Source organism: Peromyscus maniculatus, chromosome 1, assembly GCF_049852395.1.
Source record: "Peromyscus maniculatus bairdii isolate BWxNUB_F1_BW_parent chromosome 1, HU_Pman_BW_mat_3.1, whole genome shotgun sequence".
Lineage (NCBI taxonomy): Eukaryota > Metazoa > Chordata > Mammalia > Rodentia > Cricetidae > Peromyscus > Peromyscus maniculatus.
Genome location: NC_134852.1, coordinates 200340965 through 200452736, shown reverse-complemented (window position 1 = coordinate 200452736; position 111772 = coordinate 200340965). Strand labels below are relative to the sequence as shown.

The following is a 111772-nucleotide window of genomic DNA, read 5'->3' as shown; positions in this document are numbered from 1 at the left end:
CTAACCCACAAGTGATGCAAACCCATCCCTTGGATCAGATGGAAGATGGAGTGCCCATCACTGGGTTAGGAAGCATTAGACCACCATGTGCCTACATCACAGGATCTGCAGGCAAGGACCCCCCAGCTCCATCCATGGGGTTTCAGCTCAGCATCAATCCCCTTTCTGACCTGGCTCACTCAAACTGCCATTTGTTGGAGCCCAGTGAGCCTTGCTTGGAGCTCTGCTCATCAAAGCCTCATGTCAGAACACTTAGGTGCTGCGTTCCCTGTAGGTGCCCTCTTTATTTTTCTGTGGTGTCTCTCTTTGCATCTACACAAATTCCACTCTTGCCCTCACTAAGGTCCCTTTGAGCTCTTCAGCCTCTTTAACTCTTTCTTAGTCATTCCATAACGTACACATTCTATAATATGTATTCTGTGTGCATATGTGTAATATAATGTGTAATTTAAGAGCTCATGATAGTAATCAGAATGGAACTGTGATTAGTGAAACCAGGAGTAGCTGATTAACTAAAGCCAGGGGAATTAGTGTAACTTGTGAGCTTATTGTTGTAAAATAAATTCTAACATATGGAAAGACACAAATGTGATCATTTATGTCTCTGAAGTAACTCGTTCACTGACATTGTCTGTGAAGACTGGGAGAGAAGTGTGGCTCCGCACCTCCACTCTGTCACTGAAATTAACCTAAGAAATTCACCTAATTAGGAGTGGAGGAGTGTTCTAACTCAGGTAAAGACCAGAATTCATAGCTTACACACACACATACACAGACAGGCACACACACGGACATGTATGCACACTCAGGAATTTCAGGACAAGCCAGTAGGGAGCAGATTTGGAGCTGGTTAAGAATAAAAAAAAAAGTCTAATGTGGTGGCAGATGCCTTTAATTCCAGTGCTCAGAAGGCAGAAGCAGGCAGATCTCTGTAAATTTGAGTCAAACCAGGACTACATAGTGAGACCTTGTCTCCAAAAGAGAAAGAATGAAAGAACTCACAGGATGAACAAAGCACCCCAAGAGCATGGGTGTGGGCTTCTCAGAGAAGAGGCTCTTAAAACACACTTAGCGTAGATCTCTAAGATCTCTTAAGAGAAAGAAAGATTCCCAGGGAAAGAATAAAACAGCCTAGTGTGGATGTGGGATTCTCAAGAGAGTTCCAATTGAGTGTCTTAGTATAACCTCATACACCGTTTTGACAGCTCTCAAGTTACATCTTAAAAGGCTGCTAAAAACCACGCCCCCTTTTTCCCTTTTTTTTTTTTTTTTTTTTTGATATATGAGATTACAGGATGTGCCTTCTATGGGGTTTAAATGATGGGGTATGACCAGGAGCCGCCACTGGGATTGCACGAGGGGGTTATAGACACGTCCTTGCACTGTGAAGGCGAATTCCAATGAGAATCCTAGAAAACCTCAGGTCTACAGCTGGGAAGGGAGTAAGACCCCACGCAAACGCTAGTGGGTTGGAATGTTTGATTCTCAGCTGCCAGACTCGGGTTCGAGGGCCCTTGCCTTTCCCACGGCTCCATCGTTTCCCATCTTTCTGTCCTCCCCTATCATTCTCCTTATTAAACATTGTTGCCGTGGATTATTGCTTCTAATACTTTATATACTCTTTCTTGTTTTTTTCTTTAAAACTTCCCCTTGCTTCAACCTATTTGAACACACCCATAGTTTATCATTGTAAGGTAAACCGGCGGGGGGGGGGGGGGGGGGGGAATATGCTGGCTTGACACTGAGATCAAGGCTGAGGAAAGAACACCCAAACCTTGATTTGACCCGAAGACCAAGACTGGGGCCAAGAAAAATCCCACTCATCCCTGAGCTTGCCCCAAGATCAGGCCACAAAATTCCTACCAATCCCAGGCCACCCTGGAAAGCTCCAAACCCTAAGAAACCCTAGCAGAGGCATCACCACTCCTAGGATTTTCCCTCCCGATCAATCTTTTGTTTGAGGTGTGTTGTGTGGTATGACTTTCCTTGGTTCCTGACTGCCAGGTGCCTCTCTCAGCAGAACTGTAACGCTTCCACTGGGGAAGCCCTTTCCCAGAGCTGTAACACAATTCCGTTGTGAATGTTTCCGGGACCAGGCTCTGCCATTCCCAAATATATATTACTTTCTTTGGAGAACCTCCGTTTTGGTTTGGTTTGGTTTACTTTTTAGGTTCACAGTGACCGGGTGGGGAGGAAAGAGCTGGAGAAAGGAGGAAGAAGCCCCAGGAAGGAAGAGGATTAGATAGGAGGAGGAGGAGAGAGAGAATGAAGGGAGGGGATCCGGGTCTATCATTCACCAGATTACTTCTGTCTGCCTCCTTGAGCTATCAGAGGGGCCACCTGAAGTGTTACACAGCCATTGAACCCTTGGCACTTGGATTCTGACTTGACTTTCAACCCATGGGTTCTGCAATCGTAGGCAAGTTCCTGCTTCTCACTTTCTTTAGGGTGGAAAGCGGACTCAGCCAGTGAGGGAAATAAATAAAATATTTCCGGCGTGTCGCTAGGAGCAACGTGGCCGGGGCAGCATGCAAAATTAAAAGCTGCTTTGGCATGTATTAATCCCGACCCACCCCCAGCCTCCACATCCAGGAGTCCCACCCTCGCGTCCCCTTCGTGGTCCGCCAGCCAATGGGCGCGGGCTTCCCGGTCTCCGGGATACGAGTGTAAACAGTGGCGTCTCCGCGGGCGCTGAGCCCGACCCGGCAGGAGCACGGAGTAACGGCTGCAGCCCGGAGTGGGCTGAGGACTGAGTGGGCATGGCTCAAAGCCGGGAGCGCGAAGATGCCTCCACGTACTTCGCCGGCGCCTCCCTGTCGGTGAGGTGCGGCATCGCGGGTGCGGGGGGCTTCAGGAAAACCCTGCCGCCACCCCCACCCCTCCGTCCCTCCTGCAGACTCGCTCTGCTTCTCCACCTCCCCTCCCAACCTCTGAGCAGCCTCTTCTGTCCAGCCCCTGGGCCCCCTCCCCGGATGCTACAGGGACCCTCACTTGTTTGCCCAGTATTTCTTTCGTCCGCCCTCTGTTTCTGCACCCTCTTCCTGCCTCGGTATTCCCTGCACGTTCTGACCCGCGGCTCCTGCCTCTTCAGCACCTCTCTCTTCATCCGCATCATTTTAGGCAATTCCCATGATCTGAGGGCCCATGGATCTCTTTTTACTCCCCCGTTTTCTCTCTGGATTTTATGCACAGTGGTGCTGGCGCTTAGAAATCTGACAGACAGATAACAAGACCTTTGTTTCCTTCCACGTTCTGGGGTGTTGCATGCGATTCAGCGTGCTCTTCCACTGCCATGCGCTTCCGTTTCGTGAGGGGACTCAGGAAACCTGTTGTCCTTCACTCTTTCCACTATTTTCAAATGTATCTTTAATATTTAAATAAAATGGAAGTTTCCTTATCCCAGACGTCCCCTCCACTATACAACTATCTCACAAACCTCACCTAAAATGTACCTTTCATGTTCTAACCCCTCTGTTCCCGGAGATTTCATATCCTTTTGTTTCCTGCGTTTATTTGTATTTTTTAGGTCTAAAACAGGGCCACATGTTCTTCATGTGTGTAAACTACAAAGCAGCTTATGTGGCTTACAAGGATTGAGCATGCTGTCCTGCTCAAAGGGTTTTTATTTGTTTAGTTGGTTTTTTATTTTATTGTATTTTTAGTTTAAAAAGCAAAACAAAAAACAGTCAAAAGAAAAGAGCCCCGGATACATTGTTTTCTGCAAGCTCCTTTTTTTTTTTTTTTTAACCTGGCCCAAGACCTATTGATCTTTAAATTTCTATAGTTCAGTCACTCATAATGGTCTCACAGTGAGCATATGTGTTTATCTGATCGATTGGAGCACAAAGGGCGTTAAAAATGGAACAGATCTATTTCAGAGATTTTGATGGTTTTCTAGTTGCTGTGTTAAAAAGGAAAAGCGAATGTATTATACTGATGGCGATCTCTCTTTTCTCAAAGATGGGTGCAAGGATTCCCTAGTCAGAATGTTCATTTTGTCAATGACCACACCATCTGCTACCCTTCTGGGAACTTCGTAATATTCATTAACCTTGACACCAAGAAGAAGACTGTACTCCAATGCATTAATGGAATTGTGGGCGTTGTGGCAACCAATGTCCCTGGTGAGGTTGTGGCTTTCTCTGACCGCAGACTGAAGCCCGTCATCTACATATACAGCTTTCCTGCACTGACCAGAAAGAGCAAATTAAAAGGTATCTGGGAGACCCTCCCTCCCCTGGAACTGAAGGATATCTTATTTGTTTGTTTGTTTGGGTTTTTCGTTTTTTGTTTTTGAGACAGGGTTTCTGTGTGTAGCCTTGACTGTCCTGGAACTCTGTATACCATGCTGGCCTCGAACTCAGAGATCCACCTGCCTCTATTACCTGAGACCTGGGATTAAAGGGGTGCAGCACCACACCTGGCAGCTGAAGAATGTTTTTATGTGAGTAAATCTAGTTCTTATGAATGAAGGTGGTTTGGATTATGGAAGGGTTGTTTTAAATAGAAGGGGGCCAAGCTGGCCACCACAGGTTTCATTGAGTAGGCAATAGCCTTCTGACTCAAAGTATGTGTGCTTCCTGCCAACAATGATGCTACTCAAAAGGGCAGAATCAGCCTGCTGTGGTAGCACTCACCTGTGTACCCAGAAACTTCAAGGCTGCAAAGGGAAGCTCATTTGAGCCCATGAACTGGAGACCAGCCTAGGCAAGTTAAAAAGAAACAACCACTCCCTCAAAAATGCACAAATCGGCTCCCACCCCAGACCTACCAAACCAACACCTTAGTTTTAACAATACTTCTCAGGTGATTCATGCACATTTTAAACTGTGAGAAACACAGGATTAGAGAACTGTAGTGGTATTTGCTCTGCCCATGACCTTGGGCTATATGGCCCAAAGGAGACCATGCTTCTTGCTGTCCTATGTGACCTCTTAAGAGAACCGATCTTTTCCAGGACAATGTTTCCTCTTCTTTCCTGGTGATTTATTGGAATTCTAACACAAACTGATGCTTATATAACTGATAAAGACAAATCTAAACTCTACTGTTCTTAACCACAAAATGGGGCTAAATGTGGTGTCCAATGTTAAGTTTGTGGTGATGCTAGAGAAGGACAGACAGACGGGGACACACGGACACACACACACACACACACACACACACACGCTCGTCCATGACCGCCTATTATTTTTGTGTTACTGTTAAATCATTCACACTGACAGCTGACCTCCATGGGCTGAGCTCGCTGTACATCTCCAGGAGTCTCTATCTAATGATACCTGCCCCCATTTAACACAACCTTAATCTGAGTACTGTGATTACACACACCTGTAATTCTGACTTTGGGAGGCTAAAGAAGAAGAATCCAGAGTTTAAGACCACCCTGAGCTAAAAGCAAGCCCCTGCCTCAAACTAAACTAACAACAACAAGCCCACATGCAGCACCGTCAGGAAGCTTAGCCTTGGTGGAGCCTTGGTTTCAGAACCACGTGGGTCAAACAGGTGTTGGGGGCAAGTCAGGCACGATGACTGTAGTTTACATGTTATTTCTGGAGAAATCGGTCTGTGTTCTTTACAGATTAAGACACCTTAATGAAAACATAATCCAGTTGTAAGTTGGGAACTGTTTGTGTGGACTGAAACCACACTTTGTGTTTAAGATGCCCCCAGCTTGCAGGACATGGTGGCACATGCCTTTAATGTCAGCACTCAAGAGGCAGAGGTAGGAAGATCTCTGTGAATTCAAAGACCAGCCTGGTCTACAAAGTGAGTTCCAGGACAGCCAAGGCTGTCACATAGAGAAACCCTGTCTTAAAAAAAATAAATAAAATTAAAAAAAATTAAAAAAAAAGATGCCCCCAAGCAATTGGATGTTGATTCAAACCAGTAAACAATATCCATATTGCATAACGAATCCCTAGAAGAATTCACAATAAAAACAAATCATCAAGGATAACCGTTAACATCAATGTCATTTAGTATCAACCAGAAGATCTAACCAATACAGTAAAACAAAAATGTATAGCTGTAGGAAAGAAAATTACGGGTGATGCAATAGTCTGCTAGTAGTTAAGAAGGAATGCTTAGCAAGATACTAGTTTCAGAATAAATGCCCATACAAGTAGATTAAATACTTAAAAATAATTCAGACATTTCAGTGACCCAGACTTAAATATACATTAAATAAATAGTTATACAAAATATTTAAATATATAATTCCATAGAGACATTCCAGGATAGAAATCATTATTGTTATAAATAAATATATTTCTAATATTTGTCACAGAAACTCACTCATGGGCTCATTGTTTCAGAGAGTAGGGAGTACTTGAATAATTCCAAAGTATTTCTGAAACAAAAGAAGGAGGTGTCGAGGCAAAGAGGGTCTTTGTAACATCACAAGGCTCAGGGATTTAGGAGAGTAAGGTTCCTCTGGAGACCCCCATATCAGTGGCAGTGTAAAGAAGGCTAGATCCAGAAAAGTGAGGTCTATGGTGAAGAAACTCACACTCCAGGGGATATGGATTGTTCAACAGTGATCTTTAGAAAAATATTTGAATATTTGAACTAATGTGTTAAGATAGACATCCTGCATATCATTACACATATTCCATGAAGACAGGATTCAACAAGAAGCAAGCTCACTTGAGAAGTAGTAGAAAATATAGTAGGACTCCATTATTTCAGGGCAGGGAAGAACCTAGTACACAATTTAAAAGGGTTGGTATATTTACTAACATGTAAAACACCAGATAGATCACAAAAATTAGCATGCAAATAACAGAATGAGGAAGATAGATGGGAAAAATATAATCAAACGTCCCACAGCATTTATGAAGCAGTAAGAAAAAGACGGACACCTCATGGGAATGAATGGCAAGAAATTTTCCCAGACAGATCACAGATCATAAACGATCAGTTAAGATGATCTGACTTAATATTGGTTTAAAAAAAAAAAAAAAGTAGCTTAGGGCCAGCAAGATGGCTCAGCAGATAAAAGTTCCTGCTTCACACACCCTGCAAGGCAGAGTTGAAATTCCAGCACCCACGTGGAGAGAAAGCGACCCCGCCCAGGTGCCCTCCGATAGGCCCGTGCTCAACACACACACACACACACACACACACACACGCACACACACGCACAGTAACAACATAGGTGACAGTTTTGTAGTGTGGTATAAATCCAGGAGCTACGTTTCTGTCAGTTGGGTTCAGTTTTTTGGAGCCAGTCAGAGTGTGGAGAAATTGGTAGCCTCTTGCTTGCTGGCAGTGGGAACAGAAACTGATAGAGCCCTTCTGGGGCCACTGTGAGAATTAGAACTCAATTTTAAGAAATGCAGTGGCCTGAAATATGGTTATACGTTTGTGTGCAGAGGACTTAAAAGTATTATCATAATTGTAAAGACAACAGCCCACAGCCCTGGTATATGAACAATGGTAAATATGTTAAAAATCCCATGCAGGGTTATTATTGCAAGCATTACAAACCAAAATTTTAAAGAAATATTAAGAACATGATAAAGTGCTTAATGTAATGTAAACAAGGAAACCAATAAGATAGAACACTCTATGTGATCTAAATTATATTTTTAAATGGAGCATTTTGGACACGATAGTCAATACTTATTACAACTATAAATAGTGAAGTTATATATACAGGAAGTTTACTTGCATGTATTTTTACATGTAAACACATAGTAGAAGGAAACTGAGCACAGTAATGCACCTGTAATCCCAGCACAGGGGAGGAAGAGGCAGGAGGATTTGGAGTCAAGGACATCCTCAGCTACATAGTCAATGCAAAGCCAGCCTGGGCTACACGAGAATCTGTCTGAAAGGAGAAAAAAAAAACAGCAGGAAGGAATTTACCAAACTTGATGTTAGGGTCACAAAAATACATATTTTTTCTCTCTAGCCTTCTAAAAATTCTTTTCAAAATATCATATATTTAAAACTTTTGAATGCATAATAACATTTATAATATTATGTGACAATTAGAACTTACTTGATGTTAATGTTGATGATAGAAAAAGTAAAGAAATTATATAAAATATTTATATTAAGGTCTCATCCCACAGAATATTTATTTTTTCATAACATGCTCAATAAATACACTTTTTTTGTTGACGAGGCCATGCTGACTAAATTTAATGACAAAGTCACACTTTAAGGATATACTATAGTCAGTTTAACATGAGAAGTACGGAGCTGGAGACACGATACAGCAGTTAAGAGCATCTGCTGCTCCAGCAGAGGACCCAAGTTGATCCCAGCACCCACAAGTTCACAGCCACCTGTAATTCCAGCTGAAGGAGATCTGACAGCCTCCTCTGGCCTCTGCAGGCATCTGCACACACGTCACACCATACACACACACACACACCGAGAATTGTAAAAACTGAAACAGTCATTAGAATACTCAAAACAATCAGGTACTAATATCAAGGCTGACCTTGGACCTGTGCAACCACACTAAGGACAAGCTGGTGAGGAGGAAATTAGCCCTGTCCTAAGAGACAGAGATAAGCCTGTTCCTCACTCAGCCTCCCCAAGAGCCACCTTGCAAACATCTTCTTGCTAAGGCTTTTAAAGCAATGCTGCATTTCTTCAGCTAGACATAAAAAGAAAGTTGTTCTAAGAACTGAGAGAAACTGAGTTGAGGGCAAGATATGGCCTAGGATTTATAAATCCTTATTTATAACACCCATTTAAAATATTGGCTAGAATTATTACAACCTCCTAAGACACTTGAAGTTTGAATAGCTGTTCTAATCCCAATGTCTCATATTTACGAGACATTAAGGGATGTTCATTTCAAATCAGGCTGGGACATTATGGCGTAGTTTGCTCAGTACTGCACCAAAGTCTAAAGATAATGACCTAATGGTCTTAATAAAAATGGATTTTAGTGGGTGTGGAGGAGTAAGCCTATAATCCTAGCACTTGAGAGACAGAGGCAGGGGAATTATGAGTTTGAAGCTAGCCTCAACTACATAGGAAGGCCCTGTTTGAAAGAAAACAAGACAGAACCATCGCCAACAAAAGCATCAACAATGGTCTAAAATGGTTCTTAGCTTTGCCATGAGCTTTCTGTTGACAATCTTAGACACTGGCCAGGAGGTCGCTCTCTTCCTGACAAAGAACTTTAGAGGTACATGCAAAGCACTAGGAAAGGGAAGCATTCTGCGAGGCTGTGAGTTCATCTGGATGTGACAGTCAAGTCCTTGTCGTGGGTTCTGTATTTTAGGCAACATCCTCCTGGACTACGCTTTACTTTGCTTCAGCTACTGTGGCACCTACCTGGCCAGCTACTCGTCCCTCCCGGAGTTTGAGCTGGCCCTCTGGTGAGTCAGCACCCCACACTGCTCTCTCCTCCAGGTCTCACCTTCTGGATTTCACCAAAGGGGACTCACATGAAAATGCCAAACAAGGGAAGCTGGGAAGAACGGATATCCTAGTCACGTGATTTAACATCATCTTTATGCTCAGGCATGAAATTTGTCAGGACAAAAACTGTGACAGCTGAATTACCGTCTTTCCCTTTTTAGTGACTTGTGCAGTGCCTTAGGGTTTTTTATTGCTGTGAAGAGACACAACTCTTGCAAAGAAAACATTTAATTGAGGTGGTGGCTTATAGTTACAGAGGTTCAGACTGTTATCATCATGACAGGGAGCATGGTGGTGTGCAAGCAGACACGGTGCTGGCTACATCTTAACCAAAAGGCAGCAGGAAGTCGACTGACTATCACACTGAGTGAAGCTTGAGAAAAGAGACCTCAAAGCCCACCCCTACAGCGACACACTCCTCCAAGGCCACACCTCCTCCAACAAGGCCACACCCACTTCAACAAGGCCACACCTCCTCCAACAAGGCCACACCTCCTCCAACAAGGCCACACCCACTTCAACAAGGCCACACCTCCTAATAGCGCCACTCCCTTTGGGCCATTTTCTTTCCTCATGCAAGTATTTCCTTAACCAGGTGAAGAAACGATTCTAAGTACATAAAATTTCACCTTTCCCGAAAGCAAATGGTTCTTTGGAGTTATTAGCGTGTTTTCTGCCTGTGTTGAAGTTAGGCTGGTCTGTGTATCGGAGCTCAGGTAAGTTAGCAGTGCATGGCGACACTGAGGCACTGTGTTCGGAGTGGAACATTCTACCACCGTGGCCAGCTGGGTAGGGAAGCCTGTGGGTTGGACACGGCTGTGCCTGTGCTGGGCTTTGTCATGTGGCCAACTTTGTAGATGCATTCTCTTCCATCTATGACATAACCCTCTTCAGGAGTTGGGATTTGTTGTTTTTTTTTAAATGGGAAGTGCAAAGTGTTCCTGGATGATTGAGACCAGTCTTTGCACACCAGCGCTTCTACACAAAAATCTAAGAGTCCCAGCTCAGAGAGCCAAATTTATGTACCACTTTATTGTACTTCACTAGTTTGTTTTAGCGGGTATTTTGTCTGCATGTGGGCTCTGAGAATTGAACCTAGATCCCTTGGAAGAGCATTCAGTGCTCCGAACTGCTGAGTCACCCAAAGCTGAGCCTAGCGTGGCAGCTTGCACTTATCATCCTAGCACCTGGGAGGCTGAGATAGCAAGACTGTGGTGACTTCAAGGCTAGCCTTGGCTACACAGTTTTGGGACAACCTGGGCTCCTGCTCTAAAGTATAAAACCCTGGGGAGGGAAGAAAAAGATAGAGAGGAGGGAGGAGGAAGAGGAAGAGGAAAGGAGCACTCTATTGAAGGCTGGTGATATAATTCACTGGTAGAATGTTTTCAATCATATTTGATGCCCTGAGTTTGATTCTTAGCAACACACACACACACACACACACACACACACACACACACTCCCAACTTTACTGAGATATAACTGGTGTATAATGAGCTGTTCACATATAAGGGATACAAAGTTTAAATTTGTGGTAGTGCAAGCACCCTTGAAGCCATCACCATAATGGGGACAAATACACCCCTTATCCCCAGTTTCCTTGTACTTCCCAAAGCCTTGTTACTGTTCCTTGCCATACATACTTTTTACCACCCTCCCCCTCAGCCCGGTCAGCCTCGGGTGTGTTTGTGTCACTCTGGATTCCCTTGCTTTTTCTAACCATCTCATACACAGGGGCTGTAGAGTCCCTTCTGTTCTGTCGGCTTGCATGACCTTGATGGTTTGGAAAGCTGCTTGCACTGTACATCTCAGCTGCTTTCTTTGCTATTCCATGAAACCAATATACCATCTAATGTTGTGGAATATTAGTTAAAGGTGTGTTCCATTCTCTTATGCTGCATTTGTTTAACTCTGTAAAGCCGTGTTACTTTGCCTGTCTAAAACACCTGATTGGTCTAATAAAGAGCTGAATGGCCAATAGCTAGGCAGGAGAGAGAAGCAGACAGGGTTGGCAGGCAGAGAGAATGAATAGAAGAGAGAGGAGAAGGGAAGAAAAGGAGGAGAGAGGATACCAGGGGCCATTCACCCGCTACACAAGCCAGCAATGGAATTCGAAGTAAAGAAAGACATGAGTAGAGAAAGGTGAGAGCCCAGAGGCAAGGTAGATGGCATAATTTAAGAAAGGCTGGCTAGAAATAAGCCAAGCTAAGGACAGGCATTCGTAAGTAAGAATAAGTCTCTAAGCTGGGCAGTGGTGGCACATACCTTTAATCCCAGCACTCGGGAGGCAGAGCCAGGCATCTCTGTGAGTTCGAGGCCAGCCTGGGCTACAGAGTGACTTCCAGGAAAGGTGCCAAAGCTACACGGAAACACTCTGTCTCAAAAAACCAAAAAAAAAAAAAAAAAAAAAAAAAAAAAAAAAACCAAAAAAAAAAAAAAAAGAATAAGTCTCCATGTATTTATTAGCTGATTGGCATGCCCCCTACAAGCAAAGAGTAAAAAAAACCAACTACAATCTAGTCACATGATAGCTATCTAGAGTCTCTTTTTATAAGGGTTATGATCCTTTTATGACCACTATCTTCATAATCCAAAGCACCTGGACATATGAATGGAAGGAGGGACTGAAACACCCATAGACAGCAGCAGTTCATGAGCCTGAACTGAAGAGGAAGGGGTGAAGACGAGGGGGTAGTTAAATACTTCTGCATGGAATATGAGAATAGTTACGTTTCTGTAAGTCTCTATGCCATGGCGCTTGACTGAGCTGTTCTCCAAGGCGACACAGTGACAGCACCCACTTTTTCATAGTTGAACACTCCACCTTATAAAGCCATTCTTGTCCTTATCATATGGCCTGCTAATCAGTAAAGAAGGTCAGCAAAGTTTTCTTTGGCGTGTCAGATGGGGTCAAAGCAAAGTCCACTTTTGTCAAGGGAAGCAAGTTGGAAACACTTCTTGACGTCGTAGTAGAAACAAACAGCACACTGTTCTTCCTTCATGTTTGAACTGTTTTATTCTGAAGCTACTTGTTAAATGGCTGGGTAGAGTTTAAGCCTGGAGGGGCTGAGATATTTCACAGCTTCCAGTAACCTTAGGTACATGAGAGCATCTAACCCAAGAGTGGATGAGGGGGGAGGGCTCAGGGAGGGACTCCTGGGAGGGGAAAGGTGTTTAAGCAGGCCCTCATTGGTTTTCTGAGATCACCCTAACAAATACCACAAAGCAGGTGGCTGAAGCAACAGATATCCACTCTCTTAATTCTGGAGACCAGAATTCCAAGCTCTGGGTGTGGGCAGGCTTGGTCACTTCTGAGGGCTATAAGTGAATCTGTTCTGTGCCTGGTCAGTTTCCACTGCTGATCTGATGGCCATTTCTGATGTTCCTTGGCCTATAGACATACCATTCTGATCTCTGTCTTCATTCATACACAACACACACAGCACACACATGTGTCTGTCTCACAATGCCCCTACTTTTAGGAAGACAGCGATTTTAGATTAGGGCCCAACCCTTATGACTGTATTTGACTTGATTACCTCCATAAAAAAAAATCCTACTTCTAAATAAGGTCATATTCTGAAGATTAGGACTGATATATGAATGCCGGCCTACCCCATAGCAATACCTAAAGTATAAGATTGAAGTCAGGACCAGCCTTAAGAAGGCCAGGATGTCAAGTAAGTGCCACATGCAAAGGCCACAAGGTCAAAGAACATACATCAGGGGTGTGTGTGTGTGTTGAACCCCTAGATATCAGCCTGTCTCTACCTCCCCAGGGCTGGGATTGCAGGTATATGATGTCATACCCAGCTTCTCTTGTTAAACTGGATTCTGAGGACTCTAAGATCCTTCTTTTTCCAAGGCAAGCCCTTTACAGAGCGACCTATCACTGCTGCCCCACATGTCAAGTTTTTAGTTAAGAGATCACAATAAATAAGCATTAGCCATGAGAGAGATACCGTGTGAGGCTGGCTCATGAGCAGCCTAATAAATAGGCATCCACCATCTAAATCAGGACACTTCTGAGAATGAAAGGGGTGTTTAATAATTAATAAAGAGTAATGGGCTTCAAGTGGGGTTCTCCTGGACATACCTATAAGCCCTGCTAAAGGACACGTTGTTGTGTATCAAGGACATGGAAGGAAGTTGAAGGAGGTAATGAAGGAAGATGAGTTGTTGTTGTTTGTTTTTGCTCTTTTGGGGGGGCACCACCCAGCTCCCAAATAAATCACATACAGAGACTTATTCTTAATTATAAATGTCAGGCCTTAGCTTGGCCTGTTGCTAGCCAGCTTTCCTTAACTTAAATTATCCTATCTACGTTTTGCCTCTGGGCTTTTCCTGTAACTAGAGTTTTCCTGCCTTGCCAACAGTCAGGACAAATCTCTGTCACCTGCCAGTCCCACAGCCGCTCAGACCCAACCAAGTAAACACAGAGACTTATATTGCTTACAAACTGTATGGCCGTGGCAGGCTTCTTGCTAACTGTGCTTATAGCTTAAATTAGTCCATTTCCATAAATCTATACCTTGCCATGTGGCTCGTGGCTTACCGGCATCTTCACATGCTGCTTGTCGTGGCGGCGGCTGGCAGTGACTCCCTCCGCCTTCCTGTTCTCTCAATTCTCCTCTCTGTTAGTCCCGCCTATACTTCCTGCCTGGTCACTGGCCAATCAGTGTTTTATTTATTGACCAATCAGAGCAATTTGACATGCAGACCATCCCACAGCATTTTCCTGTTCTAATCTTACTCTGTGGCTAGCTGGGTGGCTGGCCCCTGGAGTCCTCCTCCTCCTCTGGCTACTCTTCTCCTCCCAGATCTCTCCTCCCATATATTCTCCCTGCCTGCCAGCCCTGCCTATCCTTTCTCCTGCCTTGCTATTGGCCGTTCAGTTCTTGATGAGACCGTCAGGTGTTTTAGACAGGCACAGTAACACAGCTTCACAGAGTTAAACAAAGACAACATAAACAAAAGTAACACACCTTAAAATAATATTCTACTACAAGTTGGGGTAGGGCCAAGCTGACCCAGGCCAGGCTGACTAAGGGAACTAAGTAGAGATGTCTACTGGGCAATTGATGGATCCGCTGGGGTTGGGGTAACAGAAAGCCGGGTCGCCGACAGCAGTCAGGAGCAGCTGTCGAGTATGGGCTGCCCTTGGACAGTATGGTGGCTCCTCAGCATCCGGGGCACTTTCTCACAGTTTTGTTGCTGCTCTATCGCCAGGATGCTGCCCTCTTCACTTGTCTAACATACGCCACCCGTGAATTTGGGGGAGCCAGGAGAAAGGGAAAGACTTCCTGATGAAAAGCATGGCTTAGAGGTTACACACACCACTGCCAGCTCAGTCACAAGCCATGTCTAACTGCAGTCCGGGGCAACTGTGTGCCTGGCCGAACCCCAGGGGTTCTGTTCCTCAGAGGAGAAACAGAGAACACAAGATGTCTCTGTCACAGGTGTCCAGGACTGGAATACAGGACAGTTAAAACAAATCATCAAAGTCCTGAGAGTAAACAAGAACACCCAAAGAAAGACCCAGGGGGACGCCCATGAAAGCTACTGAAAAGAGGAACCCCAATGGGGACTCAAAAGGAGCAGCTGTAGGGATGAGGGAGGAGGAGGAGCCCTTGGGGAAGTGGGTTCCAGAATATGCATTTCCCAGAATCCATAGAATCCAGTCTGAAGGAAAACCTCAGGGACTAGTTCTTCAGTCATGCTAAGACGCCAGGGGAGGGAGGGGCCAATAGGAGCGGCCACTGCTTGGCTCCTGCCACAGCTGTCTTGAAGGTGGACTCCGGGGAAGAGAGGCAGAGTCAGTTTGTCCACTGGGGAAGAGGGGCCGAGTCAGTTTGTCCGCTGGGGAAGAGGGGCCGAGTCAGTTTGTCCGCTGACTTCTGTGTCCCACTGACGAAAGCTTCACTGAGTAGGGTGTTGATGCCTCTGCACTGTCAGGTTTATTGACACCCCCCAGATTTTATACCAGGGGTCCACGGGAAGTCCTTGGGCACACGGAAGCGGAGGTGAAGTAAGAGACAGGTAGAATGTGCCATGCAGAGTCCGTCAGAAGAGAACTGTCCAGAGAATTGGACAGCCACTACATCAGTGGGAGAGGCCGGTGAGGCACCAGACACAGCTGTGGCTGAGGGGATAATGACGTGTCCCATAGACACTGTATGGCAGAGGTCAAGAGTTCTTCCAAAAGGTCATTAATTGTTAAGCATGCCAAATGTGGCAGGGTGGCTAGATAAAGACCTGCTCCATTTGGGATGAAGGCCGATGTCTATGAATACTGGACACAGGTATGTCAAGGGAATGATGGAGATGGGGTACAGGTGTCTTGGGATAAGAAGAGGAGTGGAGGAGAGGCAGCTGAACAGGGGGTTTAGAACAAGGTCTCAAGACATTGGATTGGAAGTAGAAAGAAGGGAAGTGTGGACAGGTGAGGTGAGAGGAAGGATTTTCTTTTTCTCCTAAGATGGTTTAGTTGAGCATGTAAGTGTTGACAGTGAGGACAGGAGGAGCCTGAGGGTACAGAAGAGAAGCACTGTGGATAAAGATGTTCAGGGAGGCGAGACCAGATCCAGCGCCTATGCAGTCAGAGGCGTTAGGTGGGCTTTGCGTACTAACAGGAGACAAGAAAGATGGTGGCAGTTAAACCCATTGGGGCTGGAAACTGAGCTGATTGGACAACAGGATCTGGGACTCCATCTGAGACTTTTCACAAATATGAAGGAAGGGGTGGATGGGCTAAAGGCCTCAGGAGACCGAAGAATGTCTAAAATGGCTGTTGCAAAGCATGGGAGAGAGAACCAGGCAGAGAAACAGGATTGAGGTTGCATCATCGTGAATTCACTAGGTAATAACTAGGACTTCCTAGCATCACTGGCACACATGCCCTGTGATCCTTGCTCCTGTGCCCACAGAGACCCTGGCTCACTGACATACATGCCCTGTGATCCTTGCTCCTGTGCCCACAGAAACCCAGGCTTCCAGTTGAATCCATCCAGGATTGACAGGTTTGTCAGTTGCCCGAGGAAAGAAGACAAAGGACTGAGGGAGCCAGAGATTCTGACAAGACTCTAACTGTGATGGGCAAGGGGTTGGGGTAGGATAGCCAGCCCTGAAGGCAGGGGAAGCAGGAGCAAGGCACATTCAGGACACACCAGTCTGTTTTCTAATCACTGCTCCGCTGGCCCCTAGGGTGAAGGAAACTCCACAGTCTAGTGTGTGTTTGTTTGTTTTCCATTCCTCTGGCAAAGGACCTAGCTGGTAGGATCTGAGGCTATTTTCTCAAATGGGCAAATCAAATAGTCGATTTTAAAATGATTTTAAAAACTCCAGTAAATGCTCTGCTGTCATCAGTGAGTGCCAGACACCCAGAGATCAGCATGCAGCACTCTGCACTTGGAGATGGAGACACAACACTTGCTTTTCAGGGAATATGATGATATTTACATTTCCCAGGCTTGAGTGAGTTAAATTTGGGTCAGACAAGAAGGACAAAATAGCCCTGGTACAATAGTTCAGTATTAAACATACATAGTGTTTTATTTCTTAAAGGATTCATTTAAATATAGTCATTTAAAAATTTGGTGTCTGTGTCATAGGTTATACAAATTGTATCACAAACTATGCCCCAGCTGATGTGAGTTGTCTTAAAATAAGATCTTTTTTCAGATCTAAAATTAAAACAAGCTAATTTTTCCTCAAATGTTGTTTCCCTCTAAGGAACTGGGAATCCAATGTCATCTTGTGCAGGAAATCGCAGCCTGGGATGGACGTGAGCCAGATGTCCTTCAACCCCATGAACTGGCACCAGATGTGCTTATCAAGTGCAAGCGCAGTGAGCTTGTGGACCATTGAAAGAAGTAACCAGGACCATCATTTCAGGATGAGGTGGGCCTTTGTGGTTCCACAGCCACGTGTGGTCTTCCTTCACATTCACAGCCCTGATTGGGCCCCTGACAAATTAAGTGGCTTCATTCAATACCACAAGCATGGACACACACACACACACACACACACACACACACACACACACACACACACGCGCGCACAGCTTATTGTAAGTTATAACAGTATTCTGCATCTGTCATAAGCTTGGAGTGGCTGCTCACACATCAGATTGTCTTTGACTTCTCACGTCCTCTAAGAGCTTGTTCCAACATGTTTAATTTTACAAAATTTGATTGGCTCAAATTAATTTTTCTCTCATATATTACATCCCCACCAGATTCCCCTCCCCCATCCCCAAGTCCCCCCTCCTGCCCACTTCCTTCTCCCGAGATCCACCCTCCCTCTGTCTCCCCTCAGAAAAGAGCAGGCCTCCCAGGGACATCAAGCAAACACAGTATAATATGCTACTATAATGGCAGGCACATACTATCAAATGGAGGCTGCTGAGACAACACAGTAGGAGGAAAAGGGTCCCATGAGTAGGTGAAAGAGTGGTGACCGCCCCCACTCCCACTGTTAGGAGTCCCACAAGAACACCAAGCTACTCAGCCATGACCTCTGCAGGCTCCCTGATCTCTGCGAGGCCCCATGAGTCTCAGTCAGTTGACTCTGTGGGCCATATTCTTGTGGTGTCCCTGACCCCTCTTGTTCCTCCGATCCTCCCTTCCCCTCCTCCCCATGACTCCGTGAGCTCTGTCTCATGTTTGTCTGTGGGACTCTGCATCTGCTCCCATTGGTTACTGGGTGAAGCCTCTCTGGCCTCTGATGAGGATTCTGCTGGATCCCAGAACACTCTGGGTTGGTGTCCCAGTCCCTCCACCTAAGGCCTTGCCTGGTTACAGAACATGGCTGGTTCAGGCTCTCTGTCCCCCATTACTAGGCATCTTTGCTAGGGTTACTCTCATACATTCCATGGAGTTCCCATTGCACTAGGTTTCCACCTCACCCCCCAAATGCCCCCCAATTCCAGTTGTTTATCCAAGTATTTACTCCCCCACCACTTGATCCCTCCCATTCCCATGCCTACCCACCCCCAGTCCACCAACAAAATCTATTCCATTTCCCTTCCTGGGGGATCCTTGTGTCTCTTCCTAAGCCCTCCTTGTTTCTTAGCTTCTCTGGGTCTGTGAGCTGGAGCATGATTGTCTTTTACTTTACAGCTAATACCCACTTATAAGTGAGTGTATAGCATGTTTGTCTTTCTGGGTCTGGGTTGCCTCACTCAGGATGATTTTTTTCTAGTTCCATTCATTTGCTTGCAAATTTCATGATGTCATTGTTTATAACAGCTGAATAATACTTCATTGTGTAACTGTACCACATTTTCTTTATTCATTTTTCAGTTGAGGGACATCTAGCTTATTTCCAGTTTCTAGCTATTACAAATAAAGCTGCTATTAATATAGCTGAGCAAGTGTCCTTGTGATAGGATAGAGCGTAGTCCTTTGGGTATGTGCCCAGGAGTGGTATAAATTGATCTTGAGGTAGATTGATTCCCAATTTTCTGAGAAACCTCCATATTGATTTCTAGCAGTGGAGGAATGTTTCCCTGGTTCCTCATCCTTGCCAGCATGAGCTGTCACTTGTGTTTTTGATCTTAGCCATTCTGACAGGTGTAAGATGTAATCTCAAAGTCTTTTTGATTTGCATTTCCCTGATGGTTAAAGATACTGAACATTTCTTTAAGCCGTTTCAGTTTCCTCTGTTGAGAACTCTCTGTTCAGATCTGTACCCCATTTTTAATTGGATTATTTAATTTGTTGATGTCTATTTTCTTGAGTTCTTTATATATTTTGAATATTAGCCCTCTGTTAGATGTGGAGGTGGTGAAAATCTTTTCCCACTCTATGGGCTACCATTTTGTCCTATTGGATGGTGTACTTCGCTTTACAGAAGCTTTTCAGTTTCATGAAGTTCCATTTATTGATTTTTGATCTTAGTATGTGTGCTGTTGGTGTTCTGTTCAGGAAGTTGTCTCCTGTGCCAATTCATTCAAAACTGTTCCTCATTTCTCTTTTGTCAGGCTCAGTGTATCTGGTTTTATGTTGAGCTCTTTGAGCCTTGGACTTGAGTTTTGTGCATGGCGATAAATATCGATCTATTTGCATTCTTCAGCATACCAACATCCAGTTAGACCAGCACCATTTGTTGACGATGCTTTCTTTTTTCCATTGTATATTTCTGGCTTCTTTATCAAAAATCAAGGGTCTGCCAGGTGGTGGTGAAAATGTCTTTAATCCTAGCACTCGGGAGGCAGAGGCAGGTGGATCTCTGAGTTTGAGGCCAGGTTGGTCTACAGGGCAAGTTCCAGGACAGCCAGAGCTACACAAAGAGAAATCCTGTCTTGTGAAAAAAAAAGTCAGGTGTCCATAGATGTGTGAATTTACATCGAGGTCTTCAATTCAACTCCATTGATCAATGTGTCTGTTGTTATGGCAATACCACACAGTTTTTATTACTACAGCTCTGAAGTACAGCTTGAAATCAGGGATGGTGATACCCCCTAGAAATTCTTATATTGTATAGGATTTTTTTTTTTTTTTTTAGCTCTCCTGGGTTTTTGTTTTTCCATATGAAATTGAGTGTTGTTCTTTCAAAATCTGTAAAGAATTGTGTTAGAATTTTGATGAGAATTGCATTGAATTTGTAGATTGTTTTTGGCAGGATGGCCATTTTTACTATGTTAATCCTACTGATCCATGAGCATGGGAGATCTTTGCATCTTCTGATATCTTCTTCAATTTCATTCTTCAAAAACTTGAAGTTTTATAATACAGGTCTTTCACTTGCTTCAATGTAACTAGAGTTACGCTGGCTGTTGTTGATTTTGTTCTTACACTGGCATTTAGGCATCTGGGTCTGGGTTGATTATAGCTTGGTCCTGATTTCTGAGTTTATCTTTGTCGGGTGGATGTTTTGTTCCTTGGTTTCTGTTTCATCTCTGGTCTTTTAGTCTTTGTGGCCGGGATTTCTGGCAGCTTGTGTGACCTCTGATCAAGTTGGGAGCAGGCCTTCTCCAGGTTAGCTTGGCCTTCAGTGCAGCAGGGGTCTCTGTTCTCTGTTCTTCTGACTGGTGTGGCCTGTCCAGAAGTCCCCCGGGTGGAGTCAGGGCCTGGCCTCAGGGTTGGTGATGAGGTAGGAGGGGTGGTGGGTGGAATGGGTCTTTGGGGACAGAACCTAGGGAGCGGGGCAGTTCAGCTGGCAGGAGGGTCACTTACCTGTTCTTCTCACTGCTGTGGCCTTCAAACGAATGTTTTAAAAAGTTACTATTGTATAAAAAAGGACCCCAGTGACCTTTTGTTCCCATTTCTGTGGAACTCTACTAAAGTCTCTAAAATAAGAATCTGTTGGCTATCGGAAGCATGCAGAGTGCAGTGTTACAGTCAGCCATGTTATCTGAGCCAGGGTCCACACAGCGTAGACTCACAGGAGTTACCCACTGAAAAAGAAATGTATCAAAGGGAAGTCCCGGAGGAAATAGTCATGGTTGATAATGGATGTCTGTGGCAAAGAGTTCCCAGTCCCAAAACGCCACTGGGTTGACCATTTTCAGTGAAGTTCAAGGAATGATGGGGAGACATACTCTTGAAATTGCAATTTTTGAAAAACCACCTTAGGTAACATGTGTATCCAGAAAGAAACCGAAAAAGAAAAAAGCCAACTATTTAAACCGGAGGCATCTGAGAGTTCTGATTAGCACATTTTCTCCCTCAGGTTCTTTTCATAAGAGACCAGTGAGTGGACGAGTCTCTCTCCAGTCATTGTTCACAACACTGTCTCTTAATAAAGCAGGTGATGTCTACCAGTGCTGCTACACTGGGGCAGGCCTGATTTATCACACACACACACACACACACACACACACACACACACACACACACACACACACACACACACGTGCTTCTTCCTGTGAGTCTCTCGAATGTTCCTCTGCATTTCCGAATGTTGACTGGTGTAACTTTTTCATAGACCAGTGAAGTGAGGGGCACCTAAGAGGGCTGTCAGGACCCAGAGCACTCAGCCACATATCCAGGCAGCGGACTCCGCTTATGTGACCTTTCTCCAAAATCAGTTCACCGTCCATAGAGCACAACCAAAGAAGCCTCTGGTTTAATGCCATAAATTCTCCACACCCACTTTTATAGCCACATCAGGAGCAGAAAGTAGATAGATGGGAAACTTCAAGATGGATTTTTGTCACCAGAAACTGCAGAGGTGGTTGAGTTCTGACTATATATGTGTTTTTTATTTGATTTAGTTGCCAACACTCAAAATTTGAGATATTTCTCACAAATATACAGGTGACGGTATTTTAGAACCAAAATTCTTGCACATCAGCAACTCTCTCGGCTGGAACTGAGTGGTACTTGTCACCTTTACAAGAAAAGGACACTCTCCTATTGGTTACACACACACTACACCACACCACACACACACACCACATACACACACACACACACACACACACACACACACACACACACACACACACACCACACACCTGTGCCCAGCCCCTAAAGCATTCAAGTTTACAGTTTCTGCTTCACACATTAACTTTGGATCTTCTCAATAATCCCCATGCACTTCATTTTTAACGACACATAACTTGTCACTTTATGGCATATATTTTAAAACTTGTTTCTTGGCCCTTATATTCTCGTGTGTTTTTATGGCAAAACAGCTTCGCATCTCACACTGATACACAGAGCCTCCACCCATAACTGGTTTCTGTTACTCCATTTACTTGAATGTCTCCTTTATCTACAGGATGGTAAAGCTACCTCTGGAAGATGGGTCACTCGTAAACGAAACAGATATGCTTTTCCCCACCTCGCTGCGAAAAGATCTCATTTATGGGCCTGTACTGCCACTGTCAGCCATTGCCGGGCTGGTGGGTGAGGAGGCAGAGACGTTCAGGGTAATTTTCTTGCTTGCTCCAAGGTGATGGTAGTCTTGGAAGTGAGGTCTCGTTTACTTATGAGACAGCTGGGAATGGAGGGCCCTCCTGACTGTTACTGCATTACCTAAGAAGCCAGGACTCCGGGTGCCTGAGTCTGGACAATCGGGAAGACGGTAGCAGGCATCAGGTACCCAGATGCGATCCACGGTTTTGTTGGGAGACTGGGACGCATCCAAGCAGAGCTGCAGGGTGGGAGTTGGCAGGTGTCAGGGATGAAGCGGCGGCGGGGATGGAGATGCAGATGTTAGTGTGGCTCTCACAAGCAGCAGCTGGAGGCAAAGGGGAGATGCTGGGGACTAAGCTGAGAAAGCCTGAGGGATGAGAACAGGGATGGAGAAGAGGGCACTGCCAACTTCAGGAGGAGGGGGAGTCTGCAAGAAGGCCCAGCCCTGAGTACAAGTGAATGCAGGGGAGAGGAACACGTGGCGGGGGCGGGGGCTGGGGGGTGAGGCCAAGGGGTGTTGAAATGAGAGAATTTGTCAACAGCTTCACACCCATTCCCCCCCTTGCTTGCTTTTCACACATTTACACAAGCTCCTTCCACATGGTAGACTCTCTTTCTGGCAGCGGGACCACCTGGTAACCAAGCCGCAAGGACCTTGTCAGAGGAAGCAGACGAACAGAGACAGAGATTGAGAGAGAGACAGACAGAGAGAGAGAGACAGAGACAGAGAGAGAGAGAGGAGAGAGATTAACTCACTACTCAGGGTGATAACTGTGACAGCAGGGTGGTGGGGGGCAAGGCAGGGATCGCCGTACAATCAGCCTCTTTCTTGAGACTTGAAGCACAAGGAGCAGTTTCAGGTCCAGGGACAGCATGTCCAGAGCCCTGGGGTGAGACCGTGGGGCATGTTTGAGAGGCTGCAATGAATGGGGGTAAAAATGCTAAATGTGATTTAGAGTGATGCTCGGGCGGGAGACAGGGCAAGAAAGTCACAGGGCAAGGCATTTGGGATGAAGATGAGGAGCACAGTCCCCTAGGCCACAGGGTCCTGTTACACCAATGTCCCATGAAGCTAAGCAAAGGATAGAGGGTGGATGTGTGCCCAAGAGAGACGATACTGCCAAAAGTGAATGGATGGGCATTAGAAGTAACTCACAGTGCAAAACCAGATGATCATGCAATGTCTGCGGCAGGCAGACAAGAGAAAAGACTCATGTTCGTAACATTTCTTCTAACAAATGGCAGTTACTCACTTTTGTAAATTAGGAAGCATGGCTAATTCTTGTCTGGTCTAGGTTCCAGGGGATGCATCACCCACTTTCAGCCACAAGAGGGCAGCAAAATAAAAAAGGCATCCTATCTGGTTATTTGGTGCCTGAAGCCACCCAATCTCTCTATCTTTCTCTGTCTCTCTCTTTGTTTTCCTCTCTCCTTGTCTCTCCCACTCTCCCCCTCCCCTCCCTTCACCCTTCCTCTCCCTCCCACCCTCCCTCCCTTTCATTCTAGTCCTCTCTCCAGTAAACGTGTAGAGTCCTATTTCATACTTCACACTAAATAATGAATCCAACATAAAACATTTAAAATCCAGGCAACTGTCTTTTACCTTTGGAAGATGCTATGAGACACCTCATTTAAACGCCTCTGGGTAGTGGCCATGGACAAATGTGAGTCCTGGGGGCAGCCGAGTGCACCGGTCAGCCAGCATATGGGGCCTAATCAGAAGCTCTAATTTCAGTGAGAGTCCCGGTCTGAAGAAGTAAGGTGAAGGGACATAAGACTCCCGCTGCTGACCTCTAGCCTCTGAGAGTGCACATCTGCACCTCCACACATCTGCACACGCGCACACCACACAGAGGGAAAAAGTGAATGCCTAGACCTGGAGTTGCTATGTTAAACAAGGCTCATAAACAAACTAAATAGCTTCATTTCCTGGGGCCTTCTGCTCTGTGTGTTCTCACCATTTTCTGAAAGTAGAAATTTAATGCTGCAGTGTTAAAACTCTGTCATATACATGGCACATTACACAGAGTTTAACTTAGAAATCTAATTTCCCAGTAGCTTGCCCTTTCGTTTTATACACACACACACACACACACACACACACACACACACACACACACACAGTGAGTAAAATAGATAAAACACTGATTAGTTATTGTCCAATGAGAAGTACAGGAAAAGGTTATCTCTCAAATGCTTCCATTTCCTTTCTTTAAATGTCATTTCTCTGTGTTTTTTTTTTTTCTTCACAAATCCACTTGTATTTATTTACTTTTCATTAGTTTAAATCCAGGAAGGGTACAGCATCACACGGATTCTGTGTCCAGTGGGCTTTGCAGGAAGGTGGTTCGGAATTTGGCACGAACCATGCCGCTGTCCCCACGGGCCCGAGTCACTTTTCCCCGGATCACTCTGGCTTTGTTTGGTTTGCCTCCAGGAGTCACTGTGCTGTTTTTTGCTTTATACACATAAGCACATCTCTTGCCCAAGCAGAATTCCGTTTCATCTCGAGCATGAACACCTTCAATTTTAAGAAGAGCTGTGTGCTCTCTCTGGTTCCGGAGACCTTGCATCTCAGCCTTCCAGACACATTTGCCTTTTAGAAGTCCTGTTCCCAGCAGGCCCCAGGAATCTCCATCTCTGTTTTCTTAAATATTTTGGGTTTTTGTTCATTTTTATGTCCTGTGTGAGTGTTTTGTCTACATGTATGCCTGTACCATGTGCATGCCTGGCTCTCAAGGAGGCCAAAAGAGGGTGTCAGATCCCCTGGAACTGGACTTACAGGCACATGTGAGCTGCCGTGTAGGCGCTGGGAACTGAACCCAGGTCCTCTGGAAGAGCAGCCAGTGCTCTTAACTGCTGAGCCAACTCTCCAGCCCCAGGAATGTCATTTCTTGTGACCTGGGTACTAATGGCAAAGAAATCAATGATGATTTGATCTCTGTAAGAGTCTCAAAAGTTGGCAAGCTGGGGACTTTTACAAGTTTACAGACATTCAATAATCCCATTTTCTTTTTTGTAACTACTACTAGAATGGCACATTGTAAGCCTTTAAATAGGCCCAATACACATTATGCAAGTTATTCGGGGGCAGTAGAAACTTATCCAGTTGTGTGTGGGGAAAATCAAAAGCAGACATTACCTGGGCAGAAACCAAATCCAACGTTTAAGCACAAGGGTTCAGTTTCCTTGTTCCATCGACCTTTAAAAATCATACACACAATTCAGTAAATAAGAATCTATTTGATAAGCTCAAATATTCTTCAACATCTTTGTGTTTTTCCAACTTTTCGTTCAGTGTGAAGTTGGAGTCTGGTTTTCCATTTTAGTCTAGAAGTGACCAGAATGTGGCAAGTGTGATCTCAGAGGACTAGGAAAGGAGGCTGAGTTGGCCAATGTTTTTAGACACAATTACAACACAGAACCAAAAGTCATGACATCTACTCATACAATTCATGTGCCCCACATTTATTCTTAAATAACCAACTACATTATTAAAATAATACAAAATCAAACCTGCAAAAAATGAAAAAGAAAAAATATATAATTGTAGTTTAACTTTCCACAGCCAGAAAATTCCCAGGTCTTAATCCTCACATGCGTTTCATACATGGATCCACTGGTATTGGGGTATTGGTGGCATTTGTTTTGGAGAGTTGGGGGTGTCTTTTTTTTTTAAGATTTTGCAAGCTGGACACTAGTGTACTTTACCAGCATTGGGGAGACAGAAGCAGGTAGATCAAAAGTTCCAGGCTAGCCTGGGCTACACAGTGAGATCCTATCTCAAAATAAATAAGTAAATAAAATGTTAAGTACACTTAGCTGTTCCAAATTAGAGTCTTTTCTATGATTTCGTCCATCAGATGTCATCAGAGCCACTCAAGAGGGTTTAAGTACCATGCTTCAGTGGATGTCTCCCAGTCAAATCCTACAGAAAAGCCATTAATTGACGACAGTCTACTCCCATTGGTTGGGGGGGGGGTTCCTTTTTTTAAAGCAGGGTTGGGGGAGGTGATTATTCAGGCTTTTATTTTCCAACTATCCAAGTCTGTGAGGACACGAAATAGATCAATCATATAATTCAAGCCACCTCCCCCTTTAAAATGTCACTGTGATGCATCTTCGGTCTGAACACTGCCTTGGTCGTATTCAAGGTCCACCTGAACAATGGCTCTCTCCACTCTCCTCACTCAACCAATCCCTGCTCCTGTAACCCATAGGCCTGTGTCAGCATCAACTGTCTGCTCTCTGATTCTGCTGTTCACTGACTCTTCTCTACATGACTGTCTCATTGAGAAGGAACTAGACTGGACGCACTGGCTACCATATGACCAACAGCCAGCACGTGTGTGTTGGAATATGTAACATCAATGACCTGTGTCAGTTGAGAATCTGGTAGGACTGCTGCTGTCACTACCATGAATCTACAAACATTTCATAAATTAAAAAGTCATGTGTCATCTATTATCAACAACTGAGTATTTATTAGGAAGGTGGCCAGCACAGCGAGCCGTCCATAATGGAAGATGGCTGTGTGTGTGGTCGCCAGGACTTCCCAATGTAGCACCTGCCTCCTCTTTACTTCTCTTCATGTTTCTCAGCACATTCTCTACATTCAACTTTGCAACTTATTTTTTATTATGTTTCCTTTAATTGGAAGGTAAACTCCATGAGGCAAGGGAATTTTCACTGTCATTCCCTACCACATGTGGATGCTTGGAAGAGCATCTGGAAAAGGCCATATACACAGAACTCTTAAAGCATATAAGCATGCTAGGAATTTGGCCCCTACCTTGTTGACAAAGTTTATGTCAGTGGGTACAAGGATGCCAGAAGAGAAATAAGGGACAATTCTTTTTTTTTTTTTTTTTTTTTTTTTTGTTTTTCGAGACAGGGTTTCTCTGTGTAGCTTTGCACCTTTCCTGGAACTCACTCGGTAGCCCAGGCTGGCCTTGAACTCACAGAGATCCACCTGCCTCTGCCTCCCGAGTACTGGGATTAAAGGCGTGCGCTGCCGCCGCCGCCGCCGCCGCCGCCGCCGCCACCACCACCACCACCCGGCTGGGACAATTCTTAGTTGTGTAGAACTACAGGAAGTTCACCATAAACACATGTGCACACACATGCACTTGCAGGCATGCACACAAGTGCATGCACGCACACACTCATACATTTCAATAGTTAAATAGAAAGGAGCGGGGTAGGGATGTGGCTCAGTGGCAGAGGGCTTGTTAGCATGGGAGAGCCCCTAGCACTGTCCAAAAAGAAGGAGAGAGAGAGAGAGAGAGAGAGAGAGAGAGGAGAGAGAGAAGGGAAGGAACGAACAAAGGGAGACCTGGGGGGGTAAGGGGGAAAGGAAGAGAAAGAGAAAGAGAGAGGGAAAGATGGAGAGAGGGAGAGAAAAGAGAGGAAGAGAGGGGAAGGAGAGAGGGGGAAATGGAGGCCATATTCTAATATCCTGAATTCAAAACCTGGTGCTTCAGACAACATTTCTGACATGGTTGCCAAAGCCATCTTGAGCTTCAGGGAGGAGAGTCTGTGGTCTGTTCAAGACTTACTAAGAGGAGGCCTGGGGGTCTGGCCCTGCTGACAGGGGACAGTCTCTCCTTGCTGAGCATAGTGCCAAAGGGCGTGGCGAAACAGCTAATATCACCACTGAAAGCTAGCCTGAACAAATTATGGCCTGTTTTTGTGACCCAAATCTAAGAAGAGTTTTTACACCTTTGAAGGTTATGAAAAAGAAAGCAAGGACATATGACTCAATCTGTGTGGTCCACAAAACCTAGAGAAATACCCATTCTCTAGTGTTTTACAGGGAGAAAAAAAAAAAAACCCAACTGCTTTACACTTGGTCCAACTGTTTTCAGTGATCAAGTCAACTTCTACTTACATTCTGCTGACTGTGTGTATTTCCTCTTCTATGGAATCAAAAGGCACATGAATGATCAAGACCCAAATTAGAGGATCCGGAGTCAGGCTGAAGGTCATCTCACTGCCTTTGAAAGCTAGCCAAGCAGAGGCCCCAAGTTGACCTCTGACATTAATGACCCTTGCAAGACCAGAAGACAGGGTGCTAATGACAGTCCTTGAAAGGGGCGTGTTTGTAGCCAACCAAGGTCTGGAGGTGCCAAAGGTGGCCACTAAGAAACAATCAGTGGGGTGCCCATCAAAACTTTCATCAGAGTCTGTAAAAAGAGAACTCTGAAATCATTGGCAGGACAGCCTTAGTTGTTCATAGTGAAATCAAATATACCGAGAAAAATGGAGAAAAGAGAACTGACTCTGATGTTGAAAATGCAGGGCCAGCATGTGTGTTCAAAATAGCCACTCACTCTGGTTTCTTTTGACAGTTGTGGTGGTGGGTGTTTCTGTGGGTCTTGACCATGATTGCTGTCTTAACACATGAATGCTATTCTCTCCCCAAAGCCGAAAGATGATATATATCCTTTGCTTCACCCAACTATGCATTGCTGGACTCCATCAAGCGACCTGTATGTTGGGTGTGAAGAGGGTCATCTTCTGATGATTAATGCAGAGACCTTGAAGGTGACTGTGCTCCAGAAGGCGGAAGAGATAACACTTCTGGGTAAGAAACTGTTCTGCTTGTCCAGAAGTACAGCTGTGGGGTCAGCCTTGCTCGCCCTTCAAGATGGTGTTTTGTGTATCAAGTCTTTCTCTGTCCCCCCAGCCAGCTCCCAAATAATGACGTCGAGACTTCTTCTTAGTTAGGAAAGCTTAGCCTATAGCTTAGGCGTGTCCCTAACCAGCTCTTATAAGTTAAATTTACCCATTTATATTACTATATTCTATCATGTGTCATTACCTCCCTTCCATCTTGCATCTCTTGTTTCCTCTCTGTTTCTCCAAGTTTTTGCATGCCTAGATTCCTCCTCTAACTTTCTCTCTTTCCTTGGAAGTCCCGTCTATACCTCCTGCCTAGCTATTGGCCATTCCAATCTTTGTCAAACCAATCACAACCATATATCTTCATGGTGTAAAAATATCCCACAACAGTTTTGGTCCTGGATTTTCTCTTCTTAGAGACATCCTGAGGCCTCTTCAGTTTGGCCCTCTATTACCAAATACTGTGGATACATCTTGCGCCTAACCACTGTTTACCAAGTGTTAATAGTCTCCTAGTACCGCTTTACATGCTCATGTCATGAAATCCTCAGCACACCATAAGAAGATACATCTATGGCTCTACAATACATGAGGTTTGAAAAGCGTCCTCATCTTCATGGGCCAGTAAGATGTCTCAGCAAGTTATGGTGCTTGCCCCCAAGTTAAGGTGCTTGCCACCAAGTTTAGGTGCTTGCCACCAAGTTTAGGTGCTTGCCCCCAAGTTAAGGTGCTTGCCACCAAGTTAAGTTGCCTGCACTGCCAATCTGGGTTTGATCCCCAGAATCCTCATAGATGGATGGAGTTGTCGTCTGACTTCCACATACAAACCGTGGCACACATATCCCCCCCCCTCCCGACCACCACACATGAGCTCAAACCCAACAAACTCACATTCACATAAGCTGTGGGGCTGACAGCAGCACCCAGGGACCAAGGCCTCAGACTCCCCAGTTCTGACAGCAGCACCCAGGGACCAAGGCTTCAGAACTGGCTTCTCCAGTTCTGCTTAGTAAGCTAATTCTGTCTTTTTCTGTCCCCCACTCCTTTCAAACCCTCTTCCTGTGCTAGCTGTCTCTAAATCTGCCAACCATCCTGAAGACTTAAAACAAACCTCCTTCCATGTGGTTTGTTATTTCAAGGACCACCTTATCATCTCTCCCTTACATCCAGTGTCCATTCTTGGTTCCATCAGCTGTGGCCAGTGTGCCACAAGAACCCATCCCCACCCAAGTATGGGCTCTGGGCAGGGAAGCTCCCTGGAGCCAGCTACTCAATGTGGTGATCGCAACGGATCACCACAACTCAAGCCTGCACTGTGCACACGATCATCCAGCTCACCTCTTCATACCTTGATTTTTGCAATAAATACCATTTTTCTGACATTAATCAACATCCAGCCCAAAACAAACAGCTGGTTACCATCACATTGTTCATGCTGAAGACATATGTTTAACACCCAGTTCAGGGTTGGTGCTGCCCTAATGTCCTGCCTCCTTCCTCTGGTCCTTGCTGCCACATTGACATCATTTTCCATTGGCCCCAGGATGGGTTTTGCTAACCAGTGTTTCTTCCTGGTGCTTCACAGATCTGCCTCCTGATCATTCTCTCGCCTCTTCTCCTCTCCATATTACCCGGTGTCTGGCTCAGGTATCACTCCCTCTTGCAAATTTTCTACAACTTCAGTGTCTTTCATGGACTCCCTCTCCCATTCTCTGACTCACACTTCCCAGCAAAGCTTTCCCACGTGCCCCTCCTCATTGTGACTGTCCCCCCCAGCCACACACCAGCCCTGTTCCTCTCCATAGAGGATCTGAGTGTTGCCCGGATGCTCTCTAAGAGCAAGCCTCTGCTGGCTCAGTCCAGCATCAGGTTATTCCACTTAAACCTGTTTTGATCTCTCATCATTCTCGTGCTCTTTGGCTGCCTTTTGTAGCTGAATTTGTTAGGGATGTCCATTTCTCTCTGGCCGACTCACTCCCTCTGGACTCTCCCTGGCCTGCCCCGCCCCAACCTTCCTGCACATTAGGAGCTCACACTGGAATACCATGGGCTCCACGACTCAACTGGAGCCTCACCCTGGGCTATCTATCACATTGTCCCCAAGCCTCTCTCCTCTCTGGGTCATCAGCTGGCTGAGGTCACTGAGAGGCTTGCGTCACTCTTTAATTCCACTGTAGAATCAAGTGGCCTCTGCAAGTTCTTGCAGAGTGAACGATACAGCAGGGCTTCTCATTCTGAATAGCTATCACATTTCTAGTGTCTGTTACACGATTAGACTTAATCATGTTGTCTTAAACATTGTTCACAATTTCTTTTCTGTGTACTTTTTTTTTTACTGTGTGTTATAAATGCTTTCAAATATTTATTTATCAACCAGGTGTGGAGGCACAAGAGACTGTAATCCCAGCACTCAAGAGACTGAGGCAGGTGGATTATGAATTTGAAACCAGCCCAAATTACCAAAAAGGCATACAAACAACCCTTTTTTTTTTTTAAAGCAATACATATTTTTTTCAAGTGCCACTAACTTTAATGTGGAAAGCACCAGTCAAGGGGCAGTAGAGGTTACCTGTATGACAAGTGCATGGTCACACAATTTCCATCCTCTAGCGACATCAATATTATTAAATACAGGTTGACAAATAAACATAGCCAGGGGACTGAGAGTATACGGACGTCCCCAAGTGGGCTGTAGGTCAATCAGAATTGTTCGTTTGCAGATTAATTTAGCCACAGTTCAGGAAGGGCGTCCTCAAAGCAGGTGTCTGTAAGAAGCAGACCCCTAGAGCAGACCGTAAGACTCCAGGGGCAGCTGGCTTGCAGAGGGGACGGCTGGGCGGTGGGCAGTAACTGAAGGAAAGGCCGGATTTCCCAGGAGCCAGCAACATCAGACATGTTCTGGGCAGCAAACGAACATTTTGATGGATGCTGTCAGACCCCTTAATGGTAATTACCGTGTTTTCCTACATAAAATGCAACACAGTTTTGTTATTTCCTCCCCAAAGACAATATTTTACTAATAACAAGTGTTCCTGAAGAACTTTTCTCCTAATGTGCTTTATTTATTGATATAAATGTACATGACATAAAACGTACAAATCTTAAGTACACAGCCCAATAATAGTATAATTTTGAGTTCGTCGGTCTTTGCCACCAGCCTTTCCCAATCCCTGGCAATGCTTTTCTGAAAACAGAAATGCATTTGCTGTGTGGTTTTCTAACGTGAGTCCACAGATCACTACTCTAGACCTCCAACACAACGTGTTGGACTTCTACAGTGAATCACTCCCACACAGCTCTTACTGTTCCTTGTTACTCTTAACTATGTTGTCTAATTTCTCGTTTGTTATTTCCCCAAAGATGAAGGCCAGCTTATCAGTCCGTTCACGCTGGTGTATCAGAAGGATGGCATGCTCGCTTCTGGAATTGTAATGTATTCCATTTCTCAGAATTCCTTGATTCATGAAAAAGCAGAGTCCCCTTTGTTGAGGCTTATGTTTATGAGCCATATTTTGGCATGTTGGATTCTTTCAGAGTAGCACTTACAATTGTTTCCTTGTTGAATTTTATGATAAAAAAATTCACTAGGAAAACTTTCCATTACATGAAAAAAGAGAAGACAGGTAATGAATGATCATGTCTATGTTGTTGCCAATAAACGACAGTGAGCTTTAAAAACCTGCTGCTGTCCCCCTCCCACCCAGGGGGAGAAACACCCAGTTCTCTGCAGCCCAGACTGTGCCTCTTTCTCCAATAGTAAGGTTTCTCCTTATACAGTGAAAGTACCACATCTCATAGCAGTCGGCAGAAAGTGAACCTGGGTCATGCACCCAAGCACTGTGCTTTTACCTACTACAACACACAGTCCCAGGAAGTTTGAAATGGGGGCAGATCACATGTTTCCATATAGTTGTAATCAGAGTCATCCATGATAAGATTGGTGACAGCAATGGAAATCTCAGGTCTAGTTGAAGCTGCCCTGGGTCCATTGTTAGCTTGGTTACTGCCACGGGTCACCTTGAGGCCAGTGAGGCAGTGGCATCAGGATGAAAGGCTTGGTTCCACTGAGCAGAAGCCACCTTGAGCCGCCATGCCTACTTACATTTCCCTTCCTGGAGTTTTTAACAGAAAATTGCCTCCTGTTTCCTACATTTAGTTTACATTTGTGGCCTTTAAGACTCTTATCTTCTTCAAGGCCACTGCCCTTGTCCTGATGAGGGATGGAGGATGATGATGAGCTTGGGGAAAGCGGCTTGCGTGTCTCTCCCCCCACCCAAGTCTCAGCCATGTGAAGTCACATCTCTTAAATGTGTTACTTACAATGAGGTTCAACCTAGAAAACGATGGCTACCTTTCCCCCAAGCCTCTTAAGTATTGTAGAAATAACTCACATTCCTCTTAGAATAGAAATCATTCCATTAAGTCTGTTTATCAGCAACTGGTTGACCAGCCATTTTTATTGAAGGCCTGCCACATTCTAGCACTGTATCAGGGAATGGAAAAGAGGACCTGAAGTAACTAAGAGGCACATTTCTACCTTTGTGTCACACAGGTGCTTAAAAAATGTACCTAGTAAAACACACTTAGGACTCAGTCTAGGAGAGAAAACAGAGGCAGGCAGTGGTGGCACACACCTTTAACCCCAGTACTGGGAAGCACACATGCCTTTAATCCCAGGAAGTGACGGCTGGGTGCAGAAAGGTATATAAGGCGTGAGGAGACAGGAAGTAGTCTTTAGGATGAGGAAAGCTTTTTCAGGCTGAGGAGTCCTAGAGGTAAGAGGTGGCTTGTTCCTTTGTCTCTCTGATCTTCAGGCAAATTTTATTAGGGTACACAATATATCACCACAGACGAATGCCCTTTGAAATGAGGAGAATTAACATACACACCATGCAAACTCTGTCTCATGTGTCCTGCTTTCTGCCTAGTGAAGAGCATGGTTAAACGTGGTCTGAATTAAAGGTGACAGCCCATTCTAGATGTAAACACATATGGTGCTCTCAAACGGGAAGGCAACAGTCCCTGAGCCTGACTTGTCTGATGATGAAAGTGGACCGTGCGTTGGCAAAGACTGACTTTGTGTCTGTCTCAATGTCTTTGGTCTGTAGGATGGCTTGATATACTCATTCACCGTCAAAGATTCAAAGTACCAAGTGAAGAATTTTCTTGAGGTTGATGGACCAGTGGCACATTTGATCTTTTCCCCTAGTTATAAAATGTTGCTGATTCAAACGGACAAGGTACATTAGATAGTGATTCTGGATGTGGTCTTCAGACACTGTCAGTGTGATGGGGATGAAGAACAGGGTGTGTTGTATAATGAGTCTCTTCTCTGTTGCTGGACAGCTTTTCTCCAGGTTCCCCAAGCCCCGCAGTTCCACAATCCACTTATAAAATAATCACTCAGACACTTATATCACTTATAAACTGTATGGCCGTGGCAGGCTTCTTGCTAATTGTTCTTTTATCTTAAATTAACCCATTTCTATAAATCTATACTTTGCCACGTGGCTGGTGGCTTACCGGCATCTTTACATGCTCTTGTCCTGGCGGTGGCTGCAGTGTCTCTCCCTCCTTCTTCCTGTTTCCCCAATTCTCCTCTCTCTTTGTCCCGCCTATACTTCCTGCCTGGTCACTGGCCATCAGTGTTTTATTTACATAGAGTAATATCCACAGCACTTCTCTTCAGAAATCTATTGCAAATGGAAAGTATCATGTGCACAAAGACCTGAATCGCAACCCTAATTAGTCTTTTTTTCCCCCGTTTGTTTGTTTTTCAAGATAGGGTTTCTCTGTGTAGCTTTGGAGCCTGCCCTGGAAATCACTTTGTAGACCAGGCTGGTCTTGAACTCAGAGAGATCCTCCTGCCTCTGCCTCCACAGTGCTGGAATTAAAGGTGTGTGGCCACCACCGCCCGGCCACAATCCTAACTAGTCTTAACAATAAAAACCTGGAGTCAGATATTGAGGGTAAACGCTTAAAGATCAGAGAAGCAGAGCAGCCAGCCACCAAAGACTTCTACCTCTACGAAATCTCCGACCAAATGGGTGATCCTGTCTCTATGAATCCTCAGACTGAATGGGCCAGATCCTGTCTCCACCTGCCTCAGATTCCTGTTTCCACCTCTCTAGTGCTGGGATTAAAGGTGTGAGCCACCACCAACTGGCTCTGTTTCTGCTTTAGACTGGATCAATCTCATGTAGCCCAGGGTGGCCTTGAACTCCTGATCTTCCTGCTTCCTCCTCCCAAGTGCTGGGATTGAAGGTGTGTGCCACCACTGCCTGGCCTCTATGATTAACTAGTGGCTAACTCTGCCCTCTGATCTCCAGGCAAGCTTTATTTGTCAGAACACAAACAAAATATCACACAACATAAGATCCAAATAAAAAATAGATGTTGATGGGTCAGTGGTGGCTCATGCCTTTAATCCCAGTACTTAGGAGGCAGAGGCAGGAGGATCTCTCTGAGTTTGAGAACAACCTGGAGGCTGGAGAGATGGCTCAGCAATTAAGAGCACTGGCTACTCTTCCAGAGGACAAGGATTCAATTCCCAGCACCCACATGGCAGCTCACAACTGTCTATAACTCCAGTTCTAGGAGATCTGACACCTTTACACCAATGCTCATAAAATAAAATTAAATAAATTAAAAAAAAAAAAGACCAACCTGGTCTACAGAGCAAGCTCCAGGACAGCCAGGGCTACACAGAGAACCCTGTCTTGAACCCCTGACCCTGCCACTGCCCAAAATGTCTGTTTGTTTATGGACACACACCAATAGATGAAAGAGCAAATTTGATCTAGGGTCCTGCTCCCCCCAGCGCCCTAGCCCCCTCCTCCAGCACCCTAGCCCCCCTCCCCCCAGCGCCCTAGCCCCCCTCCCCCCAGCGCCCTAGCCCCCCTCCCCCCAGCGCCCTAGTCCCCTCCCCCAGCGTCCTAGCCCCCTCCCCCCAGCGCCCTAGCCCCTCCCCCCAGCGCCCTAGTCCCCTCCCCCCAACACCCTAGTCCCCTTCCCCAGCGCCCTAGCCCCCTCCCCCCCCAGCGCCCTAGCCCCCTCCCCCCAGCGCCCTAGCCACCGCCCCCCCCCCCCCCCGGTTTCACCAGCCCCCTCACCACCACCCCTTGCCTTCCACGTCTCTCAGCTGTCTCTCCTTTGCCACCCCCGTTTCCTTGCACACTGTCCCCTCTTCATTTAGCATCTTCCACTCCTCCCACTTACATTTCTGTCCTATCGGTAACTTTGGAAGAAAGTTACCAACTAGAACATAAAAATGTCCCGAAATATAGATGTGTTGGACTAACTTAGTCACCCATCTACCTGGATCAGTCACTCCAGTCAGGGGAAGTCTTAGCTCTGATTGGTCAATCAAATCTCTACCCTTGGATGTTGGTTCCAGTCAACTCACCCAAATATGAGTTCTGTATGAAAAGAAGGTTGAAGAATCAGTACGGAGTTTAACAAGAGACTTCAGAGTTATATAGTTAGAAAGATCCCCGATTAATAAAATGACTCTTAAAAGTCAACATTGGACTGATGGCAAAGTTAAATATTTTGGTTTTAAATATGGGACATCAAAACAATGCTATTATGTTTTATAAATAAATGAAAAAAACTTCAAATATCTGTTAAGAACAAGAAACTATTTTTAAAAGTATCCTAATAGAAAGAGAAAATACAAACAAAACTACACACACACACACACACACACACACACACACACACACAACAAAGGAAACACTAAATGAACATATCTGGGGGCTGGAGAGATGAGTCATAGTTAAGAGCACTGATTGCTCTTCCAGAAGACTCTTATTCCATTCCAAGCATCCATAAAGCAGCTCACAAACACTATGTAACTCAAGTCCCAGGCTATTTTACCTCTCTCCTGACCTCCATGAGCACTAGGCAGGCATGTGGCACACAGACATGTATGCAGGCAAAACACCCCACGCACCTAAAAGAAAAAATAAAGGTTAAAAAATTAAATGAACATACCTGACAAAAGACTTGACATGGAAGGTAGATGAAGAGATTATTGAGAATGTTGCCTAGACAACAGAATTTAAGAAGGCCCAGAAGAAAGGAGAAGAGATGTCAATTATACAGTGAAAAATAGCATGTCTGATTAAAGTCCTGGGATGGGGCAGAGGTAATACTTCAGGAGGTACTAACATGGCTTTTCAGAGCTAATAAAGAGAGAAGTTCACAGAGTTAAGAGACACAGTAAATCCCAAAGTAGGGACAGAATGATATCCACATTTAACAATTCCCAAGATGACCCATTTGAAAAACAAAGACAAATCTTTTTAAGAATTAAAAAAAGTAATTTTCTAAAAAGAAAAATTACTTCAAATACATTTTCAGACACTTTAAAACCAAGAGTGCACCACCAGCAGGCTGTTACTAGAGAAAACTCTTAAAATAAATGTACTTCATGAGAAGAAAGGGAAAAAGATCCCAAGTAGAAGGTAAAAAAAAAAAAAATCAAAGAAGCAAAACCCAACTATTCACTTTGACAGCACATCTAAAATATCAAGGTCCAGTGAGATAACAGCAAAAGATGAACATGCACCATTCATACACCAACTAGAAGGAATCTGGTGGCACTCTGTTGGCATTAGATGAATAAATCCTCATGGTGAAAGTCATACAGAAGATAAAATCCCTTATTTTCAGATGATAGAATATGAAATTTATCGGAATGTATGAACATGTAACACATACAAGTACCTAACAATATAGCCACAAATATACATAATACATGACGGAATGGCTAGGAAAAACCAAGCAGAAGATTTTTAATAGGCTTCTCTATACATGTGATGGAGTGAACCATGAGTTCTCTACATGTGTGATGGAATGAACAGTGTATTTTTGCCATAGCAGTCTATACAGACAGAGCATTTCTCTCAGCCACTCGCAGCCCATGGTGGTTTCTCCTTCTGAGTAAAGGCCCAAAACACCATGCTTTAAATGACCCTTCACAACATCAATTCCATATCCCATCCCTGACCTTATGGCCCACATGCTTGTCTCATGCTGTGTTTATTGATGCATTAGGTCATTCACTCATTTAAATGAATAAATAAGATTTCTGTATTTTAAGTTTCTCAGAGACCTTGTTTAAGTCTGTGATTTCCCGTCATCTAGTCCCAAAGAGTGTGTTGCACACAGCGGCCATTAAACAAGTCCGTGGTGAATTAATGACATGTGTAGTAATTACACGATGTGTTTTCTTTTCTCTGTGTGGATTTTTCAGGGCACTGTTTATATCTACACATTTGGGGAGGAGCCAGCTCTAGATAAAGTCCTAGAAGCCTGTGATGGGAAAGTTCTGGCAATGGACTTTGTCACACCTGGAACCAAACATTTCATGGTAAGAAATGGTCTCCTGGGACACTGCAGGATCAAAGTTGTTATATTTCATGGTTTAAATTCCTATCCACATGAACTGAGTATCTTTGGACCAACTGTTTGATAGGCAAAGTTTTTCAAAGCCCATATTCAGAGAAAGAGATATTCTGAAGGCCCTATCAAAGAAACTGGATGAATAACATTTCAAAAGTGCAAGTTCTGGGACAAGATGGGTTATCTAGTGAATTCTACTAAACATTTAAGGCAAAAAAAAAAAATACCAATTCTCCACAATCCCATTTAAAAGTTATAAGCAGAGCAAATTCTTCACTCATTCTCCAAGGCTTTCCTTTGGCACCCAAGCCAGAGAAAACACCACAAGAAGAATAAATTATGGGTCACTATCTCTCCTGAGCCAAAGACAAGCATCCTCCATTAAATACTAGCAATGCATAAAAACAACGGCATACCTCAGGGTGATTTATGTCAGATGTGCAACCCTGAAACACTGATTCCACATTAAATAATCAGTTAGCATACTCCATCACATCATGACTAAGCATCATAGACTAAAGAAGAAAAATCGTGTCATCTTATCAGTCAGTGAAGCACTCAACAACATCTGTTACTGACTTATAATAAAAATATTTCAAAAATCGATAGAGAGGCTCACTGTAGTAGGTATATCTACAAAATACCTAATTCCTAATCAGTATCAAACTGGAAGTCTGAGCTCATACAATAAGATTTTTAAAAAGAGTAAAAGGTATACAGACTGGACAGAAATAAAACTGACTCTGTTCAGGTGACATGATTGCCACCAAATAAAGTCACAAACTATCGGCACACACCCCTAGACCTGGGTGACCATAGCAAGGTGCAGGAGAATCAGTTAACACAAAAAGAGAGAAACTGTTTTCATACATACCAAACAATGAGCAATTAAAATCCGAAGTTAGAAACACAATACTGTTTACCTTAGTACAATACAATGAACTAGGACTACATCTAACAAAAGATAGGCTCCATATGAGAAATCCACAAATGACCATCTTCATCTATGGAGACCTGTCACCCTGACATGGATAAGACGCTTCAGTTTTGCTAACATGTCGCTTCTTCCCAAGTTGAGCTACAGACTTGGTATAATTCTTGTCAAAATATCAGTAAGTTATCTTGTAAAAATTGGTTGCTTGTAAAATTTACATAGCAATGCAAAAAAATCGATAAACTACTGAAGGAGGTGTCAGTGCGATACTGAGAAGCAAATACAGTCAGGACTGATGCAAGAATAATAAAGACTGATGTTGGTGAAAGAATAAAATAATAGATAAATGTAATAGAAAACAGAGCCCCCAAGTGAAGCCACGTGAATATAATCAACTGATGTTTTGTTGTTTAAAACTTTATTTTGTGAAAGGGTCTTGCTGAGCCACCCAGGCTGGCCTTGAACTTACAATCTTCATACCTCCACTCCCCAGTTTGCTGGGATTATAAGTGCCACCACCATGCCTAACATAGTAGCTGACATTTGGCAAAGTAGCAAAGGCAATTCAGTAAAAATATTATCATCTTTTCAACAAAGGTGCCAAAACAATGAGTTTCTGCATGCACACAACCTCCAATGCACCCACCATGGCAGGTGCACACTCACACACACAAATAAATATAATTTAAATAGTTTGAACCCAGATGCAAAAGTTATACTTTCCAAAAAAAATAAAATTTTATTTATTCATTTATTTATTCATTTATTTATTGTCAACTGTAGACAAATGTAAATGCAAAATTATTAAAAGATGATGAAAAAATCTGAGTTACTTTGGGCTTGGTGGTAAACTCTTTAACTACAGTACTAAGTACAATCTACAGAGGGACAATTTGGGAGGTTGCACATGAATGGATGGTCTGCTCTGTAAAGGATCTCTGGAGTAGAAAGCCCCAGGCACACCCTCTGTAGAGGACAGGAAGCCACAGCTGACAAAGGACCAGGGTCTCAGATCTGCAAAGAGCGCATGGGACCCGACAGTATGTGAGAGCTCACACTGGTACAGCCACTTTGGATACCAACATGGCAGTCGATCGACCTCAAGACCCAGCTCTGCCACTCTTGGCCATATACCCAAGGGACGCTCAATCATACCACAAGGACACTTGCTCAACTATGTTCATAGCAGCTTTATTTGTAATAGCCAGAAGCTGGAAACAATCTAGATGTCCCTCAGCCAAGGAATGATTAAAGAAAATGTGGTACATCTACACAATGGAGTATTACTCAGCTGTTAAAAAAAAAAGCACACCAGGAAATTTGAAGGCAAATGGATGGAACTAGTAAAAATCATCCCAAATGAGGTAACCCAGACCAGAAAAACAAACATATGTACTTACTCATAAGTGGATATTAGCTATAAAATAAAGGATAACCATGCTACAATTCACTAACCCAGAGAAACTAGGTAACAAGGAGGGCTTAGGAGGGGGACGCTTTGATCTCCTGGAAAAGTGAAATAGAAGAGATTTTCTGGGTGAACTGGGGCAGGTGGGGGTGGGAACATGAGGAATCAGATTGGGGGGGATGGGGAGAGTGCTGAAAGAGAAGACTGGAAAGGGGGCCATTCTAGGGTCAGATAGAAACAGTGCAAGGGAAACCCCCAGGATCTACAAGGATGACCCCATCTAAGACTTCTAACAATGGGGGACAGGTAGCCTGAACTGGCCATCTCCTGTCACCACAGGCCATCTCCTGTACCCAGGCAAGACTTCCAATGGAGGGACACCAACCCCCAGCTACATAACCTTCAACCTACAATCTGTCCTGCCTACAAGATGTGCCGGCGCAGAAATTGTGGGAGTGACCAACCAATGATGGTTCAGCCTAAGACCCATGCCATGATATTGAGCCCACCCCTGACACTGCCTGGCATGCCAGGACCCAGAAGCTGGAAGGCCCAGAAACCTAGGATAGAACAAATACGACTAGAAAAAAATGTCAATGAAATGATCCCTAATAATATTCTGCTATACTCATAGATTGTTACCTGGTCCAATTGTCATCAGAGAGGCTGTACCCAGCAACTGATGAAAACAGATGCAGACTCACAGGCAAACATTAGGCAGAGTTTGGGGAATCGGGAAGAAGAGAGAGAAGGAAGGATTGTAGGAGGGGTCAAGGACATCACAAGAAAACCCACAGGATCAACTAACCTGGGCTCATAGGAGCTCACAGAGACTGAACTGACAACCAGGGAGCCTGCATGGGACTGACCTAGGCCCTCTGCATATATGTGACAGTTGTATAGCCTGGTCTTCTTGAGGGACTCCTAACAGTGGGAGCAGGGGCTGTCTCTGACTCTGTTGTCAGCTTTTGGGAAACTATTCCTCATACTGGGTTCCCTTGCCCAGCCTTACTATGAGGGGAGATGCTTAGAGTTACCACAACTTGATAGGCCTTGTTTTGCTGATATCCATGGGAGGCCTGCCCTTTTCTAAATAGAAACAGGAGGAGGGGAGTGGGGTGGTGCTGAGGGACTGGGAGGAGAGAGGGGGAAACTGCAGTCAGGATGTAAAATAAGTAAATATAAATCAATAAAGAAAGAAAGTGAACAACTTCGTTCAGAAATGCGCAAAAAAAAAGTATGACTAGACTCCACACTAAAGAAGACATATGGATGGAAAATAAGTTATGAAAAGATGCTGGAAGCATTGTCCTTAGGAAATTGTATGTTGGGGCAATGAGATACCACTGTCCATTAGGATGTCTAAAATCTACAATTCCGGCAATGACAGAAGATTGCTGCAGAGCAGCCAAAGCACTCATTCGTTGCGTATAGGCACGGCCGATTTGGAAGATGGCTTGTCAGTTTCTTTCAGCACTAGACAGGTGCCATATGCTCTGGTGGTTACACTTCTTAACGTTTATCCAAATGGGTTGAAAACATAATGCCACCAAAAAATAAGCAGCATTGTTCATAATGGCCCAAACTTGGCAAACCACTGAGGTACCCATCCACCAGTGAATGGAAAGACTGGAGCAGTCATACAATATGCTGTTGCTCAGTAATAAGAAGAAATAAAGCTGTCAAGCCACCAAAAGACTTGGAAAGGTCATAAATGTATAGTGCTAAGTGAAAGAAGCCAGTGTGGAAAAGCCGACATGCTGTATGAATCTAACGGGAGAGTCTGGGAAAAGCAAAGCCGCAGAGACAGTAAAAAAGATCAGCAGTTGTCAGGGGTGTGGGAGGTGTCCACTGTACTTGCTGCTCAAACGTCTATAGTCCTAAATATGCTCTAAAAGTAAAAGAATTTTAAAAGAACAGTATATAATTTCCTGTTTCGGGGCTTAATCATTATCATTGGGCAATGGTCCCACTGAATTTCCAGGAGATTTTTATTTAAAGTAGACTGTGGGGGAAATGTTTATTTTTATTTTTAATGTGTGTAGGTATTTTACCTGCATGTATTATTGTGCACACATATGTGCCTGGTGCCTGCAAAAGCCAAAAGAGGACATTGGATCCCTTGGAACTGGAGTTACAGAGGGTTGTAAACAGCCATGTGGGTGCTGGGAATCAAGCCTTGGTCCTCAGGAAGAGCAGTCAGTACTCTTAACCACTAGGCCATATTTTCTAGTCCCTTATTTCACTTTTCTTAACTGAGTTATGATAGTTAAATCCTATTAAAGATAACTTATTTTGGGCTGCCTGGGTTCTTATTGCCCTAGACTGGCTGAAGACATCCACAGGCCTGCCTGGTGCCACAAGGTGCTGGGCAGGTAGGCACCATTATGATGCCACCAAATACATGGTGGAGAAATGGGAAAGAAGAAGAAGCGGACTAGTTGATGTGCTGTGGAAAGAGGCAGGACTGAAGAAGCAAAGGTGGTGAGGAACAGGCTGATGTGGGTGGCCTGCTTGCCTCCCAGGGCCATGGTGACATCTGGGCCCAGGCTGCAGCTGAGGGCCACGTCTGGGTCCGTGGTCCTATGGCAGTCGGGATATGTATTGCTAACTGTGGCTCCTGTTACCAAAGGAACCGTAGGAACCAAGCATGTTGAAATCCCAGGGCTGTGCTGAGCAGCACCTCCCTTCACTGGCCCTGGGAGAGCTGGTCCTGCCCCTCAGGGGAGAGCTGGCCCCACACTGGAGATGACCCCACCTCTCACCAAGGGTATTGGAGCTGGCCCCAATGGCATGGGCATAGAAGAGCTGGCTGGGCAAAGAAAGCTGGCTCTGTCCCTCACCTGAGGGGAGTGGTCCCAGTGGCCCAGACTGGCCAAATCAGCTACCACCGGACCCACATCCAGGACTTTGAGTTGGCCCACCCCAACAACTACCCAGTCTATGACCTGCTGGAGTGTGTGAAGGGACAGACAGGTCCTATAGGACCATGGCCACAGGATCTCCATGACTGGGGGTAAGAGCAGGATATCTGAGGGGAGTTTCCGTGAGGGTCCGGTATGGATGGTGTACAAGAAGCCAGAGGCCTTGAACCAGACCCATAATTCATTGCAATGAACATTTGCAAGTAAAGCTGAATGGACAGAAGATTATGGGCATGAAGCAGCTCCCAGCGCCACTAAGACAAATGAAGAGGTACTGGAGAGGCAGGAAAGATGGAGGATTGAAGTGTGTTTTTTGTTTGTTTGGTTTGGTTTGTTTTTAATTAATATTTTTTAAAATTTTCTTTTGGGGGGATACTACAGGGTAAGGGTAAATATGGAGGGACTAAGAAATAAGCAAGATTGGGGTACATGTTGTGAAATTCCTAAATAATCAATAAAAGCTTATGTTAAGAAGATAACTTGTTTTATTTCTTACATTTTTATTATTTATTATCTATTTGTTGTATGTACATACATGCCCTCACATAAGGGGGTCAGAGGACAATTTGTGGGAGTTGGTTCTCTCCATCCACCACGTGGGTCCCTGAATCAAATTCAGGTCATCAGGCTTGGTAGCAAGTGTCTTTTCCCACTGAGTATATCTTTACTTTGCAACCCTGGCTGGTGGGGAACTCACTATATAGGCCAGTTGGCCTCAGACTCACAGAGATCCCCTTCTTTTGCCTCCCAAGTGCTGAAGATAATTGTTTTAAAGACACAAAAGGAGCCAAATATGATAGTTTGTGCCTGTAATCCTAGCATGTGGGAAGGGAGACGGGGGATGTAGGTGGGGTTTTTTGTTCCACCAACCCGCTCCCAAATAACCACAGCAGAGACTTAATATTAATTATAAACGCTCGACCAGTAGCTTAGGCTTTTTACTAACTAGCCCTTATAACTTAAATAAACCCATTTCTATTAATCTATGTGCTGCCCTGAGGCTTGTTTACCTCATCTACATGCTTCCCATCCTACATCTACATCTCAGGGCATCTCCTCCTGACTCCTGAGACTCTGCCCCTCTTCTCCCCAGCATTCTCCTAGTTTGGTTCTCCCACCGAACCTTATCCTATCTAGCTGTAGGCCAGTCAGCTTCTTTATTAAACCAATCACAGTGACATGTATTCACACAGTGTAAAAGAATATTTCACAGGGAGACTGGGAGTTCAAACCTGGCCTGGGTTTTGTATGAAACCTTGTTTCAGGGAGACAAAGAGGGGGAGAGGGAGAAGAAAGCAGGAGGATAGAGGAAAAGGTAACGGCTGACATTTCTTCAGAAAATAAGAATTGAAATTGGATTTATAAATTATTAATAACCCACACACACAGTGAAGCTTTTAACTGGCCCCCAGGTTGACACACTAGACCACTAGCATGTGCTGCACAGCAGATTCCAGCCCTCCACTCACTGTCGCCTGTCTTTCTCCTACAGACGCTCACAAATTCAGGGGAAGTCACTCTTTTGTGGATAGAGGATGGCACTTGCATAAGCAAGATTCTTCTGGGAACTCAAGTAAGTGTACCTGACAAATCAGTGTTCAAAATATTTATTCCAATTCCACTCGCCTTTCTAGTTCCCATCTCGGGGGTCTGTGGAAATCCTCGCTACTGTGTTGTTTCACCCACACAGAGTTTGAGAAGCCCCGATTTAGTCCTACTCACCTGGCACAGTGCCAACCTCACCCCACAGTGTCAGAGAAGGGAACCAGCCTGAAGGAGGGGGATGACGACACAGCAGAAGGTCCCCCTCTCTGAAGGTCCCAAAGAGTGTCTTCTAAGGGAGCAAGCCCTGTAAGAGGACCAGCAACAGTAATCAACATAAGCTCAGCCCTGGAAATAGGTCACATACATCCCAAGCCCTAGAAGTTATGGGAGGGGATTTCTCCACGGATATTCAAGACCTTTGTAGAAGGAAGCCATCTAGATACCAGCTGGCAAACACCCACGACACATTCCTCAAGATGCCATCACTTCTGCCCAAGTCACAGTACATTTTGCATAAAAATATTGTAAAAAATGTAAAGACCTAATAAATAATAATGGTGCCGGATTTTTTTCCATTGAATCCTAGAAAGTAGGGAAATTCCAGTCCTTCTCTCCTACAAAATTAAAAATCTCAATTATAAAAGATTTATCTCAATCAATTATATAAGAAATGATACTAAGCATCATGCCATATAATGTTACAAGTTGCAAAAAAAAAAAGATACCTACCCTCCCAGAAAAGTAATAATAAAAAGTCTTGTCTTAAAAGCCATGAAATATAGAACACTACATAATCTGTGTGACAAAGGCTTGTATGTATCAGTTTCTATGAGAACTTCTAGAACTAAAGAGACGTTCTATATCCATCTCTGTTTGCGGACAAGAAGCAAGTGGGTAACAATATCCCCAGGAGGCCGTATAACCAGGATTCACTTTGCTCCTCTTGGACAAGGCAGAATACAGTCACTGTCAGGTCTTGCTCAGCCTTCACTGAGCTCCGAGCCAGGCCTGGTACAAGGCTGTGGTCCAGCCTGGTACATAGCTGTGATCCAGCCTGTGCTTGGGAGACACGGGTCTTTCCTTATGGCGGATCCCACTGCACTACAGAGAAATGATCACTGTACAGACCCAGTGATGCTGAGGCCAAATATTTCTGCCTCTGCCGTAGCTGTTTCCCTGTGAACACTTTAGGCAGTAGTTCTCAAGGAGCCCAGCCCAGCACCACCATGGCTAGATGCCCATACTGCAGAAGCTTCCCTTGCTGTCTGTCGCCCGTGAGAGGACATGAGACTCCCTTGGCCACTGCTGTTTAGAGTAGCTCACTGCAGCTGTAGAATGGAGGAGTATTTCAGTGGATAATTTGAGGAGCATCTCTCTCTCTCTCTCTCTCTCTCTCTCTCTCTCTCTCTCTCTCTCTCTCTCTCTCCCTCTCTCTCGGTCTTATCCTATAAAGGCTTTCAGTTATTATGTAATAAGAGCCCACTGAAGGGAGCCAGGTAGTGGCACACGCCGGGAGAGGGCACGGTGGCTAAAATGCCTGCTGTAAGGACCAGGATCTCCAGCACCTATGTAAATGCTGTGCAGATGTGATGGGCATCTGTACTCCCAGGTGTGGGAGGCAGAAACAGGCCTCAGTGGAGCAAGCTGGCTGGCTGGAGTAGCTGGGTCAGCAAGCTCTGGGTTCAAACAAGAGACCCTGCCTCAGTGTATAAGGTGGAGAGCAATCGAGGAAGACGGCCAATGACCATCTTTGGCCTACAACTGCACATACACACACATGTATGTGGACCCTCGCACATACACACACATGTATGTGGACCCTCACACATGCACACACATGTATGTGGACCCTCACACATGCACACACATGTATGTGGACCCTCACACATGCACACACATGTATGTGGACCCTCACACATGCACACACTGCACCACAAACTCAGGCAAAGCTCTGTTTGAAAGTCGGAGCCTTGAGTGCTCATCTGGACGCTGTCATCAGCCCACTTTTATTTGTTGTCCTCACAGCAGCTGACAGATCTCCGTCTGGCTTGCCCTCTTGTTTTCTTTATCAAACCCCAATAAATATGTCCTTGGGTTTCTCCCTGAGTCCAATTCTGCATCCCTTTATATATGAGATGTATAATCCATAAGTGGACCCCATACTTCCCTGTGACATGAGGGACCCCGTGTTTCCCTGTGACACTACAGCTTAGTTTTCTTAAATCCCCTTTAGATCCTATTATTCTCGTTTTTAACATAAAAATACCACATAGATCTTCCTGTGGTTGCTTCTGCACTCTGACCATTTCAGGAATGTTGACTTTCTGAGAAGAAATATGTACCATAACAAGCTTGCAGGCTTTTCAAAACTTCTAAGCATTTGAGGTGGGGTGAGGGTAGGCAGAGGATGAAATAGAGGGCTTGAAGCATGCTAAGAGCAAGCTCTGCAGCCCTGAGCTACATGCCCAGCCCAGTAGGTGTCTTGTGTATGGAGCAGGCCTCATTCTCTGGGGTTTTATCTTAAACAGGCAACAGCTCTAGCATGCTCCCCTTCCTCCTTGTCAGCTGTCGTGGGGACAATGGATGGCTATCTATACTTCCTGGACACCCAGAACGTGGAGTTCCCTCGGGTGATTCACAGGACCTTCCTCTCCGAGTCACCAGTGAAGATCTTGACGTAAGTATCTCCTGTCATCAGGCCTACCAGCAGGGGGCTCCAGCAAAGCATGTCGGTTTTTTCAGTTTTACACATGTCATTTATTTTGAACACCCACTCAGTTCAGCATTCAAAAAGTACAAAGGCACACAGAGTAGGAAGTCTCACACACAGCTCCCTCCCAGGAGCAGCCTATAATCTATTTTCAACATCACCTTTCAAAGACGTTTTTATCCACAAATAAACAAAAGACCAGAATTTCTCTTCACTTACATGGTCTTCAAATAATGAGAGAGGCTGGAGTGTGTGCTGTTGTGTGAGGATGCATGAATGAGTGCAAGCATGTTGGCCAGAGTCCAGTCTTAGGTATTTCCTCAGATGCCATCCAACTTGTTTTGGGGGGATGGGTTCTCTCACTGGGCCTGGAACTCACTGTTGGGGTTAGGCTAGGTGGATTGGCCAGTGAGGGCCAGAGATCTTGTCTCCACCTCCCCAGCCCAGAGGTCATGTACAGATGCCACTATGGCTTTGTTTCAGGCAGGTTCTGGGGCTCGAACTCTGGTCCTTATACTTGAGGGACAGGCACTTTATCAACTGAGCTGTCTCGCCAGCCCCACTGGAGAATGTTCAACATCCATATTAAAGGCCAGCCTCATGCTTCTGTACGATGGCATGGGGTTCCATTAGCCACGTTTCATCATTTTTCTCAAACAGTAGTACACTGATGGATGTTTAAATTATTTCAAATCCTTTGAAGCAATATTCTCAAGGAGATTTCTGCTGGTTTCTAACATTATTATAGAAAGTGATGAGTTTCATGATAACATTTTCATACTTGGTTTTCATTTACCTCTGTTCCCATTTCCCTTCCCCTTTGCTGCCCTCAAGATCCATTTTCTGCTTCCATGGTTCATTATTTTCTTCTTTCTTCCCTCCTTAAGATCTCTCTTCCCTCTAGTTTTGTCCCTTCCTTATGACCCTTCTTGTTCTCTCTCTCTCTCTCTCTCTCTCTCTCTCTCTCTCTCTCTCTCTCTCTCTCTCTCTCTCACACACACACACACACACACACACACACACACACAAACACACACACCACACAAATGCGCACACACACATGCACACACACTAAAATCTAGACTCTGCATGTGAGATAAAGCATGTAGTGTTGTCTTTCTGAATCTGGCCTATTTAGTTTACCATAACAGTTTCCAGTCTCACCCATTTTCTTAAAGAGGTCATGATTTCATTTACAGTTATTTTTTACTCTTTTTCTTTTATTGAAAATAGGTATTTTCATTCAATATATTCTGATTACAGTTTCCCCACCCCCAGTTCCTCTGAGAGCCTCCCTACCTCCCCTCCCATCAGAATTCACCACCTTTCTGACTCTCATTAGAAAACAAACAGCCATCTAAAGAATAATAATAAAATATGACAGAAACAAATCAGAATAGGACAAAACAAATAGAAGAAAAAGAGCCAAGGAAAAAACACACAAAAAAATACATCTAGACAGAGAAACACAGATTCACGCACGCACGCACGCACGCACAGAGGAAGCCCATAAAAACACAAACATGGAAACCATAATATATATGAAAAGTGCCTATAATGTAAATAAGATAAAATAATTTAAAAAATAAATGTCCTGTCTAAACATTGAGACAAAGAATCTCCAAAGATGCCACTGAATTCTTTTTGTGTGGGCCATCTACTGAAGGACATGGGGCCTACCCTTAAGAGTGGTTTGTATCCCCAGGGAGACTGTTGGGGAGAATTCCTTATCCATTTGTGAGTAGTTATCAGTTGGAGATAGCATCTGCAGCTTCTCGGATAGGGAGGGGGCACATGTCCACTTCTCTGAGCACTGGGACCCCATTTGGCACAGACCCACGCAGGCCCTGTGCATGCCGCCAGTCTCTGTGAATTCAGATGTGCGACGGTCCCCCTGCGTTTAGAAGGCCTTGTTTCCTTGGTGTTCCCCACCCCCCCTGGCTTTGACCATCCTTGCACCTCCTCTTCCACAGGGTTCCTTGAGCCCTAAGGGGGGCAGGGCATTTGTGGAGACATCCCATTTCGGACTGGGTGTTCCAAGGTCTCTCACTCTCCACACACTGTCAAGTTCTAGGTCTCTGTATTTGTTCCCATCTGCTGCAGGAGGAAGCTTCTCTGATGGTGACTAGGCAAGACACTGATCTATGAGTATAGCAGGAAGCCATTAGGAGTCATGTTATGGCTGCGTTCCTTTAGCAGAAGTAGTACTAGGGTTTCCCCTAGGTCTCTGACTTACCCAGCCTCAAGTTTTAGCCAGGGATGGACTCCGTCTCATGGAGTGGGCTGTAAATCCAATCAGAGAGTGGTTGGTGACTTCCTCAAGCCTTGTGCCACTGTTGCACTAGCACATCTTACAGGTGGGTCACCGTTGTAGACTTAAGGGTTTGTAGCTGGGTTGGTGTCTACCTTTCTCCCTTGGTAGCAACAAGAGCACCTTCTTGTGCTGTGAACGGGGGAATATGAATAGTCAGTGGGGGTGAAGGCACGGTGCAGGCCCCAGCTCGACTTCTCCATGTTCAAGGTGTTGCATAGGTGATGTCTTCAGCAATGGAGCTTTGCCGTCAGTTTGTGGAGAGCAACCAACAGCCTTGGCAATAGCCTGGGTTCTTTGGGGGTTCCCATGGGGTCCCTTTGGCCAACAACTTGATTAGATGCAACCCATTTCCAGTACTGGAAGTTTCATTTGGTGACAAGAGATATCCAGTTGGGGCTCTGTCTCCTCCATTTTTTGTAATTTAAAGTATATATGTATATATATATATATATATATATATATATATATATATATATATATGTGTGTGTGTGTGTGTGTGTGTGTGTGTGTGTGTGTGTGTGTATGCTTCTATTGTATTAGATTTTCATATGACCACCCCTAAGTTTTAGCAGTTCTTCCCCATATTCCCTCCCTTTCTTCCTTTTTTCCTCCCTCTCCCTATGAGGTCCTCCTGTTCCAATCTCCTCTTTCATCTATCCATATCTATTCTATTTTCCCCTCCTAAGGAGATCCATCCATCTCTCCTAGTCCCTTACCCAAGACCTAACCTCTGTGGTCATACATATTGTAGCTTACTTATTGACGATTTAACAGTTAACATCCACATATAAGTGAATACGTATTGTATTTGTCTTTCTGGGTCTGGGTTATCTCACTCAAGATCATTTTTTCTAGCTCCACCCATTTGTCTGTGAATTTCATGGTTTTTGTTTTGTTTTGTTTTTGTTTTTGTTTTTTTGTGTGTTTGTTTTTTCATAGCTGATACTGAATTCCCAGGGTCCTGGGGATTTTGCTACGTCTAGCATGGGACATCTGAGGGGGGAAAAAATCTATCTATACTATGTTCTTATGTCTGTTAACTTTATCCCTCTAAGACAAAATTCTATCAATACAGCTATGGCTCTGTCAGGCATTCAGGGCAGGAATAACTCTAGACATACCAAGCTCTTTATCTATTTACTTTGTTTCTCTGGTCTGAAATCCTGTCTACATAGTTTTAGTTGCGTCCAGTTCCCTAGCTCATAGTCCTGCTAATGACTAAACTCTCTGTTTCCTCGTTCTCCATTTCCTCTACTCTCTACTCCTGGCACTCAGAAAACTCTATCCGAGATCTGATTTACCCTCTACAGAACCTGTCTTTCTTTCTTTGGCATACCATGCTGTTCTGTCTCTTTCTACAGAAAATGCCTGCCCTTTCTTTCCCTGGGCACTCGGTTCTCTGCCTCCTCAGGAATGCTGTTCCACCTCACACCTTGATATGTAAAAACCTCTTTTGTTCTCAGTCAATTGCTCTGGAGAGCCCCTAGGCCTCAAGGTGAGGAGATGGTCTGAGCTTCATTTGCACAAGAAACAAAGCTATTCATCTCCGGCCAGTTTGTCTCCTAGGTTCAGCAGAGGGAGTTAGTAACCTAGGAGTTCAGCAGGTCTGGAAATATTTGGGCAGGCAAGAATTTCATAGTAGAAGACAGCTGGAATATTAAAGGCTGGATAACACCAACTATTCATAATAAATGGTCTGCCTTTTGACAGACCCTTGGCCGGTCAAAGTATAGCTTTAATACACATCTGAATCTCTATAATATATTCTTGTAGCCCCAAAGAAGCTGAGTTATATTTCATTGTGTAAATCTACCACATTTTCTTCATCTATCCATCCATCCATTGATGACCATCTAGGCTGTTTCCAATTTCTGACTATTATGAATAGAGTAGCAGTGAACATGGATGAGCAAGTGTCTCTGTGGTAGGATGAAGTATCCTTTGCGTATATGCCCAAGGGCCAAGGGTGATATAGCTGGAGTAGGTAGGTAAGTCTGTGGGGGCATTTTCTTGACTAATGATTTATGTGGGAGGGCCAAACCCACTGTGGGTGGCATTATCCCTGGGCAGATGGTTCAAGGCTGTATAAGAAAGCAGACTGAGCAAGCCAGTGAGTAGCATCTCTCCACTGCCTCTGCCTCAGCTCCTGGTTCCAGGTTCCTGCCTGGACTTCCCTTCACCATAGACTCTAATCTTTAAGATGAAATAAACCATTTCTTGCCCCATTCCCTCTCTTGCAAGTAAATCTATTCCCAGCTTCCTGAGGAACCACCACACAGTTCCCATAGTGGCTGTACAAGTTTGCACTCCCACCAGCAATGGATGAGGGTTCTCCTTGCTCTGCTTCCTCACCAGCATGAGCTGTCATTTATTTTTTTATTTTTTATTTTTTGGTTTTTGGGTTGTTTGTTTGTTTGTTTGTTTTTGCAAGAGAGGGAACGGGGCAAGAAATGGTTTATTTCATCTTAAAGATTAGAGTCTATGGTGAAGGGAAGTCCAGGCAGGAACCTGGAACCAGGAGCTGAGGCAGAGGCAGTGGAGAAATGCTGCTACTTACTGGCTTTCTCAGTCTGCTTTCTTATACAGCCTTGAACCATCTGCCCAGGGATAATGCCACCCACAGTGGGTTTGGCCCTCCCACATAAATCACTAGTCAAGAAAATGCCCCCACAGACTTACCTACAGGCCAATCTGATATTGTCTTTGTTGAAGTTCTCTCTTTCTAGATGACCCTGGCTTGTGTCAAATTGACCAAGCAGACAAAATCCAACCAACAGAGTTCCTTACAGGACTAAGGATGAGGATTACTTATAGGAAGCAGAAATGACTCAAAGACAACCGCATCACCAAAGCCCGCCCAAGAATGGGACAGCTCGCAAAAGCTGGAAACCAGGAGCGCACTGCACAGCTTGTAGGAAGTTCAACAGGGAGAAGAGGGCCCTTTGCAGGGGGCTCAGTTGGTCTGAGCCTCTTCCAGGCAGCGTGACTGGCCTCTGTGTCTTCTATGCACCTCAGCTGGTCTCTTTCCTTCAGGCTACTGGGGTTGGGCAGAGACTCCCGAGGGCACCTCACGAGACTGAGCCACTCTCTCAGCAGGACTTACTGCTTGCATGTGCTTTGGAAGGAAGGGACCAAGTGAACCTGGTCAGTTTCAGGGACTTCTCGAAGCTTTTTTTGAGTTGTTTATTGCCTAAGCCTAAACACATTTTGCTGCAATATAGAAAGTTTCACCCTCCCTTAGAATATCCTGTTTCACCTTCCTGGAAACATCTGATCTAAAATACCCTGTTATTTCATACACTCGAACACTCCTTTCTACACCTAGGGTTTTCAGAAGTTTGCCTTCTAGATGGAAGATGTTAATCTCCAGGGAAACTGCTACCCAAGACTGGGTCAAATAGTATTTCAACTTTGAGTTTTTTAAGAAACTTCTGTACTTATTCCCATACTGGCTACACAGTGTAGAGCCCCACCACCAGCAAATGAGGGTTCATCTTCCCTGTGTCCTTACTTGCATTTGTTTGTTTTCTTGGTGATAACCATATCAATTGGGATGAGGTAGGCCCTCAAAGAAGTTTCCATTGCATTTCCCTGATGTCTAGGAACAGGGAATACTTTTGCAAACATGTATTTGAAAATGACTCTTTGTAGTCAGGGATCATTTGTGTTTTTATATGAATTTTAAGATTATGTTTTTCTAGTTCTGTGGAAAAAGTCACAGAAATTTTGATGAGGATTGTGTCACATCTGAAGACCACTTTTGGTAATAGAGACATTGTCACACACCAATCTTGCCAATCCATGAACCCAGAAGGCCTTCCATCTTCTATGTCTTCACCTTCTTTCTTCAGTGTGTGTAAAGTTTTCATCACAGAGGTCTTCCACTGCCATGGTTAGGTTTATTCTTAGGTATTTTTGTTTTTGATCTGTTGTGAATGGGATATTTTTCTAAGTTTCTTTCACAGCACTTTTTCATAAAAGATACTGGATTTTGAGTGTAGATTTTATATTGTTACCCAGCTAAAAGTGTTACCTCATCAAAGAGTTTTCTGGTAGAGTCCATAGGGTCTTTTAATTATAGTATCATGTGACTTGCAAATAGGATATTTTGATTTCCTCATTTCCTATATTCATCCCTCTTATTTCATTCTCTTGTCTTATGGTCCTAAGACTTTTGGCATCACATTAAATAGAGTGGAGGGGGTTGGCATCCTTTTTGCTTTTAGGTATTAATAGAAATGCTCTCAATGTTTCCCAAATTTTAGAATTTGGTCTATGGAGTCTTTATTATACACAGATATGTTCTTTGAATTCCTTGGATTTTTTTTTAGGACTTTTATTATGAAGGGACATTGAACTTTGTCAAAGCCTTTTTCGTGTCCATTGAGATGATTAGGTGATTCCTATTATTAAGTCTATTTGCATGTTGTTTTGCATATATTATTTTGCACATGAATGTACCTTGTATCTCTGAGATTAAATCAATTTATTCATGGTGTCTAAACTGTCCCTGCTGATCTCTGTGGCCTCCAGCGCAGCGGAAGTCAGAGTGACTTCCCTTTTTGGCCCTTGCTCTTCTGCACCATGTCTTCTTGTATGGGCCGCCTCTTTCCCAGACCTTTTTTTTTTTTTAATTTTTCTTCTCTGATTCATATTGTTTCATTCTTTTCTATTTTGATAAACTTGTAGAAGTGCTTCACTACATTCCTCCCCTTTGTCCATGTGGCAGTTGTAAGGTACTAAGATGTCACATCCATCACTGGCAAATCTCTGCCAATGCATTCTACCAATTTACCATGAAACATCTGCATATGTGTTTCTTGAGCGTTTTTATTTGTTTGTTTGTTTGTTTGTTTGTTTTTTGGTTTTCCGAGACAGGGTTTCTCTGTGTAGCTTTGCACCTTTCCTGGATCTCACTCTGTAGACCAGGCTGGCCTCGAACTCACAAAGATCCACCTGCCTCTGCCTCCCGAGTGCTGGGATTAAAGGCATGCACCACCACCGCCCCGCCTTCCTGAGCGTTTTTTTGGTTGGCTGGATGTTTGTTTTTGTTTTGTGTCTGTGTGAGGATTGAGCCCCAGGCCTCCTGTGTGTTAGTCAAGCCCTCTACCACTGAGCTACATCCCCAGCCCTCCTGAGTCTTCTTGATTATGTATTTGCAAGTTAAATTTGGGGTCACATTGGCTCAGAGGGGAATGACTACCTCAACATGTAGATGTAGGTTTTTATAAGGTCAAAGAATATTTTAAAATCACAAACCCTAGGACTGGGAATGTGGCCTAATGGTAGATGGGCTGCCTTGCATGCACAAGACCCTCAGTTGCATCCCAGCAGCACAAAATAAATGAATATATAAGTAAATATCACACACTGTAAGAGTGACTTCTTTTCAATCATCCTTCAAGTATAGTTGAACATTTTCCTGTGTCCCACCTGGCCCACAAATCTCTCATCCACAGCCCAACAGCCTTTTATAAAATAATCACTCAGAGGCTTATATTAATTATAACTGCTTGGCCATTAGCTCAGGCTTATTACTGACTAGCTCTTACACTTAAATTAAGCCGAATTTCTTATCTATGTTTAGCCATGTGGCTTGGTACCTTTTCTAAGTTCTGCCTTGACATCTTGCTTCCTCTGTGTCTGACTGATGACTCCTGACTCAGCCCTTCCTCTTCCCAGAATTCTCCTTGTCTGCTTATCCTGCCTGGCTACTGGCCAATCAGCATTTTATTTATCAACCAGTCAGAGCAACACACATTCACAGCACACAGAATGACATCCCACAGCATGCAAGCTCACTTACACCAAGCTGATGAAACAAGCATAATCTGGACATTGGATTTCTTTTCTCCTAGTTACGACCAGCGAGGAATTTTTCTGTTAGTTGGTACAGTGGACGGAAACATCTTTGTCATCGATGCCAAACCCTCAAACTCATTTCAGATTTTTGGATACACTGGTATGCTACAGCATATTTATTTGTTTTAAACTTAGATCACTTTACACCAAATAATTTAAAGTTAAAAATTTGAATTATAGCGAAACAATTGCATACATCATTATTTTTCTGAAAAAGAATACTTTAAATAGAAGTTAAATTCCCATGTTATATTTAGAGAAATTTGGAATGTTAGAGTTGTCTGGTATGCATTTGATGTTAAAAGGTCTTATATCAACTACTGGATTAATTAGTGAAGTATCTGAACATTTTGATATTATAAAGAGAGAAAAAGCTGGGAATCCAACAGACATCCTCCTCACTTCTCACTGAAACTACACACAGAGTAGGAAGCAGTGAAGAAAACCAAGGATGTTCCAAGTAGTGAGGGGCCTGCACCATCCCCCAGAAATAGGTAAAGGAAGACGGAGTGGGTGAAAGTTCAGACAAGTGTGAGTAGACAGGCTCAGAAGTCCCCGTGTGTTGCTCGGTCAGCCAGTGTTCCCGAAGAGACAGGCTGATGGGTCATAGAGGAAATGGGTGAGAAAACGGAGTCAGTCTATGGCAAGATGATGTGGTAGGCTTACAGAGAGTGAAAGATAAAGCAGCGACTGTCAAGGGCAAGGAAAATAGCAGGAAGGTCCCTAGCTGAAGGTCGGGGCCTCCTGCAGGAAGAAGAGACGGCATCAAAGAAGACACAAGGAGATGAAAAGCGGTGGTTGGTGGTGTGTTGTCTTAATGGGCTCAAAATCACAGACGGACTCGAGACTGACCCTTGCATCCCATCGAGGCCAGGAAATGAAGAGAGATGATGGAAATAAAAAGGAAAAAAAGAAAGAGAGAAAGAAAGTAAGATCTAGGAAAAGGTCATTGCAACTGAATTTTCTGAGCTGTGCCCAGTCTTCCTTTTTATGGAAGGTAGAGACAAGTTGTCGAGTGCCTTGCTGGGAGGAAGAAACTGGCTGTGCTGTCTGTGCAGTGTTGGGTGAGAGGTAAACGTGGCATGGCACAGGTTTAATGAGCAGGATTTCCCAAGGGTCAAATTCAGAATCAGATGCATTTCCACCTCACATGCAATAATGCCAAGAACACCCGTATGTGAGGCTGCCTAGTGCAGGAGCCCTGCAACTGGGGGGCACAGCTGTTCAAAGAGCCAGGACATAGACACACAGGCTACAGATGAGAGGAACAAAGATGGCAGACACCGGAAGGCACCCCGGTAGACACAAGCAGGACTAAATCCACCTGGCTGGAAAATGCAATTCAGGTATCTAATCAGAAAAACACCCTATCAGTTCATCACAAATGTCCCGTAACTCCTGCTTAAATGTCATTGTAGAAATCAAGTAATAAAATTTGCTACTAGGGATTGAGTGAAGAATAGTGTCTCTATTTTGACACACAAAAATACAACTTGGTGTGTGTGTGTGTGTGTGTGTGTGTGTGTGTGTGTGTGTGTGTGTGTGTGTACAAAATATTAAATATTAACAAAAGACCATGTTGAGAACTGGGGGAAAGTAGAATCTCTTATATCTTAATTAGAATAATGCAAGAGTCTTCAAACCCATTCCCTTTCAGAGACGAGCAAAGACATTCTGCAGATATCCACGGTGTCTCTCCCGGTGTCAGACGTGGTAGACGTGCTGGTGCTGTCCTCGCTTAGGGAAGTAGGAAGAAGCAGGCTGGAACTCTTCAGCCTGCCTATCATGTTATCAAAAGGTGACGCAAAACAAGCAGCCCGCCTCCTTCTGCCCGGCCCAGATGAGTTGCTATAGTTGTTTCCTAGTTCCTTTTGGGTTGGTGTTCTTCTGGCAAGGAGGTAACGTGGCTGCCCTCTGCCAGTCTTTAAAAATGAAAACTGGCCGGGCGGTGGTGGCGCACGCCTTTAATCCCAGCACTTGGGAGGCAGAGCCAGGTGGATCTCTGTGAGTTCGAGGCCAGCCTGGTCTCCAAAGCGAGTTCCAGGAAAGGCGCAAAGCTACACAGAGAAACCCTGTCTCGAAAAACCAAAAAAAAAAAAAAAAATGAAAACTGGACGAGGAGGCAGGAAAGGGAGCTAAGCAGTGTGAAAGGTGGACTTTCTTCCATGCCTCAGGACTCAGGAATGTTTGTTTGATTTTTATTTTTAATGAGAGAAAAGAAACAAGAACAGCTGCCATGCTATGTTGATCTGTCATTTAGTGATGGCTCCTATTCTGCAGTTTTGAATATTCACAGTTAATTCAGATGCTTTACAGTGGAGTTACCTAGAATTAGAAAACCAGCTCACTGGATTAAAAGGCATGAGGAAACAGATACTCTTTTTATCTCGGATGACAAATTTATCTAGCTAGAAATTTTGCAAATATAGAATTACAGAAAACAAGAAGAAAAACCTCAAAGTACTTTTATGTTTTAACTAAGAATCTACCAAAAAAAAAAAAAAAAAAGCCAGGCATGGTGGCCCAGCCTTTCATTCAAGCTCTTTGGAAGCAGGGGAAGGAAGGAGGGCTAACGTCTGTAATCTCAGCACTCAGGAGGCTGAGGCAGGAGGATTGTTGCAAGCTTGAGGCCAATAACACTTTTATCAAAAAAAAATCAAGAAAAAAAATCTTGGTATTATCATGCTTATTTTAATGTTAATTTTTAAGATAACTTATGAAATGAAAGGCTGTAAAATACAGTTTACTGACTATCAGTGTTAAGTATCTCTGGTTGAGGTAAATTATTTTAACATTTTTTTTTTTTTTTATCACCAAATGGCCTCTCACCTATTAGTCAAATGTTTAACCTTTTTTGGTGCCTGTCCTGGATCTCACTCTGTAGACCAGGCTGGCCTCGAACTCACAGAGATCCGCCTGGCTCTGCCTCCTGAGTGCTGGGATTAAAGGCGTGCGCCACCACTGCCTAGCTGCTTAACTTTTTATTTTGCTTTCATAACTGTTCCTGCGATTTCCAGAGTGAGATCTCAGGCTCAGTGAGCTCTGCTCTTCTCCTCCTCTTTAGCTCCTCCTATCTTTTCGGACGAAAGAGGAAGACTGAAGGATGACTTCATTCACAAGTTCCTGTATGAGGTGGAGCACTTCCTGTCCTCGGCTGTGCTGGGCTTTGAAAGCGACAAGATCTACGGCTTCTGCAGCCAGGTGCCATACATCTGTAGCTATCTGCTTCCCGAAAAGGTACACCAGACTCCAGAGATCCTCTTGGCTGCCTTAGCAGACTAATAATTTCAACCAGCAAATGGCTTTATTACAGTAGCAGCATCGCCTTCAATCAGATGCACCGGAGTTTTGCTGGTTAATCCATCCCAAATACAATTGAGTGACCACACACTTATACCGCAGGCAGCATTCTTGTCAGATAAACATGCAAGTGATAGAGTATTTATTTAGTGCCTTACAAATATCTGACATTAAATCTCTTCCATAGATACCAGAGGCTGTAAGGTAGGTCATTTTCAGTGACATTTTATACCCGGGTCCTAAGTGAAATTGCACAAAATAATTCAACTATGTTTCTGTCGTGTTACTTCCTCTCTTCAAACTGCTTCCGTTCTGGGGCACCTCCTGCTGCGCATCCCAGCCCAGCGTCTTGCTTACTGCCTTTGACCGCTCAGCATCCCCCACTGATGCCTGTCTTCAGATCCCTGGGAAGAGACTACCCCATGCTTCTCTAAATTATCTTTACCTTCTCTCAGTTCTTCTCTCTCGGTGTAGCTGGTATTAGACATAGAAATTAAGAAAAAGAAGAGCTGGTTTGTGGTAACGGAAGATTTGAGGAAACTGTTGCGGAAGAAGCAATATTTATGTTAGACTTTGATTTGGGTGTGGAAAAATAACATGTGCACCCTGAGGAAGGTCATGGCTGAAGCGTGGAGAAGGGGATACACGGGACACATAGTGAGGACATTGACAACTTGTATTTTGATTTGTGTGTGATGGTATTTAAAAATGATGATGGCTGAATAGGGAGCCTGCATGGGACCAACGTAGGCCCTCTGCATGTGGGTGACAGTTATGTGGCTTGGTCTGTTTGAGGGGCCCCTGACAGAAGGACCAGGATCTGTCCCTGGCACATGAGCTGGCTTTTTGGAACCTATTCCCTATGGTGGGACACCTCGCTCAGCCTTGATGTGTGGGGTTGGGACACGACTTGGTCCTGCCTCAGCTTGATATACCATGCTTGGTTGACATCCATGGGAGGCCTTACTCTTTCTGAGGAGAGGATGGGGAGAGTGTAGAAAGGAGATGGAGTGGGAGGAACAGGGGGAGAGGAAGGAGGGGAAACTGTGGTTGGTATGTAAAATAAATTTTTAAAAAATTTAATAATAAAAAAGTAAAAAATGATGGCTGAAAACAAAGACCCTCAGGGTAGGCTTGGGCCCTTAATGGCAGAATCATGTATGAAGAAGCCATTCCTGGCCTGGGATGTAGATTTGTGGTTAAGAGTACTTGCTTATTATGCCTAGGAGCCTGGGTTCCATCCCAGTATCTAAATAAATAAATAAAATATGCTTCTTGGTCAGCAAAACCAGCTTTTATTTGTAGAGACACAATTAATTCATGGAATAAACACAGAGTATGCCTACTCTGTCCCATACAGACTTATTTCCAAGGACAGCATTCTCAGACAAGAACCTGACCACTTATGTAACGCACACCTACAAAGCCAAAGACGCCAGTGGCCTGATCTTTGTCATATGTTGTTCTTTGCTTTGATTCACAGGACCACACTGGCGTTTGTATACTTAAGCCACACCAGAAAGTCCAAAGCAAACAGTATGGCTCTGGAATGATCTGTATGTCTTCACATGGATTATGGCTCCTGACCGTAGCTAAATGTGGATTTGTCTTTATCCGAGATATTTTCAGTCTGGTAAATTTTAAAAAGAATATCTAATCAGGGAGGGGTGGTGGTGTTAGAGGTTGCTCAGTGGTTAAGGACATTTGTTGCTCTTGCAGAGGACTCAGGTTCTGTTTCCAGCATCCATTTGGTGGCTTACAACCAGTTCCGAGGGGTCCAGTACCCTCTCCTGGCTTCCATGGGCACCAGGCACACCTATGGTGCACATACGTACATGCAGACAAAACACTCACACACATAAAATGAAAATAAATCTTTTAAAGAATCCTATAAAAAAATATATGGGGTAGGGGCCAGAGAGATGGCTCCCTGGTTGAGAACTCTTCCAGGGGACCCATGTTTGGTTCCGGCAGCTGGGCTGAGTGGCTCACAACTGCCTGTAACTGTCTCAGGGGTATCCTATGCCCTGGCATCCAGCATCACCTACACCCCTGTGCACATATTCACACACATCCATAATTAAATAGGAATAGTTTCTACAGTGTGGGCCATGCACGTGGATCTCAGGCAGGAACAAAACCCTTAGAAGAGGAATCAGAACTTCCTTAAGAAAACTGACCCTTTTTTTTTGACTCACTGAGCGTATCAGTGATTTGTAATACAGTCGGCCTGCCGCTCTAAAGGAGGGAGGCCCAGCTGCCACACTGAGACCCGCACACACGGGGCATGGGCAGGGCAAGGCAGGTGAGCTCCTGCCCAGCTTCCTACCAGCAAGCTGTTCCTCAGAAACTTACTGAGGGGCTCTGAACTCCCAGTGCCCTGCGGTGAAGTTAGGGAACCTGCTCCCTGCCTGCTAAAGGCTCAAGGGAAGGAAACTGCTTTGAAAATGATGTGCTTGGCGGGGATGCTCCTCTGGCCTGGAGGGCCTTGGCTTATTGTTGCCATCCTCCTCAACTCTTCAAAGATGCTGGAAGAGCAGAAGGCGGCAGGGAGACCCTTGTCTGAGTCCGCCAACACTAGCATCTGATGTCCACTACCCGAAGACTCTGAGAAACTGAGAATGGTTGCTCTTCCCTAGAAGGTCAAGCATGCCTTCTAGGTTGGCGACTACATTGTACAGTCTGCCTGTGTGATTTAATTTGCTCAATGATTCTTACCCAGTTTTCCATCCCTCTCCTCCACACACTGGAAATATCATAACTACCCATGCAACAGCACTCCCCCACACGTCCACAGATACCTGTGTCCCTGGTTGGGCACATGGCAATTTCTTTACTTCTCCTTTAGAAGGAAGCAAATGTGGACAAACTCAATACTGTTCTATGGGAGAATCATGACTCTGTTAGGGACTGGGTTTCCTCTCTTCTTGGTGTGTGAGATATGTGAATGTTGATGTTCACTGTGGGGTGCAGGCCTGCACAGGCCACTGTGGAGTAGAAAGGTCAGAGCACAAGCTTCCCTTGAGGAGACGGCCTTCACTTTGTTCTTCACTGCTGTCAAAGCCCTGCTAGCTAGCCCACAAGCTTCGGGAGTTTTCATGGGCATGTGCTGAGAAACGGATGCCTGCGTTGCTTCCTCTGGTCTTTATGTGGGTTCAGGGGATTCGATCTTGGGCTGTGAAGCTTGCCCTGCAAGTGCTGTACACCCTGAGCCGTCTCTGCAGGCCTAGAGGTTGCTTTTAAGTGAATGATTCACAAACTCTGCTGCACCATCTGAAGCTGGTGCAGCTGACAGTGGTACAAGACCCTCACAGATGGAGTTACTCATGGAGGCGTGGCCGCTAAAGCAAGAAAAAACCCTAAGTTTCATGCACAGAACACTAGGTAAATAAATGACATAGGGTAAAAAATCAATACACAGGTAAAACATGGACTACCAGGCAGGCTTGAGACAGAATAGGGAGAGTCTTGTGTAACAATACGGAAAAATTCCCAAGAAATGTTGATTGTTAAATACAAAAGCAAGGTACCTAATATATATGTATATATTTTTCTATCATTTGTGTGAAAAAAAAAACTCCATGTTTTCATACACTTTTTTCTGAAAGGCTCTTGGTGGTCTTGTATTCATAGCTTTTGAGGAAAATGCTGGGCCGTGGAGTCAGAAGAGCTTCTGTGCCAGCCTCCCTGATAGTTTTTTACTTTAATCTATTTGGATGTATTGTCAGTTCAAAAAGGAACATCGAAAGATGTCGGGCCTGAGTACCAGAACAGCATCCATTGGCTTTTACTAAAAGAGCTTAACCTGTTGTCCTGTGTAGGACACGTAATGGCAGTGTATGTGTTTGGATTGCTTAATTGGTTTAATTAGCATACCCCAAGGCATGTTTTCTTCCTTCTGTGAGTTTCTCATCACATTTTCCCATCACACTCAACCTCTTTAAACAAAACAGATCCTGCCTGATTCATGATTCATGAATCCTGCCTAATTTTGCTCACTTAAGGTCCCTCCCCTAACTCCATAGCCCTCAGCGAGTACACTGGCAGAGTGTCTGACCGCCTGCTGCAAGCCACTGGTTCTGATCCCAGTCCTTCCACATCACACAAAGTATTGGAAATATAAATTAATATTGGCTTCAACTAGAGGTCTTAAGTGCTGTGTATTATCAAGAACTACCTCTGTAGCAACTAAAATGTCATTGGAATTACAAAAAAAAATTGCCCATAAGCAAAAGTGTATGTGACCATGTTAGAAAAAAATGCTGGAGAATTGCATTTATCATTTCTCCATTTTATTCCTAAAACCATTGAGGAAGTATTTGCTCGGTGTCGAAGTCATTCTCATCAGGGGCATGGTATTCAGTGCATCAGAATGTCAATGGATGGACAACACATCCTGGTGAATGGGAGAGATGACGGCACCCTTGTCTACCTCAAATGGAAGTACGTATAACACACAGTAAGCAATGTTACATGGTATAGTGTTTTAAATTCAGAAGGCCAGAGATCTGAGAGGAGAGGGCACACCGTGCTTGCTGTAGGAGCCATGTAGAAAGCCCCAGGGTGGTTAAAGATGCTGAGGAAGAAACATGGCTAGAGCTCTCATTTCCAAAAGAAGGATCTAGAAGGATAGACTGAGCTGGGATGGGTAAGATCATCAAGTTCTGTGCATAGGGGCAACTTCTTGTTGTAGGAACTTGACCCTGAGGCTCTTAGTAGCTGAGAAACAATTGTCCTAGGTGTGAGAACTCCCCTCCCCAAGGAGTTGTCCAGAGTAAAGAGAAACTTGCATCTTTTTAAATAACTCGTAACATGCCCTTTACAGTCGATGAATAAACAGTGTCTTGGGCAGCAGCAAACAAGTGTAGGAGCTCTGTTTAGAAAAGGAAGGCCATCTGAACTCCACACTAAACAAAGTCCTGAACCTTGGTCCAGGTCTTGCAAGCCTTGTGACCCAGAGGCATTCGATGATACCTCTAAGTCAGTGGTTCTCAACCCCTGGGTCATACCAGATATCCCGCACATCGATTATCTACATTATGATTCATAACAGTAACACAATTACAGTTATGAAGTAACGACAAAATAATTTTGTGGTTGGAAGTCATCACAATGTAAAGAACTGTATTAAAGTCTCACAGCATTAGCAAGGTTGAGACTCACAGTGTTGCTCAAGGTTGATAGTCTGCAGCTTCTGTGAACTTGTTGGAAATCCGTATATGGGTACCACCCCCTCTGCCAGCCTCAGAGTGTCACATCCGTCCTAGTTGGCCTTTCTGTTGCCCTGACAAATGCCACGACCAGAAGAAACTTGGGGATGAGAAGGTTTATTTCAGCTTACAGGTTAGTAATGTGACATTGGGGGAAGCCAAGGCAGAAGCTCAAGGTAGGAGCTTGAAGTAGAAACCTCAGGACTACACTGCTTGCTGGATAGAGTTACATAAGCTCCCCTGGCTTGTTTATACAGCACAGACCCACCTACTAAGGGATGGTGTAGTTCACTGTGTGCTGGGCCCTGTTACATCAGCAATCGAGATAATGTCCAGGAGACGTGATCCAGGTTAATGGAGGCCAGGTTAATGGAGGCAGTTCAACTGATGGCCCCTTTTCCTAAGTGACAATAAAAACCAACCAGCAGAGTAAAGAGGCCCAGGAATGTGTTTTCCCAAGCCCTCCCAGTTATATTAGCATGAAGGTTGAGATGCCCTGGTGTGTGGCATGGAAATAACCTTTTGGGGTAGGCTGTGAGGGATAGATCCAATAATGAGATCACATATATGTTGAAGCCTGGTGCATTCTGGGGGCTCAGGTACAGCTGTGGTTCTTCTGTGTGGCTCTTCCATTTTTGGGTGAGGGTACAGGACAACATAAGGAGAGACCACCCAAGAAGGGTTAGGAGCCTGTGGAGAACTCCCCCATGTTTCTTTGTGTGTTCTTCTGGAAATAACACTGCTAAATGTGACTATTTTAAGCAAATTTTATGGTTATGTTCTATCTCTCTCTCTCTCTCTCTCTCTCTCTCTCTCTCTCTCTCTCTCTCTCTCTCTCTCTCTCTCTCTCTCTTAGGCGGCTTGGACCAAACTTAGCAAGTGATATCTTGGAATACTACCAGCAACTAACAGCCACTTTGAACAACACAATGGAAAGAGAGAATGAATATTTAGCTGCATCAGGAGGACTTTCCAAACATGTGGAGCAAGAGGAGGAGGAGCCGGCTGAATCCAGTGTAGCTAGCTTGCTTTCTCCCTCTATAAATAACACGGGGGTTTTCGGTTTAGAGTTTTCTTTAAGCACTTATTTAATGCTATTTCTTCGTACCCAGATGTTCAGTGATTTTTCAACTAGAGTATAAGCTACATCTGATAGAAAATTCAGCTTTTCTTAAAATGATCACAAATATTATATCTCAAATTTCGCTTAGACTGTAAGATCTGTGTTTGCTCAAAAAAAAAATGTTTTTTTTTTTTACCAACATTGGTGTCTGGGCAGAGCAGTACTTGTGCCTTTATCATAGTCATGGTTTAGAAAGTGGCTAGAAAACAGTGTTTGTTCGCTTCTTCAACAAATGCTTTTTTTTTTTTTTTTTTTTTTTGGTTTTTCGAGACAGGGTTTCTCTGTGTAGCTTTGCGCCTTTCCTGGGACTCACTTGGTAGTCCAGGCTGGCCTCGAACTCACAGAGATCCACCTGGCTCTGCCTCCCGAGTGCTGGGATTAAAGGCGTGCGCCACCACCGCCCGGCAACAAATGCTTTTTAAAATAAAATAAAAATCACTTTATCATCTAGCGAGCTTGAGGAAATCACTGCCATAGCTATCTGCGCTCACACTCTGTACACCTCGCTGACTTTCACAGTTAGAATGGGCGTTCAGACGCAATGACGCTTTGCTTAGGGTGTTTTTTACACTTTCACTGCCAATTATGGGCTGGTTGGTTTTTGTTTGTTTTGTTTTTGTTTTTATTTCTAAGACAAAGTCTTATTACATAGCATTGGCTGGCATGGAACTCACTTATTTGCAGGCCAACCTCAAACTCAGAGATCGACCTGCCTCTGCCTATTATATTTTTAAATATGGATCCACAAAAGGAGAATTATCACAACTGAGTAGAAAGTGGTTCAACAAATAACTATTGGGTACCTACAAAGTGTTAGTCTAAGACAGACACAACCATGATGGAGAAGAAATTTTTTTTTTTCTGATGTTCCATTCCAATGGGGCTGCTGGTGCTCAGAGATACAGTTACATAAGCAAACAGCTGATTAGTGAACAAGTGCTATCCATGAGAGAAGAATGGTCCATACAGCATACAGCTCTCCATACAATCAGACATAAAGAGGGCGCCCCCTTGCGAAGAGGAGGGGCCAGAGAACTCGTGACAGAGGGACAAGGAGCTTGGTATGCGATGTGTGGGGACCAGCAACACATAACGCAGAGACTTACTAGTTATGAATGCTCAGCCCAGCACAGACACATTTCTTGCTAGCTCTTTTAACTTAAATGAACCTGTTTCTCTTTATCTATTTTTTGCCTTGGGACTTTTTACCTTTCTTCCTTCTGTATATCTTTCCTGCTATTTCTCTGTCTGCCTGTCTGGCAGCTGCCTGGCTTCTGGCCACAGGCGTGTCCCCTTCTTCCTCCCCATTCCCTTTTCTCTTTTTCTTGATCTCTGATTTCTCCTATTTATTCTCCATGCCCGCCAGCCCCCTCCTCCACCTATCCTTTCTCCTGCCTATCTATTGGCGGTTCAGCTTTTTATTAGACCAATCAGGTGCCTTAGGCAGTCAAGGTGAAACAAATGCAACCCATCTTTACATAGTTAAACAAATACAGCACAAACAAGTGTAACATATCGTTACATCATTAAACAAATGCAGCATAAACAAATGTAACACCCCTTTACACAGTTAAATATTCCACAGCAGAAACAAATGTAACACATCTTTACATAGTTGAAGTAATTTCCACAGCAATAAGTCTTTAGAACATCTTTATTTCCATGGTGGCAGAGGTGTGAGGATTAAAGACTTTGTCTAGGCAGGCACATGTCTGGAGTTATTTTTAAATGAGACAAGTGCAAAGGGATTCAGTGAAGTAGGGTGAGAAAATTGGATGGTTTTTAAGAACTATCTGTGTGCTTCTAATCTCTCAGAAAAAGTTGAGCTTGGATTCATCACAAGAGGAATTAGGCATCAATCCTAACAAGGAAATTTCCTGGATCCAACAAAAAAGGGAAGAGGTATGTATGTATGTATGTGTGTATGTATGTATGTATGTATGTATTTGTTTACTTGTTTATTTGAGACAGGGTTTCTGTGTAGCTCTGGCTGTCCTGGAAACCACTTTGTAGACCAGGCTTGGCCTCAGACTCACAGAGATCCACCTGCCTCTGCCTCCTGAGTGCTGGGACTAAAGTGCACTACTATGCCCAGCCTATGGAAATGTATTTATAAAGCATGAGATGGGTTTGAATTAACACTCTGTGATGTGCCAACTGTATTCTGTTTCTATGGAAACCTAGGGGAAAGTTAGAATGTTATGTGAGACACTCCTTGTGGTGCATTGCGTTGTACAAATGACTTTCCTAAAAGCAAATACACATCTAAGCCACAGCGAGTTCCAGGACGGCCAGGGCTACACAGAGAAACCCTGTCTTGAAAAACCAAAAAGAAAAAATATGTATATACTTGACCTGAAATCCAACAAAAGTATCCAGGAAAGCCAAAGCTAAGAAGAACCCATGAAACTCCAGTTTTGTGTTTTGAGGAATGTTGTCTTAAAGGGGTGGATGGGACCAGAAAGGCTGCTGTGGCTGAGGACATCACAAACAGCAGGCTGAAGGCAGTGTCTGGATCCAGTCTCACCCAAGTTCAGGCCGAAGAACACGCTAGCCTAGTTTTCCTTTGTCAGTTATTCACTATTTGATTTCCTCTACTTACTTCAGATTTGTATGACTGACACCAGTTTGAAGTTGATTCAGTGGTCATTTACAAATACCATTAGATGTAAGCAAGGAATCGCAGGAATGTGACTTCAGAGTTTGTTTGTCTTCTGTTTTTCTTCAATGCATATTTATGTGTTGGCTCGTGTGCATATGTGCATGCATGTGAAACTCAAAGTTGATGTCAGAAATATTCTCCATCACTCTTCCACTTCCTCACTGAAGCAGGGTCTCAATCAAACTTGGAGTTTGCCAATATGGTTAGTGTTGCTATCTAGCTTGCTCTGGGATTCTGCCTTCTGAGGCTGGAATTATAGGTGGGCTGTCAGACCCATCTGGCATTTATGTGTGTTTTGGGGGATCCAAACTTTGGTTCTCACAATTGTGCGGCAAGTCTTTACTGGCTGAGCCATGCCTCCCCTGCCCCATGTATTTTAGATTGTAGTCTTTGCAAATGTTCTATTTCAGTTTTAAAGAAGTGCTACCTATGCATGTATGTATCAAAGTAACTCGTCGTCTCTCCCCGTCATCCTCTCTTGCCTTATTAAGTGAAGTGCTTGTTCCATTTCAGGCCATCAAAAACGAGGTCAAAATGTTTTCACAGAAGAGAAAAGAGATCAAAAGAGGGATCAAGGAGCTTTCTAGAATTGTAAGTGTCATAGTTGCATGTACTGAAATGCATCAGCCTTCCATCAAATACTACATATGGCTGCATGCACTGAAGTGCATCAGCCTTCCATCAAATGTTACATATGGCTGCATGCACTGAAGTGCATCAGCCTTCCATCAAAGTTACATATGGTTGCATGCACTGAAGTGCATCAGCCTTCCATCAAAAGTTGCATATGGTTGCATGCACTGAAATGCATCAGCCTTCCATCAAATACTACATATGGCTGCATGCACTGAAGTGCATCAGCCTTCCATCAAATGTTACATATGGCTGCATGCACTGAAGTGCATCAGCCTTCCATCAAATGTTACATATGGCTGCATGCACTGAAGTGCCTCAGCCTTCCATCAAAGTTACATATGGCTGCATGCACTGAAGTACATCAGCCTTCCATCAAAAGTTGCATATGGTTGCATGCACTGAAGTGCATCAGCCTTCCATCAAATATTACATAAGGCTGCATGCACTGAAATGCATCAGCCTTCTATCAAAAATTACATTTTCATCTTACTTGGTTTCACACGATATGAGGATCTAAACTCCTGAGGTTTCCAGGGTGTTCTAAGAGGATCAAAACTCAGCTGTATCACAATCTAATGTTGAACAGTGGGGTCCTGTGGAGGCCCCCAGAGGTTTCCTAGTGAGATCTGAGCTTGCTTCACACAGCAGGGCTGCATTAGAGGATTGCTTGACCATGTGTATGGTTACTAGGTGACTTGACACTTCTTTCTCAAAACATATTTTGTGAACATCTGCTTTGCTATTTGAATTTTAAGACCCGTTTGTGACTGTCTTGGTTACTTTTCTGTTGCTATGATAAAATACCCTGACAAAGCAGCTGAAGGTCGGGAGGGCTTATTTGAGTTCACAGTTCAAGGTGCTTGGTGGGGAAGCTGAGGAGGAAGGAGCTTGAAGCTGCTGGTCACATGATGTCTGTCTGCACTCAGGAAGATGAGAACAAGGGATGCTTGCTTAATTCCTCTATTTATGTCCACAATAAAAAGAATTCCCACTTAATCTGGGGACCAGGCAGTTTATGTTTTGTTTTGTTTTGTTTTGTTTTGTTTTGTTTTGTTTTGTTTTGTTTTGTTTTGTTTTTGTTTAGAAGCCCATGTGTTACTTCAACAAGCTTTATCCGTTTAGATCCTTTAATAAATAAGCAATTAAGTTTCCCAATTTTTCCTTTTGATTCAGTTCAGGACCCAAACCCAGAGAAGAGCCACTGACTTTCACGGAGAATCTTCCTACCTCAATTAACCTAACCAATGCAATTCTCTATAGCCATTTCCCGAAGCAAAGAACCTCCTGACCTGTTTGACCAGAGACTTGTCTCCTCGGTGAATCTGCTCCACCACAGTGACAAATCATTGTTGTTGTTATTAGATGAATGAATTTCTAAGTATCAAACCTAAAACTTTAATAACCACAATATGCCTAGAATCAAACTCTTTATTCCATAGTATGTTTAGAGAAATACAACACTTATTTTATTGTTCAACTCTTTATCTGCCAACACCCTTTCTTATTTCAAACTTCAGATTATGAGTATGATGGAAGAAAATGAAAAGGTGGAGCCGATCGCAAAATTAGAGCAACAGGAATTCTGCCTGGACCTCGAGGAGCTGGAAAGACTTCACGATGAAAGCGAGGAAGAGGTAGCAAAGGTAGGAAGGTGCCTCCCTGAAGCCCCAAAATGACATGAAACACATAAAATGATGCCGAGAAAGGCTCTTCCCGTGTTAGCTTCCCCAAACTCTGGTCTTTGGAAGCAATACCAGCCCTGGATTTAGCTCTCCTGAAGAGAATGACTAACAGCTGGCGGCATAAACCCGCCTAGTTATCAGCACACTTGGGAGCAAAATATGAGTCCATGAGAGAAGAGGTGGGACCCTGAGTCGGGGGTCTCAGTGACCTTAGGGCTCTAGTCAGCCCCAGCCACCGGGGTCCCCCAGTAGAGGAAGACACAAAGCCCGGTCACCACCCCGGACGGACACTGAATCTGAAGGAGTTGACGGAAGAGCCTGCAGGTGGGTAGAGGCTAGAAGACAGCTGGTGTGTCAAGGACAACTGTGTCAGCCATTGACTCGGTGGATCAGAACTAAAAAAGAAATGAAATGAAAATCAGACAAAGTCATTTGATTAGAAAACAAAATAAATAAAAAAAGAATGTGAAAAAAGTAATCTGAGAGATTATTCTTAACCGGTTTGTAAATAATCCTGCCACCAAAGTGAAATGCCAGGAAGTGGTTAGAGAGGAGCCTAAGGAACAGGGACTGCTGCACTTCACACACACACACACACACACACACACACACACACACACACACACACACACGCACACGCACGCGCGCATTTGAGCAGTCTGACATAGGGACACTTAATTGCTTATCTATTCAGGAATATCAGCAGATAAAGCCAACTGAAGTTATACATATGCTTATAAGTTTTTAAAATAAATAATCTAGTTCCCTAGATAAGTGGGTATTCTTTTTATTGTAAACATAAATAATAGAGGAATTAAGTAAACACTTCCAGACACAGGCCATGAACTGGCCCTTCGATATGTCTTGACCAGAATGAAGCACTGCATATCCTCCTACATCACATACAAGTATGGATTCCAGTCTTCTTTTGATTAAACAGGAAGACGGGACTGGGAAGACTTAAAAACAAACAAAATTGGGAGTAGCTGCCTGTCCCTGTAATCCTAGCACTGGGAAGGCTGGGGTAGGAAGTCCCTGAAACTCGACAGACCAGCAACCTAGTTTACCTGGAGAGCCCCAGGGCAGTGAGCAATCCTGTCTCAAAAGACAAGGTGTCCTGAGAAGCGACACCTGAGCTTGTCCTTTAGCATGTGCATACACACGCATGTGCATGTTTCTACACGTGCACTTAACTCCCCCAGGTCTGTCTAGACCAGTCATCCTGCTTTCATTACCCCCAGGAGGTCTGTCCACACAACCCTTTTTGTTCATGGGTGCGATCTGGCCACCCTTACAGGCATTTGTGTTGACACGTCAGTCTTCAAGGCAGGGAATCTAAGCCTTGATCCAAGCCTTAGGAAGCATTCTCAAAATAAGTCTGTGCGACTCAAAAGTTCACCACAGCATAGGGCAGCTGAAGGTGTGGGGGAAATCCTATAAAAAACGCTCCCACTAAGTGGACAGCTCTGACTAGTTAGTGAGCTGATAACATATTTTTTCCTTAAGGGGCTATATTTTCACTTGTATCTTTTCCCTTTCTCCAAGATAAGAAAAGAAGTGGAGATGCATAACTTAGCCAAGAGCTACTTAACTGAGCTCATCAGGGAAGAGTGCTGGAATTCCATGGCTGTGAAGGGCCGAGCCCTAAAGGTAACAAATAGATGTACAACCCCAGGCATAGAATCCCCACCAATGAGAATTTTCATTAAAAGGAAGGAAGGAAGGAAGGAAGGAAAAGGAAGGAAGGAAGGAAGGAAGGAAGGAAGGAAGGAAGGAAGGAAGGAAGGAAGGAAGGAAGGAAGAAAGGAAGGAAATTTATCACGTAACTTTTTTAAAAAGTAAAGAAAATCCACACAACAGAGCATCCAGAGCAGGCTTGTTACCCCCACCCCCACCCCCACACCCCTGCCGCCCTGAATTCCACAGACATGTGGCTTTCCTTTAAGTCATCCATCCCTCTGCTCAGTCTCACACGCTTCGAAGACAGTGCATTTCCAGGTTACTCTTAGAACCTTTTCCTCTGTCCTCTGTGATGCCCCGCGCGCGTATCCTCCTCTTAATGCCTTCCACCACAAAAGGCTGTCTAACTCAAGTTCCACGTAGGTTAAAAGGCAGACAAAACACCGCTCACATTTCTACCTCCCTTACCTTCCTGTGCTGTAACCAGCCACTCCTCTACCTCTTCGTGTAGGGTACACATAGAGTAATCAGACATCTCCGTCTATGCTTAGGTCCTTAAATGGCTACTAACAGCACCACTCCCCTCCTTCAAATAGGCCTTTCCCTAACCATCCCCATTTGGGTGACCATGTTTACAGCCGCTGTGCATTCCTGTGATTGGGTAGCACACGTGGCGCCTGTGGAGGTGGACGATGCTTTGTTGACAAGGCTGTCGTATGTACTGATGGGTGTTTGCACCCTCCTTGGCCTCTATCTGCTAACAGGGACATCTTCATACTACCATAGCAGCAATAGAAAAGGTCTCAAGACACTCCCAAAATTTCCAGGAGAGAAGGGGGATGTGGAGAAAGTTGTTGAGAATCACTGTCCTAGAAAGAATCCCTTCAGAAAAGCATGCTGTCTTATGAAAGGTTATGACCATTAGAACAGCATCACATGGCTTTGTTTTAAGGGTTTCCAGGGTCAATTTCACTTATTGTGTAATAACCTCTGGATTGATTTGGATGGGAGGGAACGGCCCCTAGGCTTCCCTGATGCCCACAAGTATCGTAGAAAATGAACCTATCTCATCTCCATCTCCACCCAAGTGCTTTCATATCCCCTATGTGGTTGAGAACTTCCCCATGAAAGAGCGCACAGAAGAAGAGCTGCAGCAGTTGAAGAGAGTCGTGCAGCAAAAGAAGACTGAGGCGGAGTGTCTTAAGGTACCACTTTAACCACATGTGTGTACTTACGTATATGATGTCATTTATTAAGGGTCCCTGTGCTGGCTAGTTTTACATCAACTTGACTCAAGCTGGGGTCTTCGGAATTGAAGGAACCTCAATTGAGAAAATGCCTCCATAAGATCGGGCTGTAGAACATTTTTCTTAATTAGTGATGGATGTGGGAGAGCTCAGCCCGTTGTGGGTGGTGCCTTCCCTGGGCTGGTGGCCTGAGGTTCCATAATAAAGCAAGCTGAGCACACTAGTAAGCAGCACCCCTCGGCGGCCTCTGCATCAGCTCCTGCCTCCATGTTCTTTCCTTACTTTCTTCAGTAATTGAGCAGTGATGTGGAAGTGTAAGCCAAATAAACTCTTTCCTCCCCAAGATGCTTTTGTCTTGGTGTTTGATCATGGCAACAGAAACCCTCACTAGGAGAGTCCCCATCACATGGATTCATGCTGAGATTAAATTAATACTAAGTTTGCATATAATGTATATTTATATTTCTTGCTAATGTATAGACTATATCCTCATAAATTTATAATCCTATTTACAAATAATAAAAAATGGAGTCTATATCCTATATGTCGATTAGTCTTAAAGTATGAGAATTTGCTTGTTTTAAAATGTGACTTGAGTGCTGTTCCCATCCTGCTCAGAGGTTGTCTGGGTCTACAATCTCTTCTTTGTCCTTCCTTACATAGCAGCCATGCTTTATAGTCATTGACCAAAGATGAAACTGAATCTATGTCAATGGAATTTATGGTTTTCCTAAAGCAATCCCAGCTACAATTTCTAAACCAGAGTCTCCATCAAAGCAGTAAAAAGTGTCCCTTTGGCATAACTTAGTTTGGGCCGGAACTTTGCACCACCTTTTTCTGAAGCACAAAATGAAGGCATACCTAAATCAACTTACACTCTCTAATCCCATGTGAACAAGTTCCTTGATAAAATATGAGAAGATATATTTTTCGAGTTTAAGTACCAAGAAAGACTCAGAATATTTACAAGCAGGTATCATCCTGACACAAAAACGTAAATACTGTGTACTAGCAAGGGTCGCTTTTATTTTTTTGATTTACAGTGAATGAGTTTCTGAAGCTTTAATCTCTTCTGCAGTCATTTCAGCATCCATCACATTGAGCCAAATTGTTGGCAAGACAATCTAACCTCTTAAAATGCTTGCTGAAAAAATTAAATCACCTGAAAATTGCCCTTTATGGAATTCTGATAACATGACCTCCATGTCACTCCCCCCTATCCTTAGCTACGAAAGGAAATCGTAGAGGTCCAGTCAGCCACTTTGATTAAAAAGCATCATGAAGAGGATGATGAAGAAGAAGAGGATGAAGAAAAGACAGTAAAAGACACCAGTCTGCCCAATTACCTACTTGGTAGTTTGAGCCCTGATTTTGGGGCAGATACCTCTTTGTTGACGAACCAATTGGAACTTCATTCCAGAGAGGAGAAAATCAATCAAATTATATTACTAAAAGTGAGTGAATTTTTTTTTTATTAAAAAAAACTCTGACGTTGCCCCACAAGGTGCCTTTCAAGGGCTCACAATGAAGCATAGAGTAGTCAAGTGATATCTCTATAAAGCTTGAGGAATACATGGATGACTAGCATCCAAGTCTTACAGACAGAGCTTGTATGCAGAGATACTCCCACCCATTCTAACTGGACTTGATGATGCCAAGTTTTCTAGGGAATGCTTTTCCTTAACTGGTTCAACAGACGTTCTTATTAGAAATTTGGCTGGCTCAAAGAAATGCTTAAATTCCGTGTGTCCAGTAACTCATGCATCACTCGGAATCTTGTGAGGTCAGGATATGATTGCTCATCTGTCTGCTTGACTTAGAGAAATACAATGGCCTCAAAATAAGCATGAGGCTCCTCTGGCTGTAAGCTCGCACTCCTTGGCTTCTGCCGAATGAGTCGGCCTCAGAACACACCTGGAACGGAGAAGATGCTAATGAATATTTTTTTAATCAACAGCCAAGACTGTAGATGGTTTGAAATTCCATTCGCTATTCCCATTCTTAAAAGTTCTTCAGCCGTGTCTGCAGTTTGTGTTCCTATTTCCGTGTCACTCAGGCCTTGCTTCCCATCCTTTTCTTCTCCTCCTCCTCTTCTAACCCACAGCACATCTGTTTATCTACACACAGAACTGTTTAGTCACCTCTGATAGGCTTCTGGTCCTCTTCCTTGTTGCCGTGTATCTATAAGGAGGTCAATTGAGCCCAAAATACCTCCGGTGCCAGGTGTTAAATTCATTTCTAGCATACTTTAATGATTTCCTCTTTAGTGGGAGAAGCTAATGGACCAGACTATGGCTTAACATAAACCAGAGTTAGAGTCAGAGTTGCCACTTTGGGTTGAACCTTTAGCACTTGAGTTGAGTTGGGGCAATCCACTCGGATCCTGCTGCCACCATGGCTATTGGCTGACCTAGCTGCCTAACTCACGTTCCCCCTTCTATTTGAAAATGACTCAACTCTACATAGGAAGCATCCAGGCACAGCAGTCCTTCCCTGGGAGACTCTCCAAACACCATTGCTTCCTTTCTCCACATCTCCTCCATCGAGTTTCCAAGGAAGAAGTGCTGAGTTCTGTACATTGCTTTATAAAATGTTATGGTAGACTTTTGAGGACATGCAAAAGAGTAGAATTGTCCAATAAGCTTCCAAGTGCCCATCAGTACTTCCCAGCAGCCCTGCATGTTGAATTGTAACACAGCTCACATTACAGGAGAGAGGTGGTTAGGGTGTAAATCTTGCTGCTGCCTTAATCCAAACCCAGCTAGCTAGCACTGTAGATTATTAAACCTAGAAATGACTCACTATAAGCACCAGTCTGGGAAGATGACGTTGACCTTCCTAAATGATAATTTCTAGAATGATCTTAGAGGTGTATATGGAATTGTGTTACTAGGAAAAACGTAAGATATGATGTATCTTCAGTAACTTATTGTTATTTCAGGATATCATTTACAAAGTAAAAAAGGCTTTCAATAGTGAATTTGATGCTGCCTATAAACAAAAAGAGTTTGAAATTGCACGCGTAAGAGAAAAGAATGTCAGAATTGAAGAAATTATTTCAGACCTGGAACTGGAAGAAAGAGTCTGGCAACCAGTGTTTGAAGACTGTGAGCAGCCAGAAAGAGCTCTTGTTGTGGAAGATGATGAGGTACAGGCCAGCCATCTTATCCCTCCCCGTGTCTCAGGAGGTCTTCCCAGCTCTGGTTGTCCATCCTCTTGTCTGCGCTATTATTGGAAGCTGCTGCTTTAGGTAGCACTTAGTTACAGGGAACAAATGCAGGCAGTGTAGCCACAGCATCAGAAAGGATTCTTTTATGAATCCCATGGATTCGGCGATGATCTAAACATCCAACCTAGGGGGAGCAGGAGCCCAGGGCGGGAATGTTGTGGGGTCTTCAGAGTTAGCTTGTGTCTCTGTGCAAATTTTCCACTTTGCGTCTCTTTCACTGAAGAGAACAGCTCATCTCAGTGAGACTCTCCAGGTCCAACTCCAGGTGTGCCTGAGAAGGAGCTCCTTGGCCCAACTCGGGTACAGGTACTTGAAGTAGAACCCCAATAGGCCAGTGAAGCTGATGGAGTTTGGGTAATTATCTTGGTCATTTGAGGCATACAGGCCCAAGGGAGAGGGGACGGATGGATCTTTATTCTTATTGATAATAAAAAGTCAAAGTATTTAGAAAGGACTACATATCATCTTTTTAGAGTTAAAAATACAGAGGAAATACACAAAGGAAACCTCTGACTCATATGAAATAAACTGAAATTATTTGGAGACAAAAGACAATCATGTCTAGAAGTAAGTGACAGTTTTTGCAATCTGGGTTAGAGGCCAGGTACCATCCTAAGTGCCCCAGTAAGACTGGAATACATCTGTGATTATACAAGCTTGATCCCCATTTCACAGATGAAGAAAGTGAGGCACAGAGAAGGTAAGTAGTGTCAGCACAGTCTCCCAGCTCATGGATAAGAGCTGAGAGCTGAACACTGTCCATTGTCACAGTCAGAGGACAGTCGCTTCCCTCCACTGTGCTGTGCTTGTGTGAGACCTGGAGCAAGGTGACAACCAGGACCTCACCCTGTCACTCTCTGAGGTCCCCGGTCATGGCAGTCACTTCTGCAATGTTAGTGAAACCCCAGCTCTGCTTAGCTGTAGCTCAGAGCCGTTGAACACTCGCGAGAACAATTGTTTTGCCACATCTCTGCCGCCCCTGATCTGCCTGGCCCCTGCACAGGCTTCTCACGTCACCAGTGAGAATAAAGCCCACAGGGCCTTTCTCTCACCTCCTCTTTGCCTAGTGAGTTCCCTGTTCTGCCTGCACATTCTGGTTCATGGCTCCTTGACTGCCCAAGGCTCTTAACTCTAAGACCTCTATCTTTTTGGATATGACTTAGGTGATTCTTCTAAACCTCCTACCAGAGGAGACAGTCCCTGAGAGTTAATAGATAAGTGAGGCTCCATTTTTCCAGCATTCTCATTTTAGACCTTCTTCATACCACAGTAAAAAAAAAAAAAAAAAAAAAAAAAAATGGCTGAAAATCTGGAATGTTCCTTTAACTCCCCCTTAATACCATTTAACTTTTCTCAGAATGTGGAAGGAAAATCTGGCTTGATATTTTTTAAGAAACGCAGCAAAAAAGAAAACAAAAAACAAAAAAAAAAAAAACCCACTATACTTTCTCTTTCAGATTTCATTTCAAAAACACATTCCTCCATGGCAATCAGCCAAAACAGAGATGACCATGCCCTTTGGAATGGAGCAATTGCAACAAGCACGGGTATGTGGTTTTGCCCAAATGGTACCTAGAACCTTCTTTCCATCCTTGAAACACACTATGCATTTATCACAGTCCGGAGGTCCCTTGAATCTCAGCTGCTCTCCTTCTGTTCTCTCCCCCATATCACTGTCACTTCCCAAGTCCCAAAGGTAATCATTCTAATGGCAGGCAGGCACCGCCTGACACGTTAACTCTCTGTTTTAAATGCCTTCTCTGATCCTGGTTCTTTCCCAGGCCTCCGATGCAAGGCAAAGAGGCCTCATGGACATGATGGGAGGTGTTCTGGAAGTCAAGAAGGAGGACATCTTGAGAATGGTGAGATATTTTGCTGTCTTTGTGGAAAATGCAATGAGGTAGAAAGAACTACATAAAGTTCATCATTTTTGTTCCCTGAAAAACTCAGTTTTAGAAATCCTACAACCCCAATATTCCCTAACCTAGAAAGATGCCACAGTGGACCAACAACAAATTTGCCTTCTGTTCTCACAAACATTCACCACCACCAGAAGGAGGAGGAGGAAAAGGGGAAGAGGAGGAGGGGGAGGGGGAGGGGGAGGGGGAGGGGGGAGGGGGAGGGGGAGGGGGGAGGGGTAGGGGGAGGGGGGAGGGGGAGGGGGAAGGGGGAGGGGGAGGGGGAGGGGGAGGGGGAGGGGAAGGGGAAGGGGAAGGGGAAGAAGAAGAAGAAGAAAAGAAGAAGAAGAAAAGAAGAAGAAGAAGAAGAAGAAGAAGAAGAAGAAGAAGAAGAAGAAGAAGAAGAAGAAGAAGAAAAGAAGAAGAAATAATGAGCACAAACAAACAAGCATCATGCATGGTGATCTTGCTTCCACCTACAGTTGTTCAAATATACCAGGGACATAACATTCCAGGTCTTCCTGAAGTTCTAGCTACATAAATACCAACACCATCTGAGTTTGTTACTTAAGAGTCTGGGCAACCCTAAAATTATCATCATCCTCTCAGAGTCATAGGAACTAGGAACTCGGTTGTAAGGCTTTCCCACATTCTTCCATCAAAGCATCAGATTACTCCCCTTGATGTTTCCCCTTTTAACTGCCATCTGAGCTGGGAGGTTTTACTGTAGTGCTACACTGATGTGGCTTATAGATGCTAGAGCATGCTTTTTCCTTGTGTCTCCAGGTGATCCCTCAACCGGCTTTCATGGCAAAAGCTGATGCTCTGTGGAGTGAAGAAGAAAGGAAGCAATTCAAAGACTATGAGAAAAAAGTCAAGGAGCTAAATGAAGAGAGAGATAAGTACAGAAAGGTTAGAAGAACAGAAAATTAATGGCATCTCTAGACTCTCTAGGTCAAATTTTTCCTAATGCCTCTAAGAGCTCAAGGATAGTGATTTGGCTTAAAGTCCCTTGAGAACCTAGAGAGGTTGGGATAGAAAAAAAACTGAAGACTGGATACATTTTTTAAAAAAATACATAACATTTTTAAAGTTCTTCTTGATGTCAACACTTTCCACACTGTTACCATTCATTTGATCCTTTGTTCTTCCTCCACATGTTCAAGGAACACCTAGCACATGCAAGACACTACAAGGGATTGTTCCATCTTTTTTTTTTTTTTTTGGTTTTTCGAGACAGGGTTTCTCTGTGTAGCTTTGCGCCTTTCCTGGGACTCACTTGGTAGTCCAGGCTGGCCTGGAACTCACAGAGATCCACCTGGCTCTGCCTCCCAAGTGCTGGGATTAAAGGCGTGCGCCACGACCGCCCGGCAAGTTATTTCTTTATATAACTGCATATACTCCTTTTCCTCTCTCTTCCAAGCCTACATACATTTTTACATGCACTGTAAACCATTTAGAGTTTTATTTTATCTGAATCTGACTTGTTGTGAATCTGTGATCCTTCTCTGACCAGGAGAGATGTTAAAATGCTAAACTGCATGTTTAGGACTGGAGCAGCAGCCTTGTCTGCTCACTCTGCTCACTTCAGCTTTTCAGCATGGTGGAGGTAATTCACCTCCAGCTCTGGGAGCCATGCTCTTGGCTGACTCTGGGAGGCAATGGGTCCATGCCTCCATTCAGCAGTGTGTAACTCAGAAACCTTTTTTTTTTTTTTTTTTTTTTTTTTTTTTTTTTTTTTTTTTTTTTTTTTTTAGCTTTTTAAAAGCTAAATCCACCACACAGCATACTGCATGGCTTGGAGACACCTCTGTGTACTGCAGTGAGAATCCATCATGCTGCGGGTCAAGCCCACATGCCACAAACCCGCCATAGTTTAGCTCAAGCCCTCAGGCTGTGGCTGGCCTGAGAGACACACTAGAAAGCTGTTTTTAGCTCTGTTTTAGAATCTTTTTTTAAGTTCTCTCAAGTTTTAGGTGGCAAGTCAAGCCAAAACGTTGGGCAGCCAAATGTAGCTGGAAGTTTTCCTGTGCCCTGCCCAGTCCTGCAGCCACTCAGACCCAAATAAACATACAGAGGCTTATATCAATTACAAATTGCATGGCCATGGCCTATGGCTCAATTTTCTTGCTAGCTAGTTCTTACAACTAAACTCAGCCATTTCTATTAATCTCTATGTCACCACGTGTTCCATGGCTTTACCTGTGTGCCATTACATGCTGCTCCCTGGACAGCGGGATGGTGTCACTTCCACCTTTGCGTTCCTCTTTTTAATATTTCCCTTGAATTTTCCCATCTGGCTCCATCCTGCTCATAGGCCAATGCAGCTTTATCAACTGATCAGAACAACACATATTTACAACATACAGAAAGATATCCCACAGCACTACCCTCACACAGACACACACACATAAGTATTTTTAATTAAATATCAAAACAAAATGTATACTATAAAAAATTCAAGGTATTCAAAGATGGGAGGTGAAGCAAGATTTTTAGGGCCAAATTTTGTGTCTGTAAATTGTTATCTGTAGTCAGAATTTTTCTGGAAAGATTTGCTGCAGTTTGATTTACTAGGCCTACTTGATTAGTGATCTTTAATATCGTTTTCCTCTGATGTAATTTTCAAACATCCAGGCTGGGGAGACGGCTCAATGTACTGGTAAAAGTGCTTGTTGCATGTGTAAGTATGAGGACCTGAATTCAAAGTTTTAGTTCTCACTTTAAGAAGACCAGACCTGGCTGTGCATGTCTATAACCCCAGTGCAGACATGGGGGGCAGAGGCAGGGGATGGGGCGGGGCGCAACAGGAAGATCCTGAAAGCTCATTGGCCAGCCAGCCTAACCCAAATAGTAAGCTTCAAGTTTAATGGTCTCAAAGGAATGAAACAGAGACTGATAACTCAGGACACCCAACATCATCCTCTGGCCTTCACACCTGTGTGCACAGGCACATACACACACACACACACACACATACATGCACACAAGTATGCACACATGCATATACAACACACAAATACACACAAAAAAGGGAATAAAATGACAAAATGAAATAAAAAATTCCAAACACACAGCATTTTAGACTGGCCCAGGTAGTACTTCTCTGCCTTCCCTCTGCTTCTTCCATGTGGCAAAATACAAATACCAATTGTGATAAGCTTCTAATTATTCTGTTGCCTCCAATTTAGTCTTTAGAAGCAGAAATGAAGAAACTTCAAAATTCTATCCAAGAAAGCACACAGAACTTTGATGAACACTTGAAGAGACTCTTTGAAAGAAGAGTGAAGGCAGAGATGGTTGTTAACCAGGTAAGCAAGGCTTCATTTCTGTATCTTAACCTTTTAAGTAGCCTGTGGGACATCTGTCGCTCTTAGGAGCTGACCCCCACACTCACCTGGTGGCGAGGCCCTGCGGTGGGCCCCTCCCCAACCTCCTCCAGCCAGGTGCTGCTACCCTCCCTCTCTCTCCTGCTCACTTCTCCTCCAGGTTCCTGATAAGTAGCTGCTTTATGGAAAGAGAGGAGCTTCCAAGAGGTTCTAGGGGAGGCAGATATAAAATAGGAATGCTAGCATGCTCTGAACTTGACTCTGGTGATGGCTACATAGCTGTGCGCATGTATCAAAGCATCAGATTATACACTCTAAGAGGGGGAAATAAATGGTATGTGGAAAATGCTTCAATAAAGCTGTTATTTTTCTTAAACATGCTTAGAATATCTTCTTGTACACATAATGGGGGGACTAGACTACTAGGAAATATCCAAAGGACTTGGGAGCTACAGTCGCTTCTGCTCTAAAGAACACCATTTAAAAATCAAAAATAAAAGGTTGGGGTAAAACACTTGCCTTGCATGTGCAAGGCTCTAGCACCAACCATGATAATAACAACAGTAATTATTATTATTACATATATTATTTATTATTATTATTATTATTATTATTGCAATTTGTTGAAACTCATCAAATTTTTCCAAATTCATGGATTTTTGACATTTTAAAAAGAAAATGCCAGTTGACCATTGTCTTGGTTTTCTTTTCTGTTGCTGTGATAAAATACTCTGATGTAAGTAGAAGTTTCTGTCCCACCAGCAACTTCCAAATACCCAACAGCCACTTCCCAAATTACCACACAGAGGTTTATATTAATTACAAATGCTCAGCTGGTAGCTTAGGCTTATTACTAACTAGCTCTGATACTTAAATTAACCCATAATTCTTATCTATGTTTAGCCATGTGTCTTGGTGCCTTTTCTCAGTACAACATTCTCATCTTGCTTCCTCTGCATCTGGCTAGTGACTCCTGACTCTGCCCTTCCTCTTCCCAGCATCTTAATTTGGTTGCCCCACCTATACTTCCTGCCTGGCTACTGGTCAATCAGTGTTTTATTAAACCAATTTGAGTGACAAATCTTTACAGTGTACAAGAGGATTATTCCACAGCACTCTGACAAAAGCAACTTAAGGGAGAAAAAATTTGTTTTAGCTCAGAGTTTTAAGTTATAGTCTGTCATGACAGGGTAGTCCAGGCATCAGGAATCTGAAGCAGCTGGTCTCCTTATATCCAGTCAGAAAAGCAATGAATGTATGTGTGCCGCCCATGTTTCTTTCTCCTTTTATATGACCAGTGATTTCCTGCCGCGGCACCCCCCCACCCCCCCCCACCCCCCCCCACCCCCCCACCCCCGCATCCAGTAAGTGATCCCAACCACAATCAAGGTGGGTCTTCCCTCAAAGGTAATCAAGATAATTCCCCACAGCCATGCCCAGATGCCCCTCCCTGGTGACACTAGAGACCCTTTTAAGTTAACAGTAACACCAGCATCTGTCACCTTCAGACAATGGCAATAAGCAATGTCCCAAACTGTAAAGTACCTACTATCCATACTGACTTTCCTGTACAAACTCTACCCCTAGGCAATAAAATTGTAAGTAGAACATCTCTTTATAAAATATTTCAAGCCAGGCAGTGGTGATGCATGCCTTTAATCCTAGCACTTGGGAAGCAGTAGCAGGTGGATCTCTGAGTTCAAGGCTAGCCTGGTCTACAGGGTGAGTTCCAGGACAGCCAGAGTTATGCAGAGAAACCATGTTTTGAAGGAAAAAAAAGAATAAATAAAATATTTCAATTAGTAAATGAAAAAAGAAAGTGAAAACAGACAATGATCATTTTGCAGCTCTAATTAGACTTACTGTGCTTGTGCTTTGAGCATCCATAGCTACAAACATCCCCAAAAGACAACACTTACTGTGTAAGTCCTGACCAGAGAACACAGAATAACCCAAACGGTTATTACCAAATGATTCCAACCAAGGTCTGACCAGGCCTCTGGATCCAGCTGCCAATTTTCAAGGACTAGAAGGGATTTGGGAGCTTTAAAAACTGCACTTGGAGCAGAGCTCCAATCAACGAGAGAGAAGGGGGATTCTATGAGCAAGAGATATGGAGACCATGATTGGAAAAAGCACAGAGACAAATAGCCAAACTAGTGGAAACACATGAACCGGGAACCAATAGCTGAGGAGCCCCCATGGTACTGGACCAAGCCCTCTGGATAAGTGAGACAGTTGATGAGCTTGAACTGTTTAGGGGGTCCCCAGGCAGTGAGACCGGGACCTGTCCTTAGTGCATGAGCTGGCTTTTTGGAACCTAGTGCCTATGCTGAGACACTTTGCTCAGCCTTGGTGCAGGGAGGAGGGGACTGGACCTGCCTCCAACTGAATCTACCAGGCTCTGCTGACTCCCCAGGGGAGACCTTGCCTTGGAGGAGGTGGGCATGGGGGTGGGTTGGGGGAGGAAGGCTGGGGGGGATGGGAGGAGGGAGGACAGGGGAATCCGTGGTAGATATGTAAAACAAATAGAAAATCTCTTAATAAAGAAAAAAAATTTTTTTTAAAAACTGCACTTGAAGTAAGCAGTTGGGGAGACACAAAAGTACAGACTGCCGATGGCTACAAACAACTGTGAAGGAGAGAAGGCAGCCTAAGAGGACATGCAGCTTCTAAGAGATTTAGAAGACAGTGACAAAATACTGTTAATGGACGAGTTATGCCTCTGTGCCAGGGGTTCCCACTAAGGCAGGATGGCGGAAACACAGGAGTTTGCTGGTGTTTAGTCCAAACAGTGCTCACTGCTGGGGCCAAGCCCCTGATGACGACGCCTGGGTTCTGTGCTGGTAAAACAGATCTTTTCTGTGAGTGGCGATGACAAGAATGTCGGCCTGTATCAAAGCCCATCAAATAACTGATTGGTGGTCAGTGTTTTTCTGTATATGTGTTTTGATGACGAATGAAAGAAAAAAGCCAAATACTGTTGGAAGAGGTCCTGTTGGGCCTTTCTTTTTTTTTTTTTTTTTTTTTTTTTCTTTTTGGTTTTTCGAGACAGGGTTTCTCTGTGTAGCTTTGCGCCTTTCCTGGAACTCGCTTTGGAGACCAGGCTGGCCTGGAACTCACAGAGATCCACCTGGCTCTGCCTCCCAAGTGCTGGGATTAAAGGCGTGCGCCACCACCACCCGGCCTGTTGGGCCTTTCTTTAAGGCATCCATTTAAGGAATTCCTCCTCTCCTCCTAAGCTTATCTTTGTAGCATCAAGTCTATGACCACCAACAGAATGTTCTTCCTCAACCAGCAATGGTGACCTTCAACGTTCTTCCTCTTCATATTTCCACAGGAGGAAATGAAAATAAACAATCTTGTGTATTCTTTGCTGCTGGATGAAGAACTGAGCTCCAGGGAACAGTTCCTGAACAACTACCTTCTGAAGAAGCAGGAGGAGAAAGTAAGTTTGGGGCTCCCTGGCATTGGTGCCGCTTGCTCAGACACAGGTCCCACATCTGGAGCCTTTATTTGATTAGAGTCAGAGACTCTAATCAAGTGATCTTTTGATACAAGAGGAATGCCTTAAAGAAAAGGCAAGTGGGTACCATTACAATGATGTCTGGTTATTTTACCACATAGCTTTCTTTCTGCCATTCCTATTCCGCCATGCCCATCATCAACTCCATGTCTGGGACTTGGCCAGACAACCACGTAGAAGGACCCACGTCAGTCTCTTAATTAGGTGATGTGATTCTGCATCTCAGATTCAGAACACTATAGTTTCAAAATGACATGCTGTTATAGAAGACAAGACCAAGTTGATTCTCAGGATGAAGTTAAAAAAATACAGCTTTTAATACCAGCCAGTGGTGGTGCACACCTTTAATCCCAGCACTTGGCAGGCAGAAGCAGGCAGATCTCTGTGAGTTTGAGGCCAGCCTGGTCTACAAAGAGAGTTCCAAGACAGCCGGGACTACATAGAAAAACCTGTCTCAAAAAACAGAACAGTAACAACAATATAGCTTTTAACCATGGACTGGCTGTAGGACCTTGATCAAAGCACATAATCTTTGAAGCTGTTGACAGGCCATTCTCCAGGGAAATATAGTCCTCTATGGACCATGTGGTATTTCCAAGTGTCACTGAACCTGGAAGTGATGGGTTAGCCTATAGAATGGAAACTTTCATATTCAGAAACACTAAAAATAAACATGAATTGTTAAGATTAATTAAAGAGATGAGGATCAATGCTGATTATTAATACATAATGTTTCAACAGGTGTCAACCTACACTGATATTGTTAATGAAGCACAATATGAACACATTTACTGCATCATAAATGACTTATGTACCTACTGTTAAATTCTGTTTATATGACCAGGAGTGGTAGTACATGCCTCAATACTCAGGAGGCAGAGGCAGGCAGATCTCTGAGTTTAAAGCTAGCCTGATCTACATAGTGAGTTCCAGGACAGCCAGAGCTACTAAGAGAGTAGCTGTCTCAGAAACAAAACCAAAAGAAAAGAAAAAGCTTGTTTATAACATATGCAAAGAATTTTTATCAGGCATGGTGGCACATTCCTGTAATCCAGCACTTAGGAGGCTAACACAGGAAGACCACAGGTTAAAGGCCAGCCTGGGCTACATAGCAAGACTATATCTGAAATGTATCATAACACCCCTGCAGACGATTAGACATCTTTGACACAGGAGGAGGCCATTTCAGAATGGCTGGATAACACGCTGGCGCTGACTCTAGCTCTTCACGCGATCGCATCCTATGAGATTTCTTAATCTTCTTAGAATCACCTGTAGCTTTGTTTAACCTGAGAGCTCTCCAGATCCCATTAACTGTCCCTGCCATTACTGTAGAACAAGACTTCAGAAGCCATCCAGAAAGCTAGAGAAGACCTGGATGTGTTCAAGGAGCAACATGACATTCTGGTGGCGGAAGACAAAGTGAGTCCTGGGCTCATCCACTGGACAGTGCAGAGTTGTTGCACTTGGGATTGGCAGGGGGGCAGTGTTGATGAGGATAAATTTATTTCCTTGTGGATTGTTCTCTTCCTGTCGTCTTCAGTTGTGAGTGAATTTCGTCCTGTATGACTATACGTTTCTGTAAAAACCTGTGGGTTAGAAAGACTTTTTATTTTTTTTTAATTTCCTGAAGTTAAGGTTTTTCTTGTGGGGAAAAAAACATTTGTGAGTTCATCAAGTTTAGGGTTCTCAAACTTGGGGTGGTGAAGCCCATGAGTTGCTCATAAAAATCAGCTTAGTAGCAGGGCCAGTCGTTTGTAGCAGAAACAGTAGCTAGAGTAACAGCAAGATGGAACACAGTGAGGTGGGTAAGGAGCACGATGAAACGGACTGAACAGTAACTTGCATGTTTTCTAAATAAGATTTATTTGGGGATACTTCTGGTCTAGATGCTTTTTAAAAGTCTTTTATTTTAAATATGATGACATTTTTAGTGCGCTGGCATACTCCCTAGGAACAGACACATAGAGAAGAGCTGCTGTCCAACAACTGTAAAAACCAGGTCTTTACATCACAGTGATACTGTCTGCATTTCAGAGATTGCATTAATTAATGAGAGACTTACGTGTGTCTGCAATCCTGGAAACGATGTGTTTGTCCTTAGGTTCTGGAGCGCAGCTTCAAAAGGGAATTTTCTGACGTTTCTGGTCACCAGGTGGATATACTCTACAAACTTTTTAAACGCCGGCCAAGGTTTGTTTCTCTATCATATGTGGGAGATGGGAAGGGCAAGGCCTGTTAACAAGAATTATAAGGGCCAGAGAGATGGCTCAGCAGGGTTAAGCCGGGTAACCTGAGTGGTATCCTTGGGATCCACGTGGTGGAAGCAGAGAACTGACTCCAACAAGTTGCCCTCTGGCCTCCACATGCACCGTGGCACACATGCATGTATGCACATGTACAAAAATAAACAAACTAGTAAAAAATGTCAAAAATAAAACAGTTATAAAGTTTTACTTTTTCCCAATCAGATAGAAATAACCAGCTAAACATCCTGGGGTCACGCTGGTGTCTTTTGATCAGGAATGAAGTGTAATGGTTTCTTCCCACTGTTAAAACATAGTTAAGTGTTTTAACTTTAGTTAACATGTTTAACACACATAAAAAGTCTTAAACCATAGCTGGCTTACAGATTTTCCCAAGACATGTTCCAAGAAAACGTTAAGCCTTTATTTATGGTGTAAACACATGGTGTAGACACATGAGACAAGTTTCTAAGACCAAACACGTCTGAGAAAATACTGCTTTTTACAGCTAGGTGGCAGTCTTTATTGCTCAACCTCCCAAAACTTGCTAGTGGCTTTTGGATTTCCAGGGATAGGAAATGAGTCAGCAACATCTTCCCAATGTATCTGACCACAAATTGCTTTTTCTCAGAGAATCTCATGTTCATGGCAAAGTTTTTATTTGCAATGTTTTCTAAATAATAAAGTTTAAAATAAAAAAAATGCAAAAGAAAGATAGCTCAAAATAATGGTTATCTAGAGTTCTGAAATATGTTTCTAAGCTGAGAGGAATATTGGAATAGTTTGCTGACTGCTAATATAATAAATTGAAAATTTCAAATGCAATATAGAAGTGTGCTGTCTGTCACCAAGGAGTGAGACAGTTTATGTGAGGGATCCAAACTCATGCTCTCCCCTTGGGCAGCTTACCGGAAACTCTGGGAATTTAGCCTAGGACTTGTCTTAGTCTCTCTCTCTCTCTCTCTCTCTCTCTCTCTCTCTCTCTCTCTCTCTCTCTCTCTCTCTCTCTCTCTCTCTCTCTCTCGTGTCTGTCTGTCTGTCTGTCTGTGTAAGCCACGGATCAACCTGTGGTGTGTGACTCCTCTGTTACCTTCCACCCTTTGGTGTTGTTTGTTGTTGTTGTTTATTTTTGAGACAGATTCTCTCACTGGCCAGGGTCCTGTCAATTCTCCTAGGCTGACTAGCCAGAGAGGCTCCAGGATTTGCCCATCCAGCGCTGGGATGGATCACAAGTGTGTACCATGGCGGTGGGCTTCCAGGGGTTGAGCTCTGGTGTTTATCCTTCTCAGTACTGATGGAAATAGCTCCCCAGCTCAGAAGAGCACTTTTTCATTCATATATATATATATATATATATATATATATATATATATATATTTTAAAATTTACACCTCTTGAGACTGAGTTTTAACTATGTAGCATTGGCAGGCCTCAAATTCAACATGCAGTCCAGACTGGCCTCAGACTTTTAGTTAGTTTCTTGCTTCTGCCTCTTGAGTGTGGAAATTACAGTGTGGCCTACCAGATCTGGCTAGGAGTGTGCTAATTATAAACCCAGGGGAAAATGTGGTGATATATTTGTACCCCAATAAAGCTTGCCTGGGGATCAGAGGACAGAGCCAGCCACTAAATTGGACATAGAGGTCAGGCAGTGATGGCACACACCTTTAATCCTATCACTCAGGAGGCAGAGATCCATCTGGATCTCTGTGAGTTCATGGCCACACTGGGTTATATGAGAGAAACAGAACCAGGTAGTGGTGACACACGCCTTTAATCCTGGTAAGTAATATGGCAGGACACAGAAAGGAATAGAAGGTGTGAGGAAATAGGAACTCGCTCTCTTGAGGCTGAAGGTTTCGTAGAAGTAAGCTAGTGGCTGGGTATTCTGCCTCTTTGACCTTTCAGCTTTCACCCCAATATCTGGCTCTGGTTTTTCTATTAATAAGACCACTTAGCAATTTGTGTTACAGGAAACACTTGATCATCAAATAGAATTTTTCTGAATCTGATTCCACTGTCTCTCAGACCCAAAGCTGGCCTTGAGCCAGTGACTTCTCCCAGAACCTGACTGTCCTGTCTAGAGATATGGGTGGGACCATCACTATGGCTGTACACTGTCGACTATCTCCAAGGGGAGTGCCTAGCCCAGCTCTTTGTAACCTTCGTCCCTCCCCAGCTGCAGCCCAAGAAAACTAAGTTATTAATATAGACAAAGAGGGCCTTTCTCCAGCTCTACATATGTCCAGGCATTCCTACTGAAGAAAAGAGACCAGAAGTGGCTATGCCAGACAGACCCAGGGGGCACATACACTGCTATTGCCTGCTTAAAACACACAGAAAAAAAAAAAGGGGGGGGGGTGGTTTCCTAGCATGGGGAAAGCTGCCAGTGGCAGCAACAATCAGGGACACCTGTAAGTCCAGGGCATGTCTGGGGACCCAGAGTATGGAATGACAAAGTGGGCGCTTATCTCTGGTGTAGACCACTCACCAGCCCTGAAGTCACAAAGGAAACTACATACAGTGTCAGGCTTATGCTAATGGTCTGTCACTTAACAGTATGTTTAGTTTTGTGGTTTGTTTTGTGTTTTTTTGGGGGGGGGGGTGGTATTTGTGAGAGTATGAAAGGTTGATGGTCTTTTCTTGCTGATACCAGGGTTCACAAACAGAAAACACACGCGGATGTCAACAGTCTTGTTCCTTATGGAGAGCGACCAGGATCTGGCAAGTTAAATAAGGAAAACTTTACCCAGCTAATGAAATCCATGGATGAGTTGGACAGTATCAATAACATGCCAGAAGGCTTGGACCCCACAGTCTGGGAACATTTCTGCATAACCAGACGAGCAAAAGTGGAAAATGAATACAAAGTATATAACTTCGTTTTAAATTTTATTTTAAGTGTACTAATAGCAAATATCACATCTGTCAGCACATCCAGAAAAACTAAAGTTTTAAGGTCCCCCTGCTGGGTAGTAGTTAGTAATATTAATAATAATATAACAAGTCAAATAATATTATTTGTATTGCTGTAAATCTTCATGATCCCAAATGATGGCCACTGCTGCTATGCAGTTCATGTGGGCTGGAAAGAGATGTGACCAGTACCGAAAAGTGCTTGGAGTGGAAAACACACACAGATTTAGAAGACCTACCATGAAACAAGTGGAATATTTTTATACTGCTTATAAGCAGAATAATACCTTGGATTATGCTTATAAGTTCAATAAAAAGTATTAGTAAAATTAAGTTCATCTGTTTCATTTCACTTTTTATAAAGTGACTGTCACAAAATTTAAAATTATACATGTTATTCTAGCGCTTTTCTCCTGGACAGCACTGTTAGAAATGACCGCATTTGCACAGACTGTCTTTAAATCACCAGAGGCAGCTTCATCCTTTGCTAGAAGAGGGGATGGGACTGTAGTAATGGTGACGGTATGAGAACATGGTCAGCTGTGAAGAGACCTTTCCATTTCCTGACCACCTCTGGCCCCTCTCTCCTAATTCCCTAAAGTCAGTGCACATACATTGGATTGACAACTTTTTATTAAGTGTCTAGGATTTTAGAATTTCATCTAAAATGATAGGAGCAGATGGATATAGATACGTACACACACACACACACACACACACACACACACACACACACACACACGTCAATTGCATACTTGCTTTTCAGCAAGAGGCCAATTTGATACTCTTTACATTTCTCATGGAATATGCCAGCCATGTTTTCCATAACTCATCTGCTGGCAGAGATGTAAACGTTTATTAGTCTCTGAGAAAGGTGGGCTTGTTAGGAAAAGTCCAAGACAGATGTTTCCACATGTTCTGACACACTGGCGGTTGGCTTTTCCAGGTGAAACAGAAGGCCGCTGGCCTCCAGGAAATGACGACCTTTCTCCGGAAAAGACTGGAGGACGATGAGGCCGTGCAGCGTGAGATCGAAAGAGTGTTCCAGGAGCTCCTCCGGTAATTCGAGCCTCTTCACGGTCTGGGCTGTCATTGCGGAGCCCGCCTCCTGCCTGGCTGGGCCACAGCTGGCTCTGTCCTGCTCAATCCTGGCACCATGCTGAAATGTTCTCCTTTATAGAGTGTGCCTTGTTACACAAGACTTGTTTCAAAAGAGAATTTGCCTTGCCATGTGTTCTCTTAACACAAAGCAGACTTTAGGGGGGAAAGAGTCACAGTTTTGTGTAAATCTGCCCCTACCACATAAATATACAAAGAGCCGGTCTCTGCCCGTGGAGACTTCCGGGCTCAAGGCTGAGTGGAACCAAGCAGATTTCCAAACAATTTCTCCATAAACATTCATCAGGTTTGTGTTATCTTTATGGAGCCTGGTGGTTTTTACTAAGTGCTTTGTATAAAGTCTTAGCTTCAAAAAAGCCATATGTATACCCACATGCATAAACACTTCAGTGATGGTCCCAAATTCATCAGTATACATCGGTTTTAGATGTAGGCTATAGGGGGAATATGGATTAGGCAATAGATTTGACAAGTAGAATATAGATTTAATATTGTTGTGTATTATCAAAAATCAATAAGGTTGCTGGGTGATAGTAGTGAATGCCTTTAATCCCAGCACTCAGGAGGCAGAGGCAGGTGGATCTCTGAGTTTGAGGCCAGCCTGGTCTATAAAGTGAGTTCCAGGACAGCCAGGCTGTTACAAAGAGAAACCCTGTCTCAAAAAACCAAAAAAAAAAAAAAAAAAGTCATAATTTTAATAGATTTACCATTCAAAATATTTCACTTTAAAATTCTTTTCATTACAATTAAAATTACACAGTTTTTTCTTAATCTTATAGTAAAAGTTCATGACAAATTCTGTCCATACTGTTGTTTGAGCATTCCAACTAGAATTCCAGATCAAGTGGGGAGGCACTTAGAGGGACTTCCATGAAGGTTGTCTTTGGGAAAATGCTGCTCTTCATTCCACTGAGGGTGCATTCCTTAGGCTGCTTAGAATTTTATTTCTTGGGTAATAAATGAAGTTGAAAACTTACTAAGTATACTCTACAAATACTTATTTTGAAGTCTTTTCCCATTTAGATTACAGGATGAGAAAGTGAAATTCCAGGTGAATTTAACCATACAAATTCTTCTTAAACAAGGACAAGTAGAACTGGAGAATTTCCAGTTGATTCTGGAATATTCTGATGCAATTCTCATCAATAAGAACATAATTGAAGACTTGAATTCTGTGATTCGGGTAACTATAGTTTTTGAACATATTGCCTTCTGTATAAAATACTTTATAGTGTCTCTCATTCCCATGGTAAGTGTGCCAGCTGGCTTTCTGTCAACTCGACATAAGCTAGAGTCTCAGTTAGAGGGGACTTTAACTGAGAAAAGGCCTCCATAAGATCAGGCTGTAGACAAACCTGTAGGGCATTTTCTTAATTAGTGATTGATGGGGGAGGGTCCAGTCCATTGTGGGTGGAGCCATCCTTGGACTAGTGGTCCTGGGTTCTATAAGGAGACTGGGCGAGCCAGAAGGAGCAAGCCAGTAAGCAGCACCCTTCCATGGCCTCTGCATCAGCTCCTGCCCCCAGGTTCCTGCCCTGTTTGAGTTCCTGTCCCGACTTCCTTGGATGATGAACACTGATGTGGAAGTATAAGCCAAATAAACCCTTTTCTCCCCAAGTAGTTTTTGATCATAGTGTGTCATCACAGCATGGTAACCCTGACTAGGAGAGTGACTCTAATTGAGCTCCCTCAGTGTCTCCTCTCAGTAGCTGCATTAGAATCACCCATGGAGCTTTGTAAATGTGCCCAGAATGTAAGTATTTTTTAAAATCTCCCTGGGTGATTTTAAGAGACATAAATTTGAAGACAGTGAGGCTAAATGTCCATTCTAATATACCTTAGTTTATATATTGTTTATGTAATTCTCAGCATATTATAATCTATTTGATTTATATAGCTGTGTTACATCTCTAATTAGTTCTGGATTTTGATAGGAGCTACCTCACCCCACCCCCACACATGCTTTCATCTGGCTAAGGTTGTCAATCTTTCTGATCTTTTTCAAAGGACCAACCTTTAATTTCATGGATTCTATTGTTTCCCTATTTCACTTATCTCCATTTTACTCTATTTCCTGCTGGCTTTTACGTTAGCTCGTTCTTGTTCTGGCACATAAAGTTAAATTATTGATGCAAATTCTTTTTCCTGTGTCAGAAGAAAATGTGAATTAATGTCAACTCAGCTTTAGCAGTATTCAAAGCTCTGCCCCCTAACGCTCTGTGCTGTGCTGTCTTTCCACAGTATGTACTCATTAACACTGCTTCCTGGTGACTGTTGTGTGCCTTTTCCTTTTAGTTATACGAGGGAAAAGGAGTAATTAGGAACCAGGCTGGATTTTACATTTACATATGTATTCATATTCTTAGGTAGCATTTTTATTCCTTTCTTTTTCTGAGTTTCTTCTACTATCCCCTATTTCAGTGCGAAGGACTTCCTTTAGCATCTCTTCTTACAGGGCAAGTCCACTACAGTGGGTTTTCTCCATCCACTTAGCTCCTCTCAAAATGTTGTTTGTCTTTCATTTAAAAATATTCCATTCTCTGTTTAGTTTTTTGAGGTCTTGCTACACCACCTAGGCTGACCTCACACTTAGGATCCTTCCGCCTCAGCTTTCTAAGTACTAGGACTACAGGAGGCAGCTTAGCCTTCATTTCTGAAACATAGTTTTTGTAACTACAAGGTTCTTCAGTTCTTGGTTGACGGGCTTGCAGCAGGTGTTCTTCCCTTTTTCTTGGTTTCTATATTTTCTTCCTTATCTCTTCTCTAGGAGTATATAGTTTGGGAGAGTTTGCTTTGCTTTGCCTTTTCTATTTTTGTTTCTTTTACCCTCTCCCTAGCCAAAATCATTCTTCTAAGACAGGGTTGCTGTTCTCTCGGTGACTGAGGGCCAACTTTCCACCTTCTCCCTGTAAGCACATAGTGGGGTTTGCAGAAAATGCCATGCTTAGCCAAGTTTGGTGATACATGTAATCTCAGAACTCAGGGGCAAGGGTAGAAAGATACAAGTTCAATGCCAGCCTGGATTACATACCAAAATCTTGTCTCAGAAAATCTTAAAATTACTAACATTGTAGGTTGAGCATCGTAATAGATGATAGTATCGTTAACTGAAGGTAGAAAGATAGGAGACTGTAGCTTTGGCTGGAGTCATAGACTGAAGAGTTTTGACCTTGGTTAATTTGAGATGTACTTAAAACATTCCAGTGGAATGTCCAACTTGACAGAGTTCAGAGTTGAGATGTGCTCTCTATAGAACACATGTTAATAACTGCATGTGGATTATTACATACAGATATCTACTTATAGGTCATTTAAGCCATGAGATTGCTCCAGACAACCCAGGAAGTTAGGTAGACCAAAAATAGGGAGTTTATGTCTACACCTCCAATCCAGCTCTGAAACAGAAGGAAACAGGGAAGGAGGAGGAGCTTCTAGTAAAGTAGAAAACTAGGCTACCATCTCCTGGGTACCACAAGAACAAAGATTCCAAGGAGTAGATAGCGATGTGTACATAGCATCAACACTTGACAATAGTCATCTCAGGAGAGGGTTGAGGATAGGCTGCCCCGAGTGAAGGCACGGTCACGTGACATGGGGAAGTAAATCCACTGACGTAAGTACATCCTACAATACTAGCTGAGGTGAAAACAGAAAGGAGGAGTAGCTCTAAAACAGTGGCCCTCGGCCTTAACACCCTTGACATCTGGGACAGACTGTGTTCCACGGGGGCTTCCCTATGTTGTGTAGGCTGCTTAGCACCATGCACACCCTCTACTGGGCCAATATACTTTCCTCTGCAGAGAAATGCTTAAACTTTAGAATTTTTGAGCTACTGATGGCCAGATGAAGTGTGTGAGCATGGGGGTAAGGTGACTGAAATACAATTTTTAAAAGTCATTAAAAGTAGGAAATGCAAGAAGTTCAGAGCCCAAGCTATGATCAAAAGATAAAAATAACAGAAGGGTAGAATGCAGTGGGATGTAGCTTAGTGGCATGCACTTCAAAAAGCTAGAATTTGGAAAGAGAAGAAAGAAGAAAAAGAATGCAAAATGGAAACTGGTGGGATTCTTATATAAATTGATTGACTGATTGACAGTACAGCCCAGGCTGGCCTAGAACTTACTTACTATGTAGTCAAAGGTAACCTTATACTTGGGGCAATCTTCCTTTCACAGCCTCCCAAGTCCTAGAATCCCAGGTAGAAGCCACCACACATGGCTATAAATTCATTTTAGAGACATGGTAATTTCATTTTTAGTAATCTCAGGGCAATTTTTATTTAATTTAAATATTGTTTATATTCCTTAATTTTATTAATATTGAGATCATGTAATATTAAATAATACTTAAGAGTTAACTGAGTATTTAATAAAAATTAGCTGAGTATTTAATAAAAAAGTATTTGATAAAATTTAATGCATTTAATATTTGTTTACTTTAAAATATCCCTGAGTTTCATGTTATTAAATAACCTATATGAATATATAACTACATTGAATGTATGAATATGTAACCTAATACAAATATATTGAATAACCGTTATTCCAAATGAAGTACAAAATAGCCGAGTGTTTTAAATGTCATATCTGACTTTTTTCTTTGCTACTAGCTGCCAGGTAGATGCTGGTATGCCTAGCTATGTTAACCACAAGCTTTATCCAGAGAGTCAATTCAAAGACATGGAGGGTTCACACATACAGGTTACAGTTCGAATCATAAAAACCAGCTTCAGATCGTCTGCAGTTCTGTGTACAGAATCAATGTGACTATTGATATACCATTTTAGACTCAAGGACAAAAGAAAGTTGCCAGCATGATGGAAAGTAAAGAAGTCCACAAAGGAATCTATCAGATTGAATGGGAACACAAGAAAATGGAGATGGAGATGGAGGATCTAAACCAGAAGGCCTGGGATATCCAGATGCTGTTCTTCTCACGAGATCGTCAAAAGGCAAGTCTCCCCTGGCCCCCAGTGTTCACTTCACCCATTCATTCACAAATATTCACTTAATAGGAAGCCTCCCTGATGGCATGCATATTCCAAGCATATCCCTAACATATCTGTGAACACATCTGAGTTCTTTTTCTTACAGAGGTTTCATTTGCTAATTTCATGGCTCTTCCCTTTACTTGCTTATTTCTCATCTCTCTAGAGACTCACTGGCTTAAAAATTTGAGTCAGCTTTAGTGTTTCTCTTTACTATACCTGTCTTTCCCAGTTTACTTATCTTTTCTTTGTCTCCTGTTTCTGCTGCTGTTTGGCCAACCCTCCATTTTCTCTGGTTTGAAGTAAGATATGCAGTCTTAAAATTAGCCTATTGACCTGAGCACTAACTCTTGTTTGTTTTCTCTCTCTCTCTCTCTCTCTCTCTCTCTCTCTCTCTCTCTCTCTCTCTCTCTCTCTCTCTCCCTTTCCTCTCCCCTCCCTTCTTTCAAAATCCCTGTCATTATTTGTATACTGCTGTCATACTGAATTCCTACTTGATTCTAGTAACATCAGTACCCTGCATAAATATTATATTAAAAAATACTCTTTAACTACCAAGTACATTAGGAAGTCCCTGGGTGGACAGTGTCTTTCAACTTGCCTTTAGGGCAAGTAAGAGAAACAGATGCCACTATACCTCTTATTCATCAGTATTCTCAAATGAGATGGAGGGAGTGAGAGAGGGAGGGACAAAGGAAGGAAGAGAGGGAGGAAGAGAGGTGGGTGTGTACAGAGGCTAGAGATCAACATTAGATGTCTTCCTCAGGAATTTCCCCACACATTTCGGCTAGAGTAGCTGACCAGTGAGCTCCAGGACCCATGGTGCTGGGGTTAAAGGTTAACATGGGTGCTGGGAATCTGCTAATGCTGGGTTAGAGGTTTACATGGGTGCTGGAAATTCGAAATCAGATCTTCAAGCTTGTGTGGCAAGTATTTTATCAACTGAGCTGTCTCCCAAGTGCCCAAATGGATTGCCTTTTGCTCACACTAGCTAGTCAACCTGGAACATCTTCTAACCCCTCCTATTTCTTCCCTTCCTCTGGTCCTGGTCCCCTCCCCTCCTCTCATCTAGCTACCTAATTTGTCTTATGCCACTTTCTCCACCAGCCTTCTTGATTTCCCAAGCTTAGAGAAATCCTACTCTATCACAAACTGCCTTTGAATTTGCTAACACTTGACATATCTTCTGGTAACCAATCATTTCTGTGTGTTCTCTTTTTCCTGAAGGCTGGGTCATGTTATCTTTGTGTCTACTTTGTTATCTATAACTAGAACACTATTAACGTGTGACCCAAGTGAGAGAATATATTTGGTGAGCTGAACGAATGAAAAAATTTAAGCATTTGTAATATTAGCATAGAGGTGAGCGTGTTGAAATGTTATAGCACAATAGCCAAATCAATCTTAACATACACAGATATTTGTTACGACACTGTTGTTTTCAACCTACTAAAAGAAATAGAAAAAAATCCTTACATGTATTATCTCTTTTCCTCCTCTTAAAGTACCTAAATGAACCAAACTACGAGAACGTGATTGCTATTCAGATTGGAATAATGGAGCAAACAATTAATGTTATAGATAAGGTCAGTCTCAAGCATATCAATCATTATAATGCCAACAGTTGTGAATCATGTGGGCAAGGTAATAGTTGAGTCATAAACTCAGATAGAAGCTAAAGAAACTTGAAATTTACTGATGCTCATGACAATCGGGGGTACCCGAATGTTGTCTTTGCAACCATAGCCAGTGATACAGACTATGGCATTTCTCCGGATATTAGGATTAGTACCTAGGAATTCATGTGGATTTGCTTCTACATTTAGTTAAACCTGAGCCACATAAGTACTTACAGTTTTCCTGGTACTTTGAACTTTTCCTCTTTGTGTAACTGAATAACAAAATCAGTTTTACTACATAGCATGTAAGATGGAAGCAAAGGTTTTAAAATGTTCATTTTTAAGACCATACAAAATCTTTCTAAAGTGTAGTATTAACATTCTGTCTTTTAACAAAAAAGTTGAGTGTCTACTATGGACAGACCATAAAACAGGCACTAGGGATACAGTACGTTATATTAGTGATGATAAAATATTTTAAAGGTACAAATGTTTAAAACTTTTTCAAAATTGTTTTTGGGGTTTTGTGGGAACAAAAATTTCAGACTCACAAGAAGAATGTACAAAACTGCAAAAAATTACTCAAAAAATTGGGACGATACAGTAATCAGAAAGATATAGCAAATTACACGCTGAGCTGCAATCTACGGGAAGAGCTGGTGGCTGTCTCCGAGAGACAAGACATTTGCAATGAAATTGGTGAGCGCTCTTTCCTTCAATCAACTAAAGGTAATTGGTACTGGTATTCTAACCAGTATCAGTTATCTGAACAACCACCAAAACGCTACCAGCATCTCTTCCACACAAATGATCTAAGGTGTTGCTTCTGTACTCAAATAATTCAACTAATTCCTTTCTCCGTCTCTGGACTAGGGTCTACGCTGACTTGTGAAAAGATTGCAAAAGAACGATATGAGAACCTGCTGAAAAAGCAGAAGCTGACCAGCATTTCCAAACAGCAAGCTGAGCAGATTTCAATACTGCAGGCTGAAGTTGAAAGATTAAGGATGAAAACATTCCCTGCTCTTATTCCGATGTAGAACACCAGCAAGAGCAGAAGGCAAACTACTTACCCCAAAATAGTGTCACTTGGAGAAAAGCGACTTCCCTTTCTCTTGTATCAGGGAATTTAAGTAGGTCACCTCTTAGCTGCATGTTTTTAAATAATAAAGTAAGTTTAGGTTAATCAGTATACAACTATTTGTCCTGTCCTACATAAATAAATGAGTAAAATACCATAAAGTGTCATTTATATTCATTAAACAACAGTGTTTTTCAGCCAGGAAACACTCAAGATTTATTTTGTTCAATTAAAATTACCAGAATTTTGGAGGCTACCATTGAAACCAAAGAAAACGATCATTTTTCCCAAGACTTAAGTCATTTGTAAATTCTATTTGGAAACGTAGTCTTCCTTACCTATTGTACCAGAATTAACAGGGTTCAGTAAACAAGGGCTCATTGCCTTGAAGTAGTCCATTCTACTCATGTAGACAATACTAATTCTTTAGTCAGACTCCCTGGCAAACAAACATCCGTTCCCCCTTCCACAGCCTGCGGTCTGCTGCACTCCAAGGTGGCCTCATCAGGATCGTCATCTCCAAGTGCGGTCTATGCTCCACTTCTCTGCAATTTAAAACCTAAATTTAACTTAATACAGAACACCGTATCTAATACAAACTGGAACAGATAAAGCAAAAGATCATCCAAAAAATATTTCATTTAGAGGATACTCCTATAATCCCTAGGATTATGAGAGTTGGCTGCCAGCCTGGGCTACATGAGACTCTACCTCAAATAATAAAAATTTCCACTTTGTTTTGTCCTATTCCAGTGTATTAGTCTTTATCTTCTATTTTATTATTTTCCCTAGAAGCTTGTTTTAGTTTTCTAATGAGAGACAGAAAGGGGGTGGATCTGGATGGGAGAGGAGGTGGGGAAGAACTGGGAGAAGAGGGAAGGGAAACCATAGTCAGAATATATTATATGAGAGAAAAAAGTATTTTCAATAAAAGGGCAAAAAAAAAAATTCAAAACTACCTTTTATCACAGATGTTAAGTAGAAAAAAATTTCCACTTAGAAAAAACCCTCAACACGATTTAATTGATTACCTCATTAGTGCTCAGTGCTTCCTGGGGATGGTAAGGTGAGCAGTGGGGCCAACACCATCTTACTGACTTCCCTCACAACTATAATGACTACAAGGAGTCAGTTTAGCTGATTTAGCAGAGAACGCATTGGTAACATTTCTGAGACAGCATTTTCTGAGAAGCACGGAGATGGATCCAAGAGCCTGTGTAAGGTGAGAGGTACAGGCACTTTTATACTCAGCATGGGATTGCCAGTTCTCTGGCAATTGCAGTCAACCATGGATACCTTTGATTTTTCTCTTTTCTAGTTTATAAATGCCATGACACTTAAATTAGTTGCCTACATACTCCATTAGCTAAAATTCCACTGGCTAATTCTGGTCTTAATGACCAAATAGCCTGTGCCATTTGTTTTATCACCAACTCTAGGTGGTGGTCCTTTCTCAGCTTTTGAGGCACAGATGAGCTGGGCTTGGAGGACACCTGCTCTCAAGAGTGTGTTTAGTAGCAGGTGCTTTGGAAGGGTGCATGTACCATGCCCTAACTCATCTGAGTACTGTTCATGGTGCCAATGCCTCTCAGCTCCTGTAGGACAGCAGTGCATAGCTTTTTAAAATTCATTACCAAGTGCTATGTCAATTAGGTCAAGCATGGCACAGCCTTATGTACAGGAAGAAAATTAGACCTACAAACACAAAGGGCAAGATGGAATTTATATGTAGTTGGGGGTGTTACAGGTTTGAGTCCCCTGTTGTATCAAACAGCAAAGGGAATGGGGTGGGGGCATTGCAAGTTCTTAGGAGAGAGCTCAAGAACAGTGTCCATTTACAAACTAATATAGAAATGCTTTTTCTAGATCCCAAAGCAGAAATTGTGAAGGCTTCAGGAATAACTGGCAAATAGAACAAGGAAGACACTGATTCACAAAGTTCTCCTTCCATCCAAAAGTCTGTACAGACCTGCTATACTTAAAGATGGCAGCCTTGCTTCTCCCAAGGTTATACAACAGCTCCAGCAACAAGCTTTTCCCACTGGGATCATTCTAAATTCTCAGCAACTGAGCCAGCTTAAGGCCCATCTCCACACACAGCTGATAGGTATCCTAGTTATTTAACGTAGGTAGGTTTCTGGCTGAGGGCTCACTATGAACTCATCAGCCTTTCTACTTTACATCACAGAGAAAGCTACAAAGGCAACTGTGAAGAACCTTTCACACCAAGAATAAACTTCCATGTGGGAAATAAGAATATGAAGCTCCCCAAGAAACAGAGAGCCGTTTTAATAAATGAGGAAAACAAGGAACAAATCTGGAGAAAAATTGTGGACATACATGTTTAATTACTTGTTAGATTAGCAGACGGAAAAATATAGTAAGCAGATGAAGACAAGGTTCATAAACTCAGGAGGGGCAGGTTACAATTAGGCCAAGTGAGGTTTAGACATTCAATAGACTACTTTTTAACAGTGAATATAAAACCTTTTGCCACAAAATCAATGTATTAAACCTGGTTTCCAGAATTATCCAAACTTCCTTTTAAACATCATTTAACTTTTTAATATTTAAATATTTTCTTTAGCAAACATATCCAAAATACTAAGCTTCACTTAATAATTTTGTGTATGTACCAGAATAACCTAAACTGTTCAAGATACTGTTCTCTAAACTACAACAGCAGCTTACATACTTCTTCCCTTTAAAACACTTATCTTTTCACATTGTCATTCTCAAAGATATTCCATAGAGGGGCCAAGAGTACAGCTCAGGAAAAGAGCACATTTGAGGCCCTGGGCATGACCCCATCACCCCAAAAGGAGAGAAAATAAAGCTGAACAACAACAACAACAAAACTTATCAAACCCCTGTAAATTCTTCTTCACTTCTATTATAGTGCACGACTGTTTCATCTACCCCATAGTAGTCGATCAACTCGGTGAGGCTGAGTTTCTCATCATCCTCAGACATAACTGACTGCAGCTCATAGAGCAGCTGCTGGCTGCACTTCCTCCACTTCTTTATTAACATCTCCAACTCAGACAGGTTATTCTGAAACAGAAAAAATAAGTCAATAATCACAGTCCTGCATTTTAACTTACACCATCAAAGCAGCTAAATTAGTTCCTGTCTAGCTTTAAAGGCTACAACCTGTGGGCAAACCTTAACCTTGGGGGAAAAAATTATTAAATTTGCATATTAAATATAAGAAATTGAAGTTCTCAAAACACTTCTGTATTACTACTATACTTTTAAGATATAATGCTATGTTGTACCTTCCTAATTTTTACCTCAAACTGTTCTTTTTCTTTTTTTTTTTCTCCCCAGAGCTAAGGACCGAACCCAGGGCCTTGCACTTGCTAGGCAAGTGCTCTACCTCTGAGCTAAATCCCCACCCCCTCAAACTGTTCTTAAAGGTGAAAATATTCAAGTTAAAAGTACTTTCAACATTTAGAAATAAGTCACCTCTTGAAAAGTCAAAAATTCAAAACCACTAATAAGATACACTGTCCTATCATTTATTCCATATTTCTGGGGAAGAATGAGGTGTTATATGGGTAAGAACTATCCAGATAAAGACGTCACCTCCTTCCAAACATCCAGGTTCTACTCAATTCAAACCATGGGAGCTGAAACCTAAAATCTGTGTTTTCTCAAATAAAATGCCTGACATTTTACAGATACAAGATCACTACTAAAAATACTTTATACTGTAATCTGTGGTCTATCTTTAGTTCTGTTTTCAGTGTATTTTATTTCTGTTCCCAGTGTACTTTCATCTAACAATTTATACTTCTAATTACGCTACTGGCTAGAAATTAAAGCCAAGAAGCTTCAACTGTGTACTGGACAAACGCTGAAGCTCTTAAGTTTTACCTCATTCTAAATCAATTACTTCTACTTCAGTTAAAGCTCCTGTAAACCAGGTTTCTGCTAATTTGGCTTCTTATCAACCAAAATGATTTCCAAATTCTGAAGTTACTTTACTGCAATTTATGTAAAAATTATGCAATGATTCTGAAATTCTTCTCACCTTTATTCTATACATTTTGACAAGTTTTAGTCTCCGAAGAAGGTCTTCCTTCTCTTGCACCTGCTTTGCCAATTTTGCTTTTTCTTCCTTCAATCTTTCTTTAGTATTCTCATTCACAGACTCATTTTGGGGGGCACTGGATGACCCCGTATCAAGTGACTTAGATTTGCATGTATTTATATTCTCCGAGCTATCTTTTTCAGATTCATTGTCTATGTGTTTCAAACTCTCTTGGAACTCTGAACAGCTTTCTTCTTTGGAAGATGCTCCTGGTTCTGAAAAAATCTCATCATTTTCTTCATTCTCTACTTTAAGTCGCTTCACCACACTACAAAAAGAATGAGATGAAGCTCTTGTTTTCTTTAATCTTTCTTTAAGTGTTCCACTCATAGGCTGAAAGACACAAAACATTAAAAATGTTAAGAAAACGTTCTTTTGTTTGCTTTTCAAGACAGGGTTTCTTTATGTAACACTGGATGTCTGGGAACTAGCTCTATAGAACAGACTGGCCTCAAACTCAAGAGATTCACCTGCCTCTGCCTCCCGAGTGCTTGGATTAAAGACTGTGTGTCACCACTGCCCAGCTAAGAAAACATTCTTGAAGTAAATCAATCTATTAGAAATAATGACTTTACACTTCTATGGTAGGTACCCTGGGTGGCTTTCTGTCTCCACAAATCTCAAGGAAGCATTACCAATGTCTTTCTTTTCCAGAAGCTCCTTTAGTCTTACTTTAGCAAGGTTAACTTCCCAAAATAGGCTTGAGACACTTCTCCCAGTCATCAGGAGTATTTGTTCAGCAGCTAGTATTTGCCTGACAACACTTCAAAACTGTAGCTTCAAAACTACAGACTAGGAAAAAGACCTGCCACCAAAGACTTCCCCTAAGGAATAGTGTACAGATTCAAATTTGAAAATTCTCAATAACCTGCTAAGAAACTCAACAAACTGAACTGATTCAAGAAGGAAATCTGGCAAAGACAGGAAGGCACAGGCTACACATTAATTCACACTCTTGTGTCCTTAAAACTGCCACTATCAGAATAGTTTAAAACACAGGATGGTGGTGGATATCAAGATTTTCATACTTGTTTTCCTGAAATATTTGTTTTGAGTGATGGTGGATTCTCATTCATCTCAGGAGTGTCAGGTAAAGTTGATGCTGAATCTAATGCGCTCTCCTTCTTGATGGATGCTGAATCTGATGTGCTCTCCTTCTTGATGGATGCTGAATCTGATGAGCTCTCCTTCTTGATGGATGCTGAATCTGATGTGCTCTCCTTCTTGATGGATGTTGAATCTGATGCGCTCTCCATCTTAATGGATGCTGAATCTGATGCGCTCTCCTTCTTGATGGATGTTGAATCTGATGAGCTCTCCTTCTTGATGGACACTGAATCTGATGCGATCTCCTTCTTGATGGATGCTGAATCTGATACACTCTCCTTCTTGATGGATGCTGAATCTGATGCAATCTCCATCTTGATGGATGCTGAATCTGATGTACTCTCCTTCTTGATGGATGCTGAATCTGATACACTCTCCTTCTTGATGGATGTTAAATCTGATGCAATCTCCATCTTGATGGATGCTGAATCTGATGCACTCTCCATCTTGATGGATGCTGAATCTGATGCACTCTCCTCCTTGATGGATACTGAATCTGATGCAATCTCCATCTTGATGGATGCTGAATCTGATGCGCTCTCCATCTTGATGGATACTGAATCTGATGCGCTCTCCTTCTTGATGGATGCTGAATCTGATGCAATCTCCATCTTGATGGATGCTGAATCTGATGAGCTCTCCTTCTTGATGGATGCTGAATCTGATGCGCTCTCCATCTTGATGGATGCTGAATCTGATGCGCTCTCCTTCTTGATGGATGCTGAATCTGATGAGCTCTCCTTCTTGATGGATGCTGATTCTGATGGGCCCTCCATCTTGGGAGCAAACTCCTGATTTCCTTCTAAAAATGAAAAGGCATAGATGGAGATCAAATTAATATCTCAACACACACCTTAATATTTATCAACAAAATTTTCTTTAGTGTACAAAAAAACACTAAAAAAGCCAGTAATTTCTTCCAATTATATATAGCTGTAATCTATTCTAATTCTTTTCGTAGTTTTTCATTTACCTCTCCACATGGGGAGTAGCAAGGTTTTGTTTTTTTCCCTGGCTAGTATGTAATTGACTCTCATTGTTCTCCTTTCAAAATGTCTCCAAAAATTTGCACTTCAGGGAGGAAGGGAATTAACTTTACCTAGTCAAGAATTTTAATTTTTGTTATAATTTCGTAAATAAAAGCAATACAGGCAGAATAATGTAAAACATCTTGAATCTTAAAAGCTTTGTACCTAGAACCAGGAATGCTCCAGTCCTGATTCCTGAGGCCTTAAAGAAAGCAGCGTCCGCCCTGTTTTGGTTTACTAGGGTAGAAGAAGCCTGCCCCGGCCCCATCTCCTCCCTCCTCCCCATCTCCTCCCCCATTCCTCTGCCCCCCTCCCCAGCTCCTCCCCACTCCCCATCTCCTCCCACCCCAACTCCTCCCCACGCCCACTCCCTCCCTCTCCGCCCCCTCCCCGCCCCCACCACAGAAAGCCACGTACCCCGACCCTCCGTCCCCGACCCTCCGTCCCCGTCCCCTCCAGACCTCCCCACCCGCCTCACCACAGAAAGCCTTGTACCCCGCCCTCCCCCGCCCCCCGCGGCGCCTCCCGGCCCGCCTCACCACAGAAAGCCATCTAGCCTCGCCCCTCCCCCGTCCCCCCACCACCACAGACGACCCTCTACCACACGGAACAGGGCGGCCGCGCTCCCGCGGCTCCGGGAAGAGCTTCCCCATCAGCTCCACAGGGCCCGGGAGGCCTGACGCTCACGCCAGCCCCCGGGAGAAAGCACGATACCTTTATCAGCCATGCCCTCAGCAGCAGAACAACACACCCACAGCCAGCGTAGCGGCCTCAGGAGAAGGACCTCGCCCCGGAGGCGGGGCCCCGGCGGAGGAGAGACGCGCGATTGGCGAGCCTGACCGCAGCGGGCGGATGTGCTTTGTCCAGCTCCGGACCGCGCGCTTGCGCGGAGGCGCGAGCCGCAGCCACGGGGCGGGACGGGGCGGGGCCAGGAGGGCCGGGCCGGGCCGGGGCCAGGCGGGCGCGGCTCGTGATTGGCAGGGTCGGCCGGGCGCGCTTCAGGCCTCCGTTCGGCGCGCGCGGCCGCCCGCCTGGGGACGGCGTCCGGGGAAAGACAACGCTAGACCTGCGAACCGGCCGGAGGGGGACGCGCTTCCGCGGGCCACTTCGCGGGCTGCCGGCTCGTGCAGCCTCCTGTGTCGGGGGCGGAGGGGGTTCACCGGGGAAGCGCGTCCGGGAGCCCCGCCTCCGCGCGTCCGGGAGCCCCGCCTCCGCGCGCCCCGGAGCCCCGCCTCCTGGAGCCCCGCCTCCGCGCGCCCCGGGAGCCCCGCCTCCTCGCCCCCCGGAGCCCCGCCTCCGCGCGCCCGCTCCCTGGCAGTCAGTCCTCAGACGTGGCAGGGCCGGAAGCCGAGGGGCCCGGTCGGCTCCCTGCCCGGCGAGGGCTGCCGAAGCGTTTTGTGCTCATGAAGGAGCGGTCCGTGAGGAAGCAGGCATGACGGGAATCTCGGGGCGTCTCCTGCTGGCCTTGCTCTCCTCTCGCCCCTCGATTTGGGGCTGCGTCCCACCCCTGCTTGCTTGGCTTCACATGTTTTGGTCAAATCTGAGAAAACGTGACCTAAGGAAGTTTATTATGGCACAGGGCAGCCGTGGATTGGGTCGGTCCAGAATTCAGATGCTGGAGACCTAAGCCCCCTGTTAGACCCTGGGAGGCTGCCATCTTAGCCTAAAAACGTCCCTGGGTCTCCTGTGTTCGCGACGTTCTGTTGCTATGCAACGGCCCAGCGAACTAGCTGGGGTGGAGCCCTGAGGGCAGGGAAAGGCAGCTGAGGCTCTTGTGAGTCACTGGGAAGTTTGTAACACACAGGGGACGACTCTCTACCAACGTCTGCTAATGGTGCCTTAAAAGTGGCCAGAAAAAAAGTGACGAGGCAGTCAGTTATAAATACAGAACCCAAAGAAACTTAATGAGGTAATTGATTAGGCCTGTAAATGTTGCAGGCAATTAATTGCCTCCTGGTACCCTGGCGATTTGGGGGTTCGGTTTTTTTGTTTGTGTTTTTTTTTTTTTTGGTTTGGGGACTTTTTTTTCTTGTTTTGCTATGGAATGTAGTGGCCGTGTATCTCTCAATTTGATGGTTTGGTAAAAGAATACCTCCTAGAGACAGGAAAATTAAATAACTTATGAGCGGCAGATAGAACAATTCAAAGTACCAAAGAAACATTTAATGTCTTTTTTTATTCAAGCATATTCGTCATTCCCTAATTGACTTAAAGCTATGTGTCACAAGCTTTTATCCCTTACCTTTCTTCCCAAAAGCACGGATTTTTTTTAATGATGCTATGTTCTCCAAAATTCCACACAACTTAAGTCATAAATATAAGAAAATTTGGAGCCTTCGCATCGCATATGACTATTAATAAATATCCCACTCCTAAATGTTTAGGAAACAAATTAACCTTACCGACTTTAGGACACCGACACCAGAATGTATGATTTTATGATACAGGTGTTACTCGCCAACGCACAGGTCACTGTACACTAGTTCTCTTTTTTCCTTGATATAAGTTGATCTCGCTGCAAAAAGCAGATTCGCTTGCCTTGACACTGAAACACAATGCACATCCTGCATGTTCTAGATGCCTTGAGGCATAAGGGTGAGTTGTTTTTATGAGTCTAAAATCAGCTGCACCCAAATCCTTGTATTATTACAACCTAATCTTAGAGCTGTGTTTTTGCTAGCTACATAAAGGAAAACAATGTCTTGCCTTGCAAATGTTCTGACTTGTTTTTATGTGAAACTGCTGTATTAAAATAAGACTGGCCAAACTTTCAAAGGACCTCTAAACAGTGCTCGGGAAAACCTGTTAGTTCAGAAATGTGCGTTTGCTGATTTTTATCTCTTCTGTGTGTTAAGTGCCAATTCTCTTCCCATATGTTTGTATTTTACTTACCATCCTCAATTTAGAGTCAAAGATCTGGAATATGTATAAATTGCCCCTACTCAAATGGAGACCAAGCCCTGTGGTAAGATGCTTGCCTGTCATTCATGAGGCCATTAGCCTGAAAAAAAAAAAAAACCTAATTAAAATTTTCCATTCAAGTTTTCATGTGTCTTTAGATAAATATTTCCATGACTTTGGTGATCTCAAATCGATTTGCCTACAAAGAATTTAGTGTTTGTCACATGAGACGTTTGTATTTTCATATGAAATTTTCAAGTAGTAAAAGTCCTGCCTTGTGAGCCAGACAACAAAGACTCCTTACCCTGCCACAGAGAACAATGGGAGAAGTGTTCTAGGATTCAGGGATAATAGCAATTAATTTCATCCTAAGTCAGACTTTCTCTGTGTTTTTAAGTTTCTTCAATTCCCAAGGTTACTGTTGACTCCCTTATTATTCATCAGGGAGTGGTAAAATGTGTCTTCCATTCTAGCCTATGATTACTGTTGATGGCATGATGACATATACCTAGATGGTAAATGTGTCTTCCATTCTTCTATGATTACTATTGATGGCATGGTGACATATACCTAGAAATTTATGAGTGCAGGAAAACAATAGTATATAGTCTTTCTTCATCCTACCTCCTTCCTCTCTCTTTTACCCCATGCAACAATAAAGGTATCTTAAAGCACAATTAAAATTGTCAGTAAATTTCTTTTTATTTTAACCTTGAAGCTTTAGCATTTAAAAACAAAAACCTCGCCTGGCGGTGGTGGCGCACGCCTTTAATCCCAGCACTCGGGAGGCAGAGGCAGGCGGATCTCTGTGAGTTCCAGGCCAGCCTGGTCTCCAAAGCGAGTTCCAGGAAAGGCGCAAAGCTATACAGAGAAACCCTGTCTCGAAAAACCAAAAAAAAAAAAAAAAAAAAAAAAAAAAAAAAAAAAAAAAAACAAACAAACAAAAACCTCACATTAACTCAGAATAATTTATTTTATTTCTTAGACTTTTCTGTATTGACCAACATTTTGAGCCAGGCAGCAGTGGCACACGCCTTTAATCCCAGCACTTGGGAGGCAGAGGCAGGTGGATCTCTGAGTTCGAGGCCAGCCTGGTCTACAGAGCAAGATCCAGAACAGCCAGAGCTGTTACACAGAGAAACCCTGTCTCGAAAAAAAAGACCCCCCCCAAAAAAAGGGCAAAAAACATCCTCCCCCCCCCAAAATTGTCTCATGAAGACACAGCTAGTATCTAAAGGGTTTTTTTTTTCTTAAAATATAAACACTTGGAAAACTATGATTATAATCCATTTGTGTGAAGAATTGTATAAAATCCACACGATTAAGTTGATATGTAGCACAAACGAAAAATTCAGTAAAATTTCTTAACTATTTCCTATGACAGTTTCTTGTATGTAAATGGAAAAACACCTTCAAGAACGCTTGTCTAGGTTTCTCTTGCCTGTGGCATCCTATAGACCTATCAGTGGTGTAGAGGGGTTCTATTGATCTGTCAGTTCTCAAGTTTCCTGTTGAGAATAATTGACTATGTTTCTTTTTTTCTTTTTTTTCAAGATTTATTTATTATGTATACAGCATATATGACTGCAGGCCATAAGAGGGCGCCAGATCTCCTTACAGATGGCTGTGAGCCACCATGTGGTTGCTGGGAAATTGAACTCAGGACCTTTGGAAGAACAGTCAGTGCTCTTCACCTCAGAGCCATCTCTCCAGCCCCGACTATGTGTTTCTTGTTCTTTCTCTGTTGCCTAAAGATCTAATGGGGAATTTTAAAAAAAGTGTGATTAATCTACTTTTAGAGATTTTTAAATACTCTATTACCAAAGGGACCTCTGTGAATATTTTTTTTCTTTTTTTTTCTTTTTCTTTTTTTTTTTTTTTTTTTTTTTACTGTTCTTCAGCTATATTGACCATGAAGGAATTGTATTTTAAACCCCAAGATGAAAGGGCTGTTAGTTGTTTTAGGCATCCCCAAATTTCTGCCTCACTAAGTACGGCGGGTACCTAGAATGAGGCGATATGATGATGAGAGTTGATGTTATTGCTGTGATGAAACCTTTCTAACACAGGCAACTGGGAAAGCTGCTGATAACCAAGGTGCAGAATAATGAACTGAACAAAAACCTAAAGAGCTCCCTTCCCTGTTCCTTTAGTCTACAGGCTCTGGACTTTGGTCAAGTCTATTATAGACTAGAGAAGCAGAAGTGTCTGGGGTACGGCTGGCACTGGGTGTACTGTTCCCTCAGAAAGAACGGCGTGATTCAAGTTAGTGTAGCCATGGGGATGGACGATGTGGGCTAGGTGGGGCTGAGGAAGGGGATAGTGCAGAAGAGAGAGAATATAAAAAGATAGAGAGGATAAAAGTATATAAAAAAGATAGAGAGGATAAAAGTATTGCCCAGGGCCACATCTTTCTCAGATCCTTTATTAACTCAGAAATGTCGCCCTTGAATTCATTTGAAGAAAAAAGGCATTAGGTGTCAGCAACTCCTTGAGCAACCTACCTTGTCTTATAATCATCTTTAACCACCTTGAAGTTGGAGAGATAGCAACTCCCATGATAATTTCACAGCACTGAACTCTGTTTGAAGTGCCGGTAAACATGTCCATTCAGTATTCTATCCTTGCTTCTCATTACCGTTTCAGTCCTGAGGGTAAAAACTTCTTGGGGACTTTTTTAATTGGAAGAGAAAGCAAGAAATGAGAGTTAAGAGACCACTCTACCATGGTTTAGGATCTTACTGCTGTTTGGCGTCTACTCTTCCACCCCTTGGCAAGCTTTGAAGATAAATATAGTACTGGATCAAACATGTGAATTTAGGTTAACCAGGAATTTTGTAGCATAATTCAGGATGCAAGAGCTAAACTAAAACTGAATGTTTTTTCCCTACTGTCCTACCAGTCATGAGAAAACACCAAGTCTCTACTGCAAAGACAAAATGTCTTAGATTTCTACCATCAGTCTTTATAAGCAGTGTCAATCGTGCTGGATGCAAAGCTCCTGAGCAGGCAGCAGACTCCCCAGTGGGGACCATTACAGAAGCACGACCAGAGATGCAGCCATGACTTCATTGGGTAGACGCCCCCTTCATCCATATCCTTCCCACTTCCAAGATTCCACTCATTGCTTTTGTTCCCTGCTCATCGTCCAAATCATATGGTTTGTCA

At 43.5% G+C, this 111772-nt stretch overlaps 2 protein-coding genes across 3 annotated transcripts; one reads left to right on the top strand and one right to left on the bottom strand.

Moving 5' to 3' along the window:
- Window positions 1-2633: 2633 nt before the first annotated feature.
- On the top strand, window positions 2634-99633 carry Cfap43 (cilia and flagella associated protein 43). 2 transcript variants are annotated; one of them, XM_042265037.2, is made up of 38 exons: window positions 2634-2819; window positions 3961-4214; window positions 9251-9347; window positions 17122-17289; window positions 22117-22267; window positions 28680-28839; window positions 32238-32305; window positions 33986-34117; window positions 38137-38253; window positions 45044-45124; window positions 47625-47773; window positions 55979-56082; window positions 57640-57780; window positions 59047-59219; window positions 60766-60915; window positions 63595-63725; window positions 65349-65508; window positions 67431-67517; window positions 68791-68868; window positions 70431-70556; window positions 72141-72245; window positions 73364-73480; window positions 74749-74976; window positions 76464-76670; window positions 78209-78298; window positions 78533-78613; window positions 79436-79561; window positions 81841-81960; window positions 85319-85426; window positions 86840-86926; window positions 87609-87697; window positions 90407-90620; window positions 91613-91725; window positions 92809-92968; window positions 96572-96736; window positions 98278-98358; window positions 98937-99090; window positions 99265-99633. In XM_042265037.2, the coding sequence occupies exons 1-38, from the start codon at window positions 2785-2787 to the stop codon at window positions 99429-99431; spliced, it is 4974 nt and encodes a 1657-aa protein (XP_042120971.1). In that variant the 5' UTR covers window positions 2634-2784; the 3' UTR covers window positions 99432-99633. The 2 variants fall into 2 exon arrangements, with proteins under 2 accessions (XP_042120971.1, XP_042120966.1); XM_042265032.2 differs by having other exon boundaries at window positions 2634-2824.
- Window positions 99634-101790: 2157 nt separating this feature from the next.
- Window positions 101791-106598, bottom strand: Sfr1 (SWI5 dependent homologous recombination repair protein 1). Its single transcript, XM_076563269.1, has 4 exons — window positions 106418-106598; window positions 104597-105477; window positions 103509-103901; window positions 101791-102526 (listed from the first exon to the last, which is right to left on the bottom strand). The coding sequence occupies exons 1-4, from the start codon at window positions 106428-106430 to the stop codon at window positions 102335-102337; spliced, it is 1479 nt and encodes a 492-aa protein (XP_076419384.1). The 5' UTR covers window positions 106431-106598; the 3' UTR covers window positions 101791-102334.
- Window positions 106599-111772: the final 5174 nt, after the last annotated feature.

Excerpts from the sequence above, each read along its gene's own strand:
- Cfap43 (XM_042265032.2), top strand. The coding sequence starts at position 2,760 with ATGGCTCAAAGCCGGGAGCGCGAAGATGCCTCCACGTACTTCGCCGGC. Across the intron at positions 17,290-22,116 it reads GACCATCATTTCAGGATGAG|GATGGTAAAGCTACCTCTGG; the intron begins GTGGGCCTTTGT and ends CTTTATCTACAG. Across the intron at positions 63,726-65,348 it reads CTTGTCTACCTCAAATGGAA|GCGGCTTGGACCAAACTTAG; the intron begins GTACGTATAACA and ends TCTCTCTCTTAG.
- Sfr1 (XM_076563269.1), bottom strand. Across the intron at positions 103,902-104,596 it reads CAAATATTTCAGGAAAACAA|CCTATGAGTGGAACACTTAA; the intron begins GTATGAAAATCT and ends TGTGTCTTTCAG. Across the intron at positions 102,527-103,508 it reads TCAAAATGTATAGAATAAAG|AATAACCTGTCTGAGTTGGA; the intron begins GTGAGAAGAATT and ends TTTCTGTTTCAG.